Genomic DNA, 144,179 nt, shown 5'->3' on the forward strand with positions numbered 1-144,179 from the left:
TGGGAAGCTGGAACTGGGTGGAGCCCACTGCAGCTCAAGGAGGCCTGCCTGTCGCTGTAGACTCCACCTCTGGGGACAGGGAATAGCAAAAAAAAAAAAAAAAAAGTGGCAGAAACCTCTGCAGATGTTAATGACCCTGTCTGACAGCTTTGAAGAGAGCAATGGATCTCCCAGCACGGAGGTTGAGATCTGAGAAGGGACAGACTGCCTGCTGAAGTGGGTCCCTGAACCCTGAGTAGCCTAACTGGGAGACATCTCCCACTAGGTGCAGACCAATACCTCACACCTCACATGGTGGGGTACGCCCCTGAGATGAAGCTTCCAGGGCAAGAATCAGACAGCAACACTCTCTGTTCAGCAATATTCTATCTTCTGCAGCCTCTGCTACTGATACCCAGGCAAACAGGGTTGGAGTGGACCTCAAGCAATCTCCAACAGACCTACAGCTGAGTGTCCTGACTGTTAGAAGGAAAACTAACAAACAGAAAGGACACCCACACCAAATCCCAATCACTATGTCACCAGCATCAAAGACCAAAGGCAGATAAAACCACAAAGATGGGGAAAAAGCAGGGCAGAAAAGCTGGAAATTCAAAACCTCAGAGTGCATCTCCCCCTCCAAAGGAACGCAGCTCATTGCCAGCAATGGATCAAAGCTGGATGGAGAATGACTTTGACGAGTTGAGAGAAGAAGGCTTCAGTCGATCAAACTTCTCAGAACTAAAGGGGAAACTATGTAACCAGCGCAAAGAAACTAAAAATCTTGAAAAAAGAATGGAAGAATGGATAGCTAGAATAATCAATGCAGAGAAGGCCATAAATGAACTGACAGAGTTAAAAACCATGACACAAGAAATATGTGACAAATGCACAAACTTCAGTAACCGACTCCATCAACTGGAAGAAAGTATCAATGATTGAAGATCAAATGAATTAAATGAAGCGAGAAGAGAAGTCCAGAGAAACAAAAGGAAAAAGAAATGAACAAAGCCTCCAAGAAATATGGGATTACATGAAAAGACCAAATCTACGTCTGATTGGTATGCCTGAAAGTGAGGGGGAAAATGGAACCAAGTTAGAAAACACTCTTCAGGATATCATCCAGGAGAACTTCCCCAACCTAGAAAGGCAGGCCAACATTCAAATTCAGGAAATACAGAGAATGCCACAAAGATACTCCTCGAGAAGAGCAACTCCAAGACACATAATTGCCAGATTCACCAAAGTTGAAATGAAGGAAAAAAATGTTAAGGGCAGCCAGAGAGAAAGGTCAGGTTACCCATAAAGGGAAGCCCATCAGACTAACAGCAGATCTCTCGGCAGAAACTCTCCAAGCCAGAAGAGAGTGGGGGCCAATATTCAACATTCTTAAAGAAAAGAATTTTAAACCCAGAATTTCATATCCAGCCAAACTAAGTTTCATCAGTGAAGGAGAAATAAAATCCTTTACAGACAAGCAAATGCTTAGAGATTTTGTCACCACCAGGCCTGCCCTACAAGAGATCCTGAAGGAAGCACTAAACATGGAAAGGAACAACCGGTACCAGCCATTGCAGAAACATGCCAAAATGTAAAGACTATCGAAGCTAGGAAGAAACTGCATCACCTAGCGAGCAAAATAACCAGCTAATATCATAATGGCAGGATCAAGTTCACACATAACAATGCTAACCTTAAACGTAAATGGACTAAATGCTCCAATTAAAAGACACAGACTGGCAAATTGGATAAAGAGTCAAGACCCATCAGTTTGCTGTATTCAAGAGACCCATCTCACATGCAGAGACACACATAGGCTCAAAATAAAGGGATGGAGGAAGATTTACCAAGCAAATGGAGAACAAAAAAAAGCAGGGGTTGCAACACTAGCCTCTGATAAAACAGACTTTAAACCATCAAAGATCAAAAGAGACAAAGAAGACCATTACATAATGGTAAAGGGATCAATTCAACGGGAAGAGCTAACTATCCGAAATATATATGCATCCAATACAGGAGCACCCAGATTCATAAAGCAAGTCCTTAGAGACTTACAAAGAGACTTAGACTCCCATGCAATAATAATGGGAGACTTCAACACCCTACTGCCAACATTAGACAGATCAGCGAGACAGAAAGTTAACAAGGATATCCAGGAATTGAACTCATCTCTGCAGCAAGCAGACCTAATAGACATCTACAGAACTCTCCACCCGAAATCAACAGAATATACATTCTTCTCAGCACCACATCGCACTTATTCGAAATGACCACATAGTTGGAAGTAAAGCACTCCTCAGCAAATGTACAAGAACAGAAATTATAACAAACTGTCTCTCAGACCACAGTGCAATCAAACTAGAACTCAGGACTAAGAAAATCAATCAAAACTGCTCAACTACATGGAAACTGAACAACCTGCTCCTGAATGACTACTGGGTGCATAAAGAAATGAAGGCAGAAATAAAGATGTTCTTTGAAACCAATGAGAACAAAGATACAACATACCAGAATCTCTGGGACACATTTAAAGCAGTGTGTAGAGGGAAATTTATAGCACTAAATGCCCACAAGAGAAAGCAGGAAAGATCTAAAATTGACACCCTAACATCACAATTAAAAGAACTAGAGAAGCAAGAGCAAACACATTCAAAAGCTAGCAGAAGGCAAGAAATAACTAAGATCAGAGCAGAACTGAAGGAGATAGAGACACAAAAAACCCTCCAAAAAATCAATGAATCCAGGAGCTGGTTTTTTGAAAAGATCAACAAAATTGATAGACCGCTAGCAAGACTAATAAAGAAGAAAAGAGAGAAGAATCAAATAGACGCAATAAAAAATGATAAAGGGGATATCACCACCGACCCCACAGAAATACAAACTATCATCAGAGAATATTATAAACACCTCTATGCAAATAAACCAGAAAACCTAGAAGAAATGGATAATTTCCTGGACACTTACACTCTCCCAAGACTAAACCAGGAAGAAGTTGAATCCCTGAATAGACCAATAGCAGGCTTTGAAATTGAGGCAATAATTAATAGCCTACCAACAAAAAAAAGTCCAGGACCAGATGGATTCACAGCCAAATTCTACCAGAGGTACAAGGAGGAGCTGGTACCATTCCTTCTGAAACTATTCCAATCAATAGAAAAAGAGGGAATCCTCCCTAACTCGTTTTATGAGGCCAGCATCATCCTGATACCAAAGCCTGGCAGAGACACAACAAAAAAAGAGAATTTTAGACCAATATCCCTGATGAACATCGATGCAAAAATCCTCAATAAAATACTGCAAACCGAATCCAGCAACACACCAAAAAGCTTATCCACCATGATCAAGTGGGCTTCATCCCTGGGATGCAAGGCTGGTTCAACATACGCAAATCAATAAATGTAATCCAGAATATAAACAGAACCAAAGACCAAAACCACATGATTATCTCAATAGATGCAGAAAAGGCCTTTGACAAAATTCAGCAGCCCTTCATGCTACAAACTCTCAATAAATTCGGTATTGATGGAATGTATCTCAAAATCATAAGAGCTATTTATGACAAACCCACAGCCAATATCATACTGAATGGGCAAAAACTGGAAGCATTCCCTTTGAAAACTGGCAGAAGACAGGGATGCCCTCTCTCACCACTCCTATTCAACATAGTGTTGGAAGTTCTGGCCAGGGCAATCAGGCAAGAGAAAGAAATCAAGGGTATTCAGTTAGGAAAAGAAGAAGTCAAATTGTCCCTGTTTGCAGATGACATGATTGTATATTTAGAAAACCCCATCATCTCAGCCCCAAATCTCCTTAAGCTGATAAGCAACTTCAGCAAAGTCTCAGGATACAAAATTAATGTGCAAAAATCACAAGCATTCTTATACAACAGTAACAGACAAACAGAGAGCCAAATCATGAATGAACTTCCATTTATAATTGCCTCAAAGAGAATAAAATACCTAGGAATCCAACTTACAAGGGATGTAAAGGAACTCTTCAAGGAGAACTACAAACCACTGTTCAATGAAATAAAAGAGGACACAAACAAATGGAAGAACATACCATGCTCATGGATAGGAAGAATCAATATCGTGAAAATGGCCATACTGCCCAAGGTAATTTATAGATTCAATGCCATCCCCATTAAACCACCAATTACTTTCTTCACAGAATTGGAAAAAACTGCTTTAAAGTTCATATGGAACCAAAAAAGAGCCCACATTGCCAAGACAATCCTAAGTCAAAAGAACAAAGCTGGAGGCATCACGCTACCTGATTTTAAACTGTACTACAAGGCTACAGTAACCAAAACAGCATGGTACTGGTACCAAAACAGAGATATAGACCAATGGAACAGAACAGAGACCTCAGAAATAATACCACACATCTACAGCCATCTGATCTTTGACAAACCTGAGAAAAACAAGAAATGGGGAAAGGATTCCCTATTTAATAAATGGTGCTGGGAAAATTGGCTAGTCATAAGTAGAAAGCTGAAATTGGATCCTTTCCTTACTCCTTATATGAAAATTAATTCAAGATGGATTAGAGACTTAAATGTTAGACCTAAAACCATAAAAACCCTAGAAGAAAACCTAGGTAATACCATTCAGGACATAGGCATGGGCAAGGACTTCATGTCGAAAACACCAAAAGCAATGGCAACAAAAGCCATAATTGACAAATGGGATCTAATTAAACGTAGGAGCTTCTGCACAGCAAAAGAAACTACCATAAGAGTGAACAGGCAACCTACAGAATGGGAGAAAATTTTTACAATCTACTCATCTGACAAAGGGCTAATATCCAGAACCTACAAAGAACTCAAACAAATTTATGAGAAAAAAACAAGCAACCCCATGAAAAAGTGGGCAAAGGATATGAATAGACATTTCTCAAAACAAGACATGCATACAGCCAACAGGCACATGAAATAATGCTCGTCATCACTGACCATCAGAGAAATGCAAATCAAAACCACAATGAGATACCATCTCACACCAGTTAGAATGGCAATCATTGAAAAGTCAGGTAACAACAGGTGCTGGAGAGGATGTGGAGAAATAGGAACACTTTTACACTGTTGGTGGGACTGTAAACTGGTTCAACCATTGTGGAAAACAGTATGGCAATTCCTCAAGGATCTAGAACTAGAAATACCGTATGACCCAGCCATCCCAATACTGGGTATATACACAAAGAATTCTAAATCATGCTGTTATAAAGACACATGCACACGTGTGTTTATTGCGGCACTATTCACAATAGCAAAGACTTGGAATCAACCCAAATGTCCATCAGTGACAGACTGGATTAAGAAAATGTGGCACATATACACCATGGAATACTATGCAGCCATATAAAAGGATGAGTTCGTGTCCTTTGTAGGGACATGGATGCAGCTGGAAACCATCATTCTCAGCAAACTATCACAAGAACAGAAAACCAAGCACCGCATGTTCTCACTCATAGGTGGGAATTGAACACTGAGATCACTTGGTCTCTGGAAGGGGAACAGCATACACCAGGGCCTATTATGTGCAGGGGTAAGGGGTAGGGATGGCATTGGGAGTTATACCTGATGTAAATGACGAGTTGATGGGTGCTGACAAGTTGATGGGTGCAGCACACCAACATGGCACAACTATACGTATGTAACAAACCTGCACGTTGTGCACATGTACCCTAGAAGTTAAAGTATAATAAATAAATAAATAAATAAAACAAAACAAAACAGTACGTTTGTAAAGCAAATAAAGTCTGTAGTCAAAGCTCCTCCCCAAGTCACCACAAATAGACATGCAATCTAAATAAATAGCATTGTGTTACCTATGAAAACATGATTTCAAGGCAGATTCCATAGTTCTCTAGATCCAACCAGTGAATTCTCCACTGCCCCTCTAAATAGAAAGTATGGGGCTGCTATTGGAAAGAAGCAAATATTACAATAAGTATTTTATGATTGCAAAATCTGAGACTGACTTGTGCAAACTCAAATAGATCTTTCCTGTTGTATCTATTCAACTGTGTTACCCGTGTCAGTGCTTAGAACAGTATAGTGTAGTTTTAATTTAAGGAACACCATCAAAAACAGGATATATAGGGCATTACTTAGCTACTTATGGGATTAAGATATGAATAGGATTTTTGAGCCAAATTACCGAAGGCTGTGATCTTTTAAGATTCAAGTTGGGAAGGTCAGACATCTAGAATGGTGAGGTAAAAGCCTCCAAAAATTCACTTCTCTATAAAAGCAAAAAGAGCATGGCAAAATAGTCAAAATCAACATTTTTGTAGCTTTTGAAATTAACCAAAGGCTTAAAACAATCTACAGAGAGTTTATTCAAGAAAACTAGATAAATCTTGATAAAAACATTGAGTTTGGTAGAGATTTGTTTATTTATTAAATTATGGTAAAAACACATAAAATTTATTATTTTAGCTATGTACAATACAGTAGTGCTATGTTACATTGTTGTGGAATAAATCTCCTGCAAAACTGAAAATCTTTACCCATTAAAAAACTACTTCCTGCCGTTCCTGACCCTGACAACTGCCATTCTACTTTCTGTCTTTATAAAATTAACTACTTCAGATATCTCATTTAAGGAAATCATATAGTTTTGCATTTTGTGACTGGTTTATTGCATTTTGCATAGTGTCCTCAAGGTTTTTCCATGTTGTAGAAGGTGGCAATATTTACTTCTTTTTTATGTAACATTTTAGGTATATAAAACTTTTTCTTTATTCATTCTTTCCTTCATGGACATCAGGGTTGTTTTTACATCTTAGCTTTTGTGAATAGTGCTGCAAATACCTCTTCAGGATCCTACTTTCAATTCTTTTGGTTATATACCTAGAAGTGGGATTGCTGTATCATATGGTAACTTGTTTTTAATTTTTCGAGGATCTACTATATTGTTTCTTACTGTGGACATGCTATTACCACCAACAGTTCACAAATTATCCATTTTTTTCCATATTATTACCAAAGTTTCTTTTTACTGTTTAAAAAAACAGTTGTTCTTTTCCTTTGTTTTTGTTTATTTGATAGTGCCATCCCTATGTGTATGAAGTGATATTTCACATAGTTTTGATTTCAATTTTTTTAATGATTAGTGATGTTGAGCATCTTTTCATACGTTCATTGGGCATTTGTATATCTTCTTTGAAGAAATGTGCATTCAGGTTCTTTGCCCATTTTAAAATCATGTTTGGTGGTGGTGTTGTTGAGTTGTAGAAGTTTTTATGTGTTCTGGATATTAACTTCTTATGAGATACATATTCAGAAACATTTTCTCCCACTCCATAGGCTGCCTTTTTATTCTATTGATTGTTTCCTCTGGTGCACAAATGTTTTTAAATTTAATGTAGTCCCATTTGTCTGAATTTGCTTTTATTTCCTGTGATTTTGGTGTCATATCCAAACAAAATCATTCCAAATCCAATGTCATGAAGTTTTTCCCTTCTAATTTTCATAAGAGTTTTATAGTTTTAGATCTTTGTTTAGGCTTTTATTTCATCTTGAGTTATTTTTTATGTATGGTGCAAGATAAGGGTCCAACTTCATTCTTTTGCATTCAGATACTTAGTTTTTTCAACATCATTTGTTAAAGAGACTGTCCTTTGCCCATTGTATGATCTTGGTACTCTTTCAAAGGTCATTTAACCATATGCATGGGAGTTTATTTCTGCACTCTCTATTTTGTTTCATTGGTCTGTATGTCTGCCTTTATGCCAGGACCATGCTACTTCAGTTACTGCAACTTCATAATAAGTTTTGAAATTAGAGAGTGTGAAACCCCCAATTTTATTCTTTGGAAGATTGTTTTCTCTATTTAGGGTTCCTTTAGACTCCATATGAATTTTAGTATTTCTTATTTTTTTCTGCAAAAAACACATTGCAATTTTGATAGGCATTTCATTGGATTTGTAAATCACTTTGAGTTGAATAAGTAGTTTAACAATACTAATTATTCTACTTCATAAGCACAGATGTGTATTTATTTGTGTCTTCTTTAATTTCTTTCAGCAATGTTTTGTAGTTTTCGGGGTACAATCTTTTGTCCCCTTGGTTAAGGTTTTTTTCTAAGTATTTTATTCGTTTTGATGCTATTGTAAATGGGATTGTTTTCTTAATTTTCCTTTCAGATTGTTCATTGTTATAGCATAAAAAGCAGCTGAATTTTGCATGTCAATTTTGTAGCCTGCAACTTTATTGAATTTGTTAATTCTAATAGTCTTTTTGTAGAATCTTTCAGGTTTTTTATAAAAAGTTATGTCATCTGAGAACACATCATTTTATTCCCTCCTTTCCAATTTGGATGACTTTTATTTTGTTTTCTTACCTAATTGCTGTGAGTAGGACTTCCAGTATTATGATAAATACAAATGATGACAATGGGCATTATTGCATTGTTTCTGATCTTAGAGAAAAAGCTTCCCGTTTTTTACTATTGAGTATGATGTTAGCTGTAGGGTTTTAATATATGGTCTTCATTATATTGAGGTGATTTCCTTCTACTCCTAGTTTGTCGGGTATTTTATAATAAAATATTATTGAATTTTGTCAAATGCTTTTTTTCTGTATAAATTGTGATAATCTTGTGATTTTTTTTCCTTTCATCCCATTCATTTTCATCTGTCAAACTATCTTTGCATTCCAGGAATAAATCCTACTTGGTCATGTTATATAATCCTACTTGGTCATAATGTATAATCATTTTAATTTGTAATTTGGTTTGTTGGTATTTTGTTGAGGATTTTCACATCAATATTCATCAGAAATATTGGTGTGCAGTTTTCTTGTAGTATTTTTTGTGGCTTTAGTAACAGGATGATGCTTGTTTTACAAAATGAGCTTATAAGTGTTCCTTTCTGCTAAATTTTTGTTTGAAGAGCTTGAGAAAGATTGTGTTTAATTCTTCCTTAAGTGTGTGGAAGAATTCCTCAGTGAAATCATCTGGCCTGGGCTTTTTTTGTCATTTGTGGGAGGTTTTTGATTACTCACTCAATCTCCTACTGATAATTGGTTGATTCAGATTTTCTTTTTTTCATAATTCAGTCTTGGTAGATTACATATTTCTAATTTGTTGGCATATAATTATTCATAGCAATATCTTATAATCCTCTTTATTTCTTTGGCAATAGTTGTAATATCTCTTTTTTATTTCTGATTTTAGTTATTTGGGTATTCTTTCTTCTTAGTTAATCTACATGAAGATTTGTCAACTTATTTCATCTTTTCAAGAAACCAATTCTTAATTTCCTTGACTTTGTATTTTAATTCTTTGAAATTCTTAATTTCAATTGTTTCTTCTCTAATCATTTTTATTTCCTTCCTTCTGCTAACTTTGGGATTCATGGATTGACTTCTTTCTCATTTCCTTTTGTGTATCTTTTACAGGTATTTTCTGTGTGGTTTTTATGGGGATTACATAAAACATCTTAAACATACAACAATCTGTTTTAAACTGGTGTTGACTTAACTTGAATTGCGTGTAAATACTACTTCTTTAAATCTCTGCCCCCAAACATTTTATATTATTGATTTTGCAAATTAAATCTTTTTATACTGTGTATCCATTAAAATAAATTTATAGTTTTAATTTCCCTTTTAAATACTATACCAGAATTAGAAGTAATTTATGCATCAACATTACAAAACTATAGGATTCTATGTTTGTCTATGTCACACATGTACCAGAGCACTTTGTATTTTCATATGCTTTTATGTTGCTATCAGTGTCCTTTTCTTTCAACTTGAGGAGCTTTCACTAGCATTTTTTTGGAGTGCAGATCTAGTGGTAATGAACTCCCAAGACTTCTGTTTATCTGGGAAAGTCTAAATTTCCCCATCATTTTTGAAAGAGTTTTGTCTGATGTAGCATTTTTGGTTGGCTTTTTCTTTTGTTTTGTTTTCCAGCATTTTGAATATATCATCTCACTCTCTTCTGGACTGTAAGGTTTCTGCTAAGAAATCTGCTAATCTTACGGAATTATCATGAAATGTGACAAGTTGCTTTTCTGTTGTTGCTTTGAAGATTCATTTTTTGTGACTTTTGACAGCTTGATTACAGTGTGTCTTAATACAAGCTTCTTGGGTTTAATTAGTTTGAGTTCATTAAGCCTCTTAAATGTGAAGGTTCATTTTCTTCACCAAATTTGGGAAGTATTTGGCCATTATTTCTTTACTGGCCTCTTTGTCCTGTTAGCTCTTGCCTGTCCTTCTGAAATTTTCATAATGTATATGTTGGTGTGCGTAATTGTATCCCACAAATGCCTTAGGCTTTCTTCACTTTTGTTCATTTTTTTTTTCTATTTGCTCCTCTGCCTCAATTATTTCAAATGATCTGTCTTCCAGTTCGCTGTTACCTTTTTCTGCTTGATCAAATCTGCTGTTGAACCCCTCTATTAAAATGTTCAACTCACCTATATTCTTAAGCTCTAGAATTTGTTTTTTAAAATAGTTTCTGTCATTTTGTTGATATTTTTATTTTGTTCTTGCATCACTTTTCTGATTTTGTTTAGTTTTGTGTGTTCTCTTTTAGCTCACTGAACATCTTTATGACAATTATTTAAGATTTTTCTTTTAGGAAGCATGTAGCTCTTCATTTCTTTGGGTTAAGTTTTTGTAGTTTTATTTTTTTCCTTTAACTGAACCATGTTTCTCTGTTTCTGTGTATAATTTAAAATTATGTGTTAAAATTTGGACATTTGGAAAAAGTCACCTTAGTTTTTACTGTCTTTTTACAGGGGAAGACCATCGCCACTCAGCCTAGCTAGATATGCTGGGGGCATCTGAAACCTTTTCTGGGGATGTATCTTTTCTGGGCTTGAGCATGTAATCCCCAACTAAAAGGTTTTGTTCCTATTTATTTTTAAGCGCTATAAAATCTCTTGCTCCTTCTGTTGTCTTTGTGCAGTAACATTGTCTCTCTAAAGCTGCAACAAGTTGCTGCACTGGCCATTATTCTCAGTAGTCTCCAGACATTCAAACTATGCTGGTTCCTATCAGTGCTCTCAGTCAGGCGAGACAGAAACTATTCCTTTGTCCATTCCCCGAAAACCAAAATTGTTGGTACACAATTTTTTCTTCTCTTTCCTTCCCAAGTTAGAAGCTGTGGGTTGGGAGTTTTCTCCTAATAGTAGTACACTCCACTTGCTAGGGACGGGACTATAACTTTTCTTTTTATATTTTTTAATTTTATATTTTTATATTTTATATTTAATTTAACTTGAATTGCATGTAAACACTCTATTTGTTTAGATCTCTGCTCCCCAAACATTTTATGTTATTGATTTTGCAAATTATATCTTTTTATACTGTGTATTCATTAAAATAAATTTATAGTTTTAATTTCTCTTAAATACTATACTAGAATTAGAAGTAATTTATGCATCAACATTACAAAACTGCAGGATTCTATGTTTGTCTATATTATACGTGTACCACTTTTCTTTTTATATGCTCCTTTTTAAATTATTACACTTTAAGTTCTGGGATACATGTGCGGAACTTGCAGGTTTGTTACATAGGTATACATGTGTCGTGGTTTGCTGCACCCATCAAACCGTCATCTACATTAGGTATTTCTCTTAATGCTATGCCTCCCCTTGTCCCCTACCCCCTGATAGGTCCCAGTGTGTGATAGTCCCCTCCCTGTGCTGATATGTTCTCATTGTTCAACTCCCACTATTGAGAGAGAACATGTGGTGTTTGGTTTTCTGTTCCTGTGTTAGTTTGCTGAGAGTGATGGCTTTCAGCATCATCCATGTCCCTGCAAAGGACATGAACTCATCTTTTTTATGGTTGTATAGTGTTCCATAGTGTATATGTGTCACATTTTCTTTACTCAGTCTATCATTGATGGACATTTGGGTTGGTTCCAAGTCTTTGTTATTGTGAACATTGCTGCAGTAAACATACACGTGCATGTGTGTTTATAGTAGAATGATTTATAATCCTTTGGGTATATACCCAGTAATGGGATTGCTGGGTCAAATGGTATTTCTAGCTCTGGATCCGTGAGGAATCACCACACTGTCTTCCACAATAGTTGAACTGATTTACACTCCCACCAACAGTGTAAAAGCATTCCTATTTCTCCACATCCTCTCCAGCATCTGTTGTTTCCTGACTTTTCAATGATCACCATTCTAACTGGCATGAGATGGTATCTCATTGTGGTTTTGATTTGCATTTCTCTAATGACCAGTGATGATGAGCTTTTTTTCATATGTTTCTTGGCCACATAAATGTCTTCTTTTGAGAAGTGTCTGTTCATATACTTTGCCAACTTTTTGATGGGGTTGTTTGTTTTTTTCTTATAAATTTGTTAAGTTCCTTGTAGATTCTGGATATTAGACCTTGGTCAGATGGATAGATTGCAAAAATTTTCTCCCATTCTGTAGATTGCCTGTTCACTCTGATTATAATTTCTTTTGCTGTACAGAAGCTCTTTAGTATAATTAAATCCCATTTGTCAATTTTGGCTTTTGTTGCCATTGCTTTTAGTGTTTTAGTCGTGAAGTCTTTGCTCATGCCTATGTCCTAAATGGTATTGCCTATGTTTTCTTCTAGGGTTTTTATGGTTTTAGGTCTTACATTTAAATTTTTAATCCATCTTGAGTTAATTTTTGTATAAGGTGTACGGAACGGGTCCAGTTTCAGTTTTCTGCATATGGCTAGCCAGTTTTCCCAACACCATTTATTAAATAGGGAATCCTTTCCCCATTGCTTGTTTTTGTCAGGTTTGTCAAATATCAAATGGTTTTAGATGTGTAGTGTTATTTCTGAAGGCTCTGTTCTCTTCCATTGGTCTAGATATCTGTTTTGGTACCAGTATCATGTTGTTTTGGTTACTGTGGCCTTGTAGTATAGTTTGAAGTCAGGTAGAGCGATGCCTCCAACTTTGTTCTTTTTGCTTAGGATTGTCTTGGCTTTTATACGGGATGTTTTTTGGTTGCATATGAAATTTAAAGCAGTTTTTTTCTAATTCTGTGAAGAAAGTCAATGGTAACTTGATGGGGATAGCACCAAATCTATAAATTACTTTAGGCAGTATGGCCATTTTCACAATATTGATTCTTCCTATCCATGAGTATGGAATACTTTTCTATTTGTTTGTGTCCTCTTTTATTTCACTGAGCAGTGGTTTGTAGTTCTCCTTGAAGAGATCCTTCACATCCCTTGTAAGTTGCATTCCTAGGTGTTTTATTCTCTTTGTAGCAATTGTGAATGGGAGTTTACTTATGACTTGGATCTCTATTTGTCTATTATTGGTGTATAGGAATGCTTGCGATTTTTGCACATTGATTTTGTATCCTGAGACTTTGCTGAAGTTTCTTATCAGCTTAAGGAGTTTGGGGGCTGAGATGATGGGGGTTTCTAAATATACAATCATATCATCTGGAAACAGAGTCAATTTGACTTCCTCTCTTCCTGTGTGAATGCACTTTATTTCTTTCTCTTGCCTGATTGCCCTGGCCTGAACTTCCAATACTATGTTGAATAGGAGTGGCGAGAGAGGGCATCATTTTTTTGTGCCTATTTTCAAAGGGAATGCTTCCAGCTTTTGCCCATTCAGTGTGATATTCACTGTGGATTTGTCATAAATAGATTTATTATTTTGAGATACGTTCCATCAATACCTAGTTTATTGAGTATTTTTAGCATGAAGAGGTGTTGAATTTTGTCGAAGGCCTTTTCTGCATCTATTGAGATTATTAGGTAGTTTTTTTCATTGATTCTGTTTATGTGATTGATTACATTTATTGATTTGCATATGTTGAAGCAGCCTCACATCCCAGGGATGAAGCCAACTTGATCGTGGGCGATAAACTTTTTAATGTGTTGCTGGATTCGGTTTGTTGCTGGAGGATTTTTGCATCGATGTTCATTAGGGATATTGGCCTGAAAGTTTCTTTTTTTGTTGTGTCTTTGCAGGTTTTGTTATCAGGATGATACTGGCCTCATAAAGTGAGTTAGGGAGGAGTCCCTCATTTTCTATTGTTTGGAATAGTTTTCGAAGCAATGGCAACATCTCCTCCTTGTACCTGTGGTAGAATTCAGCTATAAATCCATCTGGTCCTGGGCTTTTTTTGATTGGTAGGCTATTAATTACTGCCTCAATTTCAAAACTCATTATTGGTCTATTCAGGGATTTGATTTCTTCCTGGTTTAGTCTTGGGAGGGTGTACGTGTCCAGGAGTTTATCCATTTCTTCTAGATTTTCTAGTTTATTTGTGTAGAGGTGTTTATAGTATTCTCTGACGGTAGTTGGTATTTCTGTGGGATCAGTGGTGATATCTCCTTTATCATTTTTTATTGTGTCTATTTTATTCTTCTCTCTTTTCTTCTTTATTAGTCTGGCTAGTGGTCTATCTATTTTGTTAATGTTTTCAAAATCCAGCTCCTGGATTCCTTGATTTTTTTCGAATGTTTTTTTTTTGTGTCTCTATCTCCTACAGTTCTGCTCTGATCTTATTTATTTCTTCTGCTAGCTTTTAATTTATTAGCTTTTGCTTCTCTAGTTCTTTTAATTATGTTTTAGGGTGTTGATTTTAGATCTTTCCCACTTTCTCCTGTGGGCATTTACTGCTATAAATTTTCCTCTAAACACTGCTTTTGCTGTGTCACAGAGATTCTGGTACATTGCATCTGAATGTTGTTGTTCTCATTGGTTTTAAATAACTTCTTTGTTTCTGCCTTTATTTCATTATATACCTAGTAGTCATTCAGGAGCAGGTTGTTCAGTTTCCAAGTAGTTGTGCAGTTTTGAGTGAGTTTCTTAATCCTGAGTTCTAATTTGATTGCACTGTGGTCTGTGAGACTGTTTGTTATAATTTCCATTCTTTTCCATTTGCTGAGGAGTGTTTTACTTCTAATTATGTGGTTGATTTTAGAATAAGTGCTATGTGGTGCTAAGAAGAACGTATATTATCTTGATTTGGGGTGCAGAGTTCTGAAAATGTCTATTAGGTCCACTTGTTCCAGAGCTGAGTTCAAGTCCTGAATATCCTTGTTAAATTTCTGTCTCGTTGATCTGTGTTATATTGACAGTGGAGTGTTAAAGTCTCTCACTATTATTGTGTGGAAGTCTAAGTCTCTTTGTGGATCTCTAAGAACTTGCTTTATGAAACTGGGTGCTCCTGTATTGGGTGTATATATATTTAGGATAGTTAGTTCTTCTTCTTGATCCCTTTACCATTATGTAATGCCCTTCTTTGTCTTTTTTCCTCTTTGTTGGTTTAAAGTCTGTTTTATCAGAGACTAGGATTGCAATCCCTGCTTTTTTTTTTGCTTTCCATTTGCTTGTTAGATCTTCCTCCATCCCTTTATTTTGAGCCTATGTATGTCTTTGCACATAAGATGGGTCTCCTGAATACAGCACCACTGATGGGTCTTGACTCTTTATCCAATTTGCCACCAGTCTGTGTCTTTTAATTGGGGCATTTAGCCCATTTACATTTAAGGTTAATATTATGTGTGAGTTTGATCCTGTCATTATGATGCTAGCTGGTTATTTTGCCCATTAGTTGATGCAGTTTCTTCATAGTGTCATTGGTCTTTACATTTTGTTATGTTTTTGCAGTGGCTAATACCAGTTTTTCCTTTCCATATTTAGTGCTTCCTTCAGGGGCTCTTGTAAGGCAGGCCTGGTGGTGACAAAATCCCTTAGCATTTGCTTGTCTGTAAGGGATTTTATTTCTCCTTTGCTAAGTTTGGCTGGATATATAATTCTGGGTTGAAAATTCCTTTCTTTAAGAACGTTGAATATTGGTACCCACTCTCTTTTGGCTTGTAGGGTTTCTGCAGAGAGATCCTCTATTAGTCTTATGGACTTTCCTTTGTGGGTAACCCGGCCTTACTCTCTGGATGCTCTTAACATTTTTTCCTTCATTTGAACCTTAGTGAATCTGACGATTATGTGCTTGGGGTTGCTCTTCTTGAGGAGTATCTTTGTGGTGGCTTCTGTATTTCTTGAATTTGAATGTTGGCTTGTCTTGCTAGGCTGGGGACATTCTCCTGGATAACATCCTGAAGTGTGTTTTCCACCTTGGTTCCATTATCCCCATCACTTTCAGGTACACCAATCAAATGTAGGTTTGGTCTTTTCACATAGTTCCAAATTTCTTGGTGGCTTTGTTCATTCCTTTTCATTCTGTTTTCTCTAATCTTATCTTCACACTGTATTTCCTTAAGTTGATCTTCAATCTCTGATAACCTTTCTTCCACTTGATCAATTGGGCTATTGATACTTGTGTATGCTTCACAGAGTTCTCTTGTTGTGTTTTTGAGTTCCATCAGGTCATTTATGTTCTTCTCTAAACTGGTTATTTTAGTTAGCAGTTCCTGTAACCTTTTATCAAGGTTCTTAGCTTCCTTGCATTGGGTTAGAACATGGTCCTTTAGCTTGGAGGAGTTTGTTATTACCCACCTTCTGAAGCCTACTTCTGTCAATTCATCAAACTCATTCTCCTTCCAGTTTTGTTCCCTCGCTGGCGAGGAGTTGTGATCCTTTGGAGGAGAAGAGGCATTCTGGTTTTGGGAATTTTCAGCCTTTTTACTCTGTTTTTTTCTCACCTTCATGGATTTCTGTACCTTTGGTCTTTGCTGTTGGTGATGTTTGGATGGGGTTTTTGTGTGGTTGTCCTTTTTTTTGGATATTGATGCTATTGGTTTCTGTTTGTTAGTTTTCCTTCTAACAGTCAGGCCCCTCTTCTGCAGGTCTGCTGGAGTTTGCTGGAGGTCCACTCCAGACCCTGCTTGCCTGGGTATCACCAGTAGAGGCTGCAGAACAGAAAGATTGCTGCCTGCTCCTTCCTCTGGAAGCTTCCTCCCAGAGGGGCACCCACCAGATACCAGCTGGAGCTCTCCTATATGAGGCATCTGTTAACTCAGAGCCAGCAGGCAGAAATGTTTAAGTCTGCAGAAGCTGCCCCCAGAGCTACCGCTTCCCCCAGCTGCTCTGTCCCAGGGAGATGGGAGTTTTATCTGTAAGTCCATGACTGGGGCTGCTGCCTTTCTTTCAGAGATGCTCTGTCAAGAGAGGAGGAATCTAGAGGCAGTTTGGCTACAGTGGCTTTACAACACTGTGGTGGACTCTGCCTAGTCCCAACTTCCCAGCTGCTTTGTTTACACTGTGATGGGAAAACTGCCTACTCAAGCCTCAGTAATGGTGAACACCCTTCCCCCAACCAAGCTCGGGCATCCCAGGTTGACTTTAAACTGCTGTACTGGCAGCGAGAATTCCAAGACAGTGGATCTTAACTTGTTGGGCTCCGTGGAGGTGGGATCAGCTGAGCATGACCACTTGGCTCCCTGGCTTCAGCCCTCTTTCCAGGGGAGTAAATGATTCTTGCTGGCATTCCAGATGCCACTGGAGTGCAAAAAAAAAAAAAAAAAAAAAAAAAAAAAAAAAAAAAAAAAAAATTCCTGCAGCTAGCTCACTGTCTACTCAAATGACCACCTTGTTTTGTGCTTGAAACTCAAGGCCCTGATGGTGTAGGCACCTGAGGGAATTTCCTGGTCCATGGGTTGCAAAGAAAAGCGTAGTATCTGGGCTGCAGCACACTGTTCCTCATGGCACAGTCCCTCATGGCTTCCCTTGGCTAGGAGAGGGAGTTCCCCAACCTCTTGCACTTCCTGGATGAGGCAATGCCTCATCCTGCTTCTCCTTGCCCTCCATGGGCTGCACCCACTGTCTAACCAGTCCCAATGAGATGAATCGGGTACCTAGGTTGGAAATGCAGAAATCAGCCGCTTTCTACATCAGTCTTGCTGGGAGCTGCAGACAAGACCTCTTCCTATTTGGCCATCTTGCCTGGGAATCCTTTTTACCTGTTTTAATGCAGTTCTATTGACTTAGTGCTAGCCTGGACTGCTGCAACGTCTTAACTGGTTTCTTGTTTTCTCACAAAGGCTATTTGGTCTAAGGACAACAATATACTTATTGTTGTTAAGTCAGTGTTTTCAAGGGGAAAGAGGGCCAAGGGCCTCCTATTCTTCTATCTTGTTGACATTGGTTTTCCTAAGTTTTGTGGTTTTAATCTTCCCTAGTGCATTAGCTCTCTCCTCAGTTTCATGGTAATCTTAAAATCTAACAGCCTTGCAATCACTATAGTCATGAAAAACAGCAACCTAACAGTCACAAGAAAGGACAGAATGAGTCTGGACTACCCAAAGTTTTCATTCCCAGAGAATTTTCATTATTTGACATGTATGGGAGTTCCCTGGAAACCACCACTTGCAGAATTTGTCTTTATTTGCATTGCTTCAGGGCTTACTTGATCAAACAGCTTTTCCTCAGGAGCATTTATCAATAAAATCAGTGTCAGTTGTTTAACATGTAAGCTGCAGAAGCTGGCAATAATAGTTGGGACAAACAGGAAGCAGATCAAAAAACATAAAAGAAAAGACTGGGGAATGAGATGCCCATAGGAAGCTTTGAAAAACTAGCACACGTTTCTGAGAACTTAGAAGGAAACATACATGTCCAGGAACGCCCCTATTCTCTTACATCTGGTTGATGTTGAGGCTTTGTATAAATAGGAAGTGAAGCCTAAGGAAGATGTATAAACTATCTGCTGGAACATTGAAGTTGCCTCAACACAAACACAAAGAGCTCCTCAGTAAAGATTGGGAGACTTACTGGTTTAAGTCATTTAAGAATCTTTCTATTCAATCCCAGCAGATCATTAAGCTATAAAAGAGACTTCAGTGCCCACATACAATAAAGGTTATAGACTTTAAATAATTAGTTCAATAATGTCATTTAACAAACAAACATCAGCAACAGCAGCAGAAAAAAACAATAATTGCAGCAACAACAAACTGTATCAATAAAAAAATCCTGGATGACTCGGCTAAATTTCCAGACCTGGTATGTTATTACTGAGACAGTCAAATATAAAGATGTCCCCGGAGACTCTCCAACCAGCCTGTGCTCTGGAAGGAGTGCAAATGGGTGTAGTCTCAGCAAGTTTGCATCATTTGTAGGGAGGAGAAGCCTAGCTCCTATTGTTTCTCAATGGTAACCTGAGATTCAATCTGTGAGACGGGAACCTGGTAAGAGGAACCTCTCTCACTTTGCTGACTTTTTTTTTTTCCTTTCTGCCCAATAAGTTCCATTTTTCTCACCCTTCTATGTGTCTATGAGCCTGGTCATGTGACAAGGAACCCATTTTTAGCTGGACTAAGGAGAAATTTCCACAACATTACTATTTATAATGTCCAATTTTCAAAAAAAAAGTCGGATACATATAAAGAAGAGGAAATCGTGGCCCATAAACAGAAAAAACAGTCAATAGAAAATTCCCCTGAGGAAGTTTAGACATTAGACTAAATAGAAAAATAATTTGAAGTAACTATTTAAATATGTTCAAAGAACTGAAGAAAACCATTGCTAAATAGCTAAAGGAAAGTATAAGATAGTGTCTTATCAAATAGAGAATATCATTTAAAAAGTAGTAATTATTTTAAAAACAGAAATTCTGGCCAGGCGCAGTGGCTCAAGCCTGTAATCCCAGCACTTTGGGAGGCCGAGACAGGCGAATCATGAGGTCAGGAGATTGAGACCATCCTGGCTAACACGGTGAAACCCCGTCTCTACTAAAAAAAATACAAAAAAACTAGCCGGGCGAGGTGGCAGGCGCCTGTAGTCCCAGCTACATGGGAGGCTGAGGCAGGAGAATGGCGTAAACCCAGGAGGCGGAACTTGCAGTGAGCCGAGATCCAGCCACTGCACTCCAGCCTGGGTGACAGAGAGAGACTCCGTCTCAAAAAAAAAAAAAACACAGAAATTCTGAGTAAAATAGTAATATGATAAGTGAAAGAAAAGTAAAGCCTTTGGAAGGGCTCAACAGTGATTAGAACTGGAAAATTTCCAAAATTGGATGAAAAAAACAATCTATACATACACAGAGCTCAACAAACTCTAACTAGGATAATTCAAAGAATCTACACTAAGACACATTATAATCAAACTGTCAAAAGACAGAGATAAATAGGGACTCTTGAAAGCATCAAGAGAGAAGTGGCTTATCACATACAAGGGACTCTCGATGATGACGGATAATTTTTCATGAGAAATTGTAAAACCAGGAGGCAGTAGGATGATATATTTAGAGTGCTAAAAGAAAAAAGAGTGGTGGCCAGCAAGACTATCCAGCAAATTTTATATCCAGCAAAACTATAATTTTAAAAACTATAAAAAAAATTCGACCAGGCATGGTAGGTAGCTCATGCCTGTAATTAATCCCAGCACTTTGGGAGGCCTAGATGGGCAGATCACGAGGTCAGGAGTTGGAGACCATCCTGGCTAACATAGTGAAACCCCATCTCTATTAAAAATACAAAAAATTAGCTGGGTATGGTGGCATGCACCTGTAGTCCCAGCTACTTGGGAGGCTGAGGCAGGAAAAATACTTTGAACCTGGGAGGCAGAGTTTGCAGTGAGCAGAGATCACACCACTGCATTCCAGCCTGGGTGACAGAGTGAGACTCCATCTTAAAAAAAAAAAAAAAAAAAAGAAATTAACATATTCCAGATAAACAAAAACTAAAAGAATTACTCCCTAGCAGACCTGACCTATAGGAAATACTAAGAGGAATCTTTTAGGCTAAAATGAAAGGATATAAAGCAGTAGCTCAAATTCACATGAAGAAACAAAGAACACTGGTCAAAGTAAATATGTACATATAAAAGAAAGTATAAATGTATTTTTGTTTGTAATCCTTTTCTCCAACCTAATTTAAAAGACTATTACGTAAAGCAATAAAGTTCTGTTGATGAGCTCATAATGAACACAGATTGAATATGTATAATAATAGCACAAAGAAGGGGGGAAATTGAAGCTATATAGTCATAAAGATTTTACATTTGAAATTATATTTTATATATTTTAGTTATATTATATATATGTTCTTTGAAATTAAGTTGGCATTAATCTGAACTAGGTTGTTATAAATTAAGATGTTAGTGATAATCCTCAGGGCAACCACTGGGAAAATAACTCAAAAATAGAGTAAAGGAAGTGACATAAAAGTTAAACTTGTACACTAGAAAACACCTATGTAGCATGAAAGAAGGCAATAATAGAGAAATGGAATAAAAAAGATAAAACACAGAAAAACAGAAAAATGAGAAGTACCAATCTTAGCTTATTAGTAATTATGTTAAATGTAAATAAATTAAACAGTGCAATCAGAAGTTAAAGATTAGTAGAAGAAATAAAAACACATTATCTAACTAAGTACTGTCTATAAGAGATATACACTTTAAAGATACAAATAGGTTGAATGTAAAAGAATGGAAAAAAGATATGCCATGCAAAGATGTGGAGTGGTTATACCAATAATCAGACAAAATAAAATGTATGAGAAAAAATTACTTGAGATAAGAAAGGACATTTTATAATAAAAATGTCAACTCACTTGAAAAAATAGCAATTACAAACATCGATGCACCTGAGAGCCTCAAAATGCATGAAGGAAAACCTGACAGAATAGGAGAAAAAAAGAGATCATCCTACAGTAATTGCTAGAGACATTTTTTTTTAAATGTTACTTTCAGTAATGGCAAAAACAACTAGACAGAAAATCAAATGAAATGATGGTCAATATCATTAGTCATAAGAGAAATGCAAATCAAAATCACATTGAGATACTAGTGTATACCTACTAGGATGGCTAAAATAAAAAAGACAGATAACCACTAGTGTTGGTGAAGACATGGAGTAATTGGAGGCTGCATACATTATTGGTAGAATCATAAAATAGTGCAGTCACATTTTAAAATACTTTGGCAGCCCCTTGAAATGTTAAACTTAGTTCTGGTTATCAGATCAAGAATATTGAAAACATATGTCCATATAAAACCTTTGCATGAATGTTCATAGCATCATTATTCATAACAGCAAAACAATAAAAACAATTCAAATGTTCATCGACTGATAAAAGAATAAACAAAATGTGGTATATCTGTACAATGGAATATTACTCAGCCAAAAATTGGATGAATTACTAATATATGATATGACAAGGATACACCTTGAAAGCATTTTGCTATGTGAAATAAGCTAGGCATAGAAGTCCATATATTGTATAATTCCATGTATATCAAATGTCTGTAATAACAAAAATAGATAATAGATTAATGATTGTAATAGGATTGGGGGAAGAGGTATGGAGACTGTAGTGATGAGATAGTCTAAATCACTTAGTGGCGATGGTTGCACTACTCTGAATGTACTAAAGGTGCTTAATTTTACACTGTAAAGGTGTGAATTTTATGGTATGTGATTTACACCTCAAAAAACTGTTACTTAGAAAAGTTTTACATGGGACTGAGAGTTTCACTGTTAGCTTGTGTACAAGAAAACTTGGTTGATCAAACAAGCAAATGATTCTAGTGACTCAGTAAATAGTGACTCAGCAAATAGTGGTATTTATTTTCTACTAAGGAAATGGCTATAATTACAATGATTACAATTTGAATAGATTACTTATATAAGTATTATAATAGTTTCTCTCTTTTGCCCCTAGATGTGTTTCACTCTCATTGACTCTTATTGCTTAAGTGGGTAGATTTACATAAATTACACAATGTAAACCCTTTCAACCACATTTGGAACAAGGCTTGTCAAGGGCAGAAACGAAGGCATAGGCTTATCTTGGTGGATCACAGAAATAAGCTAGCTGCACCTCCTGTTTGATAACTATTTCTTACACACCCATTTCTCAATAGGCATTCTCGAAGAGTTGAGAGATATAATTCTATGAGTCAGACCCAATAAGGAGAACCAGGCCAAGTTCATGTTGCCCAGAGGAAGTATCTTAAATTTTCTTTCTTTTTTTTCTGGCACCTTCATATGATTCCTATCTTGGGAGTATAAAACTGTGTGTGCCAACTTTTAACAACTTTTATGTTCTTGAGAACTTAAAAAAAGGTCTTGGCAAGAAAATCTGCAAGTATAATGATGGACCCTGAAAGAAGCTGGGGTGGGGTTCAGTGAGGGAAAGGAAAATCAAGAACTAAATGTAAGACTCCTTGCCACAAAACTATAAGTAGAACACATACTTTTCTAGATTTTTGCCTTGATGATACTCTACTTCCCAGGAAGAGTCAGTATGCACTTCAGCAGCGTGAAAATACAAGGTGGTTTGAAAGCTGGGCACTATTTTGATGTTGTTGTTTTGTTACATATGTATGTCTGTTATTCAGGTTTCTAAATTTTTTCTTAAACATTTCTGAGACTGCTGTTCAGACGAAAAGTTGAGTTCATGGTGAAGTTTTGTATATTTTTGTTATTAATTTGTTTTTAAGACATTGCTATTAATATGTCATTTTTACATAGTTTAATATAGATATATGTCAATAATATATGAATATATAAATAATATATAATAAATATATGATAATACTTAAGTATAGTATATGTAATTAAATACTACATACATATATAAATAATGTATGTAAACTATATATACATTACATATGTAAATTATATATACACACATATACATATACACACAAATATGTGTGTATATATACTTACGTGTATGTGTGTGTATGTATATACACACATTATTTGTGTGTGTACGTATACATGTTACTCAAGAGATGACTATCAATTCAAAAATTATTTTTGTGGTCAGTAGGATTAAAAAAGACTTTGTGTTTTTGATATGGAAATGAGCTAAAGACACAGCAAAAGTATCTTTGAAAATATGAAATTGGCATTCACGTTCAGAGGGCTGATTAGAGTCCCATTACTTTGGAGGTTGAATGTACTGATTCACCACTGTGATCAAATTTCTCCTTTCTCATTGGTTTTCCTGTGGGATTATCAGCAACTTCTAGGGAGCCCACATAAGGAACTAGATCCTAGGGAAATAATTATAGTCAGAGACAAAAAAAAATAAGCTTTAGACTTTCACTTTCAGAGTTACTATTACTGGGGATCCTGAAGGTCTTAAAGACTAACATCTGCAGGCTAACAGGAACAAGTAAGGAGGCAGAACAGAAACACAAGTGAATGGGTGTTGGTTAGGAAGGTGTCAGAGGAGAAAGGACTGAAACTGAATCCGAGACGATCTAGGTTAGGGTCAGGGATCCAGGAAAAGAAAGGGCTCAGGATAGAACCCTGAATCAACTAATAGAAATCCAGAATGAGCCGTATGCAGTGCTGGTGGGGAATAGGATTAAGACTGAGAAGTTGAGGTGATGAAGCAAAGTATAATCAGGATTTAGCTTCTGTTTAAGGCTAGATTAGAATCTAGGAGTGGATGTTATAGGTTAGCAAAATCTGGAATTAGATGCTGAGAAGGTGGATAGAATTCATAAAATGGAAGGGGCATGGGCTATACCTACTGAGATTTATCTCTGCTTTTCTGGGGATCTTGGAGAACTATGAGATTGTGTGTGAAAATGTTATCATCACCACCATCATCATCATCATAACCTCAACCATTTATTCATACTTATGTTCCAGAAGCCAAAAACTTACAAAAAATGTCTAATTTAATCCTGTACTTTAAATTTTATCCCAATTTTATATTTAAAAAACCCAGATATCACTGATGGTTTGAGGATTAGATAATATATTCACAGGCACATAGGCAGTAAATAATAAAGCCCAAACTCAAACCTAACTATATTATCTGTGTTCTTAATAATGGGACACTCTACTTCAATAGCACCTCTCCTCCATTAGTATTCAAGAGGATAAAATGCAATGGAAGCTGCATGAAGCATAAGATAAGCTTAGCTTACCACTCGTCTCGGGTAGTCACTGTAGTTTAAAGGTGAAGGGGTAGGAAGATGTGAGAAAGGGATTGATGTGCTATAGAGAAAACACAAGCAGAGCTTATCCTGCTCATTAGATATTATACCCATTTTAAAATGCTGCCTATATACCTGTATCCTGATTTTGTGTATGTGGGGATAAAAAAGCATAACCTATGTCACGTCTTTGTCACATAACCTCAAAGGCAGTCAGAGCTGGAAGGGTTCTCTCAGATTCTGCAATCCAACTGTCTTACTCTATTAGATGACTTCCAAACTCAAGCTGAACAGAAACCTCCTCTATTAAACCCTTCCCAACTCCAAGGCCCCAGAGCAGAAGTAGTTTCTCTTCCTTTGGGGCTCCACATTTTTCCCTTTGGCTGTGAGAGTACTGGCTGTGAGAGTATTTTGTTATGCTTTGTTGTTCACATTGCTGCCCTGTTGTTATTGAGATTGCAAACTATCTAAAGGCAGAAATTCTGACCTAATCTTTTTCTTCTCAGTACTTATTACCTAACACAGAGGGACATGTAGTTATCAAAATGTACTGAATTGAATTTTATGACCAATCTAAGTGCCAAGATGTTAAGCAATTTGCTCATGTCACATGTAAATTTATAGCCAAGACCAGGAAAGATTTCTCCTACTGGTAGTTTATGTTGGGTATGTATTTGTCTCTGTCTCTTCGTTTCAAGTGTGTGAAGGTGGGGAGGGTTGCTTAATGTGGTACCCCAGGCATGACTTTCTAGTCATGTTCCTTTGAGCATAGGGCTATCACTCTCATGTTATTGCTCAGTACTATTTATTTTATTTAAATTTATTATTACTTTTTGCTGTGTTGGCATCTATAGGGCAAGGATAGAGTTTTTAAAATTTACTTAGCATATTACCAAGGACAAGGCTACTCTACTGCCTCTTGTCTTTGATAAAAAGATGGGAACCCTAATTTAGGAAGGGCTAAATTTATTTCTATGCAATTTCATGGGGAACTGGTGACAATTTGGAATTACAATCTAGTTTTTTTTTTTTTTTTTTCCTGAGCTCTCACAGCATTAAACCATCCCTGAATAGCCTCAGAAAGCACTCTGAACAAATACATTATGACTATAAATGCTTAGAAAAAAAGTGTCCACAAACAAACCAAAAAAGACCTTATATGTTTGTATATAACTGTGTATGCATATGTTTTTATGAGTTTGGAGAAATGTGCAGAGGTCACTCTATATTGGCTTTTTTGAGGGAAAGTGGTGGTATCAGAGGAAATTTCATTTGGAGGTTATTGACTTTTAAAATTCATATTTGTGTGGTTTCACAGAAAAATTAATACATTTTTGCTTTAAATTCTGACTGACTGAATTTGACATCTGCACATGTTCTTTTCATTTAGGCCCACCTAGTAACCTCCTTCATTATAAGGAGCAGAGACAACTCAGGCTAGCAGAAGTAAAGGATACTTGCTGAGACTAATGATGAGGGAGCCACATGACTTCATGAGGACCCACAGATGGGACCAGCGGGACAACCTGGCTTCACAGAAACTTAAACCTGGGGTTGAGACTCTGGGTTAAGAACACTTTCAGGATTTCAGAAAAACCACGCAGGACTCATTCTCGCTCTCGGTATTAATAGTTACACTCTCTTGCGGTGTTTCCATTCCTGCTCCACTACCAAGTAACAAATTATTCCCAGTTTCTTAGTTAAATTTCCTAACAGGGAGAGAGTATTGGCTTAGCTTATATAATATCTTGAGGGGGAGGGCTGTCATACCTTCTAAAACATTATTTTCCTTTCTAGCCTAAGTATGGGATACAAAGTTGTCTGTCTGTCAGGTGCACCCCTTGGTACAACCTGTTGTCTGGGAAGTGGACTCATGTGTTGTAAATCTCATGGTTATCGGAAGAGAGGAAGGCTGACTAGCTCTTGAGTTTGGTAAACCCATCCAGTGCTTATATTTCTTGTGTGCTTTAGCTCCTAGAGAAGGGAATAATCTATACATGTGTCTCACTTGTTATTTCTGGGTCGATAGTTATTTGTTGGCTGTCGTTTTCTTTGTTTAACTCTCATTGCATTCTGGTGAGGTTGACTCTATTTAAGTTTGCTACAGTCACTAGACTGCAAGCTCTCTAAGAAACAGGAATGTGATTGCTTAATGTGGTATCCCAGGCATGTAGTATTGGGCCCAGCTCATGGAGATCTTCAGCAAATATTTGTTGAATGAGTGGATGGCCTGTAGGACAACTGTGATAATTCCTGTTTGTTGAAACACAATGTTGTTCAATTTCCAAGAGCCTGAGTTCCTTCTTCTGTTAACCTGTAACTGGTATTTGTCCTTTGTTAATGATTCTTCAAAGCAATGTCGGGTCTATCAGGTCTTCAGGGTATTGACAGGATTATTAGTATCTTGGAAAATGGTTATGGAAAGATGGCAGTGACCAGCAAGGCAGGGCTGGGCAGGCCTGCATGAGGTGGGAGGCTGAGTAACTTGTTGGGGTTGGTTGTGTAACATGAAAGGCAATCCACCTATTTGGAAATGTAATGTGAAAAGGAGGCTATGAAGATAATATCTGTTTCTATCTCTGATTTAGAAAGCTCAAAAACAGCTGTCAAACTCTGCTTGGGCCACATTCACATCCTGCCCGTGATATGAATCTTAAGGGGGTGATACCCACACAATCACGGAATTGTTCCAAGCCGCACAATAAGCTTGTCATAGCCTTGGGCTCTCACGCATGTTCTGACGGCTACATGGAGATGCCGGAATAGTCTGAGAGGCCATTTTCTCTCTACAGAGTTTTCAGGACATTTCTCAATGCCACCTATCAAAGCTTAGTTTCTTCCCACGGTACCTTGCCTGGGAAAGTGTTATTCGGGGTGCACTTGGGTGGGAGGCATGACGTCAATATAAAGTCACAGACTGCCTAAAGGTCAAAGACTTCCCTTTGCCCCAAGTCTGCTTATGCTAGACCAGTCAATCTGCCTGTTCTCTAGCCTCTTAGGAAACATGTCAATAGCATGAAAGAACACAGAGCCTACATCTGTTATAGCCAGGATCGCATAAAGGCAGCTCACAGTAGCTTAAGTCAATGACATTTCAGGAAGCATTTTTAATTCTGTCAGTCCTTCTCAGGGTCTGCCTACCCTACATGGCATATATCACAGATGGGAGAGTAAAGGGAATGGAATGGAGATTAAAAGAGTTGATTATTTTTAAAGATTGTACACAGTTATTGCCAAGTGGTCATGAATGGAGACAATGATATGGATATTGTACAAGAGAAATTCTTGACTTCCTTTGCCTCAGCATTCTAGACAAATAAGGCAAAAGAATTGTACATAATTATCAATGATTATTTATTTCTCAATAGCTTTGTGGTTAAGAGCATGAGCTTTGCTGTCGTAAAAACTGGGTTTGGATCCAAACTTCAACACTTACTAACTGTGGAGACTTGGCTAAGTAAGTCCCTTAAGAGCCTGAATTTCCTCACATGTAACAGAGATAATCAAATCTCCCTTGCATGTTTCTTGTAGGATTAAATACATTGAAGTAAAGCAGCGAGGACAGTAGATGGTATGGTGATAGATCAATAAGTAGAAGTTTGTGATATAATTTCACTTGAGGAGTACTGTCTTAGCTCGGATTTGCCTGCCCTTTTTCTTACCATTACCCAGGTTTCTATAGTGCTTTTGATTGATAGGAACTTTCAGAGAAACACTGAGCCAGGGCTTGGTCCCCAGTGAATATTAGACACCACCATTGGCAAACGATCTAGGGAAACAGCAAAGCCTTGTTGATGCATTGCTTCTGAATCCCATAATGGCTGATGCCAGTGCCTCCTTGTAAAATGTGGATTTACCCACTCTCTTTACCTCAATTTGGTTTGAATGATTTAGCAGATATACCCACAGATGTCTCTCACACTTGGACCTACGTATTACCATATGCCCTGTGTACCACAATAAAGAACTTTCTTGCCATTTGAATTTGTCATAAATTGCTTTAAGTGTTTATTGATACTGATGTCATTACTCATCAGCTTTGCGAAGTTTTGGCCACTGATTTTTAGTGTCCCAACTATGAAATGTAATTATTCGGTTTTGAGCATCAATTCTAGCCATTTCAAACCCTGAATTAATTAATTGGCTCTCCATAAATTTCTTGATATATAAGACCAAATACTTTAGTTGTGAAATGATTTATTTTACTAACTACCTTATTTTTATGAGGCTATGTATGGCACAGTATAGTGATTAAGAGCACAAATGCTAAGGCGGATCTTTCAGGTTCTAATTCTAGAAACATCACTCTTTACTATATATGTGACCTAAGAAATGTACTTAACCCCTCTGGACCTCAATTTCCTCATCTCCATAGAGTGCTTATATGGGTTAAATGAGTTCATATATGTAAAGCACCAAACATAGTAAGTGCTAAGGAAGTGTTAGTTATTATTATTATTGTTATGTGTATAAAACAGGCTGGCCTCTCCTCTTCTGGGTAAGAGCACTAATCAAATTGTAATCACTATCTTGGTAGTATTTAGTTCTAGAACCCTAAAGGGAACCATCTGATGAATGCTCCTGCCGGCAAGTAGGACTAGGGGTTAGACTAGTATCTGCAGAGCTGAGGTTGGGAAAGAAACTTCTTATACCCAGAGCTGTGGGTTTGCTGGATACAAGACAATGTGATGTGCTGAAAGTCATTGGGGTATTTGAGAAGAGGAATCATACAAGTCACAAAAACAAATTTGGGGCATAATATATAAAACTGGTGTGGCGAAGGCCATGAGGGTGAAGAAAGAGTCACGGACATTGCAACAGAGGGTCATGGGCTGACTGCAGGAGCTAGTCTCAGGATAATTCTTACTGTTGCATGGGTGGGTTGACTACATTCAAAAGAGAAAGAGCAGCCATGATTATCCAACAATTATTTTCTCTGTTAGGTTAGGTTTGACATTTCCCTTAATTCCCTTAATTCATGGAAATCCTTGGCATATTGTAACGTATTCTTGACATTAAAAAAAAAAGTTTATCTTGGCAATTCCTATGGCCCAGTAAATCAGGTTCTAAGCTGCTCATGGTGCCCACAGGGGTCCAGGATTTCTTCAAACAGTAACTTAGTGTTTGTGAATATAGAGAACTTTGCATTATATTCTTTGTCTTTGTTTGTTTGGGCTGCTATAACAAAATACCATAAATTGAGTAGCTTATAAACAATAGAAATTTATTTCCAAAAGTTTTGGAGACTGGAAAGTCCAAGATCAAGTCACTGGCATATTTAGTATTTGGTGATGGCTCACTTCCTGGTTTAAAGCAGGAAACTTCTTGCTGTGTTCTCACATGGCAGAAGGGAATAACTAGCTCTTTGGGGTTTCTTTTATAAGGACACCCCTATCACAATGGTTCTACCCTCATGATCTAATCACATCCCAAAAGCTCCGTCTCCTAATATGGTTACCTTGAGGTTTAGGGGTGTGTTTGTGTGTGTATATATATATATATATGAAATATGTTAACACAATAGCATTCTCCAATACCTGGAAAATAACAAATAGCTTCTAATTCATGGAGACAACAGATTACATAAATGACATAAAAATTAACCTCCTACACGTGCTACTATAATTAAGTATATACTATGTGCTAAGTGTGATCATTGTTTTTATCATCTCATTGATTCCTTAGATAAATTCAATGAGTCAGATGTTATTAAATTCATTTTTATATAACTGATGTGTTCCTCAGATAGATTATATTATTTGCTTTAAGATACCAAGAACTGACTTAGGTGAAGATAGATCACTCTGGGGTAGGCTGGGGGCAAGAACAAAATCAGCAAGGTCAATTAGATGACTACAGCAGCAGCCTACATGTGAAATGGTGGTGATGTAGACCTAGGTAGAAACAGTGGAGATGATAAGAATTTGTCAGATACTGGATACACTTTGAAGGTAGCACTAGCAGGAATTCCTGACAGAATAAATGTGGATAAGGAGAGAAAGTAAGGAATCAAGAGTGACTTTAGTTTGTTGGCCTAAGTAAGTAAAATAAAAAAATTACCACACCTGAGATGAGAAAGGCTTAGAGGAAGCAGATTTAGAGGGGTAGGACAGGAATTCCACTTGGGGCTTGTTAAGTTTGTGATGTATATCAAACATCCAAGTATACATGTCAAATAGGCAATCTGAAATTCAGGAAAGAAATTTTGAATGAAAAGCACAAGACCCTGGGTAAAGAAATCGCCCTGAGAGTATACATAGAAAAGAGAAAAGAACCAAAACAGATCCTTGGGCCACGTCTCTTAGAAATTGGGGAAAAGGGGAGGAGACAGCAAAAGAGAATGGAAAGGAGTAGCTACTGGAATAGGATGGGGGAAAAAAAAAGATTCTGGCAGCCTGGAAGCCAAATCCAAAAAGTATATTAAAGAGATGAGTGTAATCAATTGGGTTAATACACTGCTACTGATCTATATGAAGACTGAGAGTTGACCATTAGACTTCACAACATAGAGTTCACTGGCGATCTTGAAAGTAAATGTTTGATAACAGGGGTGGATGTGGAAATCTTTGAAAGAACAAAGAGCTGATTGGAGTAGTTTTAAGAGAGAATGAGAGAAGATTTGGAGGTATGGTGGGGCGGTGACACAGATTTAATTACTGATTGTATAAAGTTGTATACATCCACAGAAACTGGGGAAGATGTATGTGAGAGCAGGATTTTGACCTTGATCTCCTGTCCAGTTCATTATGGCACATTTTTGAAGAAGTTTTTATGAATTAGACCATATATATTTAGTTTTTTCCTCCTTCTAGCCACTACCAAGGAAGTCACATTTTAATTGTGCATTCTGTCACAATTTCACCCTAAGTGGAGATACTGTGTTGGGAGTTGGCCATATTATGGTGCTAGGGGTGTGTGTGTGACTGTAGACCCTGCTCTGACAGAAAGGCAACACAGAGTCCACTCTCAGGTTTCCTCTGGTTGGCTTGGGGAGTGAAAATAAATTTTCCACAGAATAGAGTCTAAAATGGTCATCAAAATAAGATTGATGGTTGTTCTGTAGCCTGTGAGACTAATATCAGAAGCAGGAGTTTCCAGTCAGGAAATTGAAGAATCAAGAGAATAAGGTTTGGCATAGCTTTCTTTTGAGTCTGTTTGTGAAAGGAAAATCTGAGAAAAAAAATAGACATCTAAGGCTGTTGCTTATGACTGTGCTTCCAAAAATAATGAGTAAAGAGCTATGTGTACCGATGCTTCTCAACTTTCAATGGAGTTACACCCCAATAAATCCATCATAAATTGAAAATATCATAATTCAAAAATACATTTAATACACCTAACATGCCAAACATCATAGTTTAGCTTCACCTACGTTACACATGCTCAGAACCCTTATATCAGCCTACAGTTGGGCAAAATTATCTAACATAGAGTTTATTTTATAATAAAGTGTTGAATATCTCAAATCACTTATTAGATACTATACTGAAGGTGAAAAATGAGGATGGTTGTATCAGTACTCAAAAATAGTTTTTACTGAATGTGTTTTGTTTTTTTACTGTCATAAAGTTGAAAAATTGTAAGTTGAACTGCTGTAAGTTGGGGACCATCTGTATATGCTAAAGGATAAGTAGACATAGTCTAGTAAGGCCCTTGTTATTGGATTTGAGAACTTGACTATATTGTCATCAATATGGTAAGTGACTTTTACAAACAACTGATGGACCATTTCACTAATTTCAGCATTACAATCACTCTTTGCTTATTAAACTGATTTAAATGTAGGGAAGAGTTGCCTTATATATTTATAGGGTCTCTTTCAGATTATAAATCAATTAGGACAAACAACAGAGTTCTTTCTTTTATTAGTTTCAAATTCATCACAATTCTGAATTTATTGTGCTTTCAGTCAACATTTTTAATAAGCCCTCTTAATAAGTGAGGAACAATAGGAGATGGGGCAGGTGGATAAAAATCTGTGGCAACTGGGCTGGTAATTGGGAGTGGTTGGGCAAAAGTCTTTCTTTGGCTGTTGTTGTAACAACTGTCAGAGGGTGCTGTAGGTGATTCTTAAGATTTCATTTTTTTAAAATTTCCTCTTGAAGATTAATCATTGTTTGCCAAGTTTTTACCTGAAGAAATTAGTTTCTCACTGAAACTTAAAGAAAAACCCTGTATCTTATGTACCTTACTTTGTGGTCAAGTTCATACCCTTATGCCTGCTTATCAAATTAGCATTTATGAACCAACTAGAGTTCACAGTATTTATTCCAAAGCCTCACACCAACTATTACATAAGTAATAAACTAATAAAGTACTACCTTTGTTTAAAAGCTGTGATTTTCGCCTTCCATTTCCTGGATTTTATTAAGTAATCAACAAATATTGAAATAAAGAAAGAAATGCAAACTCTTAATAGCTGTCTACATTTTACACAGTATGAATGTATCATTCTTTGCATTTTAAAATATATTTTCTAGTAATAAACATTTAGGTTGTTTCCAGTTTTTACTACTACAATGCTATAATGATTAACATTGTTAATGTATCTTTTTAATTTGTAGTTATTCTTTATATTTTATTGCCGTTAATCCTTTGTTATATATCTTGCAAATATATTCTTTTAGACTTTTTTCCTCATTCTTACCTTTGCTTGTCTTGTTAGATCTTGTTGATAGCATATACCAATCTCTGATACAAACAACATTATAACTATTCATTCAGGGACTAACACTAAAATTTACAAAACAGCTAGCTAAGTAATACACATTTAGAACTAATGATCAATTAATGCATAGCTCTACTTCTTTGTCTTTATACTAGGTGTCTTGCCTAACATTGTTTATTAGTTAATGATATAATCAAGGGTCTCATCTAATTTGTCTAAAATAACTTTAGGAAAAGTCCAGGGTCTATTAATATTGGAAGAGCATGCCTAGCTCTCAGAGATGGTGTGAAAAATTATTTATAACACAATGAGAGTTTTAAGCTCTTGGAAAAACAATATTTTTAAAAACAATAATGGTTGATATTGATTTAAACATTAATATGATTATTTTAATATGTTAAAACTTTTAATGTTTAATTCATCATTTATCATGTCACTATTCTACATTACCCATTTAGTCTTTCCATTTGTATTTTAAATCTCAGAAGACTAAAGGCTGCTGGACTGAAAACCTGTCAGAGGTGGTCATTAGTATTGTAAATTACACCCTTATCCGCCCATCATTATGCAATGGCTTCATTTCTCTATATATGAACTTCAGAGATGTCATCAGGATGGTTGACTCAACGAGTCTAGCACTTGTCTTCTCAATAAAGAAGGACCAAAACAGAAAGTAGATTACCATACATAGAATAAGGCATCAGAGGAAAATGCTGGAATCAAGCAGTGACAGGGACTCTCTAAGGCATGAAAGCTTGATTTGATTTGACTTTTTTCTATTTTTCTCTACTATTTTTTTCTTGTTTCCAGTAGAGCTGAAAGTCATGGACACTAGAGATGGCAGCATAGAGAGTGAAGTGACACAGCTGGCAGGATAGGCTCAGAACCAGCAGGGACTAGGGACTCCCCACTGCAGGGAATAAGTAAGTAAGAGATGCCCAGAAATTTGTATTCTCATCACGGACATCTGCATTCCTAACTACAGGAAATCTCCTCTGCCCTCATAGACACTTAGCCTAGTGTGGGGAGCTGCCTGGAATTCATGAGATTGCATTATTCCAGAGAGGGAATTCATGCTGGCTCCATCCCATAGAACCCAAGCTGCTGAGGCACAGAACCATTTTGAGAGTGGAACCATCACTGTATTATATCCTACCTGACAGTTCATTATCTTCTGTATCCCCATGTCCCAGGGCCCCATCAGCGTCTCCCACATTCACCCAGAGGACTGCAGCATTGTGGTTCCTGCTGGATCTGAGGACATGGCCATGTTGCTGGCACCCAAGCCCATGCAGTACTCTACACACTGGGAATCAGATAGTCCATCACATCAGGGAGGTGGCCTCCACAACATAGGGAAACAAAGTATGAACTTACCAGCACCTAAAAGCAGTGTGCCTGGGGCCACCATCACATACATTGACTCTGCTCCCCTCCAGCAATTGGGCCATTATGCATTCCTGTGCCTCACCTGGAAACCTTGGAGTTGGCCTGTTCACCTTACATAAATAATACCAGCACCCAACTATCCCAGCCTCCCACCCCCCACCGTGGACACTGCTGACACATGTGCACACCTCCCAGGGGCCCAGGGAATGGTCTGACTACCCGACTGCTGATATTGCTGGGGCCCACATGCCTGCCTTGGTGTTCGAGGACCAACTCCCCATCATCACTGCTAATGTCCAGTGTCCCACCTGGGGACCCAAGGAGCAGACCACCTGGCCCACCAGTACCCATGCACCCCACCTGGAAACGTAAGAGTCAGCTGGCCTGGCACCCAATGTTGCCATTGCTGACACTCACATGTGCCATCTGGAAACCTGAGGGCCTACCCACCCAGCCCACCACCCCCACTGTTGGGTTCTTTGCATCCTGCCTGGGATAGACCACAATAAAATAATGGTCGAGAATTTCAGCACCCCACTTTCAGCATTAGACAGATTATCTAGATAGGAAATTAACAAAGAAACATTGGACTTAAACTGCATTATAGACCAAATGGACTTAAAAGACGCAAAACATTTTATCCAACAGCTGCAGAACATATATTCTTCTCATCAGCCTGTGAAACATTCACCAGGAAAGACTACATGTAAGGCCACAAAACAAGTTTCCAAAAAATATCTAAGAATCAAAATAGTATCAAGTATCTTCTCAGACCACAATGGGATAAAACTAGAAAACCAGACAAGGGTGCAACAAAAATGAAAATTACAGGCCGATAGTCCTGAAAAGCATAAATGCAAAAATCTTCAATAAAATTCTAGCAAGGCAAATTCCACAACACACCAAAAAGAAAATACACCAGAATCAAGTGGGATTTGGGTAATAACCCCAATAGGCATAATACCCAATACCATAATACTGCATGTTAAAATCCCAAAAGATCGAAATCCAAAAAATATAATTCTGCAAGAAATAATTTAAAATTTATTTCTAAAACATTTATTTACATTTTTAAATAGGAATTTTATTTGAAATAGGAATATATTTGAAAAATATAAAAACACAGAACAATTCATAGGTCACTTAACCCAATAAAATAAGGAATAACACACATATTTTATCAAACATAAACACTCAGGTATACTAATGACAGTTGCACAGGTCTAACAGTTATGAGCAGGTGAACTGTATTCATAAAGAAATAGATCAAAAGAAAATGTATAAATATATGGTATGGCTCTCCTTGGCTGGTGAATATGGTCACGTTGATTTTTTATGTGACAGCCCTTTTTGAAAATTTTGTATGATTTGAGGTAAACTGATCGAGGATTCCGTATTACATTTTCCATATTCTGTGCTTGCTGTGCATCTGTGTTGTTTTGAGTATGCAGAAATCCATTCCACATGCATTCATATAGAAATCACAAATTTGGTGGAAATAATACCAGTGATCTAATGGCAACACTGTTGCATAAGTGTCTTCTTATTTTACTGTGCACATAATTGTTTTCAAGCCAGTTAGTAACTTCACTGCCTTACTCAGGCAAATGAAGCTTTAATTCATTAAAATCTGGAATTTTACCAGCTGAAAGGAATGTCAATGTAGACAAATGATGTATTTTTTAACTGGAGTTTTTGTTATGTTCATATGACATGGTCATTCCACTCATGTGACATTTTTACCAGATGCAAATAAAGATAACAACAGAGTAATGTTTCCACTTAACATGATGCAACTATCCTGTATACAACCAAAACACACTACTCATGTCCTCATAATTTGGCTTTAGGGTTTTTAAAATTCAGGATTTCACACTGGGATTGTGATTTTCAGGATTTCAGGTGTTACGGATTTGAGACTTTCAGGATTTTGACATTTAGGGATTTTTATCTTTTTGAATTTCAACATTTAGAATTATGGTAGGTGGGATTGTGTCTTTCAAGGTTATGATTGGCACTGGATCAAGTGGGATTTATCCCAGGAATACAAGGATAGTTCAACATATACAAATCAAAAAGTATTATACACCACATCAAAAAACTGAAGGACAAAAACCATATGATCATCTCATGAGATACAGAAAAAGCATTTGATAAAATCCAACATTCCATCATGATAAATAAGAAACTGGGTATAGAGGAAATACTTTAAAACAATAAATACCATATATGAAAAAGTCCATGGCTAACATCATACTGAAGAGTAAAAAATTAAAAACTTTCTAAGTTCTGGAACAAGATAAACATTCTCATTTTTACCACTTTCATTAACATAGTACTAGAAGTTTTAACCAGAGTAATTAGGCAAGAGGAAGAAATAAAGGGAATCCAAATTGGAGAGGAAAAAAAGTCCTTGTTTGCCCATGCCATGTTCTTTTATTTAGAAAAATCCAAAGACTACACCAACAAACAAAAACAAAAACAAATAAAGTTAGATCTGATAAATTCACTATAGTGGCAGATTAGAAAATTGACATACAAATATCAGTAGCATTGCTGTAGGCCAACAGCAAACAATCTGAAAAAGAAATCAAGATATCAATTCCATTTACAATAGTTACGAAAAAAAACTAGGAATAAATTTAACCAAAGAAGTGAAGTAACTCTACAGTATCAACTTTAAGACAGTTATGAATGAAATTGAAGAGAACACAAAAAATGGAAAGAAATCTTATATTCATGGATTGTAAAAATTAATATTGTTAAAATGTACCCAAAGCAGTCTACAAATGTAATGACATTCCTGTCAAAATACCAATGACATTCCTCATGGAAATAGAAAAAAACAATCCTAAAATTTGTGTGAAGGCACAAAAGACTCTGAAGAGCCAAAGCAATTCTGATCAAAAAGAACCAAGCTGGAGACTTCATACTCTTTGACTTCAAATATACTACATAGCCATAGTAACCAAAGTAAATGATACTGGCCTACAAACAGATACATTAACCAGTAGAACAGAATAATGAACGCAGAAAATAAACCCTGCATTTAGGGCCAATTCTTTTTTTTTTTTTTTTTTTTTTGCCAAAAATACTAAGAGCATATTTTAGGGAAAGAACAGTCTCTTTAATAAATGATGCTGGGAAAACTGGATATCCATATGCAGAACAATGAAATGAGACCCATTCTATCACCATATTACAAAATAATGCAAAATGGGTTAAATACTTATATGTAAGATCTTAAACTATGAAACTACTAGAAAAAGTACTGGATAAATTCAGGACATTTGTCTGGACAAAGATGTTTTGTGGTAAGACCTCAAAAGCACAGACAATAAAAGTAAAATTAGACAAATGAGGTTACATAAAGCAAAAAGCTTCTGCACAGCAAAGGAAACAATCAACAGAGTCAAGAAAACCCTTAAAATGAGAGAAAATATTTTCAAACAGCCCATCTGACAAGGGATTAATGACCAGAATATGTAAAGAAACTAAACAACTCAACAGGAAAAATATAAGATAATAAAAAGTGAGCAAATGATCTAAATAGATGTTTTTCAAAAAAAGACATAAATAGCCGACAAGTATATGAGAAAAAGCTCAACAACACCAATAGTCAGGGAAGTGCAGATCAAAACCACTATAAGAGATTACCTCACCCCAGTTAAAATGGCTATTATCAAGAAAACAAAAAAATAACAGATGCTGGTGAGGATGTGGAGAAAGGGTAACTCTTGTACACTGTTGATGGGAATGTAAATTAGTACAGCCAGCATGCAGAACAGTATGAAGGTTCCTCATAAAATTAAAAATAGAATTACCAATTTCACTACTGTGTGTATATCCAAAACAAAGGAAATCAATGTATCTGCACTTCCATGTTTATTGTAGCTCTATTTGCAATAGCCAAAATATGGAGTCAACCTAAGTTGATTCCATCCATTCAACCGATGAATGGATGAAGAAAAAATGCAGTATGTATGCACAATGAAATATTAGCCATAAAAAAAATCCTTCATTTGCAGCTACATGGATGAGACTGAAGGACATTATGTTAAATTAAATAAGACACACAGAAAAAGACAAATATCCCAAGTTCTGTCTCATATGTGGGAGCTAAAAGAATGGATCTCAAGGAGGTAGAGAGTAAAAATTGCCAGAGGCTAGGAAGCGTAGGGGAAAAGGAGGATGAAGAGAGGTTGAGCAATGGCTACACATATACAGTTGTATAGAAGGAATGAGTTCTAGGGTTCAACAGCACAGTAGGGTGACCATTGTTATCAATAACTTATAAATTCCAAAATAACTAGTTGAGAGGGTTTAGGATGTTCTCAACACAAAGAAATTCTAAATATTTGAGATGATGGATATCTTAATTATCCTGATTTGGTCAGTAAACATTGTATGCATGTATAAATATATATGCAATTATTATGTATCAGTAAAAATGTTTAAAATTTAAAAAGAAATATGATATAAACAGGTAGTTTATATTGTATTCCAAGAAAACCCTTGGAAAAAGACAAAAATGAATATATGAACTTCATTAGGATCAGATATTAATCAAATTCTGTCAGAAGGCAAGATAGGTGTCAGTAATTTGGTCTGTGCTGCTCATACAGAGAATCCTTGGGTTAACTGAGTGATGAGTTAAGAGCAGAATCCTTGCAGGGTTAACATCAAACATCTATCTTTTCTTTTTACTTACTCCCAAAACCATTAAAGCCAGGAACAGGATTTGGGTTGTTGCAGGAAACATGCTTCTCAGAATGAAACTTAACTGAGGGCTGAGAAAGAGATCAGGGACAATTGGATGATGACTCTTCCTCCTCCTACTCGCAAGAGAGTGCAACCCCAGGGACTTTTAAATTTGGTTCAATAATTAACAGAGCCTCACATCTACAAACCTCTTCTTAACTGGAAGCATAGCAAACATAGATTATATAAGTTCTTCTTCAATAGGGATATAAGCCCAAATATAAACAGACTATGGTAAAGCACAAAATTAAGCCTTTCTACATCCTGAACAGACAGTCTCACTGCCACCATGTCCCTTCTGTTAGGCCCAGTGATATCCATCAAAGGATGCGGCACTGATATTCCTCATCTTTTCATGCTCTTTGGTCTCCTCATTTGCACCAGATATTGGAATCTTTGCTAAATAAATCAAGAGTCTACTGTATGAATGATCTCCCTTTTTGTGGAAGCCAAACACACCTGAAATGCTGAGATGATGCTTAAGTAAAGTTGCCTTGCTCCACCTAAGTAAGACCAGTTATGAACCTGATTTTTTAAAGCCTTTGGATCAGGTACTGTAGTAGTTACTTTCATTCTTAGTAAGCAAACCATAATGTACCTTGGTATGTCAATGAAGCCTTTTAGACTAAGCCTCCCAGCCCACCTTGTAGGAAGGGGTAACCATATAACTAAGATTGATGGTTAAAATGAAAAAGGAAAATTATTTGGTAGGCTTCCAGGAAGTAAAAAGGAGGCAGAAAACAAGGGCAAGCTTTTGCATACATACCAGCTGCAATTGATTCCTGTAGCCTAGAAGTGGCTATGACAAATGTAGCTCCAACAACTATCCTAGACTTGCAATGATATTGGAAGTCACATCCTGGAGATGGTTGGACAGAAGAATAGAGGGGCCTGTGTCTCTATGGACCACAGAACTGTTAATTAGTCTTGGACTGTCTAGCTCTAGAGTTCTTTTGAGGAAGAGATAAACTGACACCTTGTGTAAGCTATTTTTAGTTTTTCTTTTACATGCAACTTTGTTTTTTCATTGCAAAAGAGAAACACAGTAGCCAAAAGATGGAAATGTGTATTCATTTAGTCCAGGAGATGCAGTAGTTTTCCCTTTAACTGTTCATATGTAAAACATTCTCAACTTGCTGTTGTCATACTAAGACAACTAATTTGATGCTGTAACACCAAATATGAAAGAAAGGCAGTTTTTGTTTTGAGGTTGTGACTCTACTTTTTTGGATTCCTGACCATGTTATATTTTGATTACCTTTGGAATATCTAGGACAAGCAAGGACAAAAACTACTTTCTACATTAATCTTCTCCTATTTCTCTTATCTAATTTCCATGGGCAATATTGTCTAAAAGTACATCTGCGGCCAGTAATTGGTTTGTTATTCAGTTTTGATACTGGCCAGGTCACCAGTCATTAATCAACTTAATAATCCCCTACCTCCTAGAAATTATAAAAACACAGCCACACAAAAACATTGGGGTTGTCTGGTTGTATTGTTGGGGATAGTGGCATACACCCACGCAGCCATCAGAGGCACAGCATCCTCTGCATCCTTTGGCTGTGTTGCATCGAGAGGTGCATGAGCAAGCATGCGTGGGGTCTGGGGTCCAGCCACTGCGCACATCCAGGCACTCTGGCTGCTGCAGCATTGGGGGAAACTCCAGGCGTCAGCACAAGCACTGTCTCCGTGCAAGCCCATGGCTTGATCAGGTGCAGTGCAAGCAGCTTCTGCTCTGGGCAACCACATCTGGATGAGGGGAATGTAGTCATTCTCAGAAGCTTGGGGACATCAGAAACCACAGAGCCCCAAAGAGGGTGTCACAGCCCTGGCTCGGTGAGCCCCTAGGTCTGGGTTCCCCAAAGGACCACAGCTCTTTTCTCCTTCTCATCACCTGCAACATAGTGGGGGTGGGGCATGTTTCAGCCCTATTTGTTACAGCTCTTTCGGTCCCTCTATTTGGTGGGTCCCCAGTTCTCTGCCTGTGTCCAGGAAAAATGAGGTATCCAGACAACTGGAGGGTGAGCAAGGCAGAAAGGGGCTTCACTGAGCAACAGAACAGCTTTCAGGAGACCCGAAGTGGGTAGCTCCATTCCTTAGGCAGGCGAAGAGTGTCCACCTCTCAGCAGAGAGGAGATCTGCAGTGAATAACTCCTTCCCACAGCTGGTAGTCCTGACATCTGAGTCTGGCTGGATCTGGGGGTTTTATGGGCTCAGAAGGGAGGAAGTGTATGATGATTGGCTCATGGACAGCCATCAGCAGGCCCAGAAAAAGCACTGTGAGTTCTCCCTCCAGACTGCAGACTCCATTTGGAATAGGCAGCCTGGCTTGAAGGTGAGGTTTCACTTGGGACCCACCCCTTTCTGCCCAGGAGTCTATTTGCCAACTGCTGCCATCAACATGCTGTCCTTGGCACTTAGGCTGTTTGCGCCAAGGGGTGCTTGCAGGCCTATGCCAAACCACCCTCAGACCCCCTTTGGCCTCCCTTCCATGCTTGTCTGGTGCCCAGTGTCCAGAAGGGGCTGGGGCAGCAAGGCGCTGGTATGTCAGCACTGGCCTGAGCACACACACACAACTGGGTCACGACAGTGCCTGACACACCCAGCTCAGCCACAGCTTTCTCTCACCCTGGAGCGGGTGCCAGGAGTGGGGAGAGGCGAGGCAGCGGGAGCAGGCACTTCTAAGCCTGTGGTGAATTGGGGGCTTCCTGGGACTCCAGGAGCCCAGGAATGCCCAGTCGGCAGCTATGGCTAGGTGGCTTAAGTTGAGCTGGGGAGCATGGGGCTCCTGCTGCTTGATTCAATAGGGGACAGGGCTCCTGCCTGTTCCTGGCCCCCACCGGCTCTGCGGAACACACATTCCTGGCTGCTCCTCCCTGCTGCAGCCAGCATTTTTGCAACGGCTGCTCCAGACAGGTCTTGGCTGCCATCATTACCAGTTGACGGTATGTGGGGGGTTGGATGAATCACTGTTGGATGCACAGTGAACATCTGGAAATACCACAGGGCAATTACCGCAGCAATTCCTTATCTCTATTAGTGTGTTATTTTAGTTAATTTAAACAAATTCTGCTGCTTTTTGCATTTTCTTTCATGTTGGCAACATGAAGTTAAAAAATGTTTCATAGTGTTTAACATGGAAAATAAAAGTAAAACACAAAGTAGTACTGAACTTTTTGGTACCTCTGAATTGGGGGAAGAAAAAATTGACCTTGTCCTGGAAATGACTGGTGGGCTGTTAAATTACTCTATGTAGATGACATATATGCACATGCATGTGTGAGTGTGTGTGTATAAGTGTTCATTTTATCATTGAATTTCCATTTATTCCTGAAGGTGTCTTTTTCAATGTTCTCTTCTGTGTATGCCTTGCTTTTTTCTATTTTTCTCTTTAGCTATCTTTCTCCTTGTGAGTTTTAGAGTTTCTTAATATTTATGAATTATTATTTCTAAGTTCTTTCCTCTAAATCCCATTCTCTTTCCTTGTGCTAACAATAGTTCTGTAATTTTGTGCTATCTTTCCCTATCCCTCTGCCATAATCTTTTTGTTCTGTCTTCTGAATATAAGGTCATGTTAGTGAAGTACAAAATATGTTGTATTTTCTCTATTAAAAAAGATGTACAGTTTGAAGTAGCTGTCTTAACACATTAGCTCTTGTCTCTCCAAATTATAATACAATGGCACGTATAAATATAAATATTTTTATAACATCATATAAAAGCAGATGGGATATTCTTATATCAAAAAAATGAGTCATTCCTGTAATATACCAGCAAATGAAATCAGCTGCAATGTATATGAACTTTAAGCCTTTAGTTAAGTAGAATTCTAAAGTAATCTAAGGTCAGAGAATGTGGAGGCTGGGAAAAGAAGGCCATAGAGAGTTGGACAGTAGAACAGTTCTATTAATACCTTCCTCTTGGATTAGCTGGCTCCACTATTTGTTGGGTGTCAAGTTGCCTCACTTGCCAGATACCTTTGACAGTTCTGGTGCAAGAGATTCCTGGAATGGGTACTTCAGGCTATCAAACCAGGATAGTTCTCTATCCGACTTACACCATCTAGGAGGAAAGAAAAAGTGATACTTACATGACAAATGACCAATACATGGTAAGAAAACCTGCTAAATTTATGTACTCCTTTTTACTTTCCAGATATTTGCATAGCCCAGGTTCTTCCAATCAGAACCTTCATTTACCCCTAATGAAAGAAATATTTTTCACTTGGACTTAGGACATATATATATATATATATATATATATATATATATATATATATATATAATTTTCTAGGATAAGTCAATCTAGGCCTTCATTGTAACCTTGATTATGAATCAATCTAGACTGTCACTACTCAGGCAACAACAAACAAAATCAGGCAACAACAAAAAAGAAATAAAAATATTAAGGAAAACTATTGATAATGGGAACAAATAGTTAAAATAACAAATATAATTATTACTGCTACATACATTTTTGGAGACATGAGGAAATATATTAAGCTTACTAAAAACCAACAAGAAAACTAATAACAACAATAACAACAAATTGCTCTAATAAGGAAGTTCTCAGAATTCATGAAACAATCTTAAAGACACAATAATTGATTTAAGACAACATGTAGAAGGTAAGCTGAATACCAGAATGAACAGAGCCAAAGTATGAATCCATGAAATGAAAATAGAATGAAGGAATTCTTCTAGAATGCCACAAAAAGGTCAAAGAGATAACAGATACAAAAGAAACATTAGGAGATATAAAAATAGATATGTTAATTTCATTATTGTTGTAAAGAGAATTTCAGAAGAGATAGAGGAGAAGCAATACTTAAAACGTAGTGGAAGAACACATTCCTTAGCTGTGAAAACTGGCTAGCCATATGCGGAAAACTGAAACTGGATCCCTTCCTTACACCTTATACAAAAATTAACTCAAGATGGATTAAAGACTTAAACATAAGACCTAAAACCATGAAAACCATAGAAGAAAACCTAGGCAGTACCATTCAGCACATAGGCATGGACAAAGCCTTCATAACTAAAACACCAAAAGCAATGGCAACAAAAGCCAAAATTGACAAATGGGATCTAATTAAACTAAAGAGCTTCTGCACAGCAAAAGAAACTATCATCAGAGCAAAAAGGCAACCTTACAGAATGGGAGAAATTTTTTGCAATCTATTCATCTGACGAGGGGCTAATATTCAGAATCCACAAGGAACTTAAACAAATTTACAAGAATAAAACAACCCCATCAAAAAGTGGGCAAAGGACATAAACAGACACTTCTCAAAAGAAGACATTTATGCGGCCAACAAACATATGAAAAAAAAGCTAATCATCCCCGATCATTAAAGAAATGGAAATCAAAACCACAATGAGATACCATCGCATGCCAGTTAGAATGGCCGTCTTTAAAAAGTCAGGAAACAACAGATGCTGGAGAGGATGTGGAGAAGTAGGAACACTTTTACACTGTTGGTGGGAGTGTAAATTAGTTCAACGATTGTGGAAGACAGTGTGGTGATTCCTCAAGGATCTAGAACCAGAAATACCATTTGACCCACCAATCTCATTGCGGGGTATATGCCCAAAGGATTATAAATCATTCTATGAAGAGACATGAACATGTATGTTTATTGCAGTGCTGTTCACAATAGCAGACTTGGAACCAACCCAAATGCCCATCAATGATAGCCTGGATAAAGAAAATGTGGCACATATACACCATGGAATACTATGCAGCCATAAAAAAGGATGAGTTAATGTCCTTTGCAGGGACGTGGATGAAGCTGGAAGCCATCATTCTCAGCAAACGAACACAGGAAGAGAAAACCAAACCTGCATGTTCTCACTTATAAGTGGCAGTTGAACAATGAGAACGCATGGTCACAGGGAGGGGAACATCACACATTGGGGCGTGTCGGGAGGTGGGGGGCCAGGAGAGGGATAGCATTAGGAGAAATATCTAATGTAGATGATGGGTTGATGGGTGCAGCAAACCACCATGGCATGTGTATACCTATGTAACACACCTGCACCTTCTGCACATGTATCCCAGAATTTATAATAACAAAAAATGAAAAACAATTTGGAGGGATATCTGAATGTCAACAAGGAAAACAAAACTAAATTTCAGAAGGTCTATGATAGAAAATCCTAAAACTTCAGAGGGGAAAATTCTAGTTTGTCGTATAGAGTAATCCTCAGACTGGCATCAGACTTCTCACCTGCAGCACAGGTATTAGAAAGGAAAAGAAGGCCAGGCACTGTGGCTCACGCCTGTAATCCCAGCACTTTGGGAGGCCAAGGCAGGGGTGGATCATGAGGTCAGGAGATCAAGACCATCCTGGCTAACACAGTGAAACCCCGTCTCTACTAAAAATGCAAAAAATTAGCTGGGCGTGTTGATGGGCGCCTGTAGTCCCAGCTACTCAGGAGGTGAGGCAAGAGAATGACATGAACCCGGGAGGCGGAGCTTGCAGTGAGCCGAGATCGCGCCACTGCTCTCCAGCCTGGGCTGCAGAGCGAGACTCTGTCTCAAAAAATAAAAAAATAAAAAATAAAATAAAAAAAAAGGAAAAGAAAAGATTTTCTTCAAAGCACTTGGGAAACATAATTTAGAGTGCAGATTTTTTTTCGTATTGTTAAAATGCCATTTAAGAATAGAGGCCAAACAAAAGATGCTCAACAATATAAGATTTCAGAGATCACCAACAAAATAATTTTAAAGGAATTACTGAACATATACTCTAGCCACATTTGGAAATAACATTCGAAATCTTTTTCTAAATAAAGATGTTGGATTGGTGAACATGAGAAATTAAAGCATGCTAAAAATTTTATTTTGTTTAGGATGAAGATTAAATAATATTAATAGTAATTGGAAATACACTAAATATGCTTTAAAAAGTGAAAATCATAATAAACAAAGAAAATAAATTATTTCTATAATTCATTGGTATGAAAGAGAAAAAAGAAAAATAAAAAACATTCAATTGTCCTAAGTCAATCCACAGTAAAGTCAGGGATAAGACAGTAATGCCTATCAATGTTATTGTTCCAATTTGTTCTATAGAACCTAACTAATATGAGTTTACAGAACATGAATATTAGAAGAAAGAAAACAAAAGTGTCAGTATTTGCAATGTTATGATTGTTTACATAGAAAATCCTGACAAAATAATTGAAAAACATTAAGACTCTAATAAAAGAGTTCAGCAAAATTCCCACTTATTGGTTCTATGAACAACAAGAAAATAGCTTGACTATAAATGAGCAATTACCAATTAGGAACTGATAGAAAAATATAATTTTAATGAGTAATAAAATTATAAGATATATAAGAAGGAGCTTAGTAAAAGTTGTTTATTAAAGGTATCAAATAAGTTGATTAAAAGATAAAACAGAAACGTGAGTAAATGGACAAAAACGTGATATCTAGATGTAAGATTGACTATCATAAAACTATCAGTTTTCAAATTAATCTGTAGTTTTAACTTAGCTTCAATCAACATCCTTCTGGCAGTGCTTTCTTTTTTAATTTCACTTTTTATATTGAGTTCATTTCAAGTTTATAGATGTATTTACAAAAATAGTACAAAATCCCCATATAAATTTCAGTCAGCTTCTTCTTAATGTCTTACAGAACCTTAGAACATTCATCAAAACTAAGAAATTAACCTTGGTAAATACTATTAAGTAAAGAACTTCTTAAGTTTCACTGATTTTTCTCTTTTAGAATTCAATCCAGAATATCACACTGTGTTGTTGTATCGCCTTAGTCTCTTTCAGTCGGTGAGCGAACCTCATTCTTCTCTTGTCTTTCATAACTTTGGCACCTTTGAGGAGTACTGATCATGTTTTGCACACTGTCCCTCTGTCTGGGTCTGTCTGAAGTTTTCTCTTCATTAGATGGCAGGTTTTGCATTACTGGGACGGATCCCACAGAGGTGACATGCTGGAGTGCATCATCCCAGGCTATGCATGAGGTTGGTTTGTAATGCTGGTGATATTAAACTTGATCACTTGATTAAGGTGGCATCTGCCAGGATTCTGCACTCTAACATAAGTATTTACTCCTTCATAATGACAAATACAATATCAAAACAGTGCTTGAGTGTTTATTAATCTTTACAGTATTCACTAAAAACACTGTTTTTAAAAATCACCTAATAAACTCCTTAAAATTATTAAATTATGATCATATGATTCATTTATTTCACCCTCAAAACATTTAGCTTGTTTCTGCTTAAGTTTTTAACCACTAATTTTAGTAACCATTGGTACATCTTGCTGGCAGTTATGCTTGCTGTTGTGTTCTAGCAGTGATTTTCTGTTTCTGTCATTCTTTTTATGTTTATTAATTGGTATTCTTCTGTAAGAAATAATTGCCACATTTATTTATTTGTTTATTTTCATTTTATCTGTATAGTATAGAGTCATGGATATTTATATTGTCTGTATTATAATACAATATTACTATTACTTATTTTGTTGCTCAAGGTGTTCCATCGTTGACCATTAGGAGCTTTCAGGTTGACTTTTATAGTTTTTTGATAAGTTTCTATCCTTTTGCTTTTGACCACTTCTTATTTCTTCCTTTTGAAAACATTTTTATTTTTAATTTGTGGGTACATGGTATTTGTATTTATGGGGTACATGAGATGTTTTGATACAGGCATGCAATGCATAATAACCACATCGTGGAAGATGGGGTATCCGTACACTCAAGCATTTATCCTTTGTGTTATAAACAATCCAGTTACACTCTTTTGATTATTTTTAAATGTACAATTAAGTTATCCTTGACTATAGTCACCCTGTTTGCTGTAAAATGCTAGATCTTATTCATTCTTTCTAAGGGGCACTTCCATACTTTCTGGCACCACAAGATGCTTCAGGTTCGCCTTGTATTTTATGTGCCTTGGCTTTTAAATAAACTAGTTCTCCAATGGGCCCTGATTCCCTTTATTATAGAATAGTGTTTAGAAACCACGAACTGGGTACTAGGTATGCTAATTGCCACTGAGGTGTCACTACTTTGAGTTCCTGTCACTAGGCAGAGCTAGGACACACACACACAAACACATTGGTGTATATAGACTTATTTATGTTTATTTTTCTATCTGTGTATCATCTATCTACCTGTCTTTTGTAACCACATGTCTGTATTGATACCTCTGCCATTTTTCTAGCCCCACAGGATTCATTCTAGTCTTCTTCATTTCCTTAATTGTAGCTACTTGCTCTATGTCTCCTTATACACAGTACATTTACTTATTTGTTCAAGTCAAGCATAAAAACAAAGGAGAACCAAAATTTTTATCCTGTACCCCTGTGAGAAACAATTTCCCAACTACAGCATAGTGTTTGAGTATGGACTTTCCATCTTTAGCTTTATGGTATCCAAAGTACTGTTCCAAAGTTGCTTAATCATCTTGTTTCTTCCCATTCTCTTTAATATGATAATGTGATTTATTTATAATATAGAATCATTTGTCATAATTCACATTTCATCTTTCTTCCTCCCACATATATATGTTGGCTGGTTTAATTTTTTAAAAATTCATATGCATTAAAGAAGACAAAAATAAATGGAAAGACATTTAATGTTTATAGACCAGAAGAATTAATATTCTTAAAATATCTGTGCTGCTTAAAGCAATATACAGATTTAACATAATCCCTATCAAAATTTCAATGGCATTCTTCATAGAAATAGAAAAAAGAATTTTTAAGTTTGTAGGGAACTACATACAACTCTGAATCACAAAAGCAATACTGAGAAAGAAAAACAAAGTTGGAGGTATTATACTTCCTAATGTAAAATTGTATTACAAAATTATATTAATCAAAGCAATATAGTACTGTTATAAAAACAGAAACATAGACCAATGGAACAGAATAGAGAGCCAAGAAATGAACACATGTAGTCAACAAATTTTTGACAAGGGTGCTAAGAAGACACAATGGGGAAAGGATAGTGTCTTCAATAAATGGTACTGGGAAAACTAGGTTTCCACATGCAAAAGAATGAAACCGAATCCTTATCTTGTACCAGACCAAAAAAAAAAAAAAATCAACTGAAAATAGTTTAAAAATCTAAATATAAGACCTGAAATCGCTCCTAGAAGAGAACACAGAGGAAATGCTTGAAACTGGATGTTGGTAATAATTTTGTGAATACCACACCAAATAGCCATGCTACAAAAGCAAAACTTAATAAATGGGATCACCCCAAACCAAAACCTCCTGTACAGCAAAGGAAACAATCAACAAATTGAAAAGGTAACCTATGAACTGGGAAAAAATATTGGCAAACCGCATATCTGATAAGGGGTTTATATTCAAAATTTATAAAGAACTCTTAAAATTTAATAGCAGAAAACAAATAACCCAATTGAAAAGTGGGCTAGAAACCTAAACAAACATTTTTTCAAATAAAACATTAAAAAGGCTAATAGGTATATGAAAAGTGTAAAATATTACTAATTATCTAGAAAATGCAGATTAAAATGACTATGAGATATCACACATTAGGATGACTATTATCAAAAGACAAGGTACAATAAATGTTGGCAAAGATATGGAGAAAAGGGAACCCAGTACACTGCTAGTAGGAATGTAGATTGGAGCAACCATTATGGAAAACAATATGGGGATTCCTAAAGAAATTAAAAATAGAACTACCATATGATCCAGCAGTCTCTCTTCTGAGCATATACCCAAAGGAGATAAAATCTTTACCTTTTAAAGCTATCTGCATTTCTCTGTTCACTGCAGTATTATTCACAATAGCCAAGTTATAAAAACAACCTAAGTGTCCATAGATGGATGAATGGAAAAAGAAAATGTGTACATATACATATTCCATTATATAATGGAATATATATATTAATATATAGTGGAATGTATATATACACATTTTTAAATTTATATATAATGGAATATATATGTATATAATATTCCTATATATGAATATATAGGAATATAATGGAATTATATATATATGAATATACAGGAATATAGAAATAGAATGGAATATTGTTCAGGCTTGAAAAAGAATGAGATCCTGCCATTTGCCACAATATGGGTGGACCTGAAAGACATTATGCAAAGTGAAATAAGCCAGACACAGAAAAAGGTTGCATTATCTTGCTTATACATGGAAGCTTTAAAAAAAGGTCAAATGTGCAGAGATAGAGAATAAAACAGTGGTTACCAGGGGCCAGGGAGGAGAGAGGAAATGGAGAGATGTAGGTCAAAGGATATAAAGTAGCAGATAGGTAGGACGAACAAGTCTAGAGATCTAATGTACATCCTCTAATGAGGACTATCATTAATAAAATTATACTGGGGATTTTTGTTAAAATCCCCAAATTTTGTTAAAATTTCTGTTATTTTGTAAATAAGAGTGTAGCTTTTTTGGTCACACACAAAAAGTAACTATGTGAGACGATGCATGTATTAATTTGCATCACTATAGTAACCGTTTTACTATCCATATGTATCCCATAATATGTTGTAAACCTCAAATATACACAGAAAATTCATTTAAACAATTTTTACATGCAATATGTTTCACCCTTTGTATGGTGTATAGTTTCATAGATTTTAGGAAATGTCAGAATCTACCACCATATTTACCCGTAAATTCCCTTATGTAGACAACATCTCTTCCAAACCCCTGAGACTGGCAAACCACTGATTCATTTTCTGTCCCTTATACTTTTGCCTTTTCTGGTGTGTCATATAAATGGAATCATGCACTATGTGACTTTTGGGTCTGACTTATTTCATTTAGTAAAATGTATTTATGATTCATGTATATTGTGTGAATCAATGGTTTGTTATTTTTTATTGCTAAATTATATTCCGTTGTATGGCTATTTCATAGTTTTTGTATTCATTAGTTGAAAGAGGTCTGTTTTTTCCCAATTTTTAGTGTTTGTGAATAAAGTTTCTGTAAACATTTGTGTGTAGTTTTTTTTTTTTTTTTTTGGATCTGTGGGTTAGATGCATATTTCATTTCATAAGAAATTGCCATACTTCTGATTTCAAAATGGCTGTAGCATTTGGAATTCTCATCAGCAACTTATGAAAATTCTAGTTCCTCCATGTTCTTGTCAGTGCTTAATAATGCCAGTTTTAGTTTTGGAGGTGGGGAGGCATTCTAATAAGTGTGTTGTGGTATCATTTTGTAGTTTTAATTTGTACTTCCCTAGTTATTAATGATGTTGAATAACTTTTTAGAATTTTTTTTTTTAACTTTTAAGTTCAGGAGTATGTGTGCAGGTTTGTTACATAAGTAAACTTGTGTCATGGGGGTTTGTCATACAGCTTATTTCATCACCCATGTATTAAGCAGAGTACACATTAGTTTTTGGTTTTTTTTTCCCAAATCTCTCCTTCATCCCACCCTCTGCCCTCCAATAAGCCCCAGTGTGTATTGTTCCCCTCTGTGTTCATGTGCTGTCATCATTTAGCTTCCACTTATGAATGTAAACATGCAGTATTTGGTTTTCTGTTTCACTGTTAGTTTGCTAAGATAATGGCCTTTAGCCGTTATCCATCTTTGTCCCTTCAAAGGACATGATTTCATTCTTTTTATGGCTGCATAATATTTCATGGTGTATATGTACATCTTATTTTCCCAGTCTATCTTTGATGGGCATTTAGGTTGATTCCATGTCTTTGGTATTGTGAGTAGTGCTTCAGTGAACACATGCATGCACGTGTCTTTATAATAAAATGATTTATATTCCTTTGGGTAGATACCCAGTAATGAGACTGCTGGCTTGAATGGTATTTCTGTCTTTAGTCTTTGAGAATTGCCACACTGCCTTCCACAATGGCTGAACTGATTTACACTCCCACCAACAGTGTATAAGGGTTCCCTTTTCTTCCCAACCTCACCAACATCTGTTATTTTTTGAATTTTTAGTAATAGCCATTCTGACTGGTATGGGATGGTATCTCATTGTGGTGCTTAGTTGTCATCTAGTAATCATCTTTACTGAATTGTTTTTTCAGATATTCTGCCCATTTTTATTAGAATGTTCCAGCTTTTATTATTGCATTTTTAGAGATTTTATATGTTCTGGACATTAAGTCTTTTCTCAGAAATGTAATTTGCATATGTATATATATTCTTAGCCCATGGCTTGTCATTTCATTCTTTTTACAAGATCCTTCAGGTATAAAAGATTTTTCATTTTTAGAAAGTCCACATTTATCATTTATTTTCTCTTGTGAACTATATTTTTGTCCTAACCCAGTGCCCTGTGGGTTTTTTCCAATGGTTTTTAATGAAGGCTTGTGTTCCTCAGTGGAACCAGGGGAGGGGATCGGGCAGTGTTTCTTGCTCCTCTTGTGCAGCTGTTATCCCCACACTTCTCAGCTCTTTCCAATCATTTCTGTCAGTGCACCACGTGGGGTCCATGAAGCGATATTCTGCAAGACGTGTGGCCCTCAATGGGTTTCATTTTGTCCTGCCAGCCCACACTCAGCTTTTACTATTTTTTTCAGCTATTCCAGCTTAACTTTTTGCACCATGTTCGCTGTCTATGCCAGGTAAGTGAAAGCTCGCATCTCCTTTCTTCCTGCAAACCTCATCTTCCCTGAGATGTTTGATTATTGTTTTGTCTCACCTCTCTAATGGGTTCAAGAAAAAGCACAAATTTGAAGTCTGGCTCTTTTTCATTGCAAGGGTAAAAGTGACCTCCTTTTACTTCTATGGCTCTGGGAAGCAACTGGAATTATATCATTGGGATTTTTGAGAAACTAGAATAGCTGATTTCTAGTAAATGGAGAAGAGTAGCCAAGAAATGTTTAAAAAGAAAAATAAAGCAAGATTTGTATTTCAAACGTTGTATTACAAAGTTACCTTATTATATTTTCAATAATATTATTCTATGTGATACAGCTACCTTAATTGAAACAGTGTGATTTTGGTACAGAAATAATCACAACAGATCACTAGAACAGGATTGATTTTTCAGAAACAGGCCCTATAAATATGATAATGTAATACATGATAAATGAGATAATTCAAATCACAAGAGACACAAATTATTTACTAAAAGATTTAGCAACAATTGACTATCCATTAAAATAAATTATATTTTCTATATTATAATATTCACAATATATTCCAAATATACTAACGATCTAATTATAAGGTAAGCTAAGAACAAAGGTATTATATGTACGAAATTATAAAGACAACACTTACGTAATTTTGGCATAGGGACAAGCTTTCTAAAGAAGGTTCAAAACCTAGACACACAAAGAAAAGGACTGAGCATTTGAACCAACTAATAATCCAAATTTTAAAACTTCTGTATAACACAAAACACCATAAATAGAGTTTTAAAACAGTGACAGGACAGGAGAAAATATTTGCCTTGTCTATATGACTCCACAAGTTAATACAAACATTACTAAATAGCCAAAGGAAATTATTGACCAAAGATGTAAATTAGCAGTTCACAAAAGAATTGAAACGACCAGTAAACAGAGGAGAAGCTACCCAGCCTCCTACTAATCAGAAAAATATAAAATAAAAAACTGATGAGATTTTGATTTTCACTCATAAGGAGGCCAATTTTTAAGCAAATTTATAAATAATTCTTATTGATGAAAGTATGAGGAACCGAGCACTTTTATATGCTGTTGATGAGAAAGCATGTTTAAAGCATGTTTGCTTTTTTAGGAGTTTAACTGAATAGTATTAATCACAGTTTAACTTATGCACTCCCTGGATTCCTTTGTCATAAGAAAAATATCCTATGTGAGTTTGCTTATGCAATTCAAGCAACTTATTGACTCAACTGAAAAATTCAATTGAAAAAAAATTCAGCAAAGACACATTAGCTTCAAGTGAGTCTTGATAAGCAAGCATCCAGTTTCCTGCTGATTCTCTGTTCTCCCTTTTTTCCTATGCTTACCTCCACCTGTGATCTGGAGATGATGCCATGAGCTGAGTTATGTCCCCTTCAAGAGTCATATGTTGAAGTCCTAACACCTAGGACCTCAGAACGTAACTGTATTTGGAGATAGGGTCTTTAAAGAGGACATTAAATTAAAATGAGGTCCTTAAGGTGGGACATAATCCAATATGACTGGTGACCTTATAAGGATAGTTAATAAATGAGGAAATTTGAACACAGATACACACAGAGGGAAGCACACAGAGGGAAGACGATGTGAAGACACAGGGAGAACATAGTCATCTTTAAGATAAGGAAAAAGACCTGGCACAAGTCCTCCCCTCATGTTCCTTAGAAGAAACTAATCCTGCTGACACCTTGGTTTCTAGCCTCTGGAACTGTGAGAAAATAAATTTATGTTGTTTAAGCCACCCAGTTTGTGGTTCTTTGTTAATGGCAGCCCTAGCAAACTGATACAGATGGTATCTGACATCTCCCAGGGCTGCATTTTTCTTATATATGTGCAAAAAAGAGTAAGTATCTCAGAATTATTATCAAAATTCCTGAGTTTCATTTGATTAGAACAGATTTAAGGTGTGCACCATCTTCTAAATCCATCAGTCTTATCAGAGATATTAAATGGGCTTAATTCATTGCCTTAATTCACAAGCTCTACTACTAGAATCTGATTCCCAGAGGAAAAGAGGTTGAGTGGAATATGAGGGTTGTTGCAAATGGGAAGCAAAGAAGGGATGCCAGGTGAATGTCTTTCTGTTCTTTGACCTGCAACCACTCTTCTCACTAACTGAAGGAAATGCCAACATATGTGTCCAAAGGGCCCATGTGAGCTTTTCATTATGCTATTTTTTGTTACTGTGTAAAACTGGAATCAACCTCAATGACCGCCAGTGAAATAATGACTGGCTAATCTGTGATAAAACCACAGAATGGATTAGCATGCCTTCTATGCAAATGTTAAAAATAATAAATTATATTAACATAGTTTGAAATGGAAAGATCTGCATGACGAAAATAAAAAATGTGAGTTCTATACAGTATCTACATTCTGGTAATAATTATAAAAAAGCAAACTTATTGTGTTTTTGCATGTACACATAGGTATTTATGTGCATTTAAACATGTCTAGAAGGATATCCATCTAACTGACAACAATGGTCATGTCAGAGGAGAATTAGGGTAATTGATTATGGGAGCTTTTGCTTTATTTGTGGTTTTTGGCTAGTTATGAAAATACACTTGGGTAATTATTGTTTGTGAAACTAAAAAATAATAAAGTGCTTAGTACAGTGTCTGTAATATAATGAGTACTTACTAACTCTTAGCTATTATTATTAAGGATAGGTGGGCATATCCCAAATCACATTTCTGCCTATGTATATATATTAGAGAAGGGAAAACAGTGCCCGACAACTAGATTACATATGTGTGTTACATTTACACGTGGGTGTAAATGCACAGTATAGATATAGAAAGTCCCTCACCAAGTTGGTGACCAGATTGCCATTGTGTGGGAGTATACAGAGTAGGGAGGGGAGAAAGGTGGCCTCTGTTTTTATTCTGCCTGTTGTATTTTAACTTTTCACAAATATGCATTGTTTTGGTACCATTTGAGATACTCAAACCTACTTATGTAATCCTTGGTTTGCTTCTATAATCTATATTCTCATTTACTTAAAAAAGAATCTCAGCAAGGAAGAGCAATGTGCAAAAGCATTAATTTGAGCCCTGTTTGTGTTCCTATATTTCAGTCTATTAAAGGAGAATGAGGATTGTTTGTCAAAGCAGGGCCAGCTGGGATTCTTTGGCTGACTCCCAGATGCGACTGTGAAGAAGCGGATATTGGGTGCTCTCCCACCTCGTCAGGAGCCGCGTTCTCCTGCCTGCTCTTGGCACCCCCTAGCATCCTGTGCCCTGCTAAGGTGTTAACTGACAACTGACAGATTTTACTAAGAGCCTACTCTTCCCAGTAGTATTTTCACTTCAAAAGTTGACTTAAAAACTTAAAAAAAAAAAAAAAAAAGAAGTCCTCTGAGAGTCAAGGCATAAAGTTTTTTCACCACAGCTCATAAATAGGATCACAGCTCCACCATCTCCAAGGCAAATAAACAAATGCTCCCTTGACCCTGGAGATGCCATTAGCTACCATCCCATGTTTATCAATTTTCAAGCAAATTTTTCAATAGGAAATTTTATTGTCTCTTCTACTAACTGTCCAGTCATTACAACGCTAATGAAATCTAGCTTTCATCTTCTCCCCTCAAATTGCACTCTTCAAGATCACCATTGTTAAGATCTAATTTCCAATTCGAGAGACTTTTCTTCAGTGTAATTCAGTACTCTTTGGGAGAGTTGTGTTGCAGCATTATAGTTTTAAATTTGTCTGTCTGTCTCTCTCCCTATCTTGGTGGTGTAGTTCTTTATGTCTGAGTCTCTGCCTCAACCATCTTCATAATACTGTTGTCTTACATAATGCTTAGCCCATGTTATTGCTTACAATATATTTGCTACCTGATATCTGTTGAAAGACTAAATGATTTGGGAGGACCAGTGCTGGTCACATAGTTGAATTGAATAAAACTTGTGCAAAGGCCTGACAGGCAGTGGAAATGTTAGACTGAGGGAGGGATTTTGAGCAGGTTAATTCATCTATCACTCCTTTAATAATTCTACCTACTCACTCTTAAGATTGGCTCTGATTGCACAAATTAGGAAAATACAAAGGTGTACCCTGGCTGGAGCAGGAACCAGAGTTCATTGAGGTTTGATTGAAAGAAAAGAGTGGCATCTACAGTATAACACTGAGTAAAGCATGGAGGTCAGAGAGGAGGAGAGAGTTATTCTGATAGCAGAGCAAGAAAGTGATTCTTGTGCCCAAGGTTTTAATCAGACATTATGTTAGGTAGGTACAAAAGTAATTGTATTTTTTGCCATTCCTTTTAAGATGGCAGAAACCACAATTACATTTGTACGTACCTAATCCTCATTCCTACATTCCTTTTATTGGCAAAAACTGCAACTACTTTTGCACCAACCTAATACTCATCTCTACACCCCAAAGACACAGGACAAACCTTTTCAATAATGTAAATACACATAAATTTCTGATGCAGTGGAAGTGAAGATGGCCTTTAGTCACTTTTAATGGCATATCTAAGCAAGTCCTGAGTCCTGCTGAAGAGATAGGCATAGCATCTCAGCTTTGCACATCCTGAGCTCTGCTGAAGAGATAGGTACAGGATTTCAACTTTACACATTAGTTTTCAAAACACTGTAGTAAAAAATCCTGCTCCTGAACATCCCCCCACTGCTCATACATCCCCTCTACTTATTGACCCAGGGACCTCTTGTTTTTGTCTTACTACAGTTCAAATCCTGTTTTGGGGGTGCTGGGAAAGGATAGTGCATAGGGGAGAAGGGGCACACCACCCAAAGGATAAATTTGCTAAGGTGAACTACCAGTAACTTTCCTTCCATTGAACACCTCCAAAATTAGACAGCATAATTTTACATAGAGCCTGCCCTGAGTGTAATAGAAATAGAGCCATTGTAATAGAAACATGTCATAAGATCAATGTCTCCCACTTCTAAAACAAACATCTTGGCTGTGCCTCTGTGTTTGTTTTGGCTTCAGAAGCTGAGTCCTTTATCAAACAGTAGGAGACTATTATCTGGTGATAATGTATTTTGATTCTATTGTTATCTTAAAACTGGTCTATTCTGGGCCCATCCTTCTGGTATGTTTGTTTAATGACATGTTTAAAAATCTTTGTAAGAGCTGTATTAAAATGACAGATATTTTGTGTTGCCAACATAAACCACAATCTCCAAGGCTGATGATAAACTCCAGTCCTGGCCTCAGCTACTATAGGCTTTGAAGCTCTTAGCTGCTTTTCAAATGTTGGCATTGCTGTCAATCATTCTGTATCAAACTTATAGTTTGTGTGAGGAAGCCATTTGTTAAATTGCAGCCTCCTAGACTCAAAGAACATTTACCAAATGCTTTCAGATAAAATGCCATCTTATTCTGTAAAATAGTGGGAAGCTCGCAAAGGGAAGAAATACCTGAGGGAAATAGCAAATTGCAGGAGAGAAAAGTGACATAACACATTACTCTATTCTCTATTGCACTTTTGATAAGAACTGAGAACAGCACTTAATTCCCCTCTTTTCTATGTGTGTTTGTGTTATTCATTTGACAAGATAAAGCTCTTTGGGGCAGGGTACAGATACCACACTGATAGTCTCAAAATTATAAAGGAATGGCCACCCCACCACGGCAACTCAGTGTGGTTAACTCCTGAGCCAAAGGAGCATCTTTCTGGATTTTCCTCATATTCTATAATCCTTTCCTCTGCTTTTGAGTGACCCTACTCTTCTCTAAGACTAGAAGGTCTTCTAAATTATGGGAAAATGTATGGCAGAGATTGTTAAAGGTCAGTGAATATTCCTTTTTTTCCCCCCAACACTATCACCAGTCTCCTTCTCCAAGGTTGCCTGGTAGCTGGCCCCATAGTCCCATTATATTTTCATAAATCCTTTTTGTATTTACCCCTCTCATCCTGTTATTATAGTCAAATATGCAAAAGATGCAGATTGAGGATTCCCTCTGAAGTGCCAACTCAAATGTCTATCATTGTCACCTGCATTTTAACTTACAGGATCTAAGCTAGTGGTTCTCAACCAGGGAATAGCACAAGTACACAAAGTGGTGAGTGAAACCTGAATAATACATCTGTCAATACACAGTACATTATGTTTGTTTATATATAATATGATATAAAATTATTTCTTCGTGTATCTTTTTCAAATGTATGTTTGCAGTAGGTGAAACAATATATTACCAGTTAATCACTTCTATACACAGAAATGGAAATTGCAAATCATCTTGCAGCAGAGTTCTCTCATTATAGGAAGATTTACTTGAGTAATTCTTCTTAGTTAAGCAGTTGCTAGGCAAGAAAGTGCCATTGTGCTGGGGGAATCTTATAAGAGAAACAATTTTGGTCCCTGGCCTCTTGGTTTTCAGAGTTAGTCTTTGGGGAGAAGGATGAAGAAAAGCCACGATATTGTTTGTGAAGGATAGGTGTAAGATTCTAACCTCCTATCTCTGAGATTAGGAGTGATGGAAACCTACCTGGATGGACAACGCTAGTTGGTGCTAAAGGATGCCAAAAGTCCTAGAGAGGCTCTCACTATAAATTAAATGGCTGGCAACCTCATCTCAGTATAGATTCTGGTGCTTTTGTAGGAGATTAGAGCTAGTGTGGCATGTGTCCGAGCCAAGATATACCTGCAGGCCCTGCCACCCTTTGGAGAAGAATGAGTGAAGGTACTAGTTATTGGGGGAAACCCCACCCCCGATATTCAATGTGGGTTCTTTTTCTATTTCCCTATATGTTGGCTTGTCTGAGAAATAGAAAGAATACAAAAGAGAGAAATTTTAAAGCTGGGTGTCCGGGTGAACATCACATGTCAGCAGGTTCTGTGATAACCCCGAGCCGTAAAACCAGCAAGTTTTTATTAGCAATTTTCAAAAGAGGGAGGGAGTGTACTAACAGGGTGTGGGTCATAGAGATCACATGCTTCACAAGGTAATAAAATATCACAAAGTAAATGGAGGCAGGGCAAGATCACAGGACCACAGGACGGGGTGAAATTAAAATTACTAATGAAGTTTTGGGCACACATTGTTATTGATAACATCTTATCAGGAGACAGGATTTGAGAGCAGACAACCGGTCTGACCAAATTTATTAGGCAGGAATTTCCTTGTCCTAATAAGCCTGGGAGCACTACAGGAGACTGGGGCTTATTTCATCCGTTCATCTTCGACCATAAAAGACAGCCGCCCCCAAAGCAGCCATTTCAGAGGCCTACCCTCAGGGGCGCATTCTCTTTCTCAGGGATGTTCCTTGCTGAGAAAAAGAATTCAGCAGTATTTCTCCTATTTGCTTTTGGAAGAAGAGAAATGTGGCTCTGTTCCACTCAGCTCCCTGGCAGTCAGAGTTTAAGGTTATCTTCCTTGTTCCCTGAACATTGCTGTTATTCTGTTCCTTTTTCAAGGTGACCAGATTTCATGTTGTTCAAACACACATGCTCTACAAACAATTTGTGCAGTTAACACAATCATCACAGGGTCCTGAGGTAACATACATCCTCCTCAGCTTACAAAGATGATAGGATTAAGAGATTAAAGTAAAGACAGGCATAGGAAATCACAATATTGATTGGGGAAGTGATAAGTGTCTGTGAAATCTTCACAATTTATGTTCAGAGATTGCAGTAAAGACAGGTGTAAGAAATTATAAAAGTATTAATTTGGGGAACTAATAAATGTCCATGAAATCTTCACAATTTATGTTCTTCTGCCATGGCTTCAATCTGTCCCTCTGTTCGGGGTCCCTGACTTCCTGTAACACTAGGAGTCTTGTTTGAGGAACTGTAGAGTTGCTGACAGGAAAGAGAATGACAAAGGCATCACTGCACACTACATTCGTGTTCCTTGTGCCACAGGGTATTATTGTTCAATAGCAATCATTCAACACCAATATGGCAGTGGTCATGAACTGGTAGGATTTTACAGTTCTTTCTCCACTTGGTGTTTAGAAGGACATGATATATTTTTTCCAAGTAAGCCCCAGTATTATCTAATAGGATTCATGGAAATTTTGCTAATAGAAGCCTATGGAAATTTGATGATAAATTGAAGAAAAAGAGTTATTACTATATTTGTATCCCAAGCTTATAAAGTGGATAACACTCCTTGAATATGCATACTACCATGATTTGAAATATTCAATATTATTTAAGCACATTATTGAATACATAATAGTCTTTTGGAATTTTGTATTTTATTAATCAGCAGATACCCCATGGGAATTTGAAAGTTTATCAGTATAAATAAGGGATTCCTATTATCACAGGGAATTACTAAATTAAGAGGAGTAGCAAGCAAACAACCTTAAACTTGGTATGAGTTTTCCCTATTGTTTCTACTGCTCAAAACTCGTAATAAACACATTTTTAAAAGGCTGTGCTTGCTCCAGGGGCAGTCATTAAGGAAAGATCTGGACTGCATTTTACTACTGAGGGAAGGGAGAAATTCTATTTGAAACAACCAGTGGGAACTTGTTAGTCTTTAGAGCCCTTAGAAGAAAAGCAAGAGGTGACAAGTAGCCAGATGTATTAGTTTGCTAGCACTGCCATAGCAAAAACCACAGATTGGGAGGCTTAAACAACAGAAATTTATTTTCTTAAAATTCTGGAAGCTGGAAGTTCCAGATCAAGATGTTGGCAGGTTTGGTTTCTCCTGACGCCTCTTTTCTTGACTTGAAGATGGATCCCTTCTTTCTGTGTCCTTACATGATGGTCCCTTGGTCTGTACATGTCTCTGTCCTCATTCCTCTTCTTTCAGAGACACCAGTCATACTGGATTAGGCCCCACCCACATGACCTCCCTTTGCCTTAATTATCTCATTAAAGACCCTGTCTCCAAATCTAATCACATTCTGAGGTACTAGGGATTAGGACTTCAACATATGAATTCTGGAGAGGGACACGACTCAGCCCATAACACCAAGAGAGACTTTTGAGACAGGCCCCAAATGATAATTACAGCAAGGTTCTAGGATTCATAGTTTTTCTTCCTTGGGACTTGATGCCATGTTCTGAGCTCCCAATAGCCCTCAAGTCTCTGAAATCTCAGCCTTTGCTGTGTTGGGGCAATGCTATTCAGCTCCTGTTGGAAGGTGAAGGAAGAAGGAGACATAAGGAAGACACTGGCTCAGGCATACCGACTTGGAACTGGAAACCAATTTTAACATGGAAACACTTTTTTATGTCATGATCATTTTGTTTTAGATTATCTTTTCGTATATATAGATTTCTTTTAGATTTTCTTTTCAGATATGTAATTGGATAAAATGGCTTTCTAGAGTTGGCTGATTGTTTACCACAATAACGTTGTATATATGCTTGCTAACTTACAAAAGGTCAAACAACTATTATTGATAACCTAGTCATAGATCCTGTACATCCTTTACTTTTGCCTTTGATATCGATTATAATGCTTCTTAAATATGTTTTGATTGATTACTTTTTGACTCACAGAGTTTTTGTAAAACATCTTCAGGCTGCCTCAGGCTGTGAGCAATTCTGGAGGATGGTCAAGTTATACAAGAAGGAGAACTGACTTTACATACTTCTTAAAAATTCTGGTAGTCATGACTGTGGTCAACTAGATTGAGCAGAGACATAATCAACATCAAATTCATGAATTCATGCAAGAATCCTTACAAGAAAAATGATTACACTTTTTCTCTTAACAGAAACAGCTGGTGTCAATGATGTGGATGGCTGAAGTTTTATTTGTATGACAGCGGTTGGTATAACAGCCCTTCTGCTTCTTACATTTAAAATACCCCATAGAGAAGCTTGCTACTGAGAGAATGGCAAGGCATGGGCCTTAAACTCCACAAGAGGCAGAAATCCTGGGAAAGCTCCTCTTCTTGGATTGAACGAGGGGAGGCTGTTTGGTTTTATTGTGTTTTTTTTCTTAATTGAACCCTCCCGTGACTTAACCATTTCCAAGAGGACCTGTAAGATTTTGATAAATATAATTGCTTTTCATTTTTACTGAAGAAATAATAAGAGAAAATGGGAAAAAAACCTCAAAAAAACAAACAAAAAAAACCCCTGAAATGAAGGTTGGGTTAGTCTTAGTGAAGACTAAGATATTGAATGCTTTTAATTTGGTTGTGGTTGAAAAAGTTTTCTTCTTAAGTTTCTTGGGGAAATTTACTCTCAGAAGGGATTAAGTAATTATATGGCTGAAATAAGATTTTAGGGTATTAAAAAAATAAAGCAAGGTGCTTTATGGACCTCTCCATAAAGAAGAATAAATAATGATAATACAATTAGTGGCTACTTGCAATCTGCTAGGTATTGGGCATACATTATTTAACTTAATTCTTACAATTCTCTACAAAGCCTATTCTTAGCTCTATTTTTATATTAAGAAAACAGATGATCCAGGAGGTTAAATAACTTCCCCATGGTCACAGAGTTAGTGTGGTAAAACCTGAATTTGAACCCAGAATATTTGGCTCTAAAGCTGGTGCTTTTAATTGTGCCCTTAACTATTGCACTATAATGTCATTGCTTGACCCTAAATGTTTCGTTCAGTCTTTTGATCTAACTCTTCTCAGCCTTGACTACTTAAGAAATAGAAAATAATGTAAATTTACCCTCCTCTACCTTCTTTTTTTTCACATTGTTTCTTGCGTCATACCTTACGATTTTGAGGAAATCAAGCAAAGAAATAAGACTTTTTAATACCTGTTCAAAATCCAGTGTGTTTCATCATTCATTCACATCTTCATTGATATATGTGACCACTCATCGGTCACATTTAGAGCAGCTAATTTGCGTAGTTTTAAAGTACAAATATCAATTCTTTTAAGTAGCTGTTCCCTTCTTACTTTTTAAAATAATATTATCTCTTCAAGTAGATATTTCACAGAAGAAAAAGTGAATATATCCACATCCATCTTCATTTGAAATGTGACAAATCGATGTATCCTGGAAACTCCTCTGTTTTTTCAGTTAGTTTTCATCATGATGTGACTGGAAATAGCACTAGATTACAATTGGATTACAAGAAGTGAGATTAGAATTTAGCAATAGGTTTTTAATTCTTTTGCTACTTTGGATGTATAAGAAAAAAGACAAGGCCATGAAAACTTCTGACTCAAAGATAGAGGCTGTATATTCAATATTATTTACAAAAAGTAACATTTTAACGAACTAGATGACTTGAGGGATGGAGAAAGTGCTTGTTAATGGACTCTCCTGGCAGCTTCAAGATTATTCATTATGCTCTTTATTTCAATCTTATGATGTTACCATGAAACTTTTTGACTATTCTCTTTTATGATTGATATCTTGGAGTATACCAGACTCATTGTCTGAATAGCAAAGAGAATATAGAATTTAAAAATGTAAATAATACTAATCCCCAACAGAGTCATATAAAATGGAACTTGCACAGTGCAACTGCACTTTAAATTTATCCCTTTCCGGCAAGTGTCTGCTCCATTCAGTTGAAACAAATAGTCAGTGGCCAAAGAAGTAAGGTGGTTGTAGCAGTACAATATCTGGTTGTGATATTAATAGTACTTCATATTAGCTTTGAGTGACAGTATTTATGGAGTTATCCTTTTTTAGCATATGTGTGTTTTTACTAGAAGCTTGACCTTAGAAAGAAAAGATATCCCCAGAATCTTTAAAATTGCAGCAGCAACAATATAATATACTTTCTACATTCAGCTTGCCATGACTTATTTCTGCCATCACAACTGAAATACTTTCTTTTGATGAAGAATTGGGAGAAAAGAATAACATCCTTTAATTTTATGCAATAATGAGTGCTATGACAAACTGTTAATTGCTAATATTTTTTGTAGCTATTGTAAAAGGGATTGAATTCTTGATTTTATTCTCAGCTTGGTCATTGTTGGTGGTTAGCACTGCTATTGATTTGGGTACATTGATTTTGTATCCTGAGACTTTACTAAATTTATTTATCAGATCTAGGAGCTATTTGGATGTGTCTTTAGGGTTTTCTAGGTACATGATCAATCATTGGTGAACAGCGACAGTTTCGCTCTCTCATGTCCAATTTGGATGCTCTTTATTTCTTTCTCTTATCTGATTGCTCTGGCTAGGACTTCCAGTACTACGTTGAATAGAAGTGGTGAAAGTGGGCATATTTATGTTTTTCTACTTGTCAGGGGGAGTGTTTTAAACATGTCCCCATTCAGTATAATGTTGGCTGTGGGCTTGTCACATATGGCCTTTATTACTTTGAGGTAAGTGTCTTCTATGCTTATTTTGTTGAGGGTTTTTGATAAAGGCATACTGGATTTTATAAAATGCCTTTTCTGTGTTTATCTTTTTAACAGTATCTGCAAAAAATACAAAATAGTTAGGAATATGCTTAACCAAAGAGTTGAAAGATCTCTACAAGGAAAACTACAAAACACTGCCAAACGAAATCATAGAGGACACAAATGAAAACACATCCCATGCTCATGGGTGGGGAAAATCAATATTGTAAAAAAGACCACACTGCCTAAAGCAATCTACAGATTTAATGGAATTACTATCAAAATACCATCATCATTCTTCACAGAATGAGATAAAAGCAATTCCAGAATTCATGTGGAACCCAAAAGGAACCCACATATCAAAAGCAATACTAAGCAAAAATAACAAGTCTAGAGAAATCACATTACTTGACTTCAAATTATATTACAAGACTATAGTTACCAAAATAGCATGGTAGTGGTATAAAAATAGGCATGTTGACCAATGGAACAGAATCCAGAACCCAGAAATAAAGCCGAATACTTACAGCAAACTGATCTTTGACAAAGCATACAAAACATAAATTGGGGAAAGGATACCTTATTTAATAAATGGTGCTGGGAGAACTGGCAAGTCACAAGTGGAATGAAACTGGATGTCCATTTCTCACTTTATATAAAAATCAACTCAAGATGGATCAGACACTTTAAATCTAAGATCTGAAACCATAAAAATTCTAGGAGACAATATTGGAAAATCTCTCCTGGACATTGGCTTAGGTAAAGAAATTAATAACTAAGACCCTGTATTAGATCGTTCTCACACTGCTCTAAAGAACGACCTGCAATTAAGGTAATTTATAAAGAAAATAGGTTTAATTGACTCACAGTTACACAGGCTGTACAGGAGGCAGGTCTGGGGAGGCCTCAGGAAACTTAAATCATGGCAGAAAGACTAATGGGAAGCAAGTACTTCTTCACATGGCAGCAGGAGAGAGAGCAAGGGGGGAAGTGTTAAACACTTTTAAACAATCAGATCTGATAAGCACTTACTATCATTAGAAGAGAAAGGGGGAAATATTGCCCTATGATCCAGTCACCTCCCACCAGATCCTTCCCCCAACATGAGGAATTACAATTCAACATGAGATTTGAGTGGGGACACAGAGCCAAAACTTATCATTCTGCCTCTGTCCCCTCCCAAATCTCATGTTTTTCACATTAAAAATACAATCATGCCTTCCTAACAGTATGCCAAAGTCTTAACTCATTCCAGCATTAACTCAAAAGTTCAAGTCCAAAGTCTCATCTGAGACAAGTCAAGTTCCTTCCAGCTATGAGTCTGTAAAATAAAAAACAGGTTAGATACTTCCAAGATACAATGGAGGTACAAACATTAGGTAAATAGACCTGTCAAAAGAGAGAGAAATCAGCCAAAACAAAGGGGCTACAGGCCCCATGCATGTTCAAAACCCATCAGGGCAGTCATTAAGTCTTAAATTTCCAAAATAACCTCTTTGACTCCATGTATCATATTCAGGTCACACTGATGCAAGAAGTGGGCTCCCAAGGCCTTGGACAGCTCCACCCTGATGATTCTGCAGGATATAGCCCTCACCGCTGCTTTCATGGGCTGGAATTGAGTGCCTGCATTTTTTCAGGCTCACGGTACAAGGTGGTGGTGCTTCTACAATTCTGGAGTCTGGCGAATGGTGGCCCTCTTCTTACAGCTCCACTAGGAAGTGCCCCAGTGGGGACTCTGCATGGGGACTCCAACCACACATTTCCCCTCCACACTCCTCTAGTAGAGGTTTACCATGAGAGCTATGCCCTGTCAGCATACTTCTGCCTGGACATCTGGGCATTCCCAAGCGTCCTCTGAAATCTAGGTGGAAACTCCCAAGCCGTAACTCTTGTCTTCGGCATACCCACAGGCCCAACATCACATGGAAGCTGCCAAGGCCTGGGGTTTACACCCTATGAAGCAATGGCCCAAGCTGTACCTTGGTCCCTTTTAGCCATGGCTGGAGCTGAAGTCACTGGGACACAGAGCACCATGTCCTGAGGCTACATGGAGCAGCAGGGCCCTAGACCTGGCCCACAGAACCACTTTTTCCCTCCTAGGTCTCTGGGCCTGTCATGGTAAGGGCTGTTAGAAAGGTCTCTGAAATGCCCTGGAGGTATTTTGCCCATTGTCTTGGCTATTAATATTAGGCTCCTCTTTACTTATGCAAATTTCTGCAGCCCTGAATTCTTCCTCAGAAAATTGGGTTTTTCCAGTAACAGACAAACAGAGAGCCAAATCAGGAATGAACTTCCATTCACAATTGCTTCAAAGAGAATAAAATACCTAGGAATCCAACTTACAAGGGATGTAAAGGACCTCTTCAAGGAGAACTACAAACCACTGCTCAGTGAAATCAAAGAGGACACAAACAAATGGAAGAACATACCATGCTCATGGATAGGAAGAATCAATATCGTGAAAATGGCCATACTGCCCAAGGTAATTTATAGATTCAATGCCATCCCCATCAAGCTACCAATGAGTTTCTTCACAGAATTGGAAAAAACTGCTTTAAAGTTCATATGGAACCAAAAAAGAGCCCGCATCTCCAAGACAATCCTAAGTCAAAAGAACAAAGCTGGAAGCATCATGCTACCTGACTTCAAACTATACTACAAGGCTACAGTAACCAAAACAGCATGGTACTGGTACCAAAACCGAGATATAGACCAATGGAACAGAACAGAGTCCTCAGAAATAATACCACACATCTACAGCCATCTGATCTTTGACAAACCTGAGAGAAACAAGAAATGGGGAAAGGATTCCCTATTTAATAAATGGTGCTGGGAAAATTGGCTAGCCATAAGTAGGAAGCTGAAACTGGATCCTTTCCTTACTCCTTATATGAAAATTAATTCAAGATGGATTAGAGACTTAAATGTTAGACCTAATACCATAAAAATCCTAGAGGAAAACCTAGGTAGTACCATTCAGGACATAGGCATGGGAAAAGACTTCATGTCTAAAACACCAAAAGCAACAGCAGCAAAAGCCAAAATTGACAAATGGGATCTCATTAAACTAAAGAGCTTCTGCACAGCAAAAGAAACTACCATCAGAGTGAACAGGCAACCTATAGAATGGGAGAAAATTTTTGCAATCTACTCATCTGACAAAGGGCTAATATCCAGAACCTACAAAGAACTGAAACAAATTTACAAGAAAAAAACAAACAACCCCATCAGAAAGTGGGCAAAGGATATGAACAGACATTTCTCAAAAGAAGACATTCATACAGCCAACAGACACATGAAAAAATGCTCATCATCACTGGCCATCAGAGAAATGCAAATCAAAACCACAATGAGATACCATCTCACACCAGTTAGAATGGCGATCATTAAAAAGTCAGGAAACAACAGGTGCTAGAGAGGATGTGGAGAAATAGGAACACTTTTACACTGTTGGTGGGATTGTAAACTAGTTCAACCATTATGGAAAACAGTATGGCGATTCCTCAAGGATCTAGAACTAGATGTACCATATGACCCAGCCATCCCATTACTGGGTATATACCCAAAGGATTATAAATTATGCTGCTATAAAGACACATGCACTCGTATGTTTATTGCAGCACTATTCACAATAGCAAAGACTTGGAATCAACCCAAATGTCCATCAGTGACAGATTGGATTAAGAAAATGTGGCACATATACACCATGGAATACTATGCAGCCATCAAAAAGGATGAGTTTGTGTCCTTTGTAGGGACATGGATGCAGCTGGAAACCATCATTCTTAGCAATCTATCACAAGAACAGAAAACCAAACACCACATGTTCTCACTCATAGGTGGGAACTGAACAATGAGATCACTTGGACTCAGGAAGGGGAACATCACACACAGGGGCCTGTCATGGGGAGGGGGGAGGGGGGAGGGATTGCATTGGGAGTTATACCTGATGTAAATGACAAGTTGATGGGTGCAGCACACCAACATGGCACAAGTATACATATGTAACAAACCTGCACGTTATGCACATGTACCCTACAACTTAAAGTATAATAATAATAAATAAATTTAAAAAAAAAAAAAGAAAATTGGGTTTTTCTTTTCTAACACAGTGGTTGAGCTGCAAATTTTCCACACCTTATGCTCTGCATCCCATTTAAATATAAGCTCCAGTTTCTGGTCATTTCTGTGTTCATGCAAATGAATATAGGCTTTTAGAAGCAACCAGTTCACTTCTTGAATGCTTTGATGCTTAGAAATTTCTTCTGCCAGATACCCCGAATCATCTCTCTCAAGTTCAAAGTTTCACATATCTCTAGAGCAGAGGCAGAATGCCACCATTCTCTTTGCTAAAGCATAGCAAGAGTGACCTTTGCTCCAGTTCCCAATAAGTTCCTCATCTCCATTTGAGACCACCTCAGCCCGAACTTCACTGTCCATATCACTCTCAGCATTTGGGTCACAACCATTCAACAAGTCTCTAGGAAGTTCCAAACTTTTCTTCATCTTCCTGTCTTCTTCTGATTCCTACAAACTCTTCCAACCTCTGGCCATTACCCAGTTCCAAAGTCACTTCCACATTTTTGGGTATCTTTATATCAAGGCCCCACTTCTGTGGTACCAATTTTTCTATTAGTCTGTTCTCACACTCCTATAAAGAACTACCTGAGACTGGGGAACTTATATGAGGTTTAATTGGTTCACAGTTCCATAGGCTGTACAGGCGGCATGGCTGGAGAAGCCTCAGGAAATTATAATCATGGCAGAAGGGCAAACAGGAAGCAAGCACCTCTTCACATGGCAGCAGGAGAGAGAAAGCAAAGGGGGAAGGTATTTTAAGCAAGGTATCATGAGAACTCATTATCACAAGAACAGCAAGAGAAAAATCTGCCCCTATGATCCAATTACCTCCTACCGAGTTTCTCCCCCAATATTGGAATTTACAATTCAGCATGAGATTTCGGTGGTGTTATGGTTTGGCTCCATGTCCCCACCCAAATCTCATCTTGAATTGTAATGCCCACATGTTGAAGGAGGGACCTGGTGGGAGGTCATTGGATTATGGGAGTGGTTTCCCCCATGCTGTTCTAGGATAATGAGTGAATTCTCATGAGATATGATGTTTTAAAAGTGTGGTACTTCCCCCATTTCTCTCTCTCTCTACTCCTACCACCATGTAAGACTTGCCTTGCTTCTCCTTCACCTTCTGCCATGATTGTAAGTTTCCTCAGGCCTCCCCAGCCATGCAGAACTGTGAGTCAATTAAACCTCTTTGCTTTATAAATTACCCAGTCTCAGGTAGTTATGTATAGCAGTGTGAGAACAGACTAATACAGGTAGGGACACAGCCAAACCATATCTGACCCCAAAAGCAAATGCAATAGAAACAAAGATAAAATAAATGGAACCTGATTAAACTAAAAGGCTTCCACACAGCAAAATAAATCATCAGCAGAGTAAACAGGCAACCCACAGAATAGGAGAAAATATTTACAAACCATGCATCTGACAAGGGACTAGAGTCCAGAATCTACAAGGAACCCAAACATATCAGCAAGAAAAAAAAACAAACAAAAAAAAGCCCATCAAACAGTGGGCAAAAGACATGAATGAACATTTCTGAAAAGGAGATATATAAGCAGCTAACAAACCTATGAAAAAAAATGCTCAGCATCACTAATCATCAGGGAAATGCAAATCAAAGACACAGTGAGATACCACCTTACTCCTGCAAGAATGGCCACATTTAAAAAGTCCAAAAACAATACATATTGGCAGGGATGTAGTAAAAAGGGAATATTGCAGGTGATCTCCATATTAAGGAAGGCTTTTTCAGTAGGACGGAGCTGTGGCTAAGGATTTTGATTATCCTCCTTCAGGAACAGTTCATCAATGAAGTCTGACAGTATAATATGTGACTTTATTATTTAGCTTAAGTAAACCAATTATTCAAGTTGTCATCATATCTCCAAATCCAGGAATCCATTTCTTCTTTTACATAACTTTGGCTATTTTCACTCTAAATTAATTTCAAAATTTAGCCCTCTTAAGTTATCTGACTTTTCTTTTCTCTGAATTCTTGGTTTCATTTTTGACGATACCTACCCCACACATAATTATGAAAGCTAATTTATTATGAAGGCAACTGAAAGCATATAGTAAGCTCCCAGCACCTTTTAGACATTCAATAAATTATGTTTGTGCTTTGAATACGAATATCTTCTTTGAAGTATTTTACCATTTTATTTTATATTTTTGATGACTATAGGTACCATAGCATACTTGATTTTCTGAATAATTTCATCCCAATTTCAAACGATTATTCTCATTTTCAAATACTCATTTGCATTTTCTTCTAAGCCAGCAGACCATCCTAAAAATTCAATTTTTCAGCATCAAAACTACATCTCCCAGATGCTTTTACATCTCTGAGACAAAAACCATTTTTCAGACTATGGTATCTGATTTCTAGTTATAGAAAATATCCATTAGTACTTAAAGTATGTACAGAACAACTCTTTATTATAAAATTGGAAGTGATGTTTGTCATAATGTTGCATTACAAGTATTACAGTGAGATATAGTTACTTTAAGTATTGTAGGTGGCGCCCACTACTTTTCTTTTTGTATTACAGTTACTTGTCAATGTAGATATTATATTTTTCATATTGGCCTCTAGTTTCCATATGAAAATGGGCAGTGTCTTACTCATCTTTGTATTCTCTAGGTACTTGGTAAATATGCATAGAAAAAATGGAAAAATACCCAAGGAAGTAGGTTCTAATACAAAGAGGATGAACTTAATTTCAGAATGCTTCTTTTTTCATCATCAATTGAAAAAAAAGTCACATCAATCAAGGTGTTAACATAAAAGATGCACTGTTATTCCAGAAATGTGTTCAGTAGGAGCATCCTTCTCCTAACTATTTCTTGGCTATATTTCTGATAGAGATATATGTTAGTGGATTAGTAAAGCAAGCTATCTAAAATCGCTGAAACATCTGTCATTGTTTGTCTCCTTGGTTATATTAATTCTCGTAGTTTCTATGACAGTGGATAAAAGTTCTTCTTATGTCATCTTGTAACTGACTTAATTAGGGTCCTATATGGACTTCAGAGAAGACAGTGGGATCTCCTAGGTGCTGTAGAATTCTAGTCAGACATATTTTGAGGACAATCTACATAGACTAAATCACAGACATTTTGTTGGAAACCTTTATAATTCCATAATTGTTTCCTTTATCCTTATATAACCATATTATCATTGAACCTCTGAGTAACAAATAATGTTTTCCTAATGAATGAACCTCTGTAGGTAATTTTCTATATATTTTGCAGGAACACTTTTAATGATAGAAAACCTGCTCCAACAAAAAGCAGCTTTATGGAGCCCAGATTTGTCTCTCTATAATCTCCACACCTTGGTTTCCTCTCTGTAGTCATGCAAGTGTAACATACATTTTCTTACTTCCTTCTGAAAATGTCTTAAAATATTATGTGACTTGCTACAGTAAGGATGGCAGTGAACCAAGCGATAACCCTTTTCCTGGTCTCTGAAATTTCATGAAATATCATCACCCTGTTTGGATCTTCTTTATATACAGCAATATGAAATGACATTTTCTTGTATTTTCACATTTTTAGGTCAGTGACATTCCATCTCTTAATTAGTGTTCTGTTGCAGTTGTATGAATATAGATTTGCTTCCTTGGCCTTTTATTGGCGATTAACTAAGAAGTTCTTCCTAAGACTATTAAAACATTCCAGTTTTCTTCTTCATCTTCTTGTTTTTTACTTTTATTAAAATTTACAAAATTTAAAAATGTAACATTACTAAAAATATGATATATCCACATAGTCATTAAGGAGAAAGGCACTGCGGAGGTTTCCAAACATGTCTGCAAATTCTTTCATGCCATTCCCATCAGTGGTGAAGTCTAATTCTTTTCCCTTTGAATGAAAATAGAATGCAGTGGAAGTGCTGCTCTGTGAATTCTGATATGAGGGTCTAAAAAGTAGTGGCTCAGCCTGACTCCCTCTTGGGACACTTGCTCGTGAAACCCTAACACCATACTTCAAAGACAAAATCTTTGAACACATGAAGAGGAGTCAGGTAGATGTTCTGAGATACAGCTGCTAGCTGAAGTCCCAGGCAGCAACCAGCATTAACCACCAGGCATGGGAGGAAGCCTTTGAGATAGCTTCTGCCCCAGACACTATCTGACTGCAACCTATGAGAGACCCCAGTGAGAAATAACTAGCTAAGACCAGGTACCCCTCAGAACCCTAAAAGATAACACCAATAGATGACTGTTGCTTGCATATGAGGCTAAGTTTGGAGTAGATTGCTATGCCACTAAAGATAACCAGAAAATATTTTAGTGCCACATAGGAAAATGCCGTAACTAGTCCGAAAACATGGGGTATTAACTTTGTAAATAAGACATAAGCAATAGTTGGAAGAGGCTAAAATTTGTTGGTATAGTTTAAAGGGTCTTGAGGAATTTGTCAGTGAGAATCTAAATGCAAGTGAGTAAACAGTTATTAGTACCTGGAGGAAAGTCTAATTTCTTTTCCTTTGAATAGTAATAGAATGCAGTAGAAGTGATGCTCCATAAATTCTGAGATGAGGTCCTAAATGGCAGTGCTGCTTCAGCCTGGCTCTCTCTCCACATACTTACTCTTGAAACAAGGGTTCCAAGATGGAAAAGAGACCCTTGTTATGTAGTGGTGGGAAGCTTAGCAACACTATCACCCATTATAATTTAGAAACTAAATGTAGTTAATGAACTGGATGATCTGTTTAAGCAGATTTCTAGGCATAGTGTTGAAGATTCCCCTGATTTCTTCTAGCTGCCTATAATAAAATGAGTAAAGAACCAAAGAAATAAGAGCTTAAAAATAAACTGTTAAATATAAAGAAGCCAGGACTTGGGTTTCGAAATAAAACAGTTTCTCATTCCCAACCTCTCCAGATGGTAAACTATTCTCAAATTAGGAAATAGCTTTCAGGCAAAGATCAAATCCAGGGCACTGTCAGGAAAACACAATCTAAAAATGACTTTAAAACACTTTCTAAGACTTCAGAAAGATTTAAGGTGGTGCCTCATATACCTTTACAGATAGATAAAAAGGCTATCTAAGAATTTTAAGACCATGCATCACAGTTTCTTTCTTTTCATTAAAAATTAGGGCTTCTAATAATTTTTAGGGCACTGTCCCCTAAAAATGTTACCAGGAGCTCAAAGTAGAGAAAAGTTATATCAAAACTATTTGAATAAATGGTTTTTGCTAAATGGAGTGAACCCTAAAAGGGATTCATAGAAAATCCATAAAAAATTTTAGATAATAGTACTAACAGAAACACTGCCAGCATGGACTAAAAGGAAAAGTAACAGTAAAAAATGAAAAGAGATCTCGGTACCCCCAAACTTCTTGGGAAGGAAACAAGTGAGGAAGAATATTCAGCTGTAATAATAGGTTATGTTTTAGGTGAAAGGAAGACAATTCAAAGGGTGGAACCAAAACCCAGAAGATGGAACAAGGAGCCGTGGAGAATCATTACAAGGCACTAGGAATAAACCCTGGTCAAGGAGCTGGGAATATGTGCTTGGCTGGATTTCAGAATTACAACCGACTGAGACTGTTATTCATTTCTCATTTTACTTTTTCTTTATTTTTTTTCTTTTTCTTTCTTTTCCTTTTTTTTTTTTTTTTTAATACAGGAGCATATATCTTATGTCTCTCCAACCACTGTATTTTTGGTGTGTGAGAGGTACACAGTTTATTTCCTAGTTCACACGTATTCAGATCCAGTACCTGAGAAAACAGGATCAGACTGAAGGCCTGATAGATTAGATTTTACAAGAAGCAAGTGATTTTTGCATGTGGGATAATGTAAATAATCTTGGTCCAGAAGGTGGACCTAATTTTCCTTTCCTTAAAAATGACTAGGCTTAATGACTCACTTGTAACAAATAGAAAGTTGCAGGGTGAGTTGCAAGATTTTCAAGGCTAGGTGACCCAAGTCTCTCTTGAGATACTTGCTCTTGGAATCCAGCTCGTGCCATGTTGTAAGGAAATTCAGGCCATTCGGAGAAGTCGTTTGTAGGTATTCCAGCTGATCACTCCAGCTTAACTCTCAGTTAACTAATATGACCCACCAGGCAAGTGAGTAAGAAAACATTCAGGATGACTGCAGTCATAGTTACCATCTGAGAGAGACATAAGAGGCCTCAGGAAAGAACCATCTAGTTGAGTCCCATCAATCTCTGGAAGTGAAAGAGATAAAAATAGTAAGTGATGTTCTTTGATGCCATTAAGTTGGGGATAACTTTTTTACAGTTGTAGGTAACTAACAGGGGCTGATCTATGTGAACTTATCCAGAGCAGTTGTCAACATATAGTATTAAAATAAAGAAGGTGCAGAGGTGAGTGCATAGTATGTAACTGTTATTGTTTTGTTGTGTTTTTTAAGTATATCACTTGAGACTTTTCCGCTTGCCTCAAATTTGGTAACTAGGATGTAAAGCTGAGAATGAAGGGGCTTTAATTATTCCACATTCAGAATAGAGCTGAAAACAATTGAGATTATATCCTTCTGAGGGCTTATCTACTAAAAGCTGAATGACTCTGCTGTGCTAGCCAGCTTACCCTTACATGGCGATGATTGGGAGGGTTTGGGCAGGCATAAAAAAAAAATTGACAGCTTTGCATCATAAAGTTAGAAGTAACATATTGGACCTTTTCTCTTCTTTCCCATGGAAGAAAGAAGAGGATTGCTTCTCAAATCCCAAATCCCTTTCCCATTCCAAATGAGGACTCAAAAAGATTTGCTTGTAAACACTGAGTGGCAAGCAAGAAGGATGATTGGCATGTTTTCTTGAACTGGGCAATCTGCTTATGCAAAGGAGTTTCTGACCTGCCCTCTGTACCCATGTAAGTGAGAGTAGAAGAGTTTTGGAGAGAGGCAGACGATTGGGGAGAGAGAATGGCAGTGAGATAGTCAGTTCTCTAGTGTTTATCCTGGAAAGGATGGGTAACATGGACATGTGGAATGTTGAACTATCTTGCTGGTGCACCATCACTGAAAAAGAGGTCTCCAACAGTAAGATAATATGAGATATATTGTGGGATGTTGGTAAAGAAGATGTGGAAGAATTCTGATTGAGGCCATATCTACACTGAAAGAAGGGAAGAGATATTGCAACTTCTTGCTGTAAAGCCTGGAACTCCCTGCCACATGCACACACAAATAAAAAAAATGTACCTATCAAAAATATCATGGTAGATGCCTTTGCTATACACAGAGCTTAGCCAGCCAGTGAAGCTAGATAAACAGAAACAGCTAAAAATATTTACTATCTGGCTCTTTGTAGAAAGTCATTGTCAATCTCTGGTCTGAAAAAATTGACATCGCATACTAATGAAAAGAAAATTGGAGTATCTATGTTAATATCAAACAAAATATGTCTTAGGGCAAAAAATATTTCCAGAAATAAGAGAGGTCATTTAATAATTATAAATGAGTCAATTTATCAAGAGGACAAGCAAATTCTAATACTTGGTATATCTAATAATAATGCAGTTACAAAATATTTGGTAGAATGTTTGTAGAACTGCAAAGAGAAATAAACATATCTACAATTATAGTTGGAAAGTTTCAAACCATCTTAATAATTGCTAAAATACAAGTAGACAGAAAATTAGTAAAGATATTGAGAACACAAACAGCATTATCAACCAACTTGACCTAATTGACATTTATAGACCATTCTACCCAATAGCAGCAGAATATACACCTTTTCCAAATGCATACAAAACTTTTTTCAAGATATATCATATTCTGGACCATTAAGACATTACTCAGTAAATTTTTTAAAAACCCTTTAAGTAGTACAAAATATACTCTCTAATCACAATGGAATTAAGTTATAAGTCAAATAGAGTATATTATCTGAAAAATTCCCCAAGTATTTATTTGTAAAATAAGTAACACACTTCTAAATACATATAGAGTTAAGAACAAAATGAAAGGAAAATTAGAACCTATTTTTAACTGAACAAAAATGAAAGTATGATATATGAAAATTTGTGAGATGCAGCTAGAACTTAGAGAAAACTTTTCTATCATTATATGCCTTTGTTACAAAAGACAGGTCTTAACTTGAATATCTAACCTTGTTCCACAAGAAACTAGGAAAAAAGAACAAATTAAACCCAAAGTAAGCACAAAAAAAGGAAATTAGAAAAAAAAGAGCATAAATCAATAAACCAGAAAACAAACAGAAGACAGACATAAACAAGGATATCGCAAGTTACTCTTTAAAGAATCAATAAGATTGATAAACCCCCTAGCCAGAATGATCAGGAAAGAAAAAAAAAAGATAAGAATTTCCAAGATCAAAAATGAGAACATGCTAGACATATATGCAGACATATAGAAATGTAGACATATTATAGAAAATGAGAACATGTAGTCATATAGGAATCAAAAGACAATAAGGAAATACCACACAAATATGTTCATACATTTAATAACTTAGAAAAAGCAAACACATATCTTGAAGGGCACACATTACCAAAGCTCACTCAGAAAAGAAGTAGGTAACCTGAAGGGTTCTAAATCCATTAAAGAAGTTGAATTTTTAAGTAAAAATATGTGCACAAATAATGCTCCAAGTCTTTATGGTTTCAGTAGTGAATTATACAGAATATTTAATAAAGGAATATTACTAAATCCACAAACTCTTTCAAGAAACTGGAGGGGTAAAAAGCTTTCCCAATTTATTTTATGAAGCCAGCATTATCCTGATAAAAACAAACACACAAAAGACAGAAAAATGAAAGAACTACAGACTAATATCTCTCATAGACACAGATGATTGCATTCTTAACAAACTTTTACTATATCAAATTCAACAATACATAGAAATAATAGTATATCATGACCAAATAGTATTTATTCAAGGGATGCAAGTTTGGCTATCCATTTGAAAATCAATCAATGTAATTCATCATATTAATGGACTAAAAAAGAAAAGCCATATGGTCATCTAAATAGGTGCAGAAAAGCATTCCACAATATGCAATAATTTTTTTAATTCCGAAAAGTTCAAATAGAAATTCCCTCAAGCTGATGAAAAGCCTCTATGAAAAACCCAATAGTCAGTATCATTTTAGTGGTGGAAAACTGAATGTTTCCCCCTAAGACTAGGACCAAAGCAAAGATGTCCATGCCCATAATTTCTATTCAACACTGTACAGGAGGGTCTAACAAGTATAATAAGGCAATAAAAAGAATGTAAAGGCATCCTGATTGAAAAAGTAAAAGAAAAGCATTATTTACTTGTAATGGCATAATTGTGTATAAGGAAAATCTTATGGAATGAATCGGAAATGCAACTAGAATAGAGTTAGCAGAGTCACAAGATACTAAGCCATTATAGAAAATATATTATTTTTCTGCATACTGGTAACAAGCAATCAGATATTTAAATTTTGAAAATACCATTGATAGTAGCATCAAAAATAGGAAGTTCTAGGTTTAAATCTGGCAAAAATGTGAATGAACTCCACACTAAGAAGGACAAAATACTGCTGAGAGAATTAAGGATGAACTAACTGAATTAGTTAAAGATATATACCTTGTTAATTAATGAGTAGACTCAATGTTAACATGGCAACTCTATCCATATTCATCTGTAGCTTTATTACGATCCCAGTCAAAACTATTCAAGCTATTTTTTTTGTAGAAATCACACAAAGATTTTAAAATTTATGTAGAAATACAAAATACCTAGAATAGTCAAAACAACTTTGAAAAAGAAGAATAAAGTTGAATAACTTAAACATTATTTGATTTCAAGACTTGTTACAAAACTACAGTACTCAAGTATGGATCATTAGAACTGGATAGAATACTCAAAATAGGATCACACATACAGTCAATTGACTTTTTACAAAGGAACAAAAGCAATTTAATTGGGGGGAAATTATCATTTTCTGCAACAAATTAGAACAACTTGACAGACTTAGAAAAACAAAAAGCAAAAATAACCCTCCTCTACAAAACCACCTTGGACCTTACTTCACACCACATACCATACCATAATTAACTTGAATTGGATCATATACCAAAATGTAAGAGCTACATATACAATTACTGGAATGTAACATTGGAAAATATCTTAAAGATCTTGGGTTTGGCAAAACTTTCTTAAATATAATGCAAAAAGCATGAACTATTAAATAATAAAATCAATAAATGTATCTTAAGCAAGTTTAAAACCTTTGCTCTTTTAAAGCCACTGTTATGAAAATGCTGTTATGAAAACAGCAGGCAACAGACTGGGACAAAATACTTGCAAATCATATACCTGACAAAGGACTTGTTTCTAGAATATGCAGATAACTCAGAAGTTAGTAATAAAAACACAAATAACTCATTTAAAAATGGACAGCATATTTAAACAAACCCTTCACCAAATATACAGATGGCAAATAAAAACAAGACTGTGTGCTCAACATCAATTGTCGTTAGAAAATGCAAATTAAGTCCTACTGAGCTATTCCTTCATACTCATTAGAAAGGCTAAAATTGTAAAAAGTTTGACCATATTGAGTGTTGGCATGGCTGTGGAGCAACTGGAACTCGTATACACCAGTTCTAGGAATATGAAATGGCATAACTACTTTGGAGAACAGGTTGCCTTTTTTCTAAAGTTAAAATATACATTCTACCATACAACCCAGCCATTCTATTCCTAGGTGTTAACCATCATGAATGAGAAAATATGTCCACAAAGACTTGTTCATGGATGTTCGTAGTCAGAAACTGAAAACAACCTAAATGTCCATCAACAGGCGAATGGATAAACAAATTGTAGTGCATCCAGAATGTGGAATACTACTCAGCCATAAGAGTGAAAGAACACTTTTTACATGCAATAACATGGATGAATCTCAAAGTAATTGTGATAAGTGACAGAAGCCAAACATAAAGGAGTACATACTCTAGTCTTTCATTGATATAATATTCCAGAAAATATAAACTATAATGAGAGGAGGCACATCAGTATTTCCTTGTAGATGTGGGTAACAGGAGGGAAGGATGGTTTACAAAGAACTACCAGGAAACTTTTGGGAGTGATGGATGGGTTTATTATTTTGATTGTACTTATGACTTCATTAGTGTTAAAATATATCAAAGTTTGTCAAAGTGTACATTTTTTATATGCAGATTATTGTATCTCAATAAGTTTGTTATTTGAAATGACTAAGTTTTGTTTATCGAAGGACAAAATTCAGTTAAAAGGTAAGCTACAGACTGGATGAAGGTGTTTGCTACACATGCACTTTACCATGGACTTATAAGTAGAATATATAATGTGTTCCTATAAATAAATAAGAAAAATATACAGGAGACCCCTTTTTTGATTGGACAAATGTTTATGTAGGTACTCCACAAAAGAAGATACTCAAATATTTAATAAATACAAAAAGTTGCTCAGCATTATTTATTATCGGGGAAATACAAATTAAAACTACAAAGAGATACCCATCAAGACAGCTAAAATTAAAAGAACTAACACCACCAAGTCTTGGCAAGGATGTGGGACAATTGGAACCTTTATCTAGTGCTGGTTTGATGTTTATTGTTATAATCACTTTGGAAAATTGTTCGGCAATATCTCTTAAGTTAAACATACATATACCCCACAACCCTGTAATTTCAATTCTGGGTATTAACTAATAGAAATGATTGTTGATGTCCACCCAGAGACATGTAAATAATGTCTATAGTAGTTTTATTCATCACAGCACTAGTCTATAAATAATGAAAAGCTCAATTAATTTTAGGATGAGCATATAATAAAAATATACATGCTAACAGAAAAAAATAAACCACTGTTCACACAAGGGCATGAATAAATTTTATAGACATGTTGAATAAAAAAGATAGAGATAAAAATACGCATACTAGGTTATGCTATTGTGTTAGTCAATTCTCGCATTGTTATAAATATCTGAAACTAGGTAATTTATAAGAAATGAGGTTTAATTGGCTCATGATTCTGCAGATTGTATAGGAAGCCTAGCACCAGCATCTTCTCAGCTTCTGGTAAGGGTCTCAGGAGGCTTACAATCATGGTGGAAGGCAAAGGGGGAGCAGGCATCTCACATGGCAGGAGCAGGAACAAGAGAGAGAGAGCAGGGGTGAGAGCCAGGTGGCAAACTTTACAACAATCAGATTTCAGGAGAACTTACTGACGATTGTGAGGTTAGCACCAAGCCATGAGGGATCCACCCCCATGACCCTAGCACCTCCTACCAGGCCCCACCTCCAACCCTGGAAATTACAATTTAATATGAGATTTGGCAGGGACATTTATTCAAACAATGTCAGCCATTCATATGGAGTTTTTGAGAACTACTGATTAAAAGAAGCAAAAGGAAATTTTATGGGACCTGGAAATAATCTAGTTACATGATTATGTATTTTGTAAAACATTATCAAACGGTACTTTTAAGGTTTTTTAATGCTTTTTGTTTTATGTAAGTTATTTCATTTAGAAAAAGAACTAATATGTATAAATCCCTACAGGTGTCAACTCCTCAAAAAACTGAATTTAAATAAATATATACACATATACATACATATAGACACACATAAACTTACAGATAAAAAAGCAGATACTTGCAGATGTGCAAATAGAATATTTCTGAAAGGATACATAAACCATTGATCACAGTAAAAATGGAAACTGTTTTGGCTTTTCAAATCACGCCCTTTTGCATCTTTTGAAATTTCTATCCTGCACATGTATTTTCTGTTCTAAACAAGAAATAAAGGGGAGCAGCAGGAAGAAAATATTCACCAAATAGTACACCTATCCCCTAGTGTCTGCTTCCCTTGTATTAATCTTTTGCTTCTATAATCTAGTGATTGACATAATTCAGAAAATGTTTAAATGACCTAATTTTACATGTAGAAAATTTTATAGAATTTTCTGATGTGTGGAATAAATTTTTACCATAAATGCTTATAAATATAAGAACACAATCAAGATTTGCTGATAGAATTGTTTCCCAGTACATTCATAATACCATTGAGAGTCCCTTCTTCTTCTTCACAAAATGTCAAGTAAGGCAAAAGAAGACTTCAGAGTATTGGTCTCATTATTCAAGGAAATGCTGCAGCGTGCTTCTCCTCTCATTATTAGGAGGCTGAGATTTTGCAGTGCACGTCAGATGAGCTTTTCTGTTTTCTCTACCAATTCTTTCAGCCTTCTTCACTTTTTGCAGAGGCATAATTTGGGACTTTATTTGGCCAAAAACTTAATTAGTAGTAAGAATCCCAAGGCTCAAGATGGCCTAAATATCTGTTAAAGGCAAATTCAAAGAACTGAAATCATTGATGGATTTTGGGAAATTGCTGTACATTGACCTTAGATGTATTCTCCAGGTAAGTTTAAATCAAATTGAAGAAAAGCATGTGAGTTTCCTTGCATTGGCTCCAGCTAAGAGAATCGTATGCCTGTATGGCCCTTCCAGGGATGTTAGGAGCCAATGTTGAAACTGTACTTTAAAGAGCACCAAAGTTAAAATTCACAAGCTAGGGAACAACTTGTTTTCACAGCAATGAGAGCTGGCATTGCAAACACTTCTCTGTGGTGACTTACATACTTATTCAGTGATTTAGACTGCTTCTCTGGCACGGGTCAAATGGCATATTAACATGGGATATAATCCTTTCTCACTCTGTAGGCAATGGCTCAGTGTGATATTGGCACCATATTAAGCTTCATTAACCCTACAACACGTTGCCTTCTTACTCTTGGCACTCTCCTGCAGGCTGCAGGCAGTAACCCATGAGTAATCTGATTACCTACAACCGACTGTAGCCGCATGGAATGGAGGCTGACTACAGAGTGGAACACAATTATAGTCTTTTGAGATTCAATTAGAAAGCTGTTGGTAAAGCTTCGTTCAGAATTCTGAAACTGACTCCAATAACCCCTTGTGAACTGCACATTTCTTTAAGGGCCCATAGTAAATAATGAACTTAAAAAGCTTTACCTGTTCCTCATATGTCTTTTAGAATTTGTCCTCCTCAAGTACATAATAAACCAGGTTTGCAGTTGGAAACAAGAACTGTTTCCACAGATTCTACCTGGGCTATTTCTTGCCTTCTCCAAAAGGGGAAACTTTATTTATCTCTTCCACAGAGTTATTCTGTTCTTAGGCTTCTTTATGAATGGATATTTAAAAGAAATTCTACTTAGCATGGAGCAGACATTATCAAAGGATAACTGTCCTTTAAATAAAACCTGAGGTTAAGAAAGATTAAGCTTCACATTTAAAAAACCAAAATCAAGACAAAGATGTTCTAGACTGGATTATGTCATTCTGGGACATATCATAAGCATCAATTATGCTAGATATCATATCCATAAGATGTCATTCCTTTCTTGGTGGTGGTCTGAATATATAATTGTGCATTTAAAATGAAGTAGTTAAAAAATGCATATTGGAAGACGTAGCACTCAGTAAGAAGATGTTTCAAGTAAATTAAAACGTATTTAATAATAAAGTGTTTGTTTACTGTATTATTTTTGTCCCCAAACTTGATTCATCTTGTTTATTCAATGTGAGATTTATTTAATTTTTTTCTTCTTCTGGGAATTATGAGTTTTGGAGACAGATTTGAGCTTGAATCCTGGCTTTGCCACAGTCTAATAACTAAATTAACTCCTTGGGAGTTATTTAATTTTTTTGAACCTCAGTTTTTTTCTCTTCTGAAAAAGGGGATAAAAATACCTTCTGACAGTGTTGTAATGATTAACCAATAGCACAGGATGAGGGGGTCGGCACAGAGTATGAGACAGAGTAAACACTCAACACAGTGCTTTTGTTTTTTATCGATTTTCTAGATCCCACTGGAAACTTTACAGGCTTGCTCTGAATTCATATCTTTGTTTTTGTCACTATGTATCCAATATCAGGCATTATTACAAAAATATCCATTTTATATCATGAAACTGGAGGAATCATCACTAATTATTGAAGTGCATTGCTTTAAGGCATTTACTTGAGTTCCTGAATTTCAGTATGTGGTATCTGACTTTGAGTGAATATGAGATTTTTTTTTTATGCTCACTTTCCTTTCTTCATAGGAAATGTGAATATACAATCAGTAAATTAAATTCAATCAAGTTCCAAAAAACTCAAGCTAACATTTCTGAGTAATGCCAGTTCCTTGGCCTCTGTGAGGTGAATTCATAAAAAGTCTGAGAAATGTAGACATTTTCAAATCTGAAAGTTGAATACTTACAAATGCTCAGAATATATGAAAATCTCTCTACTTGACTCTGCAAGTGTACAGCTAGAAAACTACTGTATGCTAAATGCATTCTTGATAATGTTGAAAGGCATGACTAAGGAACTCCTTTCCTTCCTTGACTGCACATTACCCTGTTTCTGGTGAATCCCCACTGGTACTGGCTCCAATAGCAGAACTAGTAAGCATTTGATAACTAGCGATGTTGGATACCATGTCACCCATTAGTGTCCATGAGTCAGATGGCTTAGTTAGGTCCAGCAATCACTTACGATTAATTTAATCAGACTTGCATTTATCATTTTGTGTTCCAATGTGATACATTTCACTTTATCATTATCCACAGTGAGTCACCCTGTGTCAAAGGAACTGGCCAAGCACAGCATTCATTATTAATCACCAAGGTTTTAGAGACAATTTTCCAAAGTTTTGCCAACACATTTTGCTAGAGTTCTGTTAACATAATTAACTACAGCTGGGTTATTAATACAGGAAAGCCAAATGGAGCCCTGAGGTTCCAAAGTGTCTTAAATTGACCTGCTTTTCCAAGAATAATCCTAAAAACAGCACTGGATACACCCCCAGGCATGGGCGGGCATGGCTGGAAGAGGAGGAAGCTGGTATGCATTATTTTTAGTTCTTATTTTTTACTTGACCCTTAGGCATGTTCACATCGCCAGTGGGAAATCTAGATCAATAACAGTTCAGAGGAGGGAAATTGAAGGTCTTAAGTGGTTGGTTTAAATTTTTCAAGCATCTGATAAAATAGGCTCTTAGAGAAAGTATAGAAACTCAATTGGTAGATTGTTTGGTCAATACTGTTCATAACTCTCATGAAAGTATTGTCATTCTTTTCTTTTTTCCTTTGTTTGCCTTTATTTTTATTTTTATTTTTTTGTCTCCACTCCTGCAGTAATGTAATCAGCAGGACAAAACTTGGCAACAAATTGGTATTCTCACTAGCTTTCACATTTTTTCCCCATTTTTATGTCTTCTTTCATCCATAGCTAAGACCTTATTGCCACTACCTGGACTAACAGATTTAAGACTCCTCTGTGCCTCCACAGATATGGCCTTTGTAACCAACTGTATTACTCCTGTCAATGCATTTGTCTCTTTCTCATGTAGATCTCTTTTAAAACACTACCTGCTGCCTCCAGGAGTCTGTTCTTATTCTTAGGTCAGTTTCAGTGCATTCTTGTGTTTCCATTACAATATAACCTGCCTCTGAAAATATTGATAAGAATGATTTAACTGAAGCTTTGTTTCATGAAGAGAGTGTCAAATTCTATTGGATCCACATAGTTAAACTGCCTCCACAAGCCCTTGAAGTATCTCCGTTCTTCTCCCAAAATTGCTCTTTCAAGGCACTGCTTCATCCTTTCTTATTCTTGTTTAGAGAACTTTTTCGTTGTTTCTCCATTGCATTCTCACTTCATTTTCTAGTTCAGCAAAACAGAGCATCTGCCTCAGTATCCATGCTAGGTGGGACAGGGGTAGGAGTGGTGGTACAAACAACAAATCATTTTATTGTAAATCACGTATACGTTATTTCTTTTTAACCTTCTCAACACTCCAATAAGAAAATGAAGTCTTGGAGAGATTTAGTACCTAAGGTCAAAATTACAGGGCAGAACTGGGATAGAAACCAGGTGAGGCTGGCTCTGAAGTCCTTCTCCTTCCCAGTAAACTAGTATGTGAGGTTATTTTAGGTGATGGTTAAGCTGACTTTCAAAAATTTTAGTAATTATGTATTTATTGTAATGCATATTTTAAAATATAGTACAGCAAATGTGATTTTATAGACGCTATTTCTTAATTTAACAAAAATAAGCGAGTTGATTCAAAGTTGTTTTCAAATGCCCTGTTATTGAAATGGTAGTACCGGTGGCCCATGGATATGAAAGAATATTCTGAGGATGCATTCAAATAAAGTTGAAGAAATGCCATCTTTGAGCACACTGAATTATAGTTCTGCCAACTGCTCTCTAAGAGTCTCCATACTATATTTAATTGAACAGTCTTTGTGCTTCTGTGCTACCTTTTCCATCCAAAATGTTCACCTTGCTCCATTTCTTGCTGAAATCCTGTTTAGTGGTACCCCCTTCAGAAAACCTTTCCCAGTTGGCCCTCTTCTTAATATCTTCATTCATACACTGACATGGCACTGAATAGTTCCTCTTTTAGAGGATAGTCGTTGATGTATATTTTCGCTTCTATTCACCTTGCAATCGAACACTTCCTCATTTACATTTCTTTAGCTTCCTTTCTCATAGTTCATTCCATAAAGTAGAAAGGGACCTAGTAGAAAGGTGATATAGGGAAGTGTGATGGTTAATTTTATGTGTCAACTTGACTGGTCTAAGGGATGCTCAGATACTATAATCATGGGTGTGTCTGTGGGGGTGTTTCTGGAAAAGATCAGCATTTGAATCAGTAGAGTTAGTATAGATGGCTGTTCCCAGTGTGGGGCATTATCTAATCAGTTGAGAACCTCGATAGAACAGAGAGGCAGATAAAGGGTGAATTTGTTCTCTTTGAGCTGGGAAATCCAACTTCACCTGTTCTCTTCTGCCTTCAGACACTGGCATTTCTGATTCTTGGGCCTTTGGACTGGGGCTTACATCATTGGCTCTCCTGGTTCTCAGGTCTTTGAGTCTGGACAGGAACTACACCACTGACTTTCCTGGGCCTCCAGCTTGTGTAAGGCATATTGTGGAATTTCTCAGGATCCATAATTACATGAACAAATTCCTCATAATAAATATTTTTCTATATATATACACAGATTCTATTGGATCTGTTTCTATGGAGAACCCTGACTAATGTAGGAAGGAAGTCAGGGATACTTGGGTTTAAATGCGACCCCCTTCAACTTATTAGCTGTGGGACCCTGGACAAACAGAATTTGAGTCTCTGTGAGGATTAGGAAGCTTAATATATGAATATAACATGAGCATTACATCTTACCAGAAAGTCAATACATAGTTGTACTTTTTGGTTTCACTATCAACAAATGTCTTCTGAATAAATAAAAAATGTACAAAATAGATTGACATAAAAATTGTATTAATTTATTGAAACTGCACTCCTGATTGTTACATGCCCTTGCATATAATTTGGGTATTACTCAGATAAACAATATTTAATAAAAGTATCCATTTGCCCAAATGCTCATAAATTTATATTAGTCAGAACTTTTTTGGATGCACATGACTGAATACTAACTCAAACTAGTATTAAAAAAATTTTTTTAAAGAGAGAGAAAAGGGAGATTTCATTTAGACATAGCTGGATCTAGGATCACAGGTAATGTCTCCAGGGCTCCACCTGTCTCTCTCTCTCTCTTTTCTTTCCCTCTATGGTGGTTTTATTTGTGGGTAGTTTGTCTCTAAGTGCAGACAGTAAGACCTTCAGCAGCACTGGGCTTACCTAACCCTTTCAACTAATATTCTCAGGTGGAAGCCTCTCTACCAGCATAAGTATCAGTTCTATTCAAGGTTCATTTCCTTTAACTGTAGCCTTAGTAATCTCATTAATCCAAGTGTCTTTTAATATCATCTCTCTGGGGTGACTCCCCAATTAACTCTTCAGTCCAGAGCTTTCTCATGAGCTGCAGACTGAATTTATACAACTGCTTAATACAAAATCTCCATTTGGATGTCTAATAGACAGCTCCAACTTAATGACCCACAAATTTCCATTCTTCCCCATGAAACTTGTTCTACCTATAGCCTTTATCTTCTCAGTCAATAGCAATTTATCTTGTGCACAGTCCAAAAGCCTTGGAATCATTCTTACATTTTCTTTTCTCTTATAACCACACATTCAATCCAATGTGAAATCCTCTTGGCTCTATACTTAGTATGTATACAGACCAATTCTTAGCATTTTCATTGCTACCATCCAGGCCCAAGCCATCATTACCCACCTGGATATTGCATTAGCCTTCTACTGGTTTTCAGTTTTTACCCTTGTTTACACTGAGACCCTTGATAATCTTTTTATAACCTGGTAAGCGAAGTCACTCTCTTGTTCAAAACCCTACAATGGCCCCTCCATTTCTTTCAAAGTAAAAAATCAAAGATTTGGAGTTGCCTGCAAGGCCCATGTAACTTGGCCCTTGGCCTCCTGTCCCTCTCCTTCTGTTCTTCCCTTGACTAGCCTGCTTCAGATCACAGTCTCTTGATCTTCCTAGAGCCTGACCAGCCTGACCAGCACTCTGGTCTAGTTTAAGACATTCACACATACTATTTGTTCTGCCTTTCATGTTCTTACTCCAAGGATTTGTTTCACTCAGTTTCTTAGCTCCTTCAGTTCTTCATTCCAATACCACTTTCTCAACCAGGCCCTGCACCTATTTAACCCATGGCGATCTGCATCATGCCAACCAAAATGGCATTCAGATTTCCTCTTTTTGATATTTTTCAACATTCCTCTACATTTTAGTTTTCCCTACATTTCCACTTACCTGTATTGCTCTTGAAGTTTCCTTCTTTCATAGCACTCATCAATTTCTAACATACTATATGATGTATAGTAGGCCCTTCATAACTGTGGATTCTGCATACTTGGATTCAAATAACTGTGGGAAAAAAATTGCACTTGTACTAACATGTACAGAATTTTTCCTTGTTATTATCCCTAAATAATACATATCGTAACTATTTATATTACATATACATTGTATTAGGTATTATAAGTAATCTAGATATGATTTAAAATATACAGGAGGATTTGCATAGGTTGTATGCAAATACTCTACCACTTTATATAAAGGACTTGAGCATCACAGATTTTAGGAAGTCCTGAAATCAATCCCCCATATTTGCTGAGGGACAATTGTACTTTTTCTTTTTTCTTTTTTGAGATGGGGTCTCACTCTGTCACCCAAGCTGGAGTGCAGTGGTGCAGTCGCAGCTCACTGCAGCCTTGACCTCTTGGGCCCAAGCTATTCTCCCTTGTCAGCCTCACAAGTAGCTGGGACTACAGGCACATGCCATTCGCCTGGCTAACTTTTTGATTTTTTGTAGAGATGGGGTCTCACTTTGTTTGCCAGGCTGGTCTCAAACTCTTGGGCTTAAGCAATCTTCCTGCCTTAGCCTCCCAAAGTATGAAATTACAGGTGTGAGTCACCACATCCAGCTTGTACTTTTTAACACGATTATTGTTCGCTATCTTTACTTGATGGAATATAAGCTACATGCAGTCAGAGATCTCTCTCCATTTTATTCCCTGATGCTTCCTAAATTAGTTCTCTATTGCTGAGTAGCAAATTATCAACAAATATAGTAGCTTAAAACAGCACACACTTATTGGTTCAGAGTTCTCCAAGGGTCAGAAGTCTGACATGGTTCAGCTGGGGTTTCTGCACAGGGTCTTACAAGGTTGACATCAAGGTTTTGGCTAGGCTGGGCTCTTATTTGAAGACCCTAGGGAAGAATCCACTTCTAAGCTCATCACCATATTGATAGAATTCAGTTCCTCCCTCCTTGCAGTTGTAGGACTGAGGTCTCCATCCCTTGCTGACTGTCAGACAGAATCCTCTCTCTCAGCTTTCCAAAGACTCCTGTATTCCTTCTCACAAGGGGCTCCTCCATTTTCTAGCCTGCAATGCTACACTGAATCCTTCTTAAACTTTGAGACCTTTCAACTTCACCTTCTTCCCCAACTTCTGTTTTTCAGGGCTCATGTGATTACATTGGGTCCACCTGAATAATATAAAATAATCTCTCTATTTTAAGGTCAATTGACTAGTAACCTTAATTGCATCTGCAAAGTCCCTTTTGCCATGTCATATAACATGTGCACAGGAGTAACATTAGGAAGAGCAGGCCATGGCCCCGAATTCTTCCTACAACACTTCCCAAGCACCAAGAACAATTCTTTCCTGGCACGTAGTAGAGGTAAGTGAACATTCAGCAGTGGACGCCTGAGCTAGAAGTTTTGCTTGAAGAAACTTGGATGTTTGCTTGTTGCATTTGGAAGAAAAGTTTCTGAATCCTTTCAATCTGTTTGTGTGGTAATATAAAGAAGTGCTTGTGATTTGTTTTCATCTTTGAAGGAGAAAGAATCAGGAAGTGAGAGAGGAAGGAGACAAGAAGAGAGGGAGAGCCAGGGAGGGATCCTGGTTTGGCGAGAGTAAGAGAACGCCCAAAGCTATCTGCATGGGAGCCTCTGACTTTTTGTTTCACAAAAACTGAAAATAGAAATTTTTCCACCTTTGTTAATATTGCCAGTGCCAAGACTGTCACACTTGGGTGCCAGATGTGGTTTTCCAGGCTCTTGGAGCTGTAATTGCTTAACAAACCAGATACTCTCAGAGGTTTGCTTGTACCTACAGTCACGTATTTGTGCCTGTAATAGGAGTTCTAGTAGATGTGGCATGCTCACAGGGGCAGCTGGGAACTATGAGGCTTGGGATGGAATCTGGATTTTTTTTCTTTCTTAGCAATAACATTATCATTTTATCTTTATTACATTTAAACACAAGATATTTAAACTTAAATATGAGAAATTACTTCATTTCCTACATGAATGCCTAAACTCCATAGGGAAATTGATTTGGTAATTGTGATGATGTTTGACTATGGGAAAACTTTAGATTAATTGAAAATGATAAATTAGTCATTTTTCAGCCTTGTGTTTGGCTTCACTCAACCGTAGATATGTTGCCAGTTTAGAACTTTTCTCTTCTTCTCCTGAGTGAATTTTCAGAGTTCAGGGGTCTGTTCAAAGTACAGGGGTCCAGCTGGCCAAACATTTATTCCTGTCTGGCTGTTTCTAGCGGTTGAACATAAAAACCATTTCCCTGACTGAGTCAACAGCTTTGGGTGCCCTCCAGAATTATTGTTCTGCGTGGCCTTTTCACCTTCTGATGAAATTATGCGGAAAAAAAGAACTTGACTTTGGGAATCCATAGGATTACTTAAGAAAAAAATCATGAATTTTTTTTCTCTCTTCTCTTTCTAATTTTGTCACTTCTTCCACTAATTCTTATTCATCAAGTCATTTAACAAACCTGGGTTGAATGTTTCCATAGATGACAGACACGAGCTACACATTTGAGAGACAGATTTGGGAATAGGTTTGGTACAGTTTGGTTGATTTGAATCCTCCGAATCTCATGTTAAAATGTGACCTCCAGTGTTGGAGGTGGGCCTGGTGGGAGGTGTTTGGGTCATGGGGGCAGATCCCTCATGAATAGCTTGGTGCCATCCTCACAGTCATGAGTGAGTTCTCACTCTATAAGATTATGTGAGATCTGGTTGTTTAAAAGAGCCTGCACGTCCTTCCTCTCTTTCTTGCTCCCTGTTACCATGTGATATACTGGTTCTCCCTTTGTCTTCCGCCATGACTGTAAGCTTCCTGAGGCTTCACCAGACGCCTACAGATGCTGGTGCCAAGCTTGTAGAGCCTGTAGAACCATGAGCCAAATAAAACTCTCTTATAGATTACCCAACCTCAGGTATTCCTTTATAGCAATGCAAATGGACTAACACAAGGTTCAAATAGTTTCAATTTGTTGACTGAAATATGGTGAAGAAAGTTGGCTAGGCATGAGGGAAGAGAAAATGGTTTTGGGGAGACAGGGGAAAGAACTCTTGGACCTAGAGCAGGAGTGGCCAAACTATAATCTCTATATGACTCTCAAGTTTAAGACTGTTTTGCATTTTTAAATAATTATAAAAAAGACAAAGCAATAATAAAAATTTTGTGACACATGAAAATTTTATGAAATTCAAATTTCAGTGTCCATATATAAGGTTGTTTTGGAACACAATAATGCTCATTTATTGTATTGTCTCTGTCCACACTGGTAGAGTTGAGTAGTAGTGATACAGGTAGCTGGGGCCTGCAAAGTATAAAATATTTATTATCTTGCCCTTTACAGAAAAAAATTATCCAACCACTGGACTCTGAAAAGGGATTAAGAAAGAGGATTGAACTCCCATTCATCCTTTAGGAACTGAAACAAAATAGCAACTGTAGAGCAGCAGGCTGTAGTAGATGACAGAGAGCTAAGGCTCATGGGTTTATAGATTGGATTCATAGCTGGTCAGAAGAAAGGAAAGGGAAATGACACATCTGGCCATGAAAGGAGAGGGGTGAAGCATTCTGGGGCTTAGTCCTGGCAATGCATGGATGCTACTTCCTCAAGTGACAAGCAGTCTGTGTTTTATGCTAAAACGGTAATAGAAGTTATTGGAATTCTTTAGTGACAAGGGATAGAAATCCTATTCTAAACCAAAAGAAAATGTATTGTCTCATATGTCAGGTTTCAGGGACTAGAGCTCATTCTCCAGGCCTTGCTGGCCTGTGTAACTTCACTTTGCAAGCATGCTGTTTCCATGTGGCAGGTAAGATGGTTGCCAGCCTCAGGCTCACAGCTGTTTTGTTTAGAATAGTCTTAGTGAGGGCTTGGCATGTTTCACATAATCATTCTTGAATCACTTCTTGAGGATGAAATGAGAATAGAGAATTCTGTTTAGCAAATCTAGATGACTACAGGAAATGGATTCTGAGCTGGAAAAAGGGTTTCTGTTACCAGAAGAGTGGATAAGGTTCTGGACAGACAATAGACATCTGTTTCAGTGAGATGGTGGTGGAGAAGTAGCACTGGTGCTGCTAGCAGAAGGATGGATGTGGCATCTTGGGCAGCATCACCAGCAGTAAAAATGCAACATCATTGGGCATGGTTGGACAGTATCTCAGTAGGTGGGTGGGCCAAGAACTCAAATATAAAATAGAGACTGGCTGCATATTGTGAACTGTTTTTGAAATCATGAGCATACACTAAAACTAGGAAAGGGGCCTTGGACAAAGCCTGAAGTGACAGGGAAGTCTAGCAACAATTTCAGATTTGTGATTATGAAATCCTTGCATATAGTCTCAGGCTAAAGTAGTTTGTAGAAATACCTGTGACACAGAGATGAATGTGGCTGGGACTTTCACAAAGTGCAATCTGTTTCACTTATTCTAATGGATAGAAACACAGATAAACAGCTGTAATTCAATGAAGTTTAAAAGTGCCATAATGGAGTTACATGGTGAGATCTTAGAAGGTATAACAGAAAAGATAGTGTTTGGGTTGGGTCTTCTGGAAGAGTTACCTAGAAGGTCAATCAGGAAAAGTCCTTAGGCAGATAAAACAGTATGTGCAAAGGGATGTGCATTTCAAAGAGCAAGTAGCAAGTAGCTCAGTGTGGCTAAAGAGGAAAAGGTTGAACTATTCCACAATTACTTTTGTACCAATCTAGTAACATTTATTGAAATACACACTCTGTCCAGGCACTACTCTGGGTGCTTTAAATCTCTGTCTTGTTTTATATATAGCATAACCCTGGCTATGGTAAAGCCAGAAGATGAGGTTACTTAAAAGAGGGGTGCAGGATGATGAAGGCTTCTTGTGGGGGAAAGTGGTTGGAGAGTAATATTTTTAATGGAAGCAGAATTTAAAAGAATTGGCATCTGATTATTAGGGAAGGTAGTAAGTTCAGATTTGGAAAATTTTAGTTTGTGATGCCTGTGTGATAATCAAGTGGCAGTGTTTAAGTGGCAGCTAGAAATATGGATCTAGCTCTTAGAGAAGTATTTCAGAAATTTTCCATCCACTTTTCTTTTGCTATCCCTGGGAGCTCAAAAAAACCACTGTAATTGCTCATTATGAAGCTTGAGAATTTCTCTAGATCTATTTCCTCTGACTATTTACAGCATACATTTTTTATTCATTAGCCGTCCTGACTACTCATGCACCTTTAATTTTCTGTGGAAATATCTGTATGATAATCTCTCATCCTGGATCTGAACAACAGCTTTTGCATTAGCCACTCAGTGTTATTTTGCAATTCTTTGCTTATTCCTTGGATTTAGCAACCTAGTCTTTCTTGGCTCCTTGATTGGATCTTGGTCTTCTGTAGATTCTATTTTTAAAATCTGATCAATGGCCAAAATCATCACAAAGATGACCATTATTCTACCTTTTTACCATCCATTATTTTTCCTAGGCTTCCATGGGTAAGGGAACAATAGCTAATATTATATATTGAGAATAATAATTGAAGTCCCATGAGTGTTTCTAGTGTGACACATGGATCACCTACTGCATGAGAACCAACGGGAGAGCTTGTTAAGAAAGGAAAGGAAAGGAACAGATAGGAAAGGAAAGGAAGAAGGGAAGAAGGCAAAGGAAAGGAAGGCAAAGGAAAAGAAGGCAAAAGAAAGAAAGAGAGACAGACAGAAAGAAAGAAAGAGAGAGAGAGAGAGAGCGAGAGAGAGAAAGGAGAGGAGAGGAGAGGAGAGGGAAGAAAGGGCTAAAGAATATGGAATCTCTGGGGGGCAAAGTCCAGAGTCTGTTTTTTTTATTTTTTTCCTAGCACCATGATGATTCTAATGCACAATCTTAAATTTGTGAACAGATTTAAAGCAAGAAGAAAATAAACCTAGAGTGGAAACAGGACTATTTAAAAAATGAGAAGTTGAGAAAGTTAAAAATGATATTTTCTTTATAACATGTTTTGCTGAAAAAAAGATTAATACAGATTGATTAGACAATACTTAAAAATAATGAAAGATTTATAAATATAAAATCAAGGCAACTCATAATTCCACATATAAAGAGACTTAAAATTAACATTTTGGTAAATGTTCTTTTAATTTTTTTCTAGAGTTTTCCTATTATGTACGTATATATGGGTAATTAACTTAAATTTCATCTCTAGATTGTGGTGTTCTTTTCTCACTCAACATATCACATGTATTTTTGAATTTGATTTAAATTCCTCAAAAGTATTTTTTGAATATATATATAAATATATATATACACACACACACACATATATATGCACAATGTCTATCTTACAGACATATTCTTCTAATATTGACTACTATTTGTGTTTGTGTCTAGGCCATTTTGCTAATCCTCTTAGTCCAGCCTGAGAAATGGGCTTCTTGCCTTCTCTAGCTTTGTGTTTCTGAGGATGAAGCAGGCCTGAGATTCTATTTGAGTTCAAATAAGTGATGATATAATCAAGAGCAATTTTAGCAACACTATAATGGGAACAGAAACTGGATTTAAAAAATAAAAATGGTTGAGGTGATGGGTATTCCAAATGCCCTGATTTGATCATTACATATTGCATACAGGTATCAAAATATCACATGTACTCCCCCAATATGTACAATTATTGTATATGAGTAAAAAATAAATATAAATAGAACTCAGATTGGGGAAAAAAGTAACCAGGTTGAGAAATGAATGAAAACTAATGAAGCTGTGGCTGAGAATATAAATTACTTTTTCAAACAATAGAGGTAAAGGAAAATAAGAAAAGACTGTGACAGCTCAAAGGGAAACAAGAAATAAAAACATTGTTTTGGAGGTCAGAGATACTTGAATATGTCTGTTGATTGGAAAGAATGAGTGGTTAAAGAGAGAGAGATTGAAACTACAAAAAGAAGTTCTTGAAAATCAAGTTTTTAGGCCATAGAGGATAGAAAGCGTGAGTGTAGATGGAAGTGTCAGCCTTGGAAAGGAGAAGAGACAAGGCTTTCCCTGAGCTGGAAAAGACAAATATATGGACAAATGCAGTGGGGTGAACAGGAGGGACTTTGATGTATTCTTGCATAACAATACAACCTTGGCATCAGAAGGAAGGCTTCTGCCAAGCATGAGGAGGTGAAACTGTGAAAGGGAAGGGAGATTGCCAGGAGTGGTGATGGGCATGCAATGTGGTAATGGGAGAGTGAGGAACTGAGTGAAAAGAAAGGGGCCATAGAGGATGAGAAGCATACAATTTTACTATTACTAACAGGATAGCCTTGTCATTTTCTTCCGAGATGCCAGCTAGGCAAAAGAAAAAAAAGGAAGGGTGGTTCAAAAAGCAGATTGCTATAGGGTTAATTGAGTAGAGGCACTGAAAGATGGCACTATTCTTTTTCCCTCTCGCCTAGATTATTCTAGTGATAGAATCTAACTCATGGGCTATGACCCTGTCTTTCCAATTGCACAGTTCTCTTACATCAGTTTAGTTATTCAGTCATCTACAAACCCACTCATAGATAGCCAGGCACTGACTCTCCTCACAGTTGTGAAACTCTTATGTTGTTTTATAACTCTGCCCCCACCCCTACAATGCACATTCACTCACAACTGAGGATGTATGTGTGGCCTATGATCTTGGTATGTCTCATGCTGTACCATTTTTCACTTTCTTCTTCATATCTTCTGACACTTGTATTGAAACCAACCTGTTTATAAAACAGTACTGGGTTGAGGGGCCAGTTACTCTGGAAAAAAAAAAAAAAAAAAAAGGAGAGGACATGAGGAAGAGTTTGGAGAATAGGGTTGCCTAAGAAAGATACAATGAGGCTAGAACCTATGGATGGACAAGATCAGGAAGAAATTCCTCATGTAAAATCAGAATGGTGATGTTATATGTTGAGTTGTTTAGCTTTCTGTGCTGTAAAATGATTCATATAATCATCGGTACTAGTTATCATGTGCACACACAAAGAATGAGTGGAAGATGGGAGGATGAATTACAGTTTTTTCATTTATTAACTGGTTGCTTTACTTGGGCACATTAGATTCTGTCTCAGCTTCCACATTTCTGAATAGGTATAATAACATTTACCTTGTAAGGCTGTTGTAGGCCCCTCAATAGATACTATTATTCTTGCTCCCAAGATACTATTATTCTTGGCATGTGATAGATGAACCATGATGGATAAACTAAAGTATAAGCAGGTATTGGCAAATGTATTCATGGTAATGATTATTTATATCAATTTTCCTGCTGGGAAATCTTTTCAACTTTATTAGGGGTCTTGAGTGCTTGAGTTTGAAGAACTTCTTACCTATTATGAGAGAGTTTTGTTTGTTTTGTCTGTTTTTGTTTTGCAGTGCAAGTCATATCTTGTAGGCAGGGCATGGCTAACTGGTAAGGTGGAAGGAGAAACTGCAGGGTCTAAGACCTGAAACTTGACTTACCTGAAGGAGTGAAGCATGTTATGGGGATAAACTTACTTTTAGGTATGGGGACAGAATCCAGTCCAGAAGGCAGACCAATATTTGAGGTGTGCAGCAAACGACTCTTGGTCTGCAGCCCAGGTCATAGAGGCCCAATAGGAAGTGCAACATTGCCTTGGTGGATGGAGCATGGTAGTGATCAGTTACAGAAATCCCAGAGGGCAGTGTTTAGCATTTAATCAGATCGTTCAGTGGCTATTTTCAGGATAGCTTACCAGCAGAAGACAAGCTTTTGGATCAAAGTGGCTGATAAGCCTTAAGAAAGAACTCAAAATTCTTATAAGTTCTAAGGTGCAAAGTCTATGAAGTCAGGACAAAAACTTGTCTATGAGAAATCAGATTAGGGAGAGAAGGAGATAAGATCTTATCACATGATGTAATTGAAGCTGAGGGTCAGAGCTGATTTTGTAACAAGAATGACAAGATGCTGAGCATTGTGTTGGAGCTCTTGAAAGCCCATCCTCCTTCCCACATTCCCTTGATTCCAAACATGAATACAAACCTAAGGTCATTACTGGTCCTAGCATATTTGCTCTTAGCACATAGGAACCCTGCAAATAGAAGGCAGGTAATTGAATGCAGAGGCAAGAAAACTCCAGAGGTTGGGAGCCACGCTAGGCCTAAAATGCTTCTACCTTCCACATGTGGCAATGGGAAGCCAGACCTGGGAATGAGCCATTAACAGTATCAGATCTGTAGATGGCAGCTCCATACAATCAACAGACATTTATGCTATTACGTGTCCCTTTGTATCCAAATTCCTCAACATGACATGAAAAGTCCTTCACAGCTCAACCTTTCCAGTCATATCTCCTCTCTCTTTCCTCCCTGCTGTCTGGGAAAGGCCTATTCATCCTTCAAGACCCAGCTAAAGTGTCACCTTCTCTGTGGAACTCACCTAACTCCCCCAGGCAGCATGAATCACTCCTCCTCCATGTTCTGCAATTGGAGTTCATAGTGCCCCTTATAATTTATCACATTATATCATCTTCATCTCTTTACACCTCCATCTGTCCCACTAAACACTGAACTCCTCCAGGGCAAAGACTGCTTTATTCATTCTTGCTTTCCAGCACCCCATTTTATTCTTGCTGCAATTTTATGTGACTGCTCAAATAGTATACTTTACCCCAGAGTGTGAAAATGCCCAAAGATATCCAGCTAGTTTGGAACAGAGCTGAGATTAGAAATCCAGGTCACCTGGTTTCTAATTCAATACTTTTCCTACCACGTTGTTCTACCTCCCCTCTAATGATCATAGTGATCTTCTAAATTTCATAGCCCCCTTAGAAACATTTAGACATTGATTCACTTATTTGATGTTTACATCATTAATAAAAGTTTGTAGAGGGGACCTCATTGCCTCCTTTTAAGATTCCTGAATTGAGGTGGTTAAGTGAATTTTTCAAAGTCTCAAAGCCAGTCATTGAAAAATGCTCTAACTTATGCTTATGCTTTTACTACCAGACCACCCTGTCATTTAGTAGACATTGTGAGCTATTTGACATGGTTATCAAAACAACAGGCAAAAACCTGCAAGAGTATGCTGATCACTGCTTGAATTGTTATTTACTCTTTCTGCAGTTGTAGAAAAAAGTTAGATCTCTCCCTAGAGGGATTTTACTAATGTTTGTGACTTATCAATGTTCTTTTTTTCACATAAATGTCGTAGGAGTTAAAAGTCAGGAAGCTGGAAACAGGGGACCACCTAAGGCATTGTGAATTCTTTCTCAATCAGAGTCTTTGTCTAACTGGCATAGCTATTTGCTTGACATAAGAAAGCTTTTTACTGTAGTATATTTTAAAGAAAGGCATTTTCTGTTAGCACTCATTTCCCTAAAGGAACTTTTTATTGGGAATCTGGGATGAAACACTATTCTTAAGGTATATGCTCAGTGTGGATAAGTCACATTTCATTCTTGTTTACAAGGACAGGGTTCTGCATAAGACTATATGGCACCATGTGGACATGTTAAAGGCAACAGTTGTTTCATAAGTTATTCTTTAATGCACTAAATAAGAGCCCCAGTGACTTGAAAGGTTATGTCTTTCTCAATTTCAGTATAAGTGGTGTACTCTATTCTTAGTCCCTGTAAAAGGTTTTCTTCTTTAGAGAGGACATGTTTGCTAGCAACAAAAGATGCTCTCTCAAAACCATCTAGATCTCAAATATTTATATAGTTAAGAAAATGTCTGGAATAAAATATTTCCAGCCCATTGCCCTGATGTACTGCATTTAAAAATATCATGCTAAGTCTAATTAGTTACACATGTAGAAATAAATGTGGGACTCAGTAATTTTAAGATTTTTGTACACTTTTTATAATGAGAATAGGGAATAGAATTTCTCAATAGGGAACAGGAGTAGGGGTCTGTAAGCTTGCAATTATATAGAATAACCCTGGTGTTTATGACCAGATGCAGTTGTATGGTTAATCCCAAGACTCACTGAAAGCCAAGACAGACTTAGGTATTACTACCTTTACTTAGAGGAGGATGTGTATATGCATATCTTATAGAAAGAATGTTTTTATTTTCCCTCCATGAAGATTTTGTTGCTATTAGCTTCAAAAACAAATGGGCAAGGCACAGACATATATTTGTAAGTAAGACGCAAAAATCTTCCTTGGTCGAATTTCATGAGGTTTTGAAATTTATTTATGTTAGGAAAAGAGAAAATTGGGCTAACATTGTGTACCAAACACAATTCATTGGCAAATGTATGGCATTTTTTTCTTTAGTCATAATGAATTATTTGTTTGAATTAAATTTTTTTTACTTCGTTTGATGTAGTAAAGGAAAATGTGTTTGAATTGCTTCAAGAATGTCAGAAGATTGATATGGCAGACTGATTGCAAAAATTGATTACAATTATTCCCCTCACTCCCACATAGTCAACTCTTGCAAAGTGACTTTGCATTTCCTCTCATCAGAACATGATTTCTTTCTTAAACTGAGATGGCCTCATGGTTTGCTTTGGCCAACAGGATATGGCAGAAATGATGATGTGCTGATTCTGACCTTAAACCTCAAGAAGCTTTGTGTGCCTCTGCTCTTCTTCTTGGACATTTACATCTACCATGAGAATAAACCCAGGCCTGTCTGCTGGAGAGCAAGAGACCAAACGGAACAGAGTTAGTCAACCCAACTGAGACCTTCCTTAACTAGCCAACTCCTAGCCAACCTGTACCTGATCACAGACACATGCATAAGCTCAGTCCACATCAGCCAATTTAGAACCACCCAGTCAGCCCACAGACTTTGGAACAAAACTGAATGGTGTGGGTGTCCCTGAGGTTTATGTTTGCTTATTACATAACATTGTTGTGGCAAAGATAAATGATAAAGTAAATATTTTTATATGTTGACACTTTCAATCATGATATAGAAGCCCCTCTTGTTATTGAAACTTTCACTTAAAAATGTACATAGATAAATGAAATGCTACATTCCAAAGAAAAAATGTGTCAACTTTGCTTTCCACCAACAGATAGTGTACTATGCCCAGCATATAGTAGCTTATTGACCATACCAACACATAAACTTATAGGTAGCCTTTCAGAAGACAATCTGTTTGTGGTCCCTCTTAAGTTAGCCAAGATTTCTTCCCTTCCCTTCCCTTCCCTTCCCTTCCCTTCCCTTCCCTTCCCTTCCCTTCCCTTCCCTTCTTCCCTTCCCTTCCCTTCCCTTCCCTTCCCTTCCCTTCCCTTCCCTTCCCTTCCCTTCCCTTCCCTTCCCTTCTCCCTTCCCTTCCCTTCCCTCCCTTCCCTTCCCTTCCCTTCCCTTCCCTTCCCTTCCCTTCCCTTCCCTTCCCTTCCCTTCCCTTCCCTTCATCTTTTTTTAAGACAGAGTCTTGCCCTGTCTCCAGACTTGAGTGCAGTGGCGTGATCTTGGCTCACTGCAACCTCTGCCTCCTGTGTTCAAGTGATTCTCCTGCCTCAGTCTCCCGAGTGAGTAGTTGGGACTACAGGCACCCGCCACCATGCCCAGCTAATTTTTGTATTTTTAGTAGAGATGGGGTTTCACCATGTTGGCCAGGATGGTCTCGATCTCTTGATCTTGTGATCTGCCAGCCTCAGCCTCCCAAAGCACTGGGATTACAGGCATGAGCCACTGTGCCCTGCCATAGATTTCCTTTATTCATAGTAGAAATATAAACCCAAATTATTTTATAAATTAGCTAATATTTCTTTCCTACTAAGACATTAACCTCTCTCCAGGTTTTTTGATACTCATTGTTTTTCCCTCTTTTCCTACTTCTGAAATCATGATAAAATGTTGCTCTAAGGAAGAATTTATCCTTTGAAAGGAGGTATTTTATACATCTGATAAACCATAAGGTTCTTTCTAGTGCAAAGCCAGATAAGCAAGTAAGCCATTTTTACAGGAGAATTTACTTTTTAGAGCAGAATGTGGGCTGATTTAACAGTCTAGAAGACAAAAAAATGAAACTAGCCAAACAGGGTTGAACAGTGGTTGAGCTGGATAAAGTAGAAGCCAAGGGAATCTGGAGGATTATCTGAAACCCAGAAGACATTCAAAAACTATGAATTCATAATGAGGAAGTGGCTTTTCCAGTTATCTTACTAATATTTTATGAAGAACCTTAGAACTTATAATTCAGTGATTTTGTCTTTTATTTTAAAAAGATACTAAAACAATGATTTATCCAATTACATTAATTGACAGTAATTAGTAATAAAAAGTGTAATCTCTATTTCTGTGCATTTTGTGGTTCACTTGGAAAGATGGAAAACACTGGCACAGGGCAACATAAGGAACTTTACCTTATGTTCAGCAACACAAGCAAGTAAATACTGGAAAAATCAAATCCATGGCATTCCAGAATAAAGGAGTTAACAGGGAGGTATGGGATTGTACACGAAGTGTAACTTAGCTAGAAAAGCTAAGCTCTAGTGTGTATATTTGTGGGGGAGGAAGAGGGGGCTTAAGAAAGTGAATGTCAGTCTTTTTCAGTAGGTAGAAGTACCTCAAATCCCTCAAATTATACTTAGTAAGTGAAAGAAGCACTTTGCAATTTACACTCAGTCTCTTAGCCTCTGGAAGGAGTTTATGCAGCTTTCAAAGGTAAATAATTTAGACCCAAGGGAAAGCTTACACATTGAGAGGATCTGCTCCAATGTTTGAGATGCTTCTGGGAACATCACTTTCTTAGACAGTAGAATACTAACAAGCCAATAGTGGGAAAGTGAAAATTAACTTACAGGCGACACTGGAATTGCCAACTACTTTGCCTCTTTTAATTTTTTTTTGTCTTCCTGAAAAAGATGAATTTGGTACATGGTAATTAGCCACTCTGCTTTGCTTCCTCTTTGCAACCTGATGGGCCTTACCTTATGGAACAATTGATGTTCTGCACTGTAGACATTTCTTGACAAATGGTGAAAGTGTGTGTTCACCCAGATGGATAAAAACACCACCAGTAATGACAGGAAGCAATGTTGGAGGGCAGGATTGCTGTGGATGTGCTGTTCCGCCAGTTAAGGTGTTGGGAGGTTTATTCTTTCTTTTTCAAATCTTTTGGGAAGGTGGATACAGCAGTTCAAGAAAAGAGATGCCATGATTCTGACAAGTTAATTTAGCTTTCACTTCTGAGTATTATATGTATAGCAAAGAAGAAAAACCTTAATTTTCTTTGTACTGTCTGACAAAAAAGAAACACAAGATAAATGCAGGCAGATTCTTTCAAAGGTGTCCTTATTACTGATTCCGAGGTTGCAGAACAGAGGTTTTATAAGCCTAAATCAGAACGAATGAAAAGTCTCAGCATCTTTTATCTTTCTGTAATTTACATATGTATGTACGTATATCAATAGATATAAGAATGTTATTTACCAAAATGTGAAAGCTGAAAAACTCACATTTGGGTTCCTCCCTATGGTAGGCTTCCTCTATTTCTACTTGATTTCACCAGTGTGGAAAATAAAATTTATCCATTGTGGGGTACAGAATTTTGGCCCCCATGATCTTCACTCCTTGGTGTTATACCTGTGGTCATGTAACATGGCAAGTTTGCAAGTGTGCAGATGTAATTATGCTTACTAAAGAGTGAATCTTAAAACGGGCAGTATCCTAGATTATGCAGGTGGACCCAACATAATCACATGAACCTCAAAAACAGAGGAGGAAGTCACAGAGATTCAATGTATAGAAAAGATTCAATGTCCATTTAAGGTTAGTTTCAATATTAATTTCACGATGAAGGGAGCGATATGTCAGGAAAAGGAGGACCTTGGTCCTACAATCACAAGGAACTAAATTCTGTCAATAAACAATGGGCTTGGAAGAGGATCCTAAGTTCTGGATAAAATTCACAGCCCCTGATACCTTCATTGTATGTCAGTGAGATTCTAAATGAGAATCCAGCTCTACAGGCTAGAATTCTGACCTGTGAGCTAATAAGTGGGTGTTGCTTTAAGCTGCTAACATTGTGGTGATTTGTTATGGCAGCAATAAAAACTGATACATTCAGATTTTACACAAATTATTATCTTACATGTAAAGTGACCTGGTTATAATTTGTTATCCTTTTGTTGTAGAAGTTATATGCTACTGTTTCAGTAAACCTACTGTGATGGTTAATATTAGGTGTCAACTTGATTGAATTGAAGGATACCTAGATAGCTGGTAAAGTATTGTTGCTGGGTGTGTCTGTGAGGGTGCTGTTATAGGAGATTAACATTTGAGTTAGTGAACTGGGAGAGGAAGACACACTCTCAATGTGGATGGGCACCAACTAGTCAGCTGTCAATGCAACTAGAACAAAGCAGGTGGAAGAAGGTGGGATAAGCTGGCTTGCTGGGTCCTCTGACTTTCATTTTTCTCCCATGCTGGATGATTTCTTCTATTCCTCCTGCCTTTGGACATCAGACCCCAGGTTCCTCAGCTTTTGGACTCTTGAATTTACACCAGTGGTTTGCCGGGGGCTCCTGGGCCTTCTACTACAGACTGAAGGCTGCACTGTGGGCTTCCCTACTTTTGAGGCTTTGGGACTCAAACTGAGCCACTACTGGCTTCTTTCTTCCTCAGCTTGCAGAAGGCCTATGGTGGAACTTCACCTTGTGATCATGTGAGCAAATTCTCTTTAATAAACTCCCTTTCGTATATACATATATGCTATTTGTTCTGTCCCTGTAGAAAACCCTCACTAATGCACCCACCTAATTATAGATACTGTGTATATAGATAGATATAGATATATGCATATATGCATATGTGTGTGTATATATATATATACACACACACACACACACACATATATATGCATATGTAGACAAACAAGTTTCCAAAACAATTCATCCCCCCTACTCCCTCAAGTGGGCCTTCAAGTGAGTTCTGAGTTATTTCTTAATTGAATCGATTTGGGTGAATTGAGAGGCTAACTGAATTTAAGGCCTCTTGAAACGGGATTCTAGCTGGATAACTGGGGTCAAGGATTGGAGATCTAGGAAGAGAGACTACAATGGACGTCCCTGGCTTACTGCCTAACACTGTCTCTCCTTCTTCCTGATATAGAATCTTTGTTTGTCTTTGCAACACCTACCTTCTACAGACACCATGTACAGATTTTACCCTTAGTCATATGGTTTGGGTGGGACTGAATTCACCCCTACTTCCAGGGATGGACCTTGATTGTATTAGGCCAATCTGAAAACTACTTACTTATGACCACAGTGAATGGTTTAGGAGTGGGTCCATAGCTCAGTCCCCTGTCAATCAGCTCATCATATTACATTGCCCTGAATTGGTCCAAGGATATCGGTCCATGTTCTAAGTTAGTCCAGTTAGAGTGAACCTAGAAGATTTTACTGATGATGTTGGAGTATAGACTCCTCTGTTACCTACTTATGACCACAGTGAATGGTTTCAGAGTGGGTCCATAACTCAGGCCCCTGTCAATCAGCTCATCATATTACATTGTCCTGAATTTGTCCAAGGATATTTGTCCAGGTTCTAAATTAGTCAAGTTAGAGTGAACCTTGAGGATTTTGCTGAGAATGCTGAAACATAGACTCCTCTCTTCTTTGCAAATACAAATAAAGAAGCATGCAGTCCCATTGTTGCCAGCAGTCATTTTAGGACCACAGAGTGAGAACCTGCTTGCGATTAGGGTCGGCATCAAGCATCAAGGATGTGGAGTGGAGACAACAACAATGCAGAAACAGCATCCTGAGCACTGTTTGGCCTCTGAGTGAAGTCTATTGTGCCCCTGGACTCCAGTAAATAAGTCAGTATGTTTCTTTTATTCTTTGTAAAATTAAATTTGTCTGGGTTGGGTTTTCCATTGCTTGCAACTAACTTCTCTAAATTGCAGAATGCCGAGGGATAGATAAGTCGAAAATATACAACTCTTACTGCTCCATGTTGCCCAGGACTAGCTAGGAATATATGCCTCTTTTAACATTTTGCTTCATCTAGTATCAGAATCCAAGTTATAATTCCCCGCTGAGAGCAACTTTTCTCTGAGTAAACAGTGCTGTGAGATAGTGAGAATCTCACATATTTCTTTTGCTCATTCTTTTTAGTACGTGCTTTCTTTGATCATGAATTTTGTTTGTAAGTAACATACTTTATTCTTTACACAATAATTCTCAAGTGATTATTCAGAGAAAGTTGATGAGAAATGAAGATGAACTACTGAGGAGAATAAACTGTTTGGCAGACTTCTCATTTGGGGGGCTGCACTTCTAGCTGATATTTTTCTCTTTTTTGAGACAGGGTCTCACTCTGTCATGGCTCATTGCAGCCTCAAACTCCTGGGCTCAGGTGATCCTCCCACCTTGGCCTCCCAAGTACCTAGGACTACAGGCATGTGCCACCACGCCCAGCTAATTTTTGTATTTATTGTAGAGATGGGGTCTTGCCATGTTGTCCAGGCTGGTCTAGAACTCCTGGGCTCAAGAAATCCTCCCGCCTAGGCCTCCCAAAGTGCTGGGATTACAGGCATGAGCTGCCATGCCCAACTTCTATGTGGACTTTTATGTTTTGAGCTATTCAATTGATCCTCTGTCCTTGCATTTGTCCTGGATCCATATTTCTACCTGATATATTTCTCCTTCTCATTTCCACAGCAGATTTTGCAAAATAGTGAATGAAAAATCTCAAATGTGCTAGTACTAGCTGAAAATAAAAACAAAAGATAATCTTGATCTCCTGTTGCACATCCACCTGACAATTTGCCCTGAAGTAATCCAGAGAGGTGAATTGAGAAATCTGTGTCACTCATACACATATTTGAACAGAGCTGCCAAAGCTTGTCTAGGCAAGTTTTCTCACTAGGTAAAAATCTATTTATGACAGAACCTGGTTCATTTACTGTCAATGTCACTTCATGAGAGTATGTACATTCACACATGTGAATTGTACACATTCTATACAAAAAAATTCTTATTTATGGCATAAGTCCATTTATTTTCAATTATAAACTATAATAAATGACTTTATATTAAAAGGAAATTATAAAATAAAAATAAATTAGATTGATGGTAGACCCATATGTGTTCTTTCTACTTCAAAACCCTTTCTTATGAGGGAGAAAATTATTTAGTTTACAATAACTGATAAAATACTTAAAGTACACATACCTATGAAGAAGGTAACACAAACACAGACCTCTTTAAAGTAAGATTTAGTGGCAGTTAAAATTTCTTTCCTTTAAAGAAAGCTTAATAATGGGTGTGACGATGAAGACCCACAGAAATAAGTACAAAAATATGGAAAAGGGAGTCTTCCAGAAGTTTGAAACAAATTTCAGTTCTGATAGTAAAATTATTTTTTATACTTTATCTTATGACAACAAATTGAACTGTGACTATTTTTTTTCCAACGGAAATCATTTGTCAAGGACTGAGAGGATAGTCAAATCCATTTCCCGTATTTTGTGGTGGTTGCTATATCCTCTCCTAAGTATTGCCTAATGCAGGATTAGAACTGATGGAGGGAAAGTAGATTTGTCCTTAGAACCTGCTTACAATTTTTAAATTGAAAACTCTTCTTTAGATGATTAACTTCTAACATTTTAACCTTGTCAACTTCCTCCTTAATGCCTCAAGCCAGTTTACTCAAATATCACGTTGGATATTAGCTGGCCAATTTAGTCGGGAGGCATTCTGTTAACCAGTGTTCTTTGCAGTAGCTTTTCTCAGGATCTTTACTATGTGCATGTACATTGTGAATCTCATAGAGAGATATGGTGTATCTAGAGATTTCTAAGCCCATAGATAATCTTTTTTATTTATTCCAGAACACCCAGTTATAACATATATGACATTAAGTGTTTCTCAAAAAACAATTGGAGATATTTTCCTTAATAGCAAAAGGAAAACTGTGCTATTGTCACTACTTTGCTCTTCTCCAAAAAGTTGAGCTTCTGTCTGACTCTTTTCCACCTTTTTGACCACAGTTCACAAAAGAGATCAGAGGTGATGGTGCTTCCTAGCAGTCCAAACCTATCTACAGTATTGAGCAAGACAATTCATAGCAAAACCCAAACCCAAGTGGGGTTGGTAACAATACCTTTCTTATCCCAGAGATTTCCTTCCACCAAGCAAGAGAAAGATTAGTTTTTCTCCCAAATTTCTCCCTCCACAATTAGTTTTTCAACCCAGAACAAAAAAAGAACAGAATATCAAATAATTTAGAGTGAGAGATAAAGAGCGATACCTGGTTTTGTTGATCCAGTCAAATCCATTTTTTCAGAGTTAAATAGAAAATAATAACAAACTGACTAAATGTGAAAATTAGATTGCTTGGTTCCCATAACAAAGTAATCATTTGTTTTCAAACCTTGCGTTACTTATGTTGATACTCCTGGCTTTTTGCTTCTTGCTCATTTCCTTGGAAATCAGTATTTTTATTCTTTGAAACATTGTTTTGTTTTGTTGGATTGGTATAAGTGCTGTTGTCATATCAAGTTCGCAGCTTTTATTACCTAGAAGTGAACACATGCTATTCAGACAGTATGTGGTCAAAAGTATTCAATCACAATGATCAAGTATGGTTAAAATAAAAAATCAAAAAGTCAAAGAATTTTAGAAAGATGAGCCTAGAATATCCATGCTGTGCAAGAGAAGTGAGTTCTCAGTTTAGGGGTGTGTGTGTGTGTGTGTGTGTCAATGTACATGTACTCACATGCTACGAATCTGAAGGAAGGATAATAGAAACAAAATTGCTGATAGCTTCCTAAAGGACAGAAAAGTCACCATGCTGTGTACCTGTTCTTCAGCTGTATATTAGACTGTAAACAGAGTCAATAAAAGAAGGCTTCAGTGAGACTAATTTTAATGCAATGTAAGTAAGAATAAGAACTGAACCTAGATCTCCTGATGCCCTGTCCAGTGCTCAGGAAGAATGTTAATAGTCTTCCTTCTCCTAGTCTTATTTCTTTAATGTTATATTTTCAATTCCTCTAAACTGATTGGCTATGTTAATTGTGCTCAGTGAAATCTGCTTTTATCATTGTCATAAGAGAGTTCTAATATCCACAGGCTTACAGAAATTAAAGTTATGTTATAACTTTCTCATGCAGTTTCCTCCTTCTGTTTTCCCAATTCCAGTGAGCCACCTCTCAGCTAAGTTTGCAGTCCCCTTATTTCTAATTGTTCTGTATCCAAGACATCCTCTGGAACAATGACTCATTGTTCACAGTACTGTTTTTTCATGATGTTTTACCTTGAGTCCTTAACTCACCTTAGAGTAACTTCATTTCTTTTGAAAGGGGACTGCATAGTTTATAAACAATAACTTCATATTCCTTATCACTGATAAGCTACCTTAAAAGAGATGGAAAGGACTCGGAGTTAAATGTAGCCCCTCTGCCTCCATTTTTTTTCTTATAATTTCCTTTTGTTTCTTGTGCTCAGTTCTCCATGAAGAGATGGTTGAAGCAGTCTAGTTTTTAGCACTGTCACCAGGGCTGTATGTTAAGTTCAAGTTGTGGTTTTCCAAGAAGGGCCCGACTTTGAAACATCAACATTTAGACTACTGTATAGAAAAGAATAATAGAAATGAACCACTTGGGAAAGCAATTGGGTTAATTACTGACATTAGACAATATGGGCAATTTGTAAATATCATGCACTTCTACTACCAGCTCAACAGAATGTAGTTCAAATGTGCTGAGCTCTGTGCTCTGGTAGCAAATTTTCTTCCTGTTTATGTAAAACATTGACTTGCATTTTGGCCAGTGCATGAAGTCTTGTGGGACTCCCCTAAGTCTTTCAACACATGCAAAGTGAAGAATTAAGAATATCCATGCCAGGTCAACACACATCTTAATGATTCTGTCTTAAATTCTTTCTCCATGTATGGACCAAAACCAAATGCAGGGCTCTGTTGATTTTTTTTTTTTAAGTTCTAATGAAATTAACGTGGGACACTGTCCCCTAGAATCTAAAACAACAACAATGCCAAAAGCCCTTCAAACCCTGAAGCCGTGAAAAACACAAATGAGTATGTGTAATGGTCAGAATTGTTGGCACTTGAATTAAGAGAAGAACTTAGATATCACTAGGTTTAGATGTATTCAAGATACTGAAAACTATTTTCCATCTTAAATTATCAAAAGGATGAAGTGTTAGTAGGAGTAAAAAGCCTCAGAAGGCAGTTGGACAAAAATGACTAGTAATGGACTGACAGCAAACTGGTAATTATATAAAACTGGAAAGTTTTAAGAAATATTTGGTTCATATATCCTGAGTGTTAGCTTTGCATCTGGCTCACTGTTGTGTAAGTGTCCTCCCCCAATATATTTTGCAATACTTGGTCTAACTATTTATTTTTCTCAAGTTTGGAAAGGAATAGGGTAATAAACCACAAAACAGAATTCAGTTATGAAAAAAATAGTCTCCTTATTAGTACATTTAGGAAAAATGGTTCATAAGTTATAAAATAACTCCTCCCTGGAAATACTTTAAATTAGATTCCTTCTACAAAGATGTGCATGGTGGAGCTGAAATTGCTGGTGTTTACACCGTAGTTGACATGCAGAACTCTCTGAAGGTCTTGTTTGGTACCTCAAAAATCTTCTGCGCCATCTAATGGAAACAATGCAAACTGCAGCTTGCTTTGAAGGACAGGAGCTTCAAATTCTTCACAGATCAAGGCAGAATAGATGAAAGTTATAGAATGTAGTAGATCAGATACCATCCTCTAAATGTAATGGCTTGGGGGAATTGGCTCTCAGTTGTATAGTGTGCACAATTCAAACATGCCTAGGGTATTATGATTTCACCATGCAAATATATTAAAATACAATGTATCCATTCATAGTGCATTTAGTAACAGACAATGGAGTGAACTCGTATGATTTGCCAAACCAAGATCCAGAATATTCCAGGTTTTATTTTTTTAAGTAAGTATTCATTTCCAAGTTTGTGCTGTATTTCTTTGTCATGTCTATGCTACAGGTACAATGTAATTTAATTTTCAAGGTGTTTACCACATTCAAAAACTGTAAATGTCATGATTCATATGTCAGAATCTACAACTAGAATTGTAGACTCAAATGCAAACATGGATGCAGAGGTAATTGAAGTTAAAAGGGAAGAGAATGTGGTGGAGTAAGTGGGCTGTCTTGACAAAGTGGAAATCATACTCCCTGGGTTCAATGAGTGATACTCAGCAATAGCTCGTTGTTGTCGGGCAATACTGTCCAACCAAAGTCCAAAATCTGTACTCTTCTGTATATTTCCTTATTTTGTAAATACTTGTTCAGACCCATAAATACATCCATGGTCCAGATATGACCTAGGTCTAAGAGCCATCATTTGTGATTGCAGGTTTCTCATAATCCAAGGCAACACAATGGGAATACAGCAGTAAATCCCACAGTTACTGGAATCATTTGGAACACAAATCCTTTGAAAAATAAGTGCTCTCATACTTTAATTAATATGCAAAGATTGTTTTAGCTGTACATGGCAATGGAGAGTATCAAATCACAGATATTGTCCAATCTTTCTATTACTTCTGGCCAACTAGTTCTAAGGCTAAACTTCACTGAATCCATAGCCAAATCATTGCCTGTACAGCCCTGAGATAAAGGCAGCTGTCCAATTTTGTCAAACCACAGTTTCTAATATTCCAAACCCTTGAGTTGGAGACAAGCTCACCCCAATGACAAGTGGCTTCAGAGGGCCAACGTTTGAAAGGTATTTTCACGTGATTATCAAGACACGTTTATGTTTCTTGGGCAAATAAAGGAAAGGAACAGCTAGCACTTCATTAGAATTCAAACCTGAAGAAAACATAAGGAATAATGAAAGACGTAAGAGACGTTGGCTATGAATGAACCCAATTAAAATCTGTTTTTTTTCCTCCTAAGAACATTTTAGATTTGAAATTGTTGTTGCTTTCATACATTTCCTCTGCTCATCAGAGTCTGTTGCTCTCTACCCCACTATTTTGAATGATTTCTATAGATGTAGTTCATCTAAGTAATATGGGTTTGCTGGTTTGCCCTTTTTTTTTGTTTTTTGTTTATTTTTGGTTTTTTTTGAGTCGAGTCTCATTCTGTCACCTAGGCTAGAGTGCAGTGGTGCAATCTTGGCTCATTGCAACCTCTGTCTCCCAGGTTCAAGTGATTCTCCTGCCTTAGGCTCCCGAGTAGCTGGGATTACAGGTGTCCGCCACCACACCTGGCTAATTTTGTGTTTTTAGTAGAGACAGGGTTTTATCATGTTGGCCAGACTGGTCTTGAACTCCTGATCTACCTCAGGTGATCTGCCTGCCTCTGCCTCCCAAAGTGCTTGGATTACAGGCATGGGCCACCGTGCCTGGCTTGCCCCTTTCATAGGCTCACAGCGCCTAGGAGAACATCCTTCCCTAGCCTTGGGGCAGATGAACGCCTGATCCAGACACTTTCTAACAATGCCTTTCATGACTTATTGGCATCTTGCAGATCAAAATGTCCCATCTTAATAGCCAATGTTGACCTCCCTAGTCAATGTTTCTTTCATAGAACTGGATCCTCAGTTCAGGAAACACTTATTTGTCCAAAGTCCAATACATATTGAGAACTTAGTATAGTATTGGGCATGTGGTGTCTTCAATAAATGTAGGTAATTATTATTCTCATTTAAGGACTGCCGGAAGAGCAACTCTTCTGCACTTTATAAGAAGCAGTTCAGGACTCTGCAGTGCCGCAGGAGCTAGCAAAGGTCAGATCTACCTCCTTGTATGTGGTGTCCCTGGTGTTTTGTGGGGGTGGACACCCATGCTTCATCAGGCATTGAAGAAGGAGAAAACAGTAGTGTTGAGCCATTCTAGCTAAAGGGACTGGTCTAACCATTATTATTATCATTATTAAAATATTTCAGCCAGGCACAGTGGCTCTCACCTGCAATCCCAGCACTTTGAGAGGCTGAGGTGGATGGATCACTTGAGCCCAGGAGTTCAAGACCGGCCTGGGCTACATAGCAAAAGCCCTTCCCTACAAAAAAATACAAAAATTAGCTGAGCATGGTGACACATGCCTGTATTCTCAGCTACTTGGGAGGCTGAGGTGAGAGAATCACTTGAGCCCAGGAGGTCAAGGCTGCAGTGAGCCATGATCACACCACTGTGCTCCAGTCTGGGTGACAGAGTGAGACCCTGTCTCAAATATGTATATAGTTACATCTATATATTTTATATTCATTTCTTGCCCATTAAATGTGAAGTATCTTAAAGGCAAGAACTATGTCTTTTTCCTTTGCAATGTTCTGTATCCCATGTCAAGTTATATATGTAAAAGGTTTTCAGAAAATGAGTGACAAATGAGTAAATGAATATGATGTCACTTATTTCAGTTTTATTGTAAATACTTGTTTTGGCACCTCAGATGATTAATGCATGTATTGCATATCATATTCTATTTGTTGTAAATTGATATTCTTCTATATAGAGGTTAGGGTTCACTGATGGCAAAGCATTACAATCTTAGTAAAATATAGAAATCAGTGAACTAATGTTTACTAAATAAATGAATTCTGTGCTTGTGTTGACCATTCTATGAGATTTAGTATTGCTTACTTAGTAGCATATTGTAGTAGTTAGCAAGTAGCCTAGATAAGGTTAAATTATTAATCTTTTTCTTTAATACTTAAATGGGACAATTGGGTAGTTTTTTTGTTTTGTTTTGATATGGAGTCTTGCTCTGTCACTCAGGCTGGAGTGTAGTGGCACGATCTTGGCTCACTGCAACCTCCACCTCCCGGGTTCAAGCGATTCTCCTGCTTTAGCCTCCCGTGTAGCTGGGATTACAGGTGCCCATCACCATGCCTGACCAATTTTCGTATTTTTAGTAGAGATGGGGTTTTACCGTGCTGGCCGGGCAGGTTTTGAACTCTTCACCTCAGGTGATGCACCTGCCTCGGACTCCCAAAGAGCTGGGATTACAGGTGTGAGCCACCACACCTGGCCCAACTGGGTAGATTTTAAAGCATATTCAATTGACCCTTGAACAACATCAGTTTGAACTACAGGGGTCCACTTATATGCAGATATTTTTCAGTACAAGTTAGACCAAGTGTGCCTGCCTCTCTTGCTGCTTCTTCCATCTTCTCCACCTCTGTCACCTCTGCCAACTCTGAGACAGCAAGACCAACCTCCTGTTCTTCCTCCTCCTCAGTCTTCTCAATGTGATGACAATGAGGATGAAGACCTTTATGATGACACACTTTCACTTAGTGAATTGTAAATATATTTTCTCTTCTTTATGATTTTCTTAATAAATTTCCTTTTCTCTAGCTTACTTTATTGTGAGAATACAATATATAGTACAAATAACATACAAAACATTGATTAACTCACAATATATGCTATTGATAAGGCTTCTGGTCAATAGTAAGTAGTTAAGCAGTTAAAAGTTGACTACTAATAGAAGTCAAAAGTTGCACATGGACTTTCTACCACACAGGGATTTGGTCCCCCAAACCCCCACATTGCCCAAGCATCAACTATAATTAGAAATGAGTATCTTCAAGGTCTAAACTAGTCAGGAATTTTTTTAGTACTTGTCTTTCAGATTTATGCATTTATTTATTTTTATTGATGTGTAATAGTTGTGCATATATTGGGGGAACATGTGATATTTTGTTACCTGTATGCAATGTGTTATGATTATGATCAAACCAAGATAACTAGAGTATCAATCACCTGACATGGTTATTATTTCTTTGTTTGGGGAACATTACAATTCTTCTAGTTACTTTGAAATACATAATAAATTATTAACTATACTTTGCCTACTATACTATCATATACTCTTTTTCCTTTTATATAACTGTATTTTTATATCCCTTAACCAACTTATCTTCATTTTCCACCTCTACTTCTTTTCTCTGCCTTTGGTGACCAACATTCTACTGTCTACATCTATGAAATTCACTTTTTCAGCTCTCACATGTGAGTGGAGACATGCAATATTTTTCTTTCTTTCCTGACTTATTTCCTGAATATAATAACCTCCAGTTCCATCCATGTTGCTGCAAATGACATGATTTTATTCTGTTTTATGGCTGAGTACTATTCCATTGTGTATATATACCACATTTTCCTTATTCATTCATCTGTTGATGGGCATTTAGACTGATTCCAAATATTTGTTATTGTACATAATGCTGTAATAAACATGAGAGTGTAGATATCTCTTCTATATACTGATTTCCTTTCTTTTGGCTATTTACCCAGTAATTGGATTGCTGGATCAAATGGTAGTTCTATTTTTAGGTTTTTGAGGAACTTCCATACTGTTTTCCATAATTGCTGTTCTATTTTACATTCCCACCAACAGTGTAAGATCATCCTTGCCAGCATTTGTTAGTTTTTGTCTTTTTGACAATAACCATATTAACTGAGGTGAGATGATATCTCACTGTGGTTTTGATTTGCATTTCTCTAGTGATTGATGATGTTGAACATTTTTTATATACTTGTTGGCCATTTGTTTGTCTTCTTCTGAGAGATGTCCTTTTAGGTCTTTGACCCATATTTAAATCAGATTTTTTTTTCTATTGAATTGTTTGAGTTCCTTATATATACTGATTATTAATCCCTTGTGAGATGAATAGTTTGAAAATATTTTCTCCCATTCTGTAGGTTGTGTCTCCACTCTGTTCATTGTTTCCTTTGCATTACAGAAGCTTTTCAGCTTGATGTAATCTCATTTGTCTAATTTTGCTTTTGTTGCCTGTGCTTTTGAGATCTTACCCAAAAAGTCTTTGCCCACACCAATATCTTGTAGCATTTTTTCAGTGTTTTCTTTTACTCGTTTTATAGTTTGAAGTCTTACATTTAAGTCATTAATCCATTTTTGAGTTGATTTTTGTGTGTGGTTATAGATCGGGGTCTAGTATTCTTCTGCATATGGCTATCCAGTTTTCCAAGCACCATTTATTAAAGAGACTGTCCTTTTCCCAACGTATGTCCGTGATGCCACTGTTGAAAATGAGCTGGCTGTAAGGGTATGGATGTATTTCTGTGTTCTCTAGTTTGTTCCATTGGTCTTTGTGTCTGTTTTCATGCCTGATTACTGTACTCGGGATTTTCTAAATGGTTCATGTAGTACACTTTGCACCACTCTGACCCTTTAATCTTTCTGACTTCTCATTTTTGCTGTTTCATTAATGAGGCCCAACATGCCAGATGTTATTTCGAATTATGACTGAGTAATGACTCTTCACTAGCACTATTCCCTGTAGGAAATATTTTTGCGTTAATATAAACTTCACCTTGTTCTGGACTCTTCCATGTACTATCCTTCAAGTCAGGTTTGATCATTGGTCTTTTCTGGCACTGATAATAAGTTCTCCAATATTTGAATCTGAAATATTAATTTTCTCCAAACGAAACTCAGGCATAGGTTCTTCCATTCTGTTCTAACAGTTCCCAGTTTTTAAAGATATATTCTAACATCCTTACAACCTTCAACCTTGTGCAAGCCCAGTTCCCATTCCAGATCTAAGAAAAAGTCACACAAAAACAGTTTCTCTGCTCTAACCTCGTTAATAGAATGAAAACATATTTTATGAGGTTTGAAAAACTATTATCGTATTTTTTGCAAGGTACCCTAGGAAGTTCACTGTTGGGAGTTCAGTAAAATTGAGATTTACAAAATCCATTCATTCAAAATATGTAGTATGCCAAAATATTATGGGGAGATGGTTCCCAAGAGTGAGTGATCTGATTTGAAGACTCAAGTGGCAAATATTGCTGGGAAGAGAGTAGGGAAAGGCCATTTCTCTCAGCTGAATCATGGGCACTAGGGATTGGTTGAGAACGTTTGAGTGGAATGAGGCAATTCCTATGGAATGAGCCTTGGCCAGAAAGCACAGTGGTGTTGGACAGAGGGAGTGCAATATCCATGCCTTCAACTTCGTTGGAGCAAATCTCTCTTTTTTTTTTTTTTTTTTGAGACAGAGTCTCGCTCTGTTGCCCAGGCTGGAGTGCAGTGGTGCGATGTCGGCTCACTGCAAGCTCCGCCTCCCGGGTTCACGCCATTCTCTTGCCTCAGCCTCCCGAGTAGCTGGGACTACAGGCGCCCGCCACTGCGCCCGGCTAGTTTTTTGTATTTTTAGTAGAAACGGGGTTTCACCATGTTAGCCAGGATGGCCTTGATCTCCTGACCTCGTGATCCGCCCGTCTCGGCCTCCCAAAGTGCTGGGATTACAGGCGTGAGCCACCGCGCCGGGCCTGGAGCAAATCTTAATTAGCCTGATTCTCTCTCTTTGGTTTCACTGTCTTCTAGATTTGCAAAGAAAGGCATTATAATATGAACACCTGAAAGCCACCTTTCTCCTTAGGGTTGAGGGCACCTTCTGTTGTACAGTGGAAACTATTAATTCACATTTATTCTCATAAAAGCATTGTATTTTTCTAGTTTAAAAATAATACATACCCATTCTAGAAATTGGGAACTGCAAAAGTACACAGAAGAAAATTACAATACCCAAAGTGGATAAAATAATTATTAAATATTTGGTATATTTCTTTTTGATCATTTCTTTATGTATCTTTTCACCTATTTATAATCATGCTATTCTACTTATTACTTAAAATGCAATACAAATTTTTTTATTCATTTTTAAATGCTTTTAAAGTATATTTGGGATACATTGCATGTCTTTATGATTTTGCTTATATAAACAGACTACAATTTACTTAATCATCTCCCTGTGTTACCCACAGAGGTTGTGATGGTTTGTTATTATGTTTTATTTTCTCTCCCTTGTATAATAGAAACTAAGTGTAACTTCAAATACTAAAGGTAGATTCTCCCATCCTGTGAGGTCATTAACTTGGAGTGAAAATTATACAGGAAGGATTGAGACAACAAAAGTTTGAGCGTCCATGATAAAGTTCGAAATTGGGCAACAATCGGCTTAGCTATGAAATCAAGCATCTGTTGTCAAGTTCATTTTTTTTTTTTTTTTTTTTAAGACGGAGTCTCACTCTGTCATCCAGGTTGGAGTGCAGTGGCGCGATCTCAACTCACTGCAAGCTCCGCCTCCTGGGTTCACGCCATTCTCCTACCTCAGCCTCCCAAGTAGCTGGGACTATAGGCACCTGCCACCACGCCCGGCTAATTTTTTTGTTTTTTTTTTTTTTTGTTTTTTTTTTTTTTTTTTTTTTAGCAGAGACGGGGTTTCACTGTGTTAGCCAGGATGGTCTCAATCTCCTGACCTCGTGATCTGCCCGCCCCAGCCTCCCAAAGTGCTGGGATTACAGGCCTGAGCCACCGCGCCCGGCCGCCAAGTTCAAATTTAAACAAATCACATAGAAAATTATCTTTCTTTAAATGTTTTGCCAAGAGGATGTTTGGAAATTGGAATAGTTTAGTATCTGAAGGTAACTCTAATTTTCATTTTTTGTCTCTATGTTAAATGCTGTGTAATGTCTTCTTACAAAATTTCATTAGACGGGAACTCTGGTACTCTTCATTTATGCATATTCATGTTTTTATTTAAAATACTCTTAACAAATGATTCTTTTATCTTTACAATATAAATCCAATCCAATATTTATAGAGTAAAATAACAATGGGCATTTGTGTATTTTGTGTTCAACATATTGTTCATATTGAATTCTCTATAGACGGCAATAAGAAAACAATACCAACCCATCAATATTAAATACTGAATCTTAATCACAAATGAGTTATAATTGGATTCAATTGCAAATGGGTTTTTTTTCCCTCACAGCACAATTAAAACTTACTCACAGATTTTTTCATTAGAAAATAAAATCAGCTGCTTAGTTCTAAAAATGTATGATGACAAGAGAAAGGACATTTTTTTTTTTCTGCTGGTTTTGCTTCTTGGAGGCCGTAATACTCCGGCTTTCAATACTCAATGCAAGATATCATAAAAGAACAGCATTATAAACTATTTTAGACATTAGTTGCCAAAGAACCTAAGGTGTCTTCCTTTTGAATATTTCTTGGATCCATAAACTTTGAGATTAAATCTAGAACAGATTTTTGTAGTAGTTAGTGCTGGCCTTAGCCCACCCTTCCCACTGGGCTTCTTGTTTTGCCAGGGACAGGAAAGTATTAAACATTAAAAAAAATTTACTGCCTTTATATTCACTCTCACAAAACAAAACAAACAAACACGACTTCAAAATCAACCTGGAATCACTTCTCAAACATTTTGGTTGAAGGCTAACTTGAAAGACAGACAAGAGGGAGAGAGACTAGAGTTTGGCAAAGGTGAGACAGAAATTTATCTGCTTCTGGTAAGAAAAAGCCTCATTTCACTCTCTTGAGAGGTCTTGTCTAGACACTGATACCATCGTCCTGGTTGATGAACTAGTTAGAAATATTTCTGGGAGGCATTTTGCCAGGTCTTGGATGACCAAGATATTTGGCTATGCTAAGGGACTAAAAATATGGCTACCATTTTCATTCAAAGCACTATAGTTACATGTATATCTCTAGGCTAGTGTTTATTAATTTAGCTTTCTGTAGTTTTGTGTTTCCTTTTTTGTCCTTTAAATTCTGTCTTCTAATTGGTACCAATCTTACTGAAACCATTCCGGAAAATTGAGGAGGAGGGAATCCTCCTTTACTCACTCTATGAAGCCAGTATCACCCTGATACCAAAGCTACACAAAGACATAACAAAAAAAGAAAACTACAGGCCAATATTCTGGATAAACATAGATGCAGAAATCCTTGAAAAAAAAATACTACCAAACCGAATTCAACAGCACATCAAAAAGATAATACACCATGATCAAGTGGATTTTATTCTGGGGATGCAAGAATGGTTCACCATATGCAAGTCAATAAATGTTATTCATCACATAAGCAGAATTAAACACAAAATCCATATGGTCATTTTAAAAGACACACAAAAAAGCATTAGATAAAATTCTGCATTCCTTTTTGATAAAAACCCTCAACAAACTGAGCATACAAAGAACATGCTTCAACATAATAAAAGTCATATATCACAGGTCCACAGCCAACATTATACTGAATGGAGAAGAGTTTAAAGCATTCCCTTTAAGAATTGGGACAAAATGTCATTTTCATGACTCCTATTCAACATAGTACTGGAAGTCCTACTTAGAGCAATCAGGCAAGAGAAAGAAATATAAGGCCTCCATCCTGGAAAAGAGTAAGTCAAATTATCTCTGTTCACTAGTGATATGATCTTGTACATGGAAAGCTCTAAAGTGTCCTAGGTTTGATAAATGACTTCAGCAAAATTTCAGAATACAAAATCACTGTACAAAAATTGATAGCATTTCTATATACTAATAACAATCAAGCTAAGACCCAAATCAAGAACTCAATCCCATTTACAATAGCTACAAATATAAAATAAAATAACTAGAAACACATTTAGCTAAGGAGGTGAAAGATCTCTACAAGGAAAACTACAAAACACTGCTGAAAGAAATCATAGATGATGCACACAAATGAAAAAACATCCCATGTGAATGAATTGAAGAACTAATATTGTTAAAATGACCATACTGCCAAAGGAATCTAGAGATTCAATGCAAGTCCTATCAAATTACCAATGTCAGTCTCCACAGAATTAGGGGGAAAAAAAAAAAAACAATTCTAATGTTCATATGGAATCAAAAAAGAGCCCAAATAGCCAAAGCAATTCTAAGCAAAAAGAAAAAACTAGAGGTATCACATTACCTGACTTCATATTATACTACAAGTCTACAGTAACCAAAACAGCATGGTACTGGTGTGAAAACTGACACACAGATCAGTGAACACAATAGAGAACCCACAAATAAAGCCACATATCTACAGCCAAGTGATCTTTAATGAAGCTGACAAAAACATACACTGGGGAAAGGACACCCTCTTTAATAAATGGTGTGGAAAAGTTGGATAGCCATATGCAGAAGAATTAAACTGGGCTATCTCTCACTATATACAAAAGTTAACTAAAGATTAATTAAAAACTTAAAGGGAAGACCTGAAATTTAAAAAAATCCTAGAAGAAAACCTAGAAAAAAACTCTTCTGGGCATTGGCCTAGGCAAAGAATTCATGACTAAGTTCTCAAAAACAATTACAACAAACATAAAAATACATAAATAGGATTTAATTTAAAAGATTCTGCAAAGCAAAATAAACAATTAACAGAGTAAATAGACAACCTACAGAATGGGAGAAAATATTTATGAACTATGCATCTGACAAGAGCTAATATCCAGAACTTACAAGGAACTCAATTAGCTTAACAATAACAACAACCACCAAATAACTCAATTAAAAAGTGGACAAAAACCATGAATAGACATTTTTCAAAAGAAGGCATATAAGCAGCCAACAAAAATCTGAAAAAATGCTCAAAATCAGAGAAATGCAAATTAAAACTACAATGAGGTACCATCTTACACCAGTCAGAATGTCTGTTACAAAAAAGTCAAAAAACAACAGATGTTAGCAAAGATGTGGAGAGAAGAGTATGTTTATATATTGTTGGTGGGAATGTAAATTAGTACAACCTCTGTGGAAAACAGTATGGAGATTTCTCAAATAACTAAAAATAGAATCACTGTTTGATCCAGCAATCCCACTACTGGGATTCTTTTGGATCCCAAAAAGAAATCATTATATTGGCGAGGCACGGTGGCTCATGCCTGTAATCCCAGCACTTTGGGAAGCTGAGGCAGGCAGATTACTTGAGGTCAGGAGTTCAAGACCAGCCTGGTCAACATGATGAAACACTATCTCTACTAAAAATACAAAAAATTGCCAAGTGTTTGTGGCAGGAGCCTGTAATTCCAGCTACTCAGGAGGCTGAGGCAGGAGAATCGCTTGAACCTGGGAGGCGGAGGTTGCTGTCAGCTGAGATCATGCCACTGAACTCCAGCCTGGGTGACAGAGTAAGACTCCATTTGAAAAAAAAAAAAAAAAGAAAAAAGAAAGAAATCATTATATCAAAAAAATGCCTGCACTTATATGTTTATCATAGCAGTATTCACAATAGCAAAGTAATATTTTTATATATATACTCAGCCATAGAAAAGTATATATATACACACATATATATACATATATATACACACACACATATATATAATACACACTCTCTCTATCTATCTATATAGCACTCAGCCATAGAAAAGGATAAAATCATGTCCTTTATAGCAACAGCACTAGAGGCCATTATTCTAGGTGAGATAACCCAGAAACAGACAGTCATATAAAGTACGTTGTCACTTATAAGTAGGAACTAAATAATGGGTGCACATGAACATACAAGGTGGAAAAATTAGACACTGAAGACTCCAAAAGGTGGGAAGATGAGAGGGACACAAGAGTTAAAAAATTACATCTTGGGTACAATACTTGCTGTTAAGAGGATGGATACACTAAAAGCCCAGACTTCACCACTAAACGATATACCCATGTAAGAAAACTGCACTTGTACTCCCTAAATCTATTTTTTAAAAAAAATAATTCTTATGTTCCTCTCAGTAGAATTCAAACACTGAGAAGAGATATCTCTTGAGCTATGTAAAATTTTAAATAAACTTCCATAGACCACGAGCGTCAGGGACTCAAAAGGAAAATGTGTGTGTGTACATGTGTACACCCATGTGTAGATTCTCTGCCTGATTAGTTTTTAAGGAAGAATGAAAATGACAAGAGGGGGAACTCTGCCACTGTTTCAATTTTTTTTTCCCACTATTTTAACTGTAAAATCAGGATGCATTTTATTAAATTCTGCTTAAATGGAAACGGTGAGATTCTAATATTGAATGTGAAATGAGATGAAGATCTGCTCTGGGAGTTGATTATTATAAAAAAGTGAATTTTCAGGACTCTAGGCCAAGTTTTTGTTCTGATTTTTAAAAAAATAATCTTCAAATAAAAAACTTTTCTTAGTTTTAAAAATAGTATTATGATATTTAAGAATACTTAGTTCTTCAGTGGTGTGTTTGAAGCAAGGTCTCAAAAGCTTTAGAAGAAACTGGTGGATATCTTATTGAACTCTGAAAAGAGGAAATATTATAATCTTTTAAAAAGAAGAGAAATTATTTTATCCTTTACCAAAGAAAGATGATATTCTCAGTTGTAAATGAGTATAGATTTTATCTCTAAGTAGAATACTCCTCTCCTCCCATTCCTTTCTTTTCCCCTTGCCTTTCCCAGGTCTACCTTCCAACTGAACCCATTAATGAAAGAAAGGCCAAGGCTTGGGGTTGTCTAAAAAAAATTATCAGGTGCATCATTCATTCACTCTGAATATTCTGTTACATTGTGCATTACAATACTCCTGTGCCTGGTTACCAGCAAAAATCCATTCCAGCTGGAGAGAAATCTGTCCTGTCACATCTGTGAGAGAGTGTTTTTTAGACCAAGTTTGTATGCATTCTAATTAAGTGATTTTCAGTAACTGTGGACTTTAAAATAAAAGTGACATTCTACTTGGTGGTCAAGTCATGTGGTTTCCGGTAGCTGGAGAAAATCTAATTCTGGCCACTAAATACATCTACAACCCTTTTGCACATAGAACTGTCATTGGCTTACCATCTCTAGGGAAAGCGTTTAGGGATTTTATATTTTCAAGCAAAGAATTAATTTATACTGATTTCAGCCCAGTTTTGGTTGGTTCTCCTTGGCCAGCAACTATTGGTATACTGTTTGTGATGGTAGGTTAGAGACCCAAAAGCAGTTTGTTGCTATGGAACTTAAGGAAATATCATAGCTGGTTTAGATGATGAACAACTTAGGAAGACACAATTTATCATATTGGTATAGGAGAGATCTGGTTAGAGTTCATAATGCAGCTAGACAAGAGGAGATTCTAGCTGTGACTGACCCACATTGCTTTGATTATTATTGAAGAGGCAAACTAGAAAATGTGGGGTCTGATGTTAGTGATACTTGATTTAGATGTGTAATAGGTGCCAATTTCAAAAATGGACACATCTAATAACTTTCTTTCTCTCTTGGTCCATCCAAAATGGATGAATGTAATAATAAAATCATTGCAGGGGAGAAAAACTAAGTGATTAAAATAATCTAAGGAGAATCAATAAAATAATTTACATTAATCCCAATTTAAATTGCATTAATCTTCCTCTTAGCCATTCCATCTCATGATAAGAAGACACTACCTTTTGAAAAGGGCATGAGCTAATGTGCTGGAATGGGCCCTTGGTGAATACATCTACTGAAACTTATTCTCTACACTCATCTGCCACATGGTATCTGTTGCTGCACTGGCAATAAATCCCCGGGGCTAGAGGATGAAAAACTCAGGGGGGTCTGGCAAAGTCTGGAATCAGAAATAGACCATCTGCCTCATGGAGAAATTGACAGGAATCTCAGAACAGATGCATGCACCTCTTCACCATGAGGCAGATGGATAAGGAGAGCAAATAGGACCCAAAGCTGATTCTGGGAGACAAATAAGTAAAAGACATGGGAGAAGCCTGGTTCTGAGGATCAAGCACAAATTCATTAGTCCAAGCTTCATAGCATTTCGTAGTATGGCTCCACTCTGGCTTTTTACTCCTATCCTTCACTACTCTCCCCAAACATCATTCCAGCCAGAATTACTGATTTAGCATCATCCAGACATGACTTTTATATCCATGACATCTCTGCCTCTTTTTTGGCAATGCATATCCTACCCGTCCTTAAAGGCTCTTTTCTCTGTGAAATCTTCCCTTACACAGCTCATATGGTCTCTTTCCTTCATTAATGTTCAGCATATATTGTGTATGCCTCTCATTTTACAATGACATTGAATTGTACTTGGGATAAAAGTTTAGATTTTTTGTTTTTGTTTTTCACTGTTGTCCTATAAGATGTTATCTAACTAAACCCTATTTCTCTAATTTATCCTGAGTAAAACCGCATGGCCATACACCAGCTACATTTAGTTTCTAGAGGTATGGAACATGTTATGTTTCTTTCCACCTCATAACTTTGGCACAAGATTCTACTTGAGTATCAAGGAGAGAAAAGATTATTAGAATAATGCGATGGAGGAAACAAAGAGGTCAGGGAAGGCTGCATCTCAGGCAAAGCTGATAGCGAGATTGACTTAGGGATAAAGATGTGGGGAGAGTACTTTTGGGGACAGTAAGCAGAAGACATGGTGGAGAGCCAAGAGTTTCCAGATGCTAAAGGGAGAACATTTAGTGAAGGTTTTGTTAATTGATAATTGACTTCCTTGATCCTGATGATCAGGTGTAGTATTTGCTTGAAGATGAACGGCTGGAAGCAACAAGGTAGAAAGGGAGAGGGAACCGTATTGATTGTGATGGTCCTGGGATATGTTTTGTTTTGTTTCCTGGTATTCAAAATGAACGTGAGCAGGTTTCCTTCAGTGTCTATTTTCTTGAGTTATTTTATTCTATAGTTGAGGAATATACCTAATATAAGTGGAAAAACACAATCATACCCAAGAAAGGTTAAGAAAGCCAGAATTAGAACCTGGGGCTTTCCCAGCTTTGGGAACATAATGAAATCCTGTTTCTACAAAAAAAAAAAAAAAAAAAAATTGGCTGGGTATGATGGAGTGTGCCTATAGTCCCAGCTACTTGGGAGGCTGAAGTTGGAGTATTGCTTGAGCCCAGGAGTTCGAGGCTGCAGCAAGCCATGATCATGCCACTGCACTCCAACCTGGACAGCAGGTCAAGACTCTGTATCTAAAAAGAAAATAAATAAATTAATTAAATTAAATACTAATTTTAAAAACCTGAGGCATTCTATATATTTTATTCAGAGACTCAATATCATTCAGTAGAAGCCAACTAGAAACAAGATTAGTATATGCCAAGTGGTTAGACCCTAGTCTCTCATTTTTAAAATGAGTGTCTCCTAGAATTGACAGCATATGTGTACGTGTGTGTGTGTGTGTGTGTATATATATATATATATATATACACGTACACATATATCTTTAACACATTAATTATTAACTTCTCAAGTAATATTTTTTGATTCTATGTGTAACCATGTGCTATCAGGTTTCACCAGCCTGTGGATAGGAATAAGATTGCACTGGGACTTATACTACCTTCCATTGGAATTTCAGTCAGTGTCTCAACATTCTTCTATTACTTCTGTGAGATCTTGGCACTGTCCATATTTCCCCCAACTCCACAAGTTTCTGTGGTCCCAGAGGTGCTTCACTTATGTTTCTATATGAGGAAAAGCCTGCTGGGCATGGCTGCTCTAGTCAGATGTGAGCTGAACCCCTCTGACACCTGCTGTCACGTTCTCTAGAGTTCTTTGTCTTTGGTTTGCACAAATAACCTGGAGAAATTGTAAAATAATGTGAAAAAATAGAAGCCTAAGGTGTCCTCAAGTCAGCTGCCTAATCTCAGGTTAACCTCAATTCATACTCCTGTTCTATATGTTTACCATTAGATTTCAAAGAAATAAAAAATTTGAATAGAGAACAAAACTTTCTTGGAATACCCAATTTGAGATTTTTTTTGTGACACACCTCAGAAAGTATGTCCACCACCTTTGCAGCTCAGTTTCAAGCATTTCTAGGCAGCCAAAACCTCCATTAATAGAACATATGTTCCATGAAATTATACGTAAACTTCAGGACAACATAATTATGGGGTCCATCCCATTCTTTGCCACTGACTTTGTAACATTACTGTTACAAAGATTACATCATATGTTAATAACATCTTAAAATATGAATAAAATAACTGTAATAGGAACCTAAACGATAGAGTATCTGACTCTATTATTTCTGATCAAGTGATCTGTAGGAGTAAAGATATTTCTGTCACTTCTGTCAATGAAAAGAGAAAGCTCTTGGTTATGTGCCATACTCTTGCATCATCTTGATTCCCCAGAATGGACTAAATCAATTGAAAGATAAACTCACTGTAGTCAGGCATATGCTGACATGTTGGCCCCTTCACAAAAGCTCATGGACAGATTTCCTCTAGACCCAAACAAACTATGTAAAGAGTCTGTTTTGATTCTTGTTAGCTTTGCACTCTCTCAGCAAGCTGCTAAGAAAATTCAAATATGGCTACTCTTTTGGAAAGAAATGGCATTCCAGGATCTTTCAGGGTTTTTTTTTTTTTTTTTTTTTTTTTTTTTTAATATAAGACAAAGTTATTTTTACAGAACAGTGCTACTCTACAAAGCATTCTTGGAGCAGCATAACAGTTCTAGTACATCAGTTAACTTGGAATTTGGGTTTAATGTATAGTTTGAGAGGCTTACATGAATGAAAGATTTATGTATACCTTGTGCCTTGCTGTCATGATGATGCTTGGCTCACTATCTGTTTCTGAGGAGCCATATCCAAACACCAATAATGTCGCCCATGTGGCGTGAGCCTCACAATATTCCCAAAACCTAAAAGTCTCTCCGGTGATTAAAAATTAGAAATGTGCTGTTAATGCATACTTGTTCAATGAAATAATTAAACAAAATATGTGTGTTTGAAAAGCTAAAGGACAAATTAAAATAATTTCAAGCCTCCCATTGTTCATTTGAAAACATATTTACATATTCCAGTCTTGGCAAAGGGAACTATCTGATAGAACTGCATATGACTATTTTATGAAATACTATTTTAAAAATGTTTTTAAAAATTTACATAGGTTTAATGAGATAATGTAATACCTACATATGTAGGTATTAGCTTCCCCATCAGTACAACTGGGACAATAAGACTTAGGATAAATAATGTTTTAAAAAATATGTGGTAATTAAGCTGCAGAACAAAGACTCAGCATGGGTTTCCTATATTTGAGTTCGCTTCCCCAAAATTCTGTAACTTTTTCTAGATGAAGGCACTGAGGTTAAAGAAAGTGGAAGGTTATATACTCGGGGCCCTCATATAAGGGTTTAGATATATACCCTGCTCTGCTTTAGTGAAAGTCTTGGCTACAGATACTCTTGCCTTAATGAGCCTGTAAGCTCAGAACATAGTCATTGGCAGAAGACTTTGTGCCAGGCACAATAATATAAAAATCAAGGCCTGGATTTTGTCTGGACCCATTTCACATTTCAAGTTGTGAAACTGTGAAATAATCCAGAATCTTTAGAGAGTGTACAGAAACATCATTCATTATTACTCTCACTCTCTGGGGGCCTTTTACTTAACAAACATGTTTCAAAGTGATTTTGCTTTTAACTTTAAGAAGTAGGAAAAAAGAAATACCCAACAACAACCTTGGACTTATTTTGATACCTGCTTAGAAAGATCTCAGCTTTAGAACAAATTAATAAACGTATATACCACCTTAGTTTTCCCACATGATTCCAGCATAGAAAAATAATGAAATAGCAGAGAAACTCCAGTTGTAGAATACACATAAATCTGAGGACTATAAGTTATTGTAGTACTGACTAGAACAAATGTATTTCTGGAAAAGAGTGGTGGTTTTCTTAAAACAGACAGACAAAAGAAAAAAAAAACACAAAAAAGATAGAGATAATTTTTCTGAGTCTAAGCAGCAAACTACCTATAGAACTATTGAGTTCTGAGTACTGGACTTTGACTTCCTCGGTGGGCAATATTCCCTTGATGATCATGCTGGAAGATGTTATGGTTGATATGTGGAGTACTTCTGGAGTAAAATGTTCTATTTCTTATTCAAGATACTTATGTTTTTTAATAATAGAGGCAGGGTCTCACTATGTTGCCCAGTGTGGTCTCCAACTCCTAGGCTAAATCAATCCCCCAACCTCTGCCTCCCAAAGTGCTGAGATTACAGGCATGAGGCACAATGCCTGGTCTCCACGATACTTTTTAATTGTATTAGTTTGTTCTCACAATGCTATAAAGAACCGCCTGGGACTGGGTAATTTATAAAGGAAAGAGGTTTAATTGACTCACAGTTCCACAGGGCTGGAGAGGCCTCAGGAAACTTACAATCATGGCAAAGGGGAAGCAAACATGTCCTTCTTCACATGGAAGTAGGAGAGAGAAGTGCCAAGCAAAGGGGGAAAAGCCCCTTATAAAACCATCAGATCCTGGAAGAACTCACTCACTCACTGTCATGAGAACAGCATGTGGGTAACCACCCCCATGATTCAATTACTTCCCACCAAGTCTCTCCCACAACATATGGGGATTATGGGAACTACAATTCAAGATCAGATTTGGGTGGGGACACAGCCAAACCATATGATTCCGCCCCGGCCCCTCCCAAATCTCACATCCTCACATTTCAAAATACAATCATGCCTTTCCAACAGTCCCCCAAAGTCTTAGCTCGTTCCAACATTAACCCAAAAGTCCAAGTTCAAAGTCTCATCTGAGACAGGGCAAGTCCCTTCCACCTATGAGCCTGTAAATCAAAAGGAAGTTAGTTACTTCCTGGATACAAGGGGGGCACAGGCATTAGGTAAATATACTCATTCCAAATATGAGAAATTGGCAGAAACAAAGGGGCCACAGGCCCCATGAAAGTTCAAAATCCAATAGGGCAGTCATTAAACCTTAAAGTGTCAAAATAATCTCCTTTGACTCCATGTCTCAAATGCAGATCATGCTGATGCAAAAGGTAGGCTCCTATGACCTTGGGCAGCTCCACTCCTGTGGCTTTGCAAGGTATAGCCCTCACCTCCTGACTACTTTCACAGGCTGGCATTGAGTGTCTGTGGCTTTACCAGGCTCATGGTGCAAGTTGCCAGTGGATCTATCATTCTGGGGTCTGGAGAATGGTGGCCCTCTTCTCATAGCTCCACTAGGCTCCGTGTGGGGGCTTCAAACACATGTCTTCCTTCCTCACTGCCCTAGCAGAGGTTCTCCATGAGGACCGTACCCCTGCAGCAAACTTCTGCCTGAGCATCCAGGCATTTCCATACATCCTCTGAAATCTAGGCGGAGGTTCCCAAACTTCAATTCTTGTCTTCTGCACACCTGCAGGAGCAATACCACATGAAAGTTGCCAAGGCTGTGGGCTTGCACCTTCTGAAGCAATGGTCTAAACTGTACTTTGGCCCATTTTAGTCATGGCTGGAGTGGCTGGGGTGCAAGGCACCAAGTCTTGAGGTTGCACACAGCAGGGGGGTCCTGGGCTGGGTCCACTAAAGCGTTTTTCCCTTCTAGGCCTCCATGTCTATGATGGGAGGGGCTGCTGTGAAGGTCTCTGACATGTCCTGGAGACATGTTCCTCATTGTCTTGGTGATTAATATTTGGCTCCTCATTACTTATGCAAATTCCTGCAGCTGCTTGAATTTCTTCCCAGAAAATGGCTTTTTCTTTTCCATTGCATCGTCAGGCTGCAAATTTTTGAAACTTCTATGCTCTGCTTCCTCTTGAACACTTTGCCACTTGGAAATTTCTTCCGCCAGATACCCTAAGTTATCTCTCTCAAGTTCAAACTTCCACAGATCTCTCAGGCAGGGACAAAATGCTGCCAGTGTCTTTGCTAAAGAATTGCAAGAGTAACCTTTATTCCAGTTATCAATAAGTTTCTTATCTCCATCTGCACTCACCTGAACCCGGGCTTCATTTTCCATATCACTATCAGCCTTTTGGTCAAAACCATTCAACAAGTCCCTAGGAAGTTCCAAACTTTCCCACATCTTCCTGTCTTCTGAGGCCTCCAAGTTTCTAGGAAGTTCCAAACTTTCCCACATTTTACTGTCTTCTGAGCCCTCCAAGCTGTTCCAACCTCTGCCTGTTATCCAGTTCCAAAATTGCTTCCAATTTTTGGGTATCCTTATAGTAGCACCCTACACGCTTGATACAAAATCACTGTATTTAGTTCATACTCACACTGCTATGAGGAACTCCCCGAGACTGGGTAATTTATAAAGGAAAGAGGTTTAATTGATTGAAAGTTCTGCAGGGCTTGGGGAGGGGGGCGGCTCAAAAAATTTACAATTATGCTGGAAAGGGAAGCAAACATGTCCTTTTTCACATGGTGGCAGGAGAGAGAAGGGCCAAGCAAAGGAGGAAAAGCACCTTATAAAACCATTAGCTCTCATGAAAACTCACTCACTATCATAAGAACAACATGGGGGTAGCTATTCCCTGATTCAATTACCTCCAACCGAATCCCTCCCAGGACATGTTGGGATTATGGGAACTATAATTCGGGATGATATTTGTGAGGGGACGCAGCCAAACCATATCATCAATCATATAGCTGACTGTCATTATATTCACTAATGGAGGAAATTCAAAGAATAGAATGGATAATTTAAGGCTGTCGATAATTTAGATGTAACTTCTCCTTGGCATTGGAGTCTAAATTAACACTTTTAATTTGAATCATGGAATTTATAATATTTCAAGCAAAATACTAAAGCTTTACAAGTACTAGCATTGGTAACTTTCCAATTATGGCATACCACCCAAAACTGTTTGGAAATCAACTTCCCAGAAAATGAATCTCTGTTCCTTATTCCTTCTTACATTCGTTCAACAAGGATGTGCTGGATGTCCACTCTACACTATCATCTCTCCCACACACTGAGAGAATTTTACAACCATAACAAGCTTAATTTCAAGGGGTCAAATGTTAGCTCATAATTAAAGCACCCTGATTTAATCCACATCTGTTTTCCTCTCCATCCCGAATAATCTTGCTTTACAAACTGGATTTGAGGCTAAACTTTCTCATCCAGTATTCTCTGCTTCAATTTCATCCTTCTAGTGAGGAAGTCTGCCTGGCATTCTCTTCTTACATTTACCCAGCTAACTCCTAATTATCCTATAGCTCTCCAACTAACTTCTAATTATCCTATAGCTCTGCAGCTAACTCCTAATTATACCACAGCTCTTGATTTAGATAAACTTCTTCCAGGAAGCCTTTCTTGATGCCCCAAGGCAGGGTTAGGAACACCTCTTAGGGGTTTGCATAATTGCCTTTTTACTGGATATAACTTCTTTTAGATTATCTTGCCTCCAGAGTCCAAATCATGTTGATTTTTATGCTTACATTGTGCCTAATGATGTTTGATAAGTGTTTGCTAAATGAAAGGATAAAGAAATAATTGATGGACACACAATTATTAAGTAAAATAGCACAGTCAGCAATACAAATCTCTAAGGGGAAAAGGTTCCTATGAAATAGTAACTCAGTCAAATAGCTTCCGTGAAGAAGAAAACAGAGAGAAAATATATCTGGCTTCATAGTTAGAAGGAAACTGTGCTTGACTTCAGTGTTTGCTCTATGGGATGTCAATCCAGGCCATCTGGAATGTGTAGCATTTTCTGGTTTTATTACTGCCTTTGAGATAGTGATTATTACACAATTGATTTTTTAAAATATTTATGGATTGTATTCCAGGAGTCTAGGATATATCTTTGCAGCATTCTAGATTTTCAAGACAAACTATAGCTATGATTACTCGAGATGTTGTGCACATTTTTCCCAATCGTTTTGTCTTGAATGAAATTAATCTTATGCTCAACAGTCAGTTAGAGAAAATCAAAGACTCAAACAAAATCTCAATCTTGGTGTGAGGGCTTCTTCACCTATTTCTCTCCTCCCACAACCCCAGAAGAGACATCATCTTCAACTTTGTTTTTAAAGGTTTACGCGCATGAAAATAGGATGGGGACAAACGTATCGTCATCTGGTAATGACCTGATGTTTCTTCACTCCCGTAAGGTAGTTAGGCATCTGCTTGCTTGGCTCCTTTTCCTCCTCTACTCTCCCAAGAGAGGTTTTTCTTTTTCAGCCTTGTACCTAATCTTAGAATACAGAATCAAACAAACATAAAGAGAAAAACAAGGCTGAACAGATTGAAGGAAAAAAAGGATTCTTAAGAGCTAAGTCAACATTGCTGGGCTCTCTTTTGTTGTGGAGAATCCAGATGAAATGTCAAGTCTAGAGGAGTGTGAATAATAAGCCAGATAAAGTTCCTGCTGTGTGAGAAGGGGGAGGGTGGGGTGAAACAGGCAGGAAACGTGGGGAGGCTGGATGCCAGGAAGATTTTTGGAGGACTCCAACGAGAGATTTAGGTATGAAAGAGGTATTAGATGAGAAACGTCAAAGAGGATTATAAATGGGGATACCCTAAAGTTATGTGCACATGTACTTTTTTCTAGGGAGGATATCTGTATCTTTCATAACATTTTTAAAAGGCTCTAATGATCCGAAAATATAAAAAGGTATTGACATATATTGCGTCATATGATTAAATATTCTGGTCTCAAAGAACTATTAGTAGGAGCTGTAGCTTGTCCCTAGAAACATTGCAATGAATGGAGAAATGTTCAGCATATATATGTATATAAAAGCACCCATTTAAATAATATAGGATTTGTATGTCTGAGCTGTATCATTCACTCCTTTGACCGTCCTTGTAGTAGGGAAGTGGGACAAATTAGAAAACCAGATTAGTGAGTACCTACCATGTAATAAGCCTTAAAGAAAGTATGTATAAATAAGGCCACATTTACATGTATGTTGAAATAATGATGGTCCAAAATCCTCATCTGCGTTACAAATTTGATCTCTAGTTCTTTCTGGAATTTTTCCCCTCCAAATTTTTCAAAACCTCCGGGGCTTGAGATTGGTGCCTACATAATAATTCTCTGTGTTTTTTCTACAGCCAAAGCAGAAACTCAGTCAAAGACTGAGCTGCAACAACACTGACCTTTCTGAAAGCCACATGGAGGTACCAGAACTTTAAGTGGCCAGAACCTGTTAACCTTGGTCGTGGCATCAAAATCCTTTCTTCTTCTGCGGGCAAGAGCCAATGCTGCCTTTTACTGACAGCTCTGTGGAGTGGTTCTTGCATCTTGGGTTATTTCCTGCCATTGCCCATTGCAATGCAAATTTTATAAGAGGTATTCCAATACTTTGCTCATTCAGTTTTGACAAAATAAAAGTCTATCTGTTACTTCTGTCTTTTTAGTAAGACGTGTCCCACAGTGAACCTGTCTAGAGTGCAGAGTGCTATGGTTTTTTAGTGACACTGCTCTCCAGATCATGCATGTGTACACACACACACACACGTTTTTTTCCAAAAGCACATCTGATACTCCAGGGTGACAGAATTATGGGGTTCTCTTTAAGCCACATGGTAGGCTCAGAGCCTATACTCCTCTACCTCCCTCATCCTGGAGGGCTATTTTTTATTCATTGGTCCCTACTCCTTACCCTGTAATGTGTGTTCCTTCATAGGAGTCCATTAGTATTTTCCTGAAATCTCACCTCCATCCAACAACTATTCCATTGGACATGTATTTCTACACATGTGTATCTCCGTGGAGTCTTGAGCCATGGCCTGACTCCTGGAGGAATGAGAAGAGAGTATTAAAAATAGCTTCACTTCCAGGTCTCCTGCGTAAATCACTGGTTGAAAATCAATATTTAACAGAATTAGCTAAAGATCTAAGCTACGATACAAATGGATGTTAGGGAGGGGAGTAGTGTAACTTTACTGTCCAACAGTAGTGAAGCCTCAGGCTCTTGATTAAGCAATTTTACAAAAGAAAACCTTCCAAATATGATACCATTTGTTCTTTTGCATAAACCAAAGTATGAGATGTATTTTCATTTTTGGCTTCTCAGTCTGTTTGACTAATTGTCTTTATACTGTTATCATTCATTTTTATATTTGGCAAATACATCCTTCTCATAATTTGAATTAATTAAAAATTAATTGAAAATGCATTGTTAAATATAATTCTTATTGTCTAATAATTTCAACCAAGGTCTAAATTATTTTTTCTTTAAATAAATTATTTATATTTTTAGGGAAAATCCTTCAAAACCTTTATTCCTTTTAATACAGAGGACAAAGGGAAAATATGAACAAATCTGTAGGAATTACAAGGTGGTCTAATATCTAATATTTTAATAAACTACTACCAGAAACCTCTATCTCAGAAAAGATATCTTACTAACATGCAAAAAACATTATAATGAATATCTGTTGCGGGTTGCTTAGAGGGAGGATGCATTTGAATACTTAAAATATTCAGTGGACTCAGAATAACTGATGTTTTACGGTTCCACTAAGTGATTCTGAAATGTTTCAGAGCTCAGTGAAAGCTTTACCTCTCAGGTTTCAGCTTTGTAAAGAATAAGGACTTGTGTAGGCTCCTTACATCATTGTTTTGTAGAGGGTCAATTGTGTCTTGGTAGAATTTTCTCAGGCTAATGCATGTGAATCAGCTTCATCTGATCTTCCATGGTAGTTTCAGGGTCTGTGGAGAGTTCACATGATGGATGGACCACTCCATACCTTCAGGAAACCATCCTTACAGGGTTGACAAGAATTGCCTGCCAGGTACTTGTCAGAAATATAGTTATAATTAAATATTAATTAGGCTGCACTTTGGCCCACTTCCTTGTTGCTAAAAGTCAGGCAGCACTAGATACTGACCATCTGCATCTCCATTGTTTCTATTGATAGGATTTCTGACATTAAGATTTTAAGGCTGTTTAAGAATTGATTTGCACACTCATGGTTCCTATAGACAGGATCTGTGACATTTTGTTTAAGAGTTGCATGAGATGTTTTTCAGACCCTGAATTCCAACAACCAGTTTGAAGACCCTCACAGAGGAACAGGACCAGCATGAAAATACAGCTTCTTCATTTTCCTGTCTTCAAGAAAATGACTTCACCTTGTGGTCTCTGACCAATCAAGGGTCTCCACACTTTAGCCCACTCCAAAACCCTTAAAAACCCTACCCCTAAACTCCTCAGGTACATGGATTTGAGGTTTTCTCTTATCTCCTCTTTCAGAGACCCTACAGCTGCAACCTGGTGTCTTGGCTTTGTGACTTGCTGCGTGCATCAGGCAATGAACCTAGTATGGTTACATTTATTCAACTAATATAAGGAAGGCGGCATGGGGAAAATGTTTGTTGACTTGGTCATCTGCCTTTGTTATTATCTGCACCAGAATTAAGAGCCATAGTTTTATGGGAGACAGTGAGTTCTGAAACCGGTTGGGCCCTAGCATCTCTGTTGCTGTTTCTGGGCATGAAACTGAGCCTGGGTTCTGGGGAACTCTTCCAGAAGGAAATGGAGGGTGAAGAAGCCCCTTATGATCCAGGAAGTTGTGAACAGCACATGCTTGTCTTCTAATTTCTTCCTTTCCCTTTTACCCTTTAAGCATTTTAAAAACCGTTGCTTTGTTGTTATCATTGTTGTTGACTAATCAGATACTGAAAAGAGTATTAGCATAAAAATCATTGATACAATGTGTTATCCTTCCAGAGGCATATGCATTTTAAAAGAAGGTTGGCAGAGAAAGAAAACGTGCTTAACACAAAGCAATGCCTTTCAGTCCTCAGAGAGGTATTTTAGTCAGTAGAAAATACTAATGCCCACCTACCAAAATAATGCCCTAGACTTGCTTTAAAAAGACAATATTCATAATGTACAGATTACAAAGAAACAGACATCCTCTAACAATATCACTAAGCTCCTATGGTAAATTTCTTTCCTGGAACTGACATTTACTAGCTGTGTGTTGTTGAAGAAGACACTTAGTCACCCTGAGCCCCAGTTTCCGGATCTTCAAATGAGAATCATTTTTACCCTACAGAGTTATTCTGAGGGTCAAATGAAATTCTGACTTACAAAGTTTTACATTGCCAAGCAAGGCTTGGTTGTGAGGAATACGAGCATTCGGCAAATGGAAAGGTTGCTATAGGGATTGAGCCATGGAAATTAACATTCTGGGAACAGCAGGACTACTGTACTCTATATTGAGTTTATAACTTATCATTCACAAACTGCCACAATGTGAATTAATTATAGAATTCAGTTGTGTGTTCTTATTTTGGAGATCTGAGTTATGGATTTCTACAGAGTCAATGTGACTATGGTAATTTCCCAAGACAGTCTTCACTGGAGCATGTCATGAATGATGCTGAGAAAGTAGCAGCATTAACCTTGGGCCTGTTTCAGTCTCCATCTTTCTAGATCTGTGTAGATGTCAGTCGTACAGGGGAACTTGGGAATATCCCCATATACAGATATGATATGGAAGAGTCTGGTAAGGTATTGACTGAGCTACCAGTGATGACCCTAAATGAGTCACTGGGCCACCGAGGGAAGGGGTGCCTGTGTTTCCCACATCAATATCATTGGTACAGACTTCTTGGATACATATGTTAGATCGTCTCTATTCCCTTAGTTTCAGTGGGATGTTTGGCAGGGCTTTGTTGTGCCCACTTCCTTTCCACCATGTAGACCCTGGATGACCTTTGTTGAAATAGTTCTTTGGGGGACATGATTCAGTCTTCACCCATTGCCCTGAATATTTCTCAGTGGAAGTTTTATTTTTATATCTCCCCAGCATCATTTTTGCCACGGATGTCCATTCTGGTATATAATAATCATGGTTTTTGTTGCAAGCAACAGAAACCAATTTTGGCTAAGGGACTTTTTGGAAGGATGTCTGTGGGAAGGGTATAGAGCCAGGACTGCCTGGACCCAAAAGTGGCAGATACAGGCAGACATCTGCCACAAAACTGGTCTATTTGAGGATGCCACTGGGAGTGTCATTGACCTTGGAAAATGAATTAATTTGAAACCATTGTGACTAATCTCTAATCCCATCCATTTTTGTCAGTCTTTGAAGATGTGAAGTCCTGGCAGGGCATCCAACTGCCTGCACAGAGGCAATATGCTATATCCTAGCAGGACAAGGAGGGGCAGGGGTTTTGGGATCAGATGAACTAACCTTTACAATCTGGTCTCATCACTTCCACACTTTGTGATCTTGAGCAAGCCCTTCATCTCACAGAATCTCAGTTCCCAATCCCATTCGATTATTGTCAGAATTTAATGAGAAAATCAATTAAAACTCCTAGTACAAAGCCTAACACATAGTAGGCACTCCATATGTGGAATTATCACTGTTAGCTCAAAAAGTGAGGTATTTTCCGGAGACCCACAGGAGTTTCCAAATCCTCATATCAAGAATATTCCCACAGACACCTGTTTTTCTCCACATTTTTCTATTAATACCTATCATTAAAATTTTATCTCTTATTGGATGATTGTGTCTCATAATAAAATTAATCACTCTGATCAAAATGGTGAAAAGAAAGCAACGTTGAGTTAAAGAGATTTGACTGGTTATGCAGCATTCACTTACTTGGGCCCATAGACCTTGTGTTTGAAACACAAAGGCCCCAGCCAAATTCCAAATTATTTTACATTAATTACCTTTGGCTTGGAATAAATTATTAATAATCATGTCACTTAAATATGTGAGTCCTGTGAGTATAGTCTGCATTGGGTACAGAAATGTATAAGTCAACTTCAAGCACTTTAACCTACAGCTACACTGGACAAAGACTCTGTCGTTTTAAACTCCTTTTAAATTCTGGACTCAGAATTTTATGGCTTACCCCTGAATACGTTTGAATATTTCTAAATCAAGCTGAATATTCCAAAATGTCATGGCAAAAAAATGCTATTCTTTTTTATTTGATATATGTATATATTGTAAAATTATTACCACAATCAAGTTAGTTAACGTACCCATCACCTCACATAGTTAACTTTTGTGCGTGTGTTTGTGGTGAGAATATTTAAGATCTACTCTGTTAGCAAATTTCAAGTAGACAATACAGTGTTGTTTGCTACTGTACATTAGATCCCCAGAACAGAAATAAGCTATTCTGTTTATACATACATATGTATACATACACATGCATGTACATACATATACACATACACACATACACACACACACATAAGGTATAGCTAGTTTGAGTGCTAGAATATTGTATTTCTCAGTAATTCTAAGGTAAGAAAATCAAACCCCATGGGATCAAGGAAAACAGATTCTGAGGCTCAGTTCATACCATTGCTCATCAAATTTGACTTTGTCATTAGTTTTATCCATGACGCTTTACAATCACATGAGATGTCCGTCTACTGACATATCCTGCCCCACCTTTTGATGACAAATTTTCTCTTTCCTGGACGCTTGTATGAATGGATGATACCAAAAACTGAATTGGGGGCAAGTGAGGTAGTATGAAGATAGATTTTAATAGTGTATCATAGAACATAACAGTAGTTTCATCTGCTTTGTTTAACCATTATTTAACCAATCACTCAACAATAATTTATAGATTATTTACTTTGGGTCAGACAGTGCTTGTTTCGGGTAGTAGAAAAAGGTTGTAGTATACAAAGGTTTTGGTCATGCACTTCTATCAGTAAAAATGATTTTTGCTTTCACCCCTAATATATGCTATTTATATATTATAAACACTACTATAGTAGTATTTTATTAATATATATAATGTATATATATATTTCAATGTTTGCAAAAGTTGGCAATAAAAAGGAAGATAAAAATAGATGTTAATGTCAGTTTTTCTATTTCTTTTCACATCTGGCCCAGTAGGTCATCTTGGCCATCCACTGTGATGCTTACACTTTATTTTGAAGACCACTGGTCCAAAGAGATTGGATGGCTCTTGACAGGTAATAAAAGTAGACTTTTGGACAATAGCCAGCTTTCCAAGGGAGGTTATGATCTCAAACAAGGAACAGTCTTGATCTGTGAAGTGTCTAAACCATATCTTGGTAAGCTTGAAGCAAAACCAGTTTTCCACCCCCAGACTCTTACCAGGTGTTTACACACTGGCTCCACATTGTGCTGAGTGTGAAAGATAGTGCGGTGAGGAGGGGTTTGGCATAAACATAGATGTGAATACAGGGGTATTAAGGGGAGTTTGGAACTTAGAACTCAATTTCAAGCAAATAAATGGCCACTATTGTTCAATATTACAAAAGGTAGGAGTCATGCTACAAGAGTGCAAAAGGGCAGAATCCATCATAAATGTTAAAGTCTTTCATGTAATTCAGAGCAAGGAGGATTGGAAGCATGGGTAGGATGTTGAGAAAGGGCCATTGAAAGGGGAGAGTTCCCTGGTTGTCCTTGTAGTATGTGCAACAGGGTTGTGGCTTGCCTATTGGATCACTGCCACTGCTCAAAGCCCTGATGGGAGGGGGAGCATGCAGGTGGGCAGGTGCAGGAACCAGGGCAAGCACTTTTGGGCTCTGGCCCCACAGCAGCATCTAGCGGTGGGTGTCTGCAACTCCGAAAGCCCAAGTGGGCACATGTTACAGTGTGCTCTTTTAGCCTTGCAATCGCAGATGGCTTAAGTGTTTACCAGCTCAATGGACCCTCTGCCTTTTCACAAGGGCAGAGGGCCAGTATGACAGCTTTCTGTTTCCCAAGCTCCTACCCAGTGTCCAAGAAGAATCAGGTCACACAAGGACTTGAAGGATGAATGCAGGGTTTTAGTGAGTGGTGGAGGTGACTCTCAGCAGGACGAATGGGGAGCTGGAAGTGGGGTGGAGAGGAAAGATGATCTTCTTCTGGAGTTCTGGCTGTCCAGTGCCTGAACTCCTCTCTGACTGCCCCCAGCCTGACTCCTCTTGGTGTTCAGATGTTCCTTCTCTTGTCTCTTTCTCTGCTGTGCCATTCTGTCATTTGTCCCCTTGTCTCCCTTGTCTGCTCATCTGCTCTTGTCTCCTTCTGGAGCCTGGGGTTCAGGGTTTATATGGGTACAGGATAGGGGGTGTGGCAGGTCAAAAGGCAACTTTCTGGGTGCTAAAACAGGAATGCCTATTCTCAGGGCCATGGTTATCCAGGCTTGAGGGTGGGGTCTTTGCCAGGGAACCACCCTCTTTTATCAAGTATTTCCCTGTCTCCTGGCTGTATCAGCATGGAGAAAAGCAGGTCTCAGATGAAATGTTTGGAGAGGAAGACAGGGCTCCCCTCAATTCCACATGTTAAAGTATCAGGCATAAATGTGGCCACAAGAGGTTCCACATTTGAACTGGTTATAAGAGAAGAGATGTATGACAGATTCCCTTCTTCCTCTATCCAAGCTCTGCTCTCCGCACTTCACCATCCAAGTGTTTCATTAAGAGGCTGTAGCTATTTTCGCCTTCAGCACAGGGAGGAGCTGATCTGTAAAGTTCCTGACAGTTTCTTGAGTCTTTCCTGGAGCAATATTTCTGTATTTGGGGTTGGGGATATGTCTGTAAATGACCAGATGATGTTTACTGGGGATAGGTGCCATGACATTTGGAAAAGAGGCAAGGATGGACATAGAGTTCTGAGGACTGATCAGCATCTTGCTCCCAGGAAGAAAAAAAATGAGAAAAGTACCAATTTCATTTTGTTTGCCTTATTCTTTTGGTGCATGTTTTCTGTTTCTGATCTACATGTGGACCTCTGTTTCATTATCTCTATAGCCCCTCCATTTTGATTGATTCAGAGGTCACTGCAGACTGCTTTACTCTATTCATCTCCCCAAATAGGATTCCTATGTCATTTACATTTTATCAAATCTTAAAACTAAAAATTGTCCAAAATGATGTTAATCTTTCATTGATATTTGAACTGCCAGATCATAATACCAGTTGGTAGAGTCACATTTAAGTTAAAAGAATAAAATATGTCATAAAATATCCCTGTGGTAATCCTGTTAGAAAAACTGAATCACCATAGCTAAATAGATTAATCATATTAAAACATAACCTTTGTTTTACCTGGAAAAAAGAGGGACATAATTAGATATTACATATAATTAAACTATATAACAAATATCAAGGCATCAGTGGCCAAATGATATATTGAAAGACTATAGGAGAGAAAGTCAAGAGACCCAAATTTCTTATCTTGTTCTTTATTAAGCTATAAAATATTTAGTCATTTATAATACAGTTTTCTTGCCTATAAAATTAGATACATTAACTAATATAGTTTTCTTGCCTATAAAATCAGATACATGAACTAGAGTGTGAGAAGCTTTTTCAAGCATTAGTATTCTATAATTCTATATTGTAATGGTATAGCTTATATAGTCTTGATATAAAATATTATAATTCTCAATTTTCCAGGGGGAGAAAAAACAAATGAGCAGTGGCTCAGCTGAAAATTAGTATTCACAAAAGCAGAAATATCTGAAGGCAAGCTCCAATAGTTCCCCACCACCCCACCCCTGGAATAATAGCAGCTTTCTTTTCCTTGCATCTAGTCTGCTAAACCACCAATTCTATAGTAAGGGTAATTAGAAGGAGATATGTTTGCAAGAGAGTGCTGGGAAACATCCAGAAAATGTTTATTCCAAGGAAAAACAGAAACTCATGCAAATTAACAAGACTGTTGACTTTGAAAATAGCGTATTATTAATTCAGAGAGTACGTACTTAGCTTATAATAACTTAATAGTTTCAGAAAAGGGAAGGATGTTGCTTGCTAAGATATATCATTATTTCGGGAGGTGTGTTTTCAGAAATGCTCACAAGAAGAACGAGTTGAAACGAGTTTACCCATTTGTTTCAGCCCAGAGGGCTGTTTGGATAAATTCAGAATTCAACAGGTTCTTACACGTTAGCTCAAAAACATTTGTTTGGGTAGGTTTGAAGTAACTTTTAAAAGGCCACAGTTTGGGCACCTTACTTTTTTCTCTCCAGTTAAAGTCAATTGCAGAAGTTCTCTTTTACTTATTTCTCTTGTCCTTTGATTTTTAGACTGTACTTCAAATGGTTATTGGCTCTATGAAAAACCATTAAATTTTTGGCTTATTCTCAAACATATGAGCCCCAGGTTGGAAATAACTCCCTTGTTTCAGAAAAGTAGATGCTATTGTTTCTAAATGATCCTTTTTCACTAAGGAACAGACTATAACGAATAATTGTCTTTCTTTTTCCACTGGTAAGTTATATGGAAATACAATTCTAAATTCAGCATTTTAAAAATATGATTTTCAAAGAATTACACATGACATTTTAAGGCCAGCAACAAGTTTAACCTTTAGAACAAATAAAACAACATGAACAATAAGCATGTAATTTCACAATGGAACACATTGCTTTCTGGCAGCACTGCTAACAATTGGCTACTGTAGGTTGTGCAATCTCTTCCAGTAATATGATTTCTATATATGTTGGGTCTGTTACAGTTAAAGGCTATAATCCAGGAATGTTAGACATTTCTGGTAATTTTTCACTATTATCCATCTTTTTTGGTAACAGAATAAACAATTAGTTTAAAAATGTGTATCAATATTTTACAAATAATCTAGTATCCTGTACCAATTGATTAATATATTTGGAATGATTCAAAAAGAAATGGATAATTTCTTTAAAAAAGCAAGTTAAGAAAAGCAATTTCCTAAGTCATTAAAGAGGAACTAGGATGTGGCACAGGAGGGAGACTGTGAAATCCACAGGTTCACTTATTTTGGAAATTGTAGGCAGACTCCTTAGAGAATGTGTAGGTAGGACTTTAGAAGGCCGAGGTGGGCAGATTGCTTGAGCCCAGGAGTTCGAGACCAGCCCGGGCAAAATGGTGAAACTCCATCCCTACTAAAAATACAAAAAATTAGCTGGGCCTGGTGACATGCACCTGTAGTCACAGCTACTTGGGGTGGGGGTGGGTGGCGGTACTGAGGCGGGAAGATTGCTTGAGGCAGGGAGTTTGAGACTGCAGTGAGCTCTGATTGTGCCACCACATTCCAACCTGGGTGATGAAGGGAGACCCTGTCTCAAAAAATAAACAAATAAATAAAATAAAAACTTCACTTTTGGTGAATTTGTTTTCACAATTTGAATACACAGGACCAAGGATAAAATATATTGACATTTTACATTGTAGTGAAAGAAACACCTGATCTGATCCAAGGCTGAAACAAATCTAAGGTATTACAATGTTCTTTATACATTACAAGTTAATAATACAAACATTAAATACTTATTATAGGCTATGAACTGTTTACATTATTTACATATTAGCATATTTAATACAATACACCCATAAGGTGAGTACTATTAGTACCATATGTTAAAGACACTGGACATGGAGCGGATGTGACTTGCCCAGGGTCACACAGTTGGACGTGGTACTTTTGGATTTGAGCCCAGACAGGGCTGAGCTCAGGGTCCCAGTACTCAACACAGCCTCTCTTGAGTCATAGAACCCGAA

Source organism: Macaca thibetana, chromosome 12, assembly GCF_024542745.1.
Source record: "Macaca thibetana thibetana isolate TM-01 chromosome 12, ASM2454274v1, whole genome shotgun sequence".
NCBI lineage: Eukaryota > Metazoa > Chordata > Mammalia > Primates > Cercopithecidae > Macaca > Macaca thibetana.